Source organism: Anolis sagrei, chromosome 4 (genome assembly GCF_037176765.1).
Source record: "Anolis sagrei isolate rAnoSag1 chromosome 4, rAnoSag1.mat, whole genome shotgun sequence".
NCBI lineage: Eukaryota > Metazoa > Chordata > Lepidosauria > Squamata > Dactyloidae > Anolis > Anolis sagrei.
In genome coordinates, this window is record NC_090024.1 from 143,465,638 (window position 1) to 143,609,816 (window position 144,179).

General features: G+C 39.6%; 4 protein-coding genes across 13 annotated transcripts; 1 reads left to right on the forward strand and 3 right to left on the reverse strand.

The window, feature by feature from the left end:
* Nucleotides 1–12,385: 12,385 nt before the first annotated feature.
* LOC132774193 (pancreatic alpha-amylase) lies at nucleotides 12,386–24,232 on the reverse strand. Of its 2 annotated transcripts, none has more exons than XM_067467764.1 (10): nucleotides 24,033–24,232; nucleotides 19,179–19,325; nucleotides 18,423–18,620; nucleotides 17,290–17,520; nucleotides 15,550–15,683; nucleotides 15,315–15,437; nucleotides 15,094–15,193; nucleotides 13,941–14,062; nucleotides 13,292–13,417; nucleotides 12,386–12,683 (listed from the first exon to the last, which is right to left on the reverse strand). In XM_067467764.1, the coding sequence occupies exons 1-10, from the start codon at nucleotides 24,084–24,086 to the stop codon at nucleotides 12,494–12,496; spliced, it is 1,425 nt and encodes a 474-aa protein (XP_067323865.1). In that variant the 5' UTR covers nucleotides 24,087–24,232; the 3' UTR covers nucleotides 12,386–12,493. The 2 variants fall into 2 exon arrangements, with proteins under 2 accessions (XP_067323865.1, XP_060630018.1); XM_060774035.2 differs by lacking the exon at nucleotides 24,033–24,232 and adding an exon at nucleotides 21,807–22,262.
* A 74-nt stretch (nucleotides 24,233–24,306) lies between these two features.
* Nucleotides 24,307–47,583, reverse strand: LOC132774192 (pancreatic alpha-amylase-like). 4 transcript variants are annotated; one of them, XM_060774032.2, is made up of 12 exons: nucleotides 47,461–47,568; nucleotides 41,744–41,850; nucleotides 39,307–39,528; nucleotides 38,709–38,855; nucleotides 37,388–37,585; nucleotides 35,404–35,634; nucleotides 34,202–34,335; nucleotides 33,807–33,929; nucleotides 31,552–31,651; nucleotides 28,879–29,000; nucleotides 28,578–28,703; nucleotides 24,307–26,064 (listed from the first exon to the last, which is right to left on the reverse strand). In XM_060774032.2, the coding sequence occupies exons 2-12, from the start codon at nucleotides 41,831–41,833 to the stop codon at nucleotides 25,875–25,877; spliced, it is 1,683 nt and encodes a 560-aa protein (XP_060630015.2). In that variant the 5' UTR covers nucleotides 41,834–41,850; nucleotides 47,461–47,568; the 3' UTR covers nucleotides 24,307–25,874. The 4 variants fall into 4 exon arrangements, with proteins under 4 accessions (XP_060630015.2, XP_067323863.1, XP_060630016.2 ...); XM_067467763.1 differs by lacking the exon at nucleotides 24,307–26,064 and adding an exon at nucleotides 26,071–26,685; XM_067467762.1 differs by lacking the exon at nucleotides 41,744–41,850 and having other exon boundaries at nucleotides 47,461–47,583.
* An 11,971-nt stretch (nucleotides 47,584–59,554) lies between these two features.
* On the forward strand, nucleotides 59,555–86,203 carry LOC132774191 (kinesin-like protein KIF23). Of its 4 annotated transcripts, XM_060774031.2 has the most exons (24): nucleotides 59,555–59,654; nucleotides 68,788–68,857; nucleotides 69,739–69,867; nucleotides 71,784–71,889; nucleotides 72,124–72,260; nucleotides 72,788–72,897; nucleotides 72,974–73,144; nucleotides 74,449–74,490; nucleotides 74,806–74,918; nucleotides 75,018–75,139; nucleotides 75,254–75,356; nucleotides 76,189–76,268; nucleotides 76,345–76,464; nucleotides 76,806–76,965; nucleotides 78,769–78,933; nucleotides 79,356–79,513; nucleotides 79,763–79,936; nucleotides 80,561–80,740; nucleotides 81,089–81,388; nucleotides 82,413–82,643; nucleotides 84,037–84,119; nucleotides 84,673–84,754; nucleotides 84,861–84,931; nucleotides 86,036–86,203. In XM_060774031.2, exons 1-24 carry the CDS (start codon nucleotides 59,641–59,643, stop codon nucleotides 86,049–86,051), a joined length of 2,937 nt encoding a protein of 978 aa, XP_060630014.2. In that variant the 5' UTR covers nucleotides 59,555–59,640; the 3' UTR covers nucleotides 86,052–86,203. The 4 variants fall into 4 exon arrangements, with proteins under 4 accessions (XP_060630014.2, XP_060630011.2, XP_060630012.2 ...); XM_060774028.2 differs by lacking the exon at nucleotides 74,449–74,490; XM_060774029.2 differs by lacking the exon at nucleotides 81,089–81,388 and having other exon boundaries at nucleotides 59,556–59,654.
* A 15,479-nt stretch (nucleotides 86,204–101,682) lies between these two features.
* On the reverse strand, nucleotides 101,683–119,001 carry RNPC3 (RNA binding region (RNP1, RRM) containing 3). 3 transcript variants are annotated; one of them, XM_060774027.2, is made up of 15 exons: nucleotides 118,795–119,001; nucleotides 115,849–115,896; nucleotides 115,335–115,453; nucleotides 114,551–114,634; nucleotides 113,907–114,018; nucleotides 112,994–113,062; nucleotides 112,251–112,390; nucleotides 111,629–111,754; nucleotides 110,283–110,419; nucleotides 108,701–108,850; nucleotides 108,388–108,482; nucleotides 108,242–108,300; nucleotides 107,242–107,374; nucleotides 105,551–105,627; nucleotides 101,683–101,885 (listed from the first exon to the last, which is right to left on the reverse strand). In XM_060774027.2, the coding sequence occupies exons 1-14, from the start codon at nucleotides 118,963–118,965 to the stop codon at nucleotides 105,553–105,555; spliced, it is 1,518 nt and encodes a 505-aa protein (XP_060630010.2). In that variant the 5' UTR covers nucleotides 118,966–119,001; the 3' UTR covers nucleotides 101,683–101,885; nucleotides 105,551–105,552. The 3 variants fall into 3 exon arrangements, with proteins under 3 accessions (XP_060630010.2, XP_060630009.2, XP_060630008.2); XM_060774026.2 differs by having other exon boundaries at nucleotides 101,683–103,037; XM_060774025.2 differs by having other exon boundaries at nucleotides 101,683–103,104.
* Nucleotides 119,002–144,179: the final 25,178 nt, after the last annotated feature.

A 144,179-nucleotide genomic window follows, 5' to 3' on the forward strand; every position in this document is an offset into this window, starting at 1 on the left:
TCCAAGGTCATGTGGCTGGCATGATTGCATGGAGTGCTGTTACCTTCCCGCCAAGGTGATACCTCTTGATGTACTCACATTTGCATGTTTTCGAACTGCTAGGATGGCAGAAGCTGGGCCTAACAGCAGAAGCTCACCCTACTCCCCATATTCGAATAGCTAATCTTTTATTCAGCAAGTTCAGCAGCATAGCACTTTAACCCGCTGTGCCTTAAGTATGCATGAAACTCAGTATAAAGATGTACAGTAAAAATTAACTTTCCAAATAAGACATTTCATACCTTAAACATACGAAAATATAGTTATTTTTCCTTGCTCGGAATGAAAGACTTTTTAGACAATATGTGACGATAATGCCAATATAATCCTCCAGGTTTATCAAAAGTCTATATAGCTGTCTAAGCTTCTCTATAAGAAGAGGCATCAAGGGAGGAAAAAACTTCAAATAGATGGCCCCTGCCTATGTTCTACAGATACTGGAAGGGAGTACACCTACATTTTTAATACAGAATATATATGTGTATTTGGAAGCATGCACTGTAACATGAGAATACTTTCCATGTACATAATGGAAATGAAAGAAAGAAATTGATAGCCTGGGTTCTTTCGATCTCATTGAAATGCTCAACAAACTGTCGGTGAGGAAGTGGCTTGCATCATGGTTTATAACAACTTCAAAAGAATTGCAGTTGCACTCTGATTGGATTCCATTATACTTAATATAACCTTCAGAATTACTTTCTTTTTACCATTACTCTGGACCATTTTAGGTGCAGGGAAAAGTGGTTCATTTCAGATACAGTATGCTAATATTAAACACTCCAGCGTTTGATATATTCAAGTAAAAACCATTTCACATCGTCAGGGAAAATTGCAACAAGTATTTATTAAATATCAAGATTCATTTTACAATATGCTCAAGTTGGGACGGTTTGTTGAAGGGGGGAAACTAAGGAAAGTATTTAAAACACACATCTCTGAGTCAATCTGAGTATTCAGAAACATTCCTAGCAGTGTTCTATTTCAGGCTGCATAGAGAGCCTGTTTTAATTCTTCTATGCATATTATATTTACTTCACTCTTGTCTCTTTTTCTACTTTTTACATAGCTGAATGGTTCTGTTCCTAATGATAGCTTTGTTGTCAGTCACTCCTTGCAGAATTATGTCTCTAAATATGTGCACCTAGGTGTCGCTTATAGTGACCTTTTTTTCCTAGAACTCGGTTGTGTAAAATTTGAAGTTAGTACAAGACATTGAAGATTCAGAGTTTGGCTCCCTGTCTCTAGATTTCCTGTTTTGGAGTGCATATGCTTTGCTTGGATTGTGATTTTATACCACTATCATCTGGAAAACTTCCTGTTCCCATTCCCACTCAGCATCGTGCTTGGTCAATTGTTGTATTGGTTCTGCAACCATAGCTAAGAGGGGAAAGAACATGGCTAGGAAATCAATCTTTCTAATAAGGTCTTCACATGTTTATTATTGCAAGGACTCTGCTTTCTTTTCATCCACTAGCTGTTAGCATATATCCAGGGGGACATGAGAGTAGCCTCCCCACAGGCTCATAAACATATTCGGGCATCTCTGGGAAACATCTTTGTAGGTGGCTGATTCTCTCACACCAGAAGCAACTTACAGCATAAAACTAACCAACCAAAACAAACAAATTGACCTTTTCAGGACCAACCATGACAATAATCTCAATCTGCATTGAAGACATGTCGGCTGTCAATGAACAGCTGCTTTATGAACTGTGTCGAGATAAGAAATATGATGTGATGTGCACCAAAGAAACACACAGGCATAAACAACAGAAACGACCAAAGGTTCCAGGAATGATCTTAGTTGCAGAAAGACCACATGCACAGTATGGGTGATGTCTTTGTAAAACCAGGCCTCCAAGTCAGCAGTGTCCATAACACTGAAGAAAACAATATAGAGGTTATAACAGTAGACCTTAGTAACATCATGATTACCTCTATGTATAAGCCCCCAAATGAAGTGTTTTATTCCTCCTCTCCTGAGAACTTTGATAGGCATCAAAGGGCAGTAGTAATTGGTGACTTTGGGTGGATCCAGACAGACTTTTATCCCAGAAGCATCCGCGGATGTTTCTGAGAGGCTGACTACACCCACCCCAGAAACTGTGCACTTTCTGGGGTTGGTGTCCAGATATTCTCTCTGGTCTAGCCTCAGCCAGCTCTCCTGGCACATTGAAATGATGTGCCAGGAGAGCAGGGGGGAGTGATTTTCCTCCCTCTCCCCGCCCCAGCTCTCCTGCCATGCCATTTCTACAAGCCGGGAGAGCCGGCTGAAGCTTGTTGTAATGGAGGATGGCTAAGTTTTTATTACTTTTCTAAGGGGTCTGGGGGCTTGAGGGGAAAGGGGTGGGAATGGTGTCTGGACTGTAGAAGGTGCAGGATAAATCTACGATCAAATTAATTCACTATAAACTAAGGTATTCCTGGTTTGTAGTGAATTAATTCAGGGCTCTCCAGAACATTGTCTGGACAGCCCCTCCTTTATTGTGGTAGATACCGAAATAAAGGTCCTGTCTGGACGGGCTCTTTAACAGCTATAGCCATATATGGGGCTATTCTTAGGAGGATAAAAATTAAGAGGCTGTTCTCTCCTGGGCTGAATTGCATAAACTATTGATTATTCATTATAGTAAGCTCCCATCATCCTACAACAATGGGAGATGGCACCAAGGATATAACTCAGACCTTCTGAGTGACAGCATTGTGCAGCAATGCACTAAATCAGTGGGACCACCAATATCAAACATACAGCATCATCTGATAGTATGCCAATTGTTCCCAACTATAAGAAAGTTTGATTTAAATGAAGATTCAACTTCAGAAAGGCAGATTGGTCTACATTCTCAGATATGTTAGATGACAAGATCATATCAGTTGTCCCAATCCCTGAGGAATACGAATGCTTCATCGAAAAAGTATATGCTACTTCATTTTGTTTCAGCTTTTGGAAAGGTGGGATCTAAATCCAATAAATTAAATCTAAATCCAATGTCCTTTGCAATGTCATCTTGCAGAGATCATTTGTATGCACAATATCACATAAAAGCATATGATTCTCATTTGTGAAACAAATTCTTCCATTTTTGGGAAAGTGTTCTGAAATGTAACCTCAAACTATTTTATAAAAAATGAGGGAGAGGCTTTGCCAGCCTCATAGTCTGCATCCAAATCTCTTGCTCCTGTTCCCTTGAAGGGATACAAATGGAAATAACTCTCTGAAACTTAGTAATAGGTGACACTTGTAAAATTAAATAAGAAGATTAATGACTCTATTTCTCCAGGCAGTTGGAAAACCAGCCAAGGAAGCAAAACATCCATCCCAATGTGGTGCCATTGTGCCCTGTGCTTTCCAGAGGTTGGCTTGTGCCCAACAGGGTAATTTCAAAATGTATAGACTGAGAACCTCCATTTACTTGAGAAGTTTCTCTAGTTACTGTGCTTCTGAAAAATTCTTATAATTGGTTTTGACAAAGACTTATAGCCTATATAATCCTTCTGCAAATAATATTATTGCTGGAGCATAGAAATACAATTCTACTCCAGCTGAAGTGAAGCAATTGCAAGGAATTTGATAAATTCTCAGAAAGTTGTCGCTTTTTTATTTTAAAAAATAAAATGAACTGAAAAAGAAGAGGAGGAGGAAAAGTTGTAAAGGCTTTATTTTTACCTGCATGTCTTCCCTATGAATTACACCTTTGTCAAGAATCAGTAATTTTTTCCATGCCTGCCATAGACGGGTTTTCCAGAGCTTTGCAGTAGTTCAATTGTACAGCCTTATGAACTGATTTATATTTAGGGGGAAAAAGAAATCTGTTGGTCATTCCAAACTTGCAAAATAATTCAACTCCAGTGTGCAGTATTCCATCCTGATTTGACCCCATTAGTGCCACACTCACCCATTGTAATGTGAACTCTAATTGGCTAGAAGGCCAGATATTTCCTTTACCCGAGGTCACATCAGTACAAATGGGTGGTTCTTCCTTTGTTCATGCGTTCAATAAATCAGATTATTTTAGATGACAGAACTGAAATGGCTATGCCTTTTTTCTTTCTTTCTTCAAGGTATGCATATTTCATTCAAGCGATAGCCTTTCTTATTTTCCTGTCAATGTTACGACCCACCTGTACTTCCTTTGGACAATTCCCTCCCTGGTTTTCCTCACACTAATACTAAGAACTAATACGTCCTCATTCAAAGACACCGGCAGCATGGTTTCAAACAATGATTGCTGATTAAAAGCACGAATAAAGACACAAAAAAGATATCAATTAAAACCTCCTTCCATCATATCCCACTTTAATATTTTTGAAGGCCTATGTTCAATTTCATGGGCTGCAGGTTCTGTAGGCTTGGGCTAAATAATACTAAGAATCCACTTGGAACCAGTTTGGACAGGCTAGTTATAGAAGTCTAGGAGCTGTAGTCTTCTAAAGTAACTGTACTGATCAAGTCATTTAAGGATGCTCTGGCTTTCTTAGCTTTTAATTCTGACAATATATGCTTTTAAACTATTATATCCCTGTTATGATCTCTGACACCCTAAAGTACTCTATTAGCTCTTGGGGGAGATATACTTTGGCAGCAAACAAACAAATCTCTGATCTCTTGGCTGTTGTAGCTCTCTACAATTACTACATGGGGATCTGCATCTTTCAAGTCATCCAGAGGGGAATTGCTTCTCCTCTGTCATTTGAGTTTTGTTTTATCATTTGTCATTTATTCACCTATTCATATCAGCCATTTCTTTAAAATGCTGTTTATTTATTCCCTCTCATCATTTACCTAATTGCTTGGTCATGTTGTCTGTCCATCATTATATTCTCACTGTTACCAGTATCTGGTTTTGTTATTTTGATATTTTGAAAATAAATACAACACAATTATGCTCAAAATAGGTACAGTAGCATTTCTAGCAAGATGGGAAACAGTGTTATGCATGGCTTAAGTGGTCAGACAAACGCGACTGGAAGATTCTATATTTAGCTGGCATGCAGTTTCTTCTTTGTACATGAAAATAGTTGTTACTGCATGCATAATGATTCCCAAAATGTATATGTTTGATGCCATATTAACTAAAAGAAAAAGATATGTTTATTGCAAGCCAGGGTGGTATAACAGTTTCAGTGCTGGACTAGGCCATGGAAACTCACATGCTCTCAGCCACAGAGGAAGGTAATGGCACACCCACACCCTCCCCACTCCTGAACAAATGTTGCCAAGAAACCCCAAATAATAGACTCATTTTAGGATCATGATAAAGTGGAAATGACTTTAAGGTAAACAACAACAATCATGTATGGATATGTAAAACGTGTGAAGTGAAGAAAGATGGCAATAAATACATAAACTGATTTCAAATGTGATGCTGGAAGAGTTATGCAGCTACAGGGGAGCAAGAGTATGTCCATAAGCATCATCATCATCAAAGTTTGCACATGATTGTCTTCTGAAGGTAGAGTCTTGATAGTGGACCCGTAGGTAACTGTGAAGACCTAATCTGGATCCACATGGTCTATCATATTGAGGACATAGATTTCCAGGTGGAAGGTGGTCAAAACAAGGATTTCCTTTCACCCTGTATTTGTGCCTTTTCTAAAATCCATAGTCACTATCCGTAACAGTTGTCCACCAATTATAACAATCAAGTGCCAGGGCTTCCCAGTTTGTGGTGTTTATACTACATTTTTTAAGGTTAGCATTAAGCTCATCTTTAAATCTCTTTTGTTGTCCACTGAAATTACATTTTCCATTATTAAGTTGAGAATAAAATAACTGCTTTGAGAGATGGTAATCTGACATTCAGACGTGGCCGGTCCAGTGAAGTTGATGATGGAGAATCATCGTTTTGATGCTGGTGGTATTTGCTTATTCCAGAATGCGGACATTTGTTTGTCTGTCTTCCCAAGAGATTTGCAAGATTTTTCGGGAGCAATTCTGGGGGAATCTTTCTAGAAGGAGAGAGCAATGTTTGTAAAATACAAGTCCCCTGTTACATCAGACTGGCAGCTCCGCTGGCTGCCAGTCTGCCACAGAGCACAGTTCAAAGTGCTGGCTTTAGCCTATAAAGCCCTTAAAGACTCTGGCCCAGCTTATCTGTCCAAACATATCTCCCTCTATGAACTATCTTGGAGGTTAAGATCTTCTGGGGAAGCCCTGCTCTTGGTCCTACCTCCTTCGCAGGCACAACTGGTGAGGACGAGGGACAGGGTCTTCTCAGTGGTGGCCTCTCAACAATGGAACTCCCTCCCCAACAAAATCAGATCAGCTCCCTCCCTCCTGAACTTCAGAAACAAATTAAAAACATGGTTGTGAGACCAAGCCTTTGGACAGTAATGCAGTGCTATAAGTGAAGATGGAAAATGTGCAATCACAACTCAAATGGCTTGTTGGCTATGATTTTGGATTCTGTGGTTTTTAATCATTGGTTTTAATAATTATATGCTTTTTAATTTTATGTTTTAATATATATGTTTATTTTATTATGTGTGTGTTTTATATGCCATCAGATTGTTGCCTATCTTAAGGTCACTCTTAGTTCCCTTTCGGGAGGAGAAGGGCAGAGTATAAATACAATAAATAAATAACTAAATAAAAAGAAGAACATGTTTCATAGGTGTACAACAGAGTTGGAAGGACAATAGCTTTATATCGTTCTTCCATATTGTCTTTGTATATGTCCATGAAGATAGTAATAGTCATCTGGGAGTACATCTGCATAAGTATCATGGGTATAGCTTTCTTTTGCTTGATCAATACAATGTAGAAATGTTCCTAGTCTCTACCTAAATCGAAAATTCACAGTGAGACTGTCCATAGATTTTCAGGGAAAGGCAAAATAGATTTGATAATCCCAGCAAATTTCCCAGGGGTTTTAAACAGTCTTTAAATTGTCTTTATTTAATCTAAAGTGAAATTCAAGGTGAATTTGGAAGCTAATTGGGCAAAACATTTTTTTTCCAATGGGAGATCCATGCATTTAAATAAGATAAGTGAAATCTCTCAGGAGGGTTCTATCTTTCAAAATTAATCAAAGTCATATAAAACTTCATGGTTTAGGGAAGAGAGAACACAAATAAATATTTGTAAGTGTATGATATGTAAGAATTATGTATTTGCACCATTATTATATTAGTAGGTTAGTCAATGAACTCTTTCATAAATTAGTGGGTTTGTTTATTTCACTTCTTATCCAAAGGAAAAGACTATAAATCATTTCTAAGAGGGAAAGTTGGCTTCAACATCAGCTGGATGTCGGGAAGAAACAGAACCATTCTCTTACTTTGCTATGCCATATAGGGTTATTAATCTTGTCAGTTTAATGATTCTTTTGTCTTGCACTGGTTGTAATGCATAATAGCTCTTGAAATTCAATGTTTAAATTAGAGTAAGTTCTAAACAGCTGAAATCCAATCAATGGTTTCACAGTAAGCAAAATGCCACATTGTTCTTTGATTCAAGCAACAATTATGTGAATATCAAGGGTTTGTAATTCTGTGTTTACACTGTTCATGTCAAAATCTTGTGATTTTTCACCATTGGAATTCCTTACTGCTAAACCAAAAAGATTTCTGATGGGAAGCATTTGCCAGCCAAAATATAAATGATGAAAACCTACCGTGGCAAATATCCCTTCAATGTAAACAGCTATTTCCCCCCTATAGATGTGAGTAGTTATTTTTAAAATCTCACTAAAATGGAATCCTTTTAAGGAAGACAGCTGGGAGATTGTGGGTCAAATGTAGCCATCTCCAAAGGGAAAGATGGCTTGGATGAGCAACAACTGTAGCAATAGAATTTGACAGCATATCATTTTAGGAAACAAAAAGGAATTTTTGATACAGATTGCAGTCTCATTTGGATTAACATTTGCAGAAAACGTAAATAAAGGGTTCACAAGAGATGGAGACATATAAGGAATAAAGCAAAAAGCTCTATGTAATGTAAAATGTGTGTGTGTGTGTGTTACCAAGAGTGTAGACATAGCTTAACTCCAGGTAGAATGGCAATACAAGTATAAACCAAAATAATATGTTCATAGCAGTTGCTGCATTCAGAAAAGCAGCTGATGCCATCAGACGAATAATGTAATGATGATGGGAGTTTAGTAGACCTGGTATGTTATTTTCAAGAATCTGATTGGAGGAGATAATCTATATAAATAAAAATGTAATATTCATTTTAGGGATTAACATAACTCAAAAAACCACTGGACAAATTGACTTGACACCAAATTTGGACTCAATACACATATCAGGCCAACAAGTGACCATCACTCATAAAAACACTGAAAAACGCAGTAGAAGAGACTTAGAAAGCCAAAAACAAAAAATACATTACAACGCATGTGCAAAACCATATATATATATATACACACACACACACACATACACGCACACACACACATACATACATATACATACATACATATACACAAATATATACACACACATATACCCACACAAAACACATATACACAGACTGGGCCACAGCTAGTTTTTATATAAATGGGAAACATAATACATATTTATTTCAATTGGACCAAATATGTCAGATGATAATCTTGGAAAGACATATAAGTAAAGAGCAGGTAGACACCAGACTGCTTCGTAGTTTGCATTATCCAAAGAATGCTGCTAATAACAGTTGTACTGGTACAGTACAGACATGCTGATGGAAATAGATCATGCTTGTAAAGAAACATCTTTGATCTCAAATAGGCTTTGCTAAATAAATATATGTATTTCACATTCTTATTGTTCTGGATGTTTACAGATATACAACAGATACTGTGGGATATACCAATGTCTAAGAATATTAACTGCTTGGATGCCTGTTCAAAAAACCGAGTGTATTTCCTCAATATTGCCAAGCTATATTGCTCAAGATGATGATATTTTTCTATGAGATCAGTCCCTATGGATATGTAACATCTGACTTGCCATGTACTGGAATATAATGCATCTAAGATATTTTTCAATCAGTGTGATGTAATGAAAGCAATATGTCCAGACGTTAACATGTCTGTGTTTTTCCCTAAGTAGAATGTGTATGCCAGAATATCTGTAATAGTCTACAATAAATATCCTAAAAGATTAAAAGAGATAGTCTGTTCAACTTAGTTGATATTAAGTCTGTCCATCTGAATTGGAGTTCGGGAGGCCAAGCAATGTTAAAGGAAGCCCAGACAGAAACAAATTAGAAAGAGCCCTCAATCCCCTTGTCAATCCCGTAGTCTAAAGAGAAAGGGGTAGGGAACATGCCACTTTTACTTTGATTATCACTTCCTATTGCTAGATATGCTCTTGGAGCACTTGGATGAACTCATACATGTTATGAATATATGAAATAGGTAACAGACCTTTTGACCCTGGAAGTAACATGTCTTACAAAGATTTAGTCAATAAACCAGGTCTACACGGAGCTATAAAGGGGGAATTGCATTTAATAAACTCAAGAATGGAAAATATTCCATAAAACTGTTATATGATTTCAGCTCCACAAGAACCAAAGATCCAATCCAAAATAGGACATAGCAGGATGAAAGCAAAAGAACAGAGGCTTTATTCGCTTTGGCCAAAATGGATGCCAGGAGAGTCTGTGCTCTCAAATCTAATATACCCACAATGGGAACATATAGGAATATCTATAGGAGTTCAAAACAATAGACCTTTGCCACACCGAGTGCTGATTGGCTCAAGTGGGTGCCAGCTAGGATTTGCTCACTGGTTAGCTTAGGCATGCTGCCTCTTTCTGTAGGTGATTGGCTTCTGGTTCTGGTGGGAATTTTAATAAACGGTCATTACCCAGTTTGATGTTTTTGGCTGTTTCTTGGTCTGCCTCTCAGCTGTACAAGAGGAAGAAGGAATTTGGGTGGGGTCTAAGTCAATGGGTGTAATGATGGTAGCTTTCACAGCCTTGGTGAAGACAACGGTCTGTGTTGGCAAAATAATGGGTGGTAATGGATGTTAGCCAGCCTAAATGGGTTCCCCGAAGAAAGACAGAAGCAGGGGATTGGGCAACTTATGTGACCTTCGGTTTGGCTCCATTATTAGGTGTGCAGAAACTTTGTTAGGGGATTATGTCTACCACTTGAAGGGGGCATGGGATCCCCCCCCCCCAGTGAATGCATGAGTGCTTGTAAGACTTATATGTCCAAGATAAAAGTCATCAGTGGAGGATAGCCCAAATTAGATTTCTGGGTGAAAGGTCACCTTGACTTTGCTATCGAGACCTTTCCATTACCATGGGTTTAGGGTCCTCTTTGAGGTCCCAGGGATTCAATAACAAAATGACTATATGGATGTGAAGAACTGAACTGTGTAAACTTGACTGAAAGAAACCAATCACAGCTCAGGAAATGTTTCAGACGAGGTGGATAGGAAATATTACAAAATAGAGGTTTGTTTTGTGTGACACAGATATGGTTGGATTTGATAGAGATAGATAAATATGTCTTAGAAAAAGAATATGGATTTTAAAATGAAAAACAGCAGATGGTATAGAAATAGATCACTCAGAGGGGCAGGAGAACTGACTGTGGGTTGAGGGAGCTCTGATTGATTGGAAGTTCAACTCTCAATATATTAATGATGTGTCTCTTCCTACATATATACTTCTTTGTTTGTTTTGACTAGTCTCCTTCTGTTCATATAAAGTTTGGTGAAGGCTGGTCATGCTAACCACAGTGAACTTCCACAACACAGCTAGATGTTTATGTGTATAAGGTTACTCTGAGGTCCAAGATCCCAAGTGGGAAACAAGGGCAGGGTGTGAAAGGATTCCAGTCTGGAAAGGTGATCTGTTACAATGTGGAATCGTAGTTACGGTGAAGCTTCATAAAAGGCTAACACTAAATGCATAATAGAAATAACAAGCTATTTAAACACAAGATGGAGAAATGTTAATTGCAACAGCCAGATCACAAAACTGAGAAAGTTTGGGATTAAGCAAAGTGAAATGTCAGGGTTTCTAAGAGGGAAAAGGAGAATAGGAGGAAACTGGGATAAAAAGGACCTTTTTTCACACAAACATACACCAAAGAAGAAAAAGTCACCTTGTCATAGTTTTCCCAAGGTATGCATTGCATTTCTATTTAAATTATCATCACAATTAGATTGCACATGCATAGAGGTGGTCTTATTCTGAGGCTGGGTGAACTAGACACATGAAGTAGCAAGGAACTCTGTGTAGAAAATACACCACTCTCTATCCTGGTAGACTCTGCCAGTGTGTTGAACTGAGCTGCTGGTGTTCAGAGACAGGAATTCTTCCACCTCCTGAAGAAATAAAAGAATCTGAAAGCAATGGTGACTGATCTTCGTGGTCTTGTTGTATAGAGCTGGTTCTTTTCTAAATATCTGGCTCAAGTGACAGACTGCTGGAGTCACCCATGATGGCCAGGAGCTTGCATGGTTCTCTGTTACCAGTTAGGAATGGTGATAGTGACACATACGGTGAAGAGACAGTACAGTGGCTTCAATTGATCATGTGAATGCCAACTCAATGCAGGACTTGTCTACTCTGGCCAGTCTAAATTCACTCCCAGTTCACAACAGTCACATCAAAAAAGGACACACTAGATATTGGGCAGGCCATTGTGGAGCTCTGGTAAGTGCCACCCTTGTCTTTTTGCATCTCAAGTAAGCTGGGGGAAAGCCTTCTTCTGAATATGACTGCCCTTTTTCTGCTTTCTGTGGCAAAACTGAATGTTCAGTCCTAGGCCCTAATTCATTTGCTAAAAGGGATACTCTGTTTTCTACCTTAGCTCAATTAAAGCACCTTATTGCAGCATTCATTTGGAGAGTAAAGCATGCAATTTTATTTACAGCACAATTAAACACTGGCAAAATTGCCAAACTGAGGGAAGAAACCTTATCATGAATACTAAATTGTTCCTAATAGACCTTATTAGTCAGTAAATTGTCGTTAAGTGGGTATAGCACTTCATTCCAATTGCCGTAATATGCAGATGTTCTCAATCTTTACTGCCAGGTCACACACTTTTTATACAAATACAACAATTGAGTGAGACAAAGACTTTATTTCAAATATCTTAAATTAAATAAGCAAGTTGTCAACACTAGCCTTGGATAGAATCCTGTTTGTGGCCTATGAACGGCTAAGATTCCCTTGTGGAAGTGGCTGGACATATTTTGTCCAATGTTAAACTAAATTCTGCATTCATAAGACACAAAATGTATTCACTTCATGATTGCAGAAGCAGGTTGTAATGGTGGTGCTATTGTGCATAGTGTAGACTCGTGGATTATCTGATCTGATAATCTGGATTATATGGCCGTGTAGAAGGGGCCTGCGTTACCAATGAAACAAACAGCAAGAATATTGAACATTACAGCCATTTATTCTATATTTTAAAAATTCTGTATTATTCTACATTGCTCCAATTGTTTAGGAAAGCCAGATCAAGGATGAACATTTGTCTGGACAGAATTATAATTTCGCATTAACGTGAATTGCAACAAAGGGGTCTTCAGCACTGTTGCTGATCTGAAAATAAGCTTTGCCATCACCTTGTACGTCAATTCTGATTCCAGTGCAGCTGTTCCCCTCCTTCTCACCCGAAATGATATCACAATATGTGCCTGCAGGAAGGCCGGTTTGGAGTGTTTCAGACAAGTTCCTGTTTGACAGGGAATTAAAAGTATTAGACATTTAAAAAATCCCTTTTCCCAATAAAGCTTTACACAATAAACAAATGAGGTTTATCCAAGACTATCATTCCCTTATGTAGTGGCCAATGCTGAAGTACTGTTCTGCTTCATGAAACCATTTCACCTCGTAACAATCATTACTCACCAATAGATATGTAACTGATGTTGATTAGGTTCGTATTGCTGTCTTTCTATGGAAGGTTCTGTGAAGCACAGTTCAACGCTTTGTGTGATATGACATAGCATAGTAGGGGTGAGATACCACAGGCTCTTGGGGGCCAAATCATTTGATGGTTTCCTAGTTTCTATGCAAGTTTTTTCCCATTCTCTCCCTGCATGTCTGCTTACATCCCTCCCTCTTGAGATTTGCAGAAGTTGAGCTCAATTATACATACATTTTTGGTCTCACTATTTCACCCTTAGCCCTTGATCACCATATAAATGCAGTTACATGTATTCTTTTCTCTGATGTTGAATTTGGCATCCAATTTAAAAGAGTTTGGTCAACCTTGCAGGGCACACACCCAAGTAAGTTAGTGATGGTTTCAGCATCTTAAAAAAATCTCAGCCTACTTACCAGTCATCATTATTAAAGACAATGAATCCTTTGTTGCCACGACCAAATGCCACTTGATTGCTGTTATTGTCCCACCAATTGGTAAATGCCTGTCCATCAACAACATTACGAAAAATAGCCATATTCCTTTGGAAGGGGAGAAGAGAAACAGCATTAAAAATTTTATATGCAAGTGCCATCATGTGTCATTTTGATAACAATACAAGCTGATCTCAAGTACTGACGTATCAAAAGATAGCAAAAACTATTTTGAAAAAATTGTAACAAAATATAGTGATGAAAGCATAAAGACAACATCTAGAATTCAGCATGGGACATGTCTCTTTGCAAGTGGACATTCATATTAAAATAGTCATGGAATAACAGGATTTGTATAACTAAAATTCATAACGATCTTTCACTTTTTCCTGGTTTAAGAAAAAATCAAAATTTTGGTTACATTTAAATTTTGTTAAATAATTTCTATTATTTAAAAATCAGTTTAAAACCTACTGATTTAAAACCTTGATGCTAGAACATACTGGTTAATTAGAATAGACTTTTTCTCATCACTCTTCAAAGTGCCTAAAAACCAATACCGAGTGAAGCAAATTAAGTTGACTGAAAGTGATGTTATGTATAGATTGGATAAATTTTACATTTTTCTAACCTTATTTGACGCCATCGATGTTCACAGACCCACTCATTGCCACAAGTTGTGTCTGGATTAATGGTAACTGACTTAGTTGAGCCATCAGAATTGCTTGGAGGTCCAATCCAGTCATTAACATCCTAGTTACAGGACATATGTGGGACAAAAATATTAGATGACTGTTGGCAAATAACAAATCTGCAGACAAGATACATTTTTAAGAACTTATACACAATTGAGAACATCTAATTAAATAGCTCAAAATATTCCAAATTAAGCTGTACATGCAACAATGGGATAAAGTACACTCAAGTACACTTCTGGGGATCATATCATAATTGTTATCCTGAGTAATTTTTCCAAGAAATGGGACTATGATAATCTTTAAGGTTAAGAGGCTTTGCAGTTCTGACAATAAACTTATGATACCTATGAAACTTAGGTGCACATTCTCTGTTCATTTCTAATCGGGTAAATTATTATTATTATTATTATTATTATTACTACTACTACTACTACTATTACTATTATATTTATTTATATCCACTTAATCTCTCATGAAGGAGACTCAAAACAACTTAACATTAAAATATTAGCATACAATTTAAAATATACAAATATGCAAACATTAAAACAGAACTAAATATAAACAGTATTTTAAAATTCACAGTTAAAAACCATTAAAACATATTCAAATTAATATTGAACCTGAGTTTTAAAAGTTAGTTAATTTAGGAAAGGAGGAGCATTTCTACAGCCCACCACCCTCCAACTGTGCTTTAAAGTTTTGAAGTTTTAAATCTCCTGACCCTTAAATCTGTGTCCCTCTCCTTTTGAGCTGGTCATTGACCGTAATAAAGTGAACTTGAACTTGAATAGTGCTTTAAATCGCATATGATTCATCACATGAATCTAGTTATAGTGGAAGAACCAAAACAAAAGTGACTCATTCTTTATGCAGGCCTATTTTAGTTGTCTCGTCCAAAAAAAAATCTCTTTTCAGCTCCTTTAACACATAATCCTACTAGAACCCGAAATCACCCCCTATACAAAATGTGTGGGTTTTCTTGAATTTGTGGAACAGTGAAAATAAATAGCTTGCACTAAATAAATGAGGAATACTTATAACCAATTAGACATCGTTATTACTAATGACACAATAGGAACTTACCTTTCCATTCACAAAATTCCTTGACCAACGGAAACTTGACATGATTCGTGTAAAACCATAAGGGTGAGCAAGCATGAAACCAACTGCCATTTTGTAGAGTCTGAAAACAGGTGATGGGGAGAGAAAGGTTAAAAAAAAAAGAAGATTCAGAAATCAAGGTTTATATTTCTTCTGGGAGATAGGTAATGAAGAACACTTAGGCCTTCAAAAGTGTTGCTCACCTAGGATCCCAAAAAGTCAAAATGGAAGCTCCTCCAGCACCATGTCCTCTCTGGTTATCATGATTATCCACAAAAACCAGAGCTTTGTCAGAAGGCATGAAACCCCAGCCTTCACCCCAGTTCCTAAAGAAAATGAAGAAAGTAACAAATTAATTGGAAACAGCACTTTTCAGATGCTAAATAATATTGAGCTTTCAGTTGTATCCTTGTTTGAACTACATGAAATAAAAATTACTTTAGATAAGCCATCTTTTCTCCATTCCACCTGCGAATGACTGTCCCTAATTTTGCACCATATTTGAATTCTGTTACCCGGCCATTTCCGAAGTATTCACTGGCTGAGATGGCCTCTCCACCCATATCAATTACCTGAAAGGTGAAAAAACAAAACATTTATTTCAAGGTGTGGAATAAGCCCTTTTTCTCATTCTCTTTCTTCCCCCATCTCATTTATAAGCTCAGCTGCAAAATTGACTGCAAAATCAATAGCCCCCCACATCTTCATGCTTTTGAAGTCTACAAGGGTACCCACATTGACTAGGGCACAGAACTCTGTAGACAACTAGGAGCAATGGTGGAGACACAGAGGAAGTCTCCGAACTCTGGATTCAGCCAAATGCAGATTAACCCTACGGCAGGTCACACATTCAATTGTGACTCATGTAGTATTGACTAGTGAAGTTATATATGCCAATGTGTATTAAAAATGGCAGGAACTAACAAAATAGGTGCTGTATTCCATAAGGTTTGAAGCCAACCATTTCCCTGACTAGCGTGTCTGTAGGAAACTGAAGTTTGTAAACACAACTCTATAGTATCTGCATTACTGTCTCACTCATTGCTCTCTTGACTGTAAAACTTCAAGCACCTCAAGATCAAAATTACATGTTCTGTGCTTTCCCCTTCACTGAAAAAATATTAGGCTCCAGCAGTTCACATAAAAATCTAAATGTGTACTGGGGACAAGTGTGTACACTAGAATAAAGTTAGGCACCTCCTTAAGATTGAATAAGTATACAAAAGGATAAACCTCAGTTAATGAAGACGCTGTCAAATAAGTTTATTTTCATGTCTTCCCAGCTTTCCAAACTCTTTATTCTCTGGCTGGCTGGGAGTTAGTGGGGACATTAGGAGGGTGCTGAAGGATGACCGGAAAAATAAACATTTGCCACTGGGTAGCAGCAGTATATCAACAGTGAACAATTCCATGAAGCCTGAGTTGGGAGCAAACAGAATTCTACTCTGATTTCATTGTAGCTCGCTGTACATTTGTACAACAGGCTAGGTAGCTTCAGATACAGAACCATTTTTTTAAAGATAGAGATAGAGAAAATGGGAAAGCAGTTAAGCATGTCCCATCAACTGTCCCTACCATGTTAAAAATAGAAACATAGATTTAGTTATGAAAATGGACATCATAATTGGAAACTAATAAAAAAAAGTGATCTCTAAAAGCTTCAAAAGGATTTCTAGAAGGTTCAAAACGATCTGTACTGATTTTTAGAAGATTCTACATTATTTTGTTTATCTAAGAAAGGCATACCTGACTTGGTTGTGGATATTGTTAGTTTTGAATACAAAACTTTCTAGAAAACAATTAACTGTCCTTCATTTTTATTTTTATTTTTAGATCTATCTTTTCCAAACTACTTTTGCCTCTGGTAACATTTTTTTCTGTTAAGCAAGTAATGTCCAGGAACAAATCTAGTTTGTTAACAGGGGTATACCTATATCCATATATTTCCGAACATCCTGTTCAATGCAAGTGACATGTGATGAGAGTTCCTTGATGATACCGTTGAGCTTTCAAAGTTACCCTTTAAAGATGCAGATCCCAGAACTCCCCCTGCCAGTGTAGTAAAAAAGTAGCATATCTTAGGTTGACAACTTAGGAAAAGGTTCATCTTGCCATTTTCTCAAGCTAACACTATATGTGTTTAATGTGTAGCTTTGACATGACAGATCAATGAATCACCTCTTGAAAGATGAATGGCTTTGTTCCTTCAGGAAACCAACTTGTGTTCAGATTCTTTAGCTTGTCTAAAAATGCTTTCATGTCCCCAGGCCACATATGTTTGGAAGCGTCAATTCGAAATCCTGCTACTCCAATGTCAATCAGGCGGTTCATAAAGTTAGCAACTGTGGAGCGCACGTAGTCCTTCTCCAGAGCAAGGTCAAGAAGACTAACAAGGCGACAATCACGGACCTGTTCAGGAAAAATGATTTTGAAATGTCAATCCAATGGTATGTCTGCATGTGCCTTCAAGCCACCTGTTGATTTATGGTAAAACCTAAGAGTTTACTTAGGTAAAGAGCACTCATAAATAGTTTTGAAAAATAGCTTGCAGATCCTGGTTTTCATTGCCCGTCTCCTATCCAAATATTAAGCAGGACTGGCCCTGCTTAGCTTCCAAAATCAGACAAGATCTGTTGCCTTTTGGGTAGGTGTGTCAAACTCATTTCCACTGAGAGTCATATCAGCCTTACTATTGCCTTCAGAGGGCCATTTGTAATTATAAGACTGTATAAATATATTCTTTAACATATTGTTAAATAACCTGAGACACTACATCGCACACCATCCAGATTCATTGATCATGTTCTGAAAATAACAACAAATACAATTCAAAATGTAAACAGAAATATTCAAAATACTACATGGTCTGAAATGCGCCCAGACCTCGTGCGGTGCACAAAGTGACATGAAGGGCCTTGAGTTGACACATGTGTTTTAGGATATTAGCAACCTGCAGTTGTAACTCAATGATAAAGTAAATAAAAAGTATTACACATTTAGTCCAGACTTTGAGATACTAAAATCTCTTGCATCCTAGGCTGAGAGTGAAACATGATGCTGATCACAAGCAACCTCCAGTCAGTTGGTCAGTTCGCCGGCCGGTCAGTCTGCTTGTCTATCCGTCCGTCCGTCCGTCCGTCCACCCACCCGTCAGTCTGTCTATCTATCTATCTATCTATCTATCTATCTATCTATCTATCTATTTATTACCTATTAATATATTCATCTGCTTGATTTTGCTTTTCAACCAGCTAAAAGAACAACAAAAGAAAAAAGAAAAGAACAACAAATAAATCAGCCACAGAGTTTACCTGGTAAGCATCATTGTAATTTTCAATCTCTCCACTCTGAGTTCTGCATTTCCCATCATTGAAGTCCCAGGCTGAATAAGGGACAGCAGGAAAGTCACGGGTACCAGTATTAAAATAGCTTCCACAGGTAGAATGTGTGCCTTCTCCACCTCCAGATCCGCACATGTGGTTGACTACAGCATCAACATAGATATGCACCTTATTGAGACAAAATATTTATTTAAGTTATTTTCATGAAGCAATGTGAAGGGATATCCTGGTTTTCACCCTTTCTTTGTTTATTTTTATTTTGCTCCAATAATTGCATTAAAGATGTCACCTTCAAGTATGCTTCTGGTATATTATAGAGACATAAATGCACTAAAATTATTTTACCGGAAATTATTTTACCAGATTCCCAGTGTGCAAGGATGTCAGAAACAAGTAGTCCTAGCACTTTGCACATCTGCACCTGTTGCTTTGCTAATGACACATGTTGTTTTAGAGTGATGCACTCTAATAAGTGGATTCATTTAATGTTTCCAGAGCCAAATTGATTCTCCAAATTAATTCAATTGAAAAGCCACCATTCAAATCGAGTTGACAATGCCAACTTCCTGTGAGGTACATAGTAATGTGTCTTGTAACTGCAAATTGCATTTTACAAGGTATCTTTTTGAAGGAACTGGTTTTCTGTTATCATGAACATAGAGTCAGAATTTATTTGATCTCAAAGCACCTAAATATTGGTATTGTCAGGATTTCTGAGTTACTTACTCCAACATTGTTGCATCTGGTGACCATGTCTATGAATTCATTCTCACTCCCAGATCGTGAACATAGTTTGTAGCTGATGGGCTGGTATCTTTCCCACCATGGCCTCCATGGATTTGTAATGACGATGTTTTCATTTGGAGGGGAAATCTGTAAAATAAATGTATCATACAATGCCACAGGATTTTAAAAAATCAACCACTTAAGCAAAGGCATGTAATAAATTTTTACATACACTGGAGGCTTCCAAGAAACAGACAGAATCTGTATGGGCAAAATAAAAATAACATTAAAAATTAGTACGCTTTCTCTAATTCCAAAAGTACTGGTTCAGAATTCCTTATGTGAAATACTTAAGACCAGACAAGTTTTGAAGTTCAGATTTTTTTAAAAAAAAATATGGAATAGCTTTATTTGCATATACATCTCGGAGATGAGACCCAAGTCTAAACATCAAAATCATTTATGCTTCATTTACACTTCATTTACACATATAGCCTGGTGATTTTATACACAATATATTTTGTGTATAAGATAAAAATTTTATACAAATACAAAGGTGACCTCAGTCACCATGAGGACAATTTTGCATTTTATATTATTTCAGATTCCTGAATAAAGATGCTCAGCCTATATTAGATTTTTTCCAAGTTTTCACAATTAATTCTCAACAAAGAATATATTGCCTGCAGCCTTCTCTATCAATTCCTTTTCATTCAAAGGAGTGTGAAAATTAGCAATGGAGTGGGTTCACTGAACCCAGATGCGAACTTCCAAGCTTTTGTTTAAAACAGAGATGGGAATTCTGGATATTTGCAGATGTAGAACCATAAGTCCTATCAGACCCAACTAACATAGTCAAGAATGACAGATTCTGTAAAATAATATACTTGTACTTCTGATATTCGAGGAATGTGTTATTATTTAATGAACATCTTAAAGATTGAAATGCTCATATTCCCATAATGCAAACGTCTCTTGAGCAAATCTCTGCATATTTTAAAGTAGCTTTAATACATATTACATGCACACATTTAAGGTGCCACATGGCAAATTTGGTATGCTCAACCAGTTGTACAGCGTACAACACAACAGTGTACCAGATTTAGAATTGCAGATTTAGAAGAGACCACAAGAATCCAATCCAATTCACTGCTGTGCAGGAATATACTCAAAGCCCTCGTGACAAATGCCAATTCAGTCTCTGTTTAAAAACCTCCAAAGACTGATTTCAAAGAGACTACTAATGGAATAACTAAAAATACAGCCTCAGCTTGTTTAGGTGAAATGACCTGTATCCAAAACAAGTCTATTTAAAAATTATGTTGTCACCTTGATATCAAATTTTGTGCAGGACACATTAATTACAATGGGACATAATCACTGCTTCTTAGCATAATGCTTCACCTAAGCATAATCCGCTTTCTAAATACATTTTCAAGATATTATTATTATTATTATTATTATTATTATTATTATTATTATTCCCGGCCTCACCTTTTGGCTAGAGGCAGGGCACAACTTAATCAAACACATCTATAAAATCACATATTAAAATATTGTTAAAATGCAACCATAAAAGCATATATTAGCACATCATCATATCAAAATACCTGAGACAAAAGTTAAAAATAAACACAGAATGTGATTAAAAAGTTAAAGTTAAAACTGGCTGGGTAGGCCTGCCAAATGAGATAGATTTTCAGCTGTGTTTTAAATTCCATCAGCTGATTTAGCTGTCAAAGCTCTTCTGGCAGGTCATTCCACAGTCTTGGGGTGGCCAATGAAAAGGTTCTCTGGGGCCCCTTCCACACAGCTAAATAAAACCTCACATTATCTGCTTTGAACTGGAATATATGGCAGTGTGGACTCAGATAACCCAATTCAAAGCAGATATTGTGGGATTTTCTGCCTTGATATTCTGGATTATATGGCTGTGTGGAAGGGCTGCGGGTGACTGTTGCCAATTGGGTTTGGGCTGGTTGATATCCCCAAAGGCCCTCAGTGTCTGGGGCAGATTATTCTGGAGGTGATGCTGTAGGTAACCTGGACACAAACCAACACTCAGGTAAAGGTTTCCCCTGACATTAAGTCTAGTCGTGTCCAACTCTGGGGGGTGCACATCTCCATTTCTAAGCCAAAGAGTCGCCGTTGTCTGTAGACACCTCCAAGGTCATGTAGCCAATATGACTGCATGGAATGACGTTACCTTCCCACCGAAGCGGTACCTATTGATCTACTCACATATGTATGATTTTGAACTGCTAGGTTGACAGAAGCTGGGCCTAACAGCAGGAGCTCACCCCGCTCCCCAGATTCGAACTTCCAACCTTTTGGTTAGGAAGTTCAGCAGCTCAGCAGTTTGCATACTTTGCCCCAAAACAAATTGGCAACCAGTGGTGTGACTTTAGTAAAAGGATGATATTCTCACTCCTAGATGTTCCTATTACTAATCTATCTGCTGTGTTTTGAGCAAATTGGAGTTTCCAGTTAGGTACAGAGGTAGCCCTGCCCGATGTAAAGGGTATTGCAGAAGTCCCGCCTTGAGGTTCCCAGTGCTTGCATTTCCATCTTTAGGTTTTTCAATTCTAGGAAGGGGTGCAACTGGCAATAAGTTTGAGAATGGCCTACCTGAACTCCACCATATCCATTAGGTGCTAGATAGCGCTCACACTCCAGAGCAATGTCAGCCCAACGCCATTCAAAGAGGTGGACAATAGAGGTCCTTCCAGTCTTTGTATTTGGGTTGTACTGAGCCCAACAAAGCTCAAAAGCCACTAGGAGGAAAAAAATCTTCATGCTGTTCAGATCAATTTAGTCTCTGTGGTTTACTTTGCTGATTTCGGCAACTGTTTATATGTTCCTGCTGCAGCTCAAAGTACACGTCAGTCATGAGACATTCAACCCACAATTGGTTTTATTTAGTTATTTCCCTGTAATCAAAGGTCATTCCATTTGAGGGTTTAAACAACATAACAGGTGAAGATAACAAACCAAATTCTCTGGCTAACAATTTCAAATGCATAGACAAGGATAAGATTCAAGGTGATCTCTCATGCTCAGGTTCTCATCTGAATAGATTAGATAGCATTCCTAAAAAGAACACACTGTGTATTAAACCAACAACATAAGCCTTCATTACTATGCTTTTCTTCATAAAAACTTCCCCAAAAAAGTCAAAGCAAGGTAGAGAACCTTAGCTGATTCCTAAGGACATAAGACTGTGGGTGTATCTACGCAGTAGAATGAATGTACTTTGGCACCACTATTAACTGTCGTGGCTCAATGCTATGAAATCCTGGGAGTTTTAGTTTTACAAGGTCTTTAATCTTCTCTGCTTAAGAATGCTGGTGCATTTCCAAACTACAAATCCCAGGATTCCATAGTATTGAGTCATGGCAATTAAACTGTATTAATTCTTTAATTCTAACATAGATGGATTATTGGCCAAATTTGTTCAGAGGCCTATGTCTGAGGCTGAGAAAGTGGGATTTGCCCAAAAATTCTTAGTGAATTTCCATGTTAAGCAAGGACTTGCACCTTCAATCTGAGTCCTAGTCCAACACTCAAACTACTACACCACACTGGCTAATGCAAGGCAATGGACAGCAAACAAAATATTAAAGCATTAAAATAAAAATTGTAAGAGAAATGATGAAAAAGAATAGTAAAGGCAGTCCCCAAACTATGAACAAGATAGGTTCTGTAGGTTTGTTCTTATTTATTTATTTATTTATTTACTTTACTTATATACTGCTGTTCTCAGCCCGAAGGCGACTCACAGCGGTTCACAGCAAGTAAGAACAGCAAAAATTCAATGCTACAGTTGAATTTGTATGCAAGTCAGAACAGGTAAATTTTAAGCTTAACTCCAGCCAAAAAAATATATGTATTAGTTTTAGAAAGCACAGGGAAGGGTTAACGCCCGTGTTGTTTGTTTTGTTTTGCTCTTTGTGCTCTTGTTCAGAGGATTTCACCTAACTTTCGGTCAGGCCCAGAAGTGGTGCCTTTTTCCCCCTCGCGCTTTTCCTTCTAGCAGCTGCCAGAGGACGGCTGTGTAGTTAAACTCCCCGGTCTGTTTTATCTAATGTTTTAAATGTATGTATTATTGCATACTAGCATTTTATCAGCTATTATTTCAAACTATTTTAAACTATATCTGCGGAAGCCGGGGAGGAAAGAGAAACTAATTAAGCTGCTGATAATCCTTCAGACAAAACAAGGAGAGACGCGAGGCACAGCTAAAATGCCTAAAAGGAAGAAAAGACTTGCCTCACCAACTGCCCAGGGCTCGCAAAACGACAAGGATTGTAAAAGAAGGAAAAGATCTCCAAAGCCAGTGAGTGAATCAATTTTACTAAAACAAAGTTACTTAGAGGACTTTGCAATTGCACGCCAAGCATGGCCCTCAAGGACACCTGAAGAGACAGCGATCCCTTTAACCAACAGATTCGAGCCCTGAGGGATGAGGAGCTGACACCACTCCCTGATCAAGTAAGTCGGAATGTGGGGGTTGAGGAAGAGGCAATATTGAAAGCTCCAAAACACATAGAGGACAGAATTGATTTATCATTGCTTTCTGAGCAATGTCTTCTAATGGCAAAGACACTTGAACTCCTGAGCTCAAAAGCAATAGAGATCCTGGATTTACTTACAAAGCAATCAGAGAAGCAATCACAGATACTAGAGGCCCTATGCAGTACAGGGGAGCAGCAACTCCCTGCAGCAGAGACTGCAGGAGGGAAAGCCAAAAATGGGGAAACCCCATATCAGGCTATGGACACAAACGAACGGGCCCAAAAGGAACAAGGCAACAGTTTAATGATACAAAACTTTGTACTAGTATTAGATATTTACCCTTTTAATGGAGCACTGCACATCTGGACTTCCGTACACAAAGCTAACAACCATATCAGAGAGATTTTGAAATGCAGGAATACATCTCTAACAGCAGACAAGCCTCTGATGGGTACTTGGGAATTCACAAGGGTGCCACTCCATTTCAAACACGCCTATATTCCTGGATTATTGTTGAGGAAAAAGGCATTCCTAAGCACCTTGGGAATTTTCCCTGTACGCTATTACAAGGACATTTGTTTTAGACCACTGTTTTCAAGGAAACAAACTGGAATGAAACAGCTAAATTTATTTATTTATTTATTTCTGCTGCTTATACCCCGCCCTTCTCACCCCCGAGGGGGGACTCAGGGCGGCTTACAAAAAGAAGGCACAATTCGATGGCCTTATCCAATTACATGCAAATATAAAAACAATTACAATAATTAAACAATTAACAGATTAAAAACATCAATATATAGCACCATAGCACAACAATAAGCAGTCTCATGGTCAGTGTTTCGCATTCCATAGGTCCAATAGATTTCTTCATTATTTGCCCATCATTATGGTCTTTCTTTTTTAGCTGCCAGAGTTTCCGAAAGCCTGGTCCCACATCCAAGTTTTCAGCTTTTTCCTGAATGAGAGAAAGGAGGTCTCTGATCTGATCTCCCCGGGGAGTGAGTTCCACAGGCGGGGGGCCACCACTGAGAAGGCCAATATTAAGCTGTAAGGACTTAAAATCCAATATTAAGCTGTAAGGACTTAAATCACGAGGACGCACCAAACCAAGACAGCACTACTTTTCACAGACAGGTCCAAGATGGTCAGATAAGCAAAAATAGGGAAATGAGTGCAACACCAAACTCATTTTGCAATCGAATGAACACTAATAACACAGACATGACTACAGACATTATGCTGGCAAAAACAAAAGCAACAATGACTAAAGTTAGTGCAAATACAAGGAGGACAAAGCCTATGATAAATGCCAGCAATGGACAGCACCCGCAGCAACCCAGAGAAGAGAGAAGAGAGACCTTAAACAACTGTGTTTTCACTGGAGATACTGATGACATTGTACCAGCCCGATATAAACTGTCAGAATCCTCAATACTAATACAACCAGGTCAACCAGAACATTTAGATACAGTAAGACCTATTCAGATTGTAACCTGGAATGTAGCTGGCTGGAAAGAGACTGTTGATTGTGAACTGGTGAGATTCCTATCTGATTTTGAGATATTAGCATTACAAGAATCTTGGCTAGTAGAAGTGGATGACTCAATACAATTACCCGGATTTCAATGTTGGCATACACCTGCTCAAAAAAGGGGGAATAGGGGCGTGCCTCGGGGGGGGGGTATGTATATGTATTAAGGAGGAATTACAGTGGCAAGGGGAAGGATTGTTCATGGGGGATGATAATCATAACATATTGGCCATTAAGTTCAGTCATAAAGAAATGGAGCTTATACCTCACTTTCGGTCCCTGTGATCATCAGATTTTGAATAAATTGGCTTGTTGTGGAAAGGATTGGTGAGAAAGATTCAGTTGAGATAAGTTTTCTTCATGATAACTCTAACCCTAAACTGCACCGGTGAATGATTCCCAATATTGAGCTAAGAGAAGCAGTTCCATTAGTCACAAATGTGTACTTTATTTGACTAATAATACAGGGCCACTGGATTGAACCAGCACAGCAAAGCTCTTTTTTTTTTTCACTTTTTGTAAGGTTAAAGGCAGGGCTTAAGATGATTAATAAAAGAACCATGCACATTAATTTACAGACTAGATTTATTCTTCAGCATGTACATAAACATTAAATAGCTTTTTAACACAGAGAGAAAAGTCAGTGTTGATTACAATTTGGCTTCAACATGAATTGCAATGAATGGATCTTCAGCTTGGCTATTAATCTGAAAATCACCCACACCACTGGCAGCAATGTGGATTTGAATTCCAGTGCAGATGTTGCCTTCCTTTTGTCCAGAAATAACATCGCAGTAAATGCCTCCAGGAAGACCCGTTGGGAGGCTTATTGACAAGTTCCTGTAGAAAAGCAAAGATTTTCTCTGTATTTATGCTCTCCGATGAATGGAGTTTACATGGTAATGCCTGGTTACCATGATGCACCAAGGCAAAGTTCTAAATCGGGAACGAGTAGTCTGGTGTTTTGATGTTAGAAATGTAATACAACTGTCTGGTTGCCCCGACACAATAGATAAATAAATAAATAAATAAACTACCATTATATAGTTAGTGATCATGGGAACTGCAGCCCAAAAATAAGTGAAGGGCAGCAAATAACCTGCCCAATCTAGATCATTTATTTCCCTGGGTATATTTACATTATCTGTCATATCACAAACGGTTTATTGTGTGATCACATCAATTAGATCTGTGTTGGTTGGACTCACAGCAATTAGCATCATCTCCTGAATAGGAGATCTTGGGTCAAGTTTATGGAGGGAAGTGCATCTATCCATCCCAGACTTTATCAACGTTGTGGTCAAGATTTGAAATGGCCAGCTCAATTAGAGAAAATATGTTTAAAATGCTTTACAGAACCTACATAACTCCAGAGTTACTAGCTACAATAGAGAAAACAGGACGAGGGGTTTGCTGGAGATGTAAGAAGGTGAAGGGATCTTTTTTTCATGCATGGTGGACCTGTAACATAGTTAAAGAATCATCTGGTCAGAGTTTAAAACAAATTGAATATCAAAATTATAAGAAAATACACAATTAAGTAGTACTGTGTGGACTGAGCTTAAAACACAGCTAACATATAATAAACTAGCTGTGCCCTGCCACGCGTTGCTGTGGCCTTTAGTAAGAGTTTTGAAGTCTCTGCCTGGCCTCTCTTCCTTCCTTCACTCGCCCTCTTTCCCTCTTTCTCTCTCTCACACTCCTTCCTTTCCCCTCTTTCTCTCTCTCTCTCTCTCTGGCATCCCTCCTTCCTCCCCCTTCTTTATGCTTGTGTGTAAACTTGAGTATCTTCTGTTGGTCATGGGGGTTCAGTGTGGCATGTTTGCCCCAATTCTGTCGTTGGTGGGGTTCAGGATGCTCTTTGAGTGTTGGTGAACTCTGAATCCCAGTGACTACAACTCCCAAATGTCAAGGTCTATTTCTCTCAAACTCCATCTGTGTGGATATTTGGGCGTATTGAATGCTTTGGTCCGGATCCATCATTGTGTCTTCAAAGTCGCCCCCTCCGGTTAGACACGCCCCCTTCCTTCGCCCCACCCCTTTCCTTCCAGGAGTCAATCAGGGAGGGAAGGGGTGGGGCGAAGGGAGGGGGCGTGTCTTTCCGGAGGGGGTGGGAGGAGGGAAGGAGTGACTCAGGGAGGGAAGGGGTGGGGAGAAGGGAGGGGGCGACTTTGAAGACACGCCCCCTCCCTTCGCCCCACCCCTTTCCTTCCAGGAGTCAATCAGGGAGGGAAGGGGTGGGGCGAAGGGAGGGGGCGTGTCTTTCCAGTGGGGATGCGGCGCGGCGAGGCTTGGAGTGTGCGGAGCGGGGCTTGGAGGCAGCGTGGGAGGAGTAAGATGAAGGAGGGGGTGGAGGGAAGGGGGCGGGGGGAAGTTGCGTTTGTGTGTGTGTGTGTGCCGTGGGGAAGTGCGGTGACGTGTTCGCGCTGGGCGGGGCGAGGGAGGGAGGGAAGTGTGTTGGCCGTTCGGCCATGTGTGCGCGCACGCTGGGGACTTTGCGCCAGTGCGCATGCTCAGTTGTTTTGCCGTTTTTTCTGTGTGTGGTTGTGTTGTTTTGATTTCTGACTGGATGAGTTTGTACCTAGTGGGTTGTCCTTGGGGCATGGCAATTTTGGTGGAGTTTTGTGGAGGGGTTTTAGAGTTTTGCTTCCCCGTTGGACGCCAGTAGGAAATTTATAGATATAGATACAATAAAATGAAATTGAAAACTCACATCCCCCCAGATTCCACCCACAACCACACCATCAGTATACCCGTCATCCTTTCCCAAATGCTTGGCCTCTTTTCTCACATCTTTCATTTTTCTGGCAGACAAAGATGTTTCTGTTCAAGCAGATTGTTGTAAATGCTATCAGTGGGGACAATGAGATGTGGGCTCTATTTTTATTTAATACTTTAACTTTTGCATCTTATAAAAACAATTGTATACGTTTAAAAATTGCTTTCAAAACTAATTTATTTTAATAGATTTTATCTGTGAGCCACCTTGGGTTCTATTTTGCAAGAAAGGAGTGCATCCAATAAACAAATAAATGAACAAAATGTCAAGCTGTAGTTGGTTAGATCTATGGATGTAGAGTCTGTGGATACATAAGCACAAATGTACACAACAAAAAGGTCTCCATGTGGCCCTCCAGAGTTTTTTGTAACTATAAATCCTATCAGCTCTTATCACTATGTTGGCAGATGGTGTTGTAGTGTAATATTGTCTGGAAGACTACAAGTCATCCAGCTGTGTCATAGGAAATAGGCATACAATGAACAGGGAGCAAAATCCATATGTTCATAAAAGAGTCAATAAACTTTTTATATATTTTTGGGCACTACAGCATTGAAAACAAAGTATTTTGTACCTGTCATCATTATTAAACACAATAAATCCTTTGGCACCACGCCCAAATGCTATCTGGTTGTTACTGTTGTCCCACCAGTTTGTGATAGGCTGCCAATGTACAACATTTCGGAAAATCACCATATTCCTAGGGGAAAAATTGATCAACATAACAAATTGTAGCAAGGTCTTTTATTTATTTATTTTTTTGCTAAAATTACACAAATCATTTGAATACTAATAATCAGAAAAACAGAGGTGTCCTCAAGTGATGTCAGATCACACATAACAAATTTAAGTGTTGATAAACCACTGATGCTCACCGTATTTGATTCCAACGATGTTCGCAAACCCAGCCATTCCCACAACTGCCATCAGGATTAATTGTAACAGGTTTAATTGTTCCATCACTATTGCTGGGTGGTCCAACCCAGTCATTCAAGTCCTTTTAATGAAAGAGGACATTCATGCAATTAGATGTGAAATGAAATTGTAATAAGAAGACAATAACATGGAAATTATTTTGCCAGGAACTGGGACACAAACATACATATTACTTACAATTAAACTTACAAACTTACAAAACTCTATATTTTGAACTTCACAATCAAAATGTGAAATACATAATCCAGTTCATACTTAGATAAATCATTAAAGCAGGTGTTCTATGGATTACGAAAAACACTAAATTACTTGATTTTAATTTATTCAGTTTAAATGGCTTACTATCAACAAACCTTCCCTGCATAATGGCAAATCAATACCAACAAAATAAAATGTCAATAAAACATAACAAATAATATGAATGGGAGCATAATATTCTCTTCTAATAGGGAGAACATACAAAATAATTCACGGTTCAGACTAAAGAGTGCAAGGAGAGAGGAATGAGGTTTACATCTATCAAAGCACAAGGAGCCAGGGAACTTCTACTCCACTGTGAGGATGTCAGTCATTCTTGCTATCTATTGAATACAATGGTAAATTTGGCTATTAGGGAAATGTATAGAAAATGGGATTCAGCAGGCAGATGAGCTCCCTCTATCAGCTCCAGCTCCTCATGCGGGGACATGAGAGAAGCCTCCCACAAGGATGATAAAAACATTAAATCACCCAGGCGATCCCTGGGCAACATCCTTGCAGACGGCCAATTCTCTCACACCAGAAGCGACTTGCAGTTTCTCAAGTCACTCCTGAAATGACCAAAAAAAAAGCAGCATAGTTATCACATTGAAACTATTCCATTATTAGGATGCCCGCAATCAGAAAGTTCTCCTTTTAGGCTGCATTGACTCACTTCACGTTGCTATGACACACTGTCTAACATACCGTCTTCATAAGGGTTACCATTAGCATCCCCATCAATTGCCACCTGAAACATTTCAACCCCCAATCACACCTAATTTTCAAGCTAGATTTTGATGTTTAAATTCTCAAATTTGAGATTATATTTTCAACAGGATAGTCAAGGGGTGGAGAAGAGTCCAGAGCATGGTATGTCTTTACACTCAAACATATCAATTATTTAGTTCAAAGGGAACTTAACTGAAATACAGGAAGGGAAGGTCTTTGTTAGGACCCCAAATAGGAATGGGAGGACCAGACCATCCTTCCTTGCCTCGTTTACTCACAATATGTATCTTCTTCCATATTTAAAAACTAGAACTATCTGCTGTGTATTGAATGAAATGTATTTTTTTACTATAAGGGTACTGTATAGAAAGTGGAATTTATGGTAACACTCCCCGGATTCAAACTGCTGACCTTTCGGTCAGCACATTCAGCAGCTCAGTGGTTTAACCCGCTGCACCACCAAGGGCTGATATCACCCCTTGGTGGTGCAGCGGGTTAAACCACTGAGCTGCTGATTGTGCTGACCGAAAGGTCAGCAGTTTGAATCCGGGGAGCGGGGTGAGCTCCTGTAGTTAAACCCAGCTTCTGCCAACCTAGCAGTTTGAAAACATGTAAATGTGAGTAGATCAATAGGTACAGCTTCTGGGGGAAGGTAACTGCATTCCATGCATTCATGCTGGCTACATGACCTTGGAGGTGTCTATGAACAACACCGGCTCTTTGGCCTAGAAATTGAAATGAGCACCACCTCCCAGAGTCGGACACAACTAGACTTAATGTCAGGGAAAACCGTTACCTTTACTATTAATCACACTGAAATTTTCCTCCTTAGGCCCAGGTTTAGAAGATCTAAAGTGAAAATGTATCAAAGGGGGGAACACAATATACCAAAACATTCCACCAGGCTATCTATTAATATTAAAAACTTGTGCCTGAGTATTCTTGTTTTCTTTCATCTCCCCAGCTCTATTTCCTTTCGCCTTTGTCTTTTTAAAAATTCTAACTCTGAGGGCAATTGCTGTCTTGTTTTTTTGTTTTTTGTTTTTTTACAACTGATATACAAGTAATTTTGAGACTTATTCTAACTTTAGGAAAGGGTGTATCCACTTACCATAAACAAAATGACTTGACTAGTTCAAAAGAATTCTAACACAAAACCTCATCTTTCTCATAGCTACTATGCAGCCCTGGTGTCTAATACACGAAATCTGTGGTCACAGGACAACAGACCCTAACAGATTAGATACCTGCAGGACTATATAACTTAAATACCTGAGGGCAATGTGATAAAACCACATTCGTAAAATTCACTCACTGGAATCAGCCAATTTTTTATCTTCTTGCAATGTTCTAAGTCATGCTATTTTTTCCAAACAGCTATATTCTAGTTCTGATAGAATTGTTTTCTGTCAGTTGTTTCAATCCAGGGAAAGTTAGTCATGATTAAATCACAATGATATAAAGGATGCAATGAACCGCACAGTTCAATGCAAATTAAGCACAGGTAACTTTCTTTCAACTGAATCCTCAATATTTCTTAGTATTTCAATCCATTTTCCAAGTGCTGCTACAATCCCTTAAGACAAGAGGTAAACACAACCAGCAAATAGCTATATATTTCTAGTGAGCCAGTAGAGAGTTACCTTTCCGTGCTGGATATCTCTTGGCCACCTGTAGCTTGATATTATTCTTGTAAACCCATAGGGATGAGCAAGCATAAACCCAACTGCCATTTTATAAAGTCTATAAAATCGATAAGAGAGATATTACAGCACAGAGAAAACACAAAAACTGATTATGTCCTGGGCTGGTGTGACAAGCAGCATATCTGTATGGCAAACACATGTCAGTTGTTTATAAATTTCTGATGATAATCTTTTCTGGGAGTAAATCAAACTGACTTCTAAGGGAGCATGTATAGAAGTGGGTTGCAAAAGGTGTTCCTTTCCCAAAGCAAAGACAGGGCACATGTGACTCTCAAGAAGATGCTAGACTTCAGTTCCTGTCAATTGTGAAGAATGAACCTTGTGGAGCATATTTGAAAAAGAATACAAACAAATTCTAAAAGCACTTCTCCTCAGCACCGAACAATGCATTTCTTTGAGCAAACATATTTTAAAGAAGCTCAAAATCATACTACATATATTTTGAAGAAAGAATTCTTCAGTGATGGAACCTATGAAATTCATTCAGGGCAGATCGTTATATACTACTATGGACAAAGCCATACATCTAACGTCTGGCTCTTTTCATACCTGTGAACAGTTCTGCGTGCCACTTATCTCATGTATCTGAGTGAAAACTAAGAAAAAATGTAGGTAGAAGGAAGAAATTGACCTTCAGTAGGAATATCATATTCCTATATATACTATATACTAGTATAGTATATAGTATATATATACAGTATATAGTATATAATATATATATAAAACAATATATTATATAATACTAATATTATGAATGATATATTAGTACTATGCTAATAATGTAGTATGTTGTATGTACATATGACTTGTAAGCCACTCTGAGTCCCCTTCGGGATGAGGAGGGTGGCATATAAATGTTGTAAATAAATAAATAAATATCATTTATAATTGGAAGTGAAATCAATTGTGGTTTCCAACATAGTGATGTGCAACAAGTTGATATCTGCAACCCGTGGCCAAGAACAGCAGGTGAGATGCAAGAGGGTTAGGAAGCCATCAAAGCTGTACATTTTAATCAAGGATCATTCTGTCTGTGAGGGATTGCCATCCACATCCGGTTTCACATGCAGCAATTCCACATATGCATGGAGAAACAATCTGTTGTGACCATTATTCTTGACATGTGAGGATTTGCAGGGCCCAACTGCCTTTGAGGCAGAATACATTTCCTGATCCAAGCAGTGGATCTGGAAGAGTAGGCAGCAAACCAAGTATTCCTGCCTCTGCTGCCTGCTGTCACATCACTGAAGCAAGGCATTATGGCAAGGACTTCAAAGAGCCTTGCCAGTTACCCTCCAGAACAGCTGCCTATGCAGAGATTTGCTCTGAGGAGGCTTCAAAGTCAGGCATTTGGGTAGGCAGGCTCTGTGGAGAATCACATCTAGTGTTGAAAGTACTATGCACTTCTTCAATGGGCAACACAAGTGACTCGGGGTGAAGGCAATCTCATTGCAAAAAACAATGACTGCTGAAGGACAGAAAAGCAAAAGCAAAAAAAATGTAACACTGCCCTCAATTCCATCTAGTCTCTTTTTGTATATCTTAAATGTACAATACCTTGTATTTCTAATTCTCCTGAGATTTCCTTGACATTTCTGGGGGAAAAAATGAGGAAATTCCCAACATTTCCCTGTAGTTCACACTACTGAGATCTAGAAAGCTCATAGCACAGAGAGTCAGCCTGGTGTACCAGTTTGAGTGTTGGACTATGACTGGAGACCAGGATTTGAGTGCCTGCTCAGCAAAGGAAACCCGCTAGATCAGACAACGGCAAACTCTGGTCCTCCAGATGTTTTGGACTTCAACAATTCCTAACAGACAGCTGGGATTTCTGGGAGTTCAAGTCCAAAACACCTGGAGGGCTTAAGTGTGCCTTGAGGATATCACTCTCTCAGCCCCAGAACATAGATTCACAGATAATAGATTCACTTCAATGTTGCCCTAAGTAAAAAATGACTTGAAGCACAACAGTCACAAGATCCATGTGGCTCTGTTTTTTTTAATGCTTATCAATGGATAAATGAGGGCATCTACCTAAACAGTATATGGCTCTGTGTAATTTTGACCCTTAGGAAATGTTCTCAGAGACTTTTGTTTTATGTGATTTAGGAAGTCAATTTCAACACATATGGACATTCAATACTTTAAAAAATGTAACAGCTTTTCTGTTCCATTTTCAACAGGTTATTTACCTGGGGTTCCAGAAAGTGAGGATGGAGGCCCCACCGGCACCATGTCCCCTCTGGTTGTCATGGTTATCTACAAAGACAATGGCTTTGTCAGAAGGCATCAAACTCCAATTCTCTCCCAAGCTCCTAAATCGTGAAGAAATAATTAGAACTTCCTTTACTACAGACGCTTTCAGCATGTTTTAAAAGGTCTCTCTCTTCTAAGTATAGGCCGAGAAGCAGATCTCTGGAGTTCTTTATCTATGCTCTGTAACTGCTACACATTAGGGGTTCTGCAGATGAGGGAGAGTTATTTATATTGGGGGAGAAGATCCTGAAAAACTGGATTTCATGCACAGAGGAAGATGCTGTTTTGCACATGAGGCCATTTGGGACTAGAGGGCATCCAAAATCATTACTTCAAAGTTGCCATCTTCTCTCCATTCCATTTGTGGAGGACAGTCCCGAGTTGTGTGCCATATCTAAATTCAGTCACTCGACCATTTCTGAAGTATTCGGAGCTTTGGACGCCTTCACCACCTAAGTCAATTACCTGGAAAAAACATACAAAAGACTGGAGAAGGAATATAATTGTGTTTTCAATGTGTTTCAAAACTAGCCTTTTTCTATTTAAAGCAACACAGCTGAGAACTGCATATTTAGAGCCAATTGGGGTAAACTGCAGAGGTGATGCAGATACTTGATTTGGATCAGGATTTTGTTAACAGCTTGTTTATTTTAACTTATGTTGTATTGTATGTATATGTGTTTGTCAAATGTTTTGATATGGCCAATAGGCTAATCAATAAAACGTACTTGTACTTCTAAAGGGGATTGGACTGGGTGTTCTTTGTGCTGGCTTCCAACTCTATGATTCAATCTTTCTTGACACTGGTCCCAAGGAGCTTACAGCAAGGTTAATACAAAATACAACTAAAAACCTGATTAACACAAACATTTAGAACATATTTAAACTATTACATTAAACAGCCCATAACGTAAAACAGTGTAAAATTATTTAAGAATAAAAAGAAAAATGACTACTGTGAACAGTGGTAACAAATCAGGACATGAGTCAGATGACTACACAAACTTTTTAGTCTTTCTATCTCATTGGGTACTTTCTCACTAAAAGTAATGGACCTCAAAAAACTTAATCAGGATGGATTCAAAGTTTCTCATCCAAGCAAATCCACAAATACTACTTTTGTATACAACGCTTTAAAGTTTATTTGAGAAAGGAAAATAAGAACTGCCTTGCTAGATTAGATCAAGAGGTCTATCCAATCTAGTATTCTAGCTCAGAAGGCCTACAATTTCTTATCAATTTATCTGGCAGGAATTCCACCCAATTCAGTTAGGTTTATTTCTTACTGAGAGTACATGCATAGGATTGTTCCGTAGATAATTTCAAGCAAACCACTTTCCTCGCAGCCTCATCCTCCCACATATCAGTAATAAAAATAAAGCATCAAGGAGAGGAAGAGCCCTTCTTACCTTATGAAATGGTTGCAAGAATTACAAAATAACACCTGTGAAATGATTTGAATACTGCATGGATATTATTATTAATACTAAATTAATGAACTTGCATTATTATGTCATTACTAGATTCACCAACCTCCTGGTAGATGAAGGGCCGTGAACCTTTGGTAAACCACCGTGTGTTTAGATTGTTTACTTTGCTTAAAATAGCATTAATGTCCTTGGGCCATATGTGCTTCGAAGCATCAATTCGGAAACCTGCAACACCCAGATCAATCAAGTGGTTCATGTATCCAGCTATTTTTGAACGTACGTCTTCTCTGCTTTGTGCAAGGTCAACAAGACCAGATAGACGGCAGTTGCGAACCTGTACATGCAGGGAAAATGGTCAATGAATCACTTGCCAAAACACAGATATTCAATACTCAAAGATTCGAGATGGCTGCTGCCAAACCTAAAAAATGAAATAGTCTCACGTTTGGATCCTAATATTATTTTATTTCAAATCAGAAGTGTCATTTGATAGCTCCTGAGATATTGTCTCAGGAATCATAAAAAAAGATTAACTCTTCCTCTGAAATCAGAGACATGAGCTCTGATCTCATGCAGGGAGATCTATGCTTGTACAAAATGTAATGGTTTTGTGGAGGGAAAATAGAAAATATTGTGGCTGTGGTATGAGAGGATTCACAGGCCCATTGGATCTTTAGTGTCCAAAGTCCTCTTGCTACATGGAAACACGTAACAGTGCAAGGATAAATGAAAGACTCTTCTCCTATTGCAAGCAATGAGTGGGAAAGGCTGAAACACAAAGACAAATGCCAGAGAAAGAATTGCAAATAGTATTATTTGCTCCCTTCTGTCCTGTTGATAGGGACCTGTATTGATTAAGCTACTTGTCTTTCCTCAGTTTGAGGTGTGCATAACACAGCTGAACTACGTCATTATCATACATACATCAGCAACTCAAGCTTAAGGATGCACTAAACACTTACATCAGCACCACACCTCATTTAATTGAAATGGCATCATGCTAAGGAATCCAGAATTTGTAGTTTGATGAGGTAAAGCTCTCTACTAGAAAGCTGTAGTACCCTCCCCAAACTTTAGCTCCCCAAATTCCTTAAGAAAGGAAGAACTATGGATTTACTTAAGCCTATACTTATAATGTGAACAGGCACTCAAGATAGCTTAGTGCTGGGCAAGGTGGGTGGACTTGACTTCTATAGCTATGATTTCTATACACTTCACCAAAATACAAATCTCAGGATGACAATTAAAATGGTATTAACCTGATAAAAGTGTGTAATGCAGATACACCCTTGTATGGTGTGGTTATAAGCACTCAAAATGGGGAGTCAGCAGTATACAGTACATGCCAGCTTGCATAGCTTTGAGCATTCCTTTAACCCATTACAATGTACAGCCAGGGTGGCCAAAATATACCTTGCTGTTTTAGGTCCAGCAGGGGAAGATGACACTTGCAAATCTAGGAATGACTTCTAATCAACTCCAGTTTTGGAAAAAAAAATCCTTGAACACTACTTCATTGAGAAACACCACTCATCTAGTCAGAACCAATTATTATTTATTTTATTTATTTTATTTATGATATTTATATTCCACCCTTCTCATCCCGAAGGGGACTCAAGGCAGATCACAGAACACATATACGGCAAACATTCAATGCCGATTATACAATGACAAGACAGACAATAGATAGGCTTTTCCCATTTTTTGGCATCTCTGGAGGCTCTGCTCAATTCCGGCCACAGGGGGCTGCTATCACTCCATCTCATTGCCAAAGAGTTTTATTTGTTTGTAAACTTCCTCCTTTTTTCTGAACAAACGCCGTGCCTAAAATACCTTCCTGCTTAATGCAGTTCCTATTTATCTACTCACATTTGTTCTCAAACTGCTAGGTTGGTAGAAGCTGGGCTACAGGCCAAACGCTCAAGCCCTTGACCTAGGTTTCGAACTGTCAGCCTTCCAGTTGGCAAGATTAGTTGCACCTTGGTGATTAACCTGCTGTGCTAAAGCCTGGCCCAATTATAGTTTTTGTTATATTAATAATTATTTGTACCCCACTTCCTACCCTGCAAAAAGAGAGTGACATTTACCTGGATAGGATCACTGTAATTTTCAATATCCCCACTGGGTGTCTTACATATTCGATCATTAAAATCAAAGTTAAAGTAGGGGACAGCAGGGAAATATCGCACCCCAGCATCGAAGTAGCTCTCACAGGTCCCACGGTATCCAGAGCCAGCCCCAGAGCCACACATATGATTGATCACAGCATCCACATAAATATTGATCTGTTAGAAATACACAGGATTACATGAGATACATAAAGAAGTGCTTGAAAGTGATTATGGCAGTACATTTCAGATTAAGAAAATCTAACTATATACACCATTTTTTCATGTGAGAGAATCGGCCGTCTGCAAGGACATTGCCTAGGGGACACCTGGATATTTTACCATCCTATGGGAGGCTTCTCTCGTGTCCTCACATGGAAAGCTAGAGTTGGCAGATGGGAGATCACCCCGCTCTCCGAATTCAAACCGCCGACCTTTCGGTCAGCAGTTCTGCCGGCTCCTATCAAAATGCAAACCACATTAAATATCTGAATACAGCCTGCAATATGAAGGTCTAATAAAAAGAAAATAAAACTATGAAGTTAAGGGAAAGGTTTTCCCCTGACATTAAGTCCAGTTGTGTCTGACTCTGGGGGTTGGTAGTAATTCCATTTCTAAGCCAAAGAGCCGGCGTTGTCCATAGACACCTCCAAGCTCATGTGGCTAGCATGACTGCATGAAGCGCCATTACCTTCCCACCAGAGCAGTACCTATTGATCTCACATTTGCATGTTTTCAAACTGCTAGGTTGGCAGAAGCTGGGGCTGACAGCAGGAGCTTACGCTGCTCCCCAGATTTGAACCTGCGACCTTTCGGTCAACAAGTTCAGCAGCTCAGCAGTTTAACCCACTGCACCACCCAGGGTTCCCGGCATACTTCAAAACTATGAAGTACATGTTTAATCCAAATTGTGGCAGATGTTCTATAATTTTTGGCAGGCAGCTGGTGGATCACACATGTAAATATAGCTCCTCCAACAGCCTTTAATTTAGCCCAGCCTGCCTGAAATTTGACATATATGATCACAATATTCCTTTTGCACTGAATATATTCTATTTATTTAGTTTGCAAAGGGACATTTGAATAAAGTCTATTCCGTTACACATAATAGATTCTGATACATAGATTTAAAAAACGTGGGGTCGTGGAGATAATTTCCTGCACAGAACTGGATAAAGCATGCATTTCATCAGACAAAGTTCATAAAAAAACACATTTCCACTTATACAATAAGGGTTTACCTTTAACCTGAAATCTTTGACTCAGCTTATTGTCAGAAAAGTCACCAAAAGCCACTTACTCCAACATTGTTGCATCTCGTCACCATGTCTCGAAATGCATTTTCATTTCCAGAACGTGAACACAATTTGTAACTGATGGGCTGATACCTTTCCCACCATGGTCTCCAGGGATTCGTTATAACCAGGTTTTCATTGGGAGGAGAAACCTATCAATACAAAAAGCAAGCAAGCAAGAAGAAGATAAAAACAAATTGCTCAAGCAGACTTAACATTTCATCTGTATTACATGATTTCAGAAGTATGAGCACACTTCAACTATTGTGGCTCCCAGGTTTTGTTGTTGGTAAGGGACTAAAAAGTTTCTGGTAGAGAGCCATAGACTGACACTAAGATGTCTTTTAATACAACTCCCATCATGATTGAAGGGAGGCAATGATGACTGGGGCTGAGTGAAGCTAGAGTTCAACAATATCTACAGAATTTCCCTCAATCAAGTTCTGTTGATACAGATAAAGAATTTGTGACTCTTTCAATGTTGGCGGAGTGCAACTCCCATAACCCTTTATCACTGGCTGTTATGGGCTAATGGAAAGTTGAAGCTCAGCCACTTCTGGGGCATATTTTGCCATTATCAAAGAGAAAAAAGTACCATCTAACCTGAACTCCTGCAAATCCATTTGGTGCTAAATAACGTTCACATTCATCAGCCACATCCGCCCAGCGCCATTCGAAAAGGTGGACAATAGACGTCCTTACAGGTTTTGAATCTGATTTGTAATGCATCCAGCAAAGTCCAAAGGCTGCTAGGAGGAGCAGCAACAAGCCATTCTTGTTGCCTCTGCCAATCGGTGACATTCTTCTCAAGAGCCTTCTGCATTCCTAGTGGAGAAGAAATCCCAAATGACCTATTGCACACCTCAACTGCCCTCTCAGAGGTGGCAGAATGTTATTTTAAAACAGCATATTTTAGGCAAGAGGCACTGCAGGCTTCCCAGAGCAACGGAAATGCTGACAAGCTAGACAGAGGACACTGCTTCTGTTTGTCTGTTGGGGTCAACTAGATAAGATGCAGTTTGCATTAAATTCACATTGTGTCAGTTAGGGACTAAACCTGGAGGGTGAGAGGCCTGTGGACTATACAAAGGCAGAAGGTCAGGCAAATCTGGAAACATTACTTTATTTTTACTACTTTTGGGGACTATAGGTACACCTCAGTTAATGAAATAGATGTATTCCTAGCTTTTACTTCTTTAACAGGAATGTTGAAACCTGAGACAGAAATAACATAGTTAAGTTACAAAAGGTTCATAACCCATAAAAAAGATGAGCAGTTAAATGTGCTTCAGAAAAGTTTTCAGTTGAAATTAACACTATGCAAATGAGACAACTGAGCCAGATAAACCTTGCCTAAGAAAAGATAACATTTTGAAACTTTGAGAGATCTCTTGAAAGGTCCTTTTTACAAAGTCTTTTTAATATACTTCCAGCTTCTGTTTTTCTTCCATTTCCTCTTCTAGCAGAAAGTTTTTTCCGCATTGGCATTGGGAAGATCGTGAAGCAAGGCTGGAAATACAGACTTTTAGTGTCAAATTGTAGCAGTCTCTTAAGTAGAATTAAGTAGGATTCTTCTTTAGCTAATTTTACTGTTGCTGTGTGTGCCTGCCCACAACAGACAAGGTAAACAATGTTTGCTTCCAGAATTCCATGCAAAGCATGTTGAAAAACAGAACAAAGAAAAAAAGGTGGAAATTACATATGTCTGCCTTAACAGCTGTCCACATCATGTTAAAAGAAACATAGACATATGAATTTGGCCTCCAAAATGGAAATAATAAAAAGTGGGAGCTGAAATAAGTTTTTTTTTGTCAGACCCCTCAATAAATTAAGTCTGCCTGTATTGATTCCAGAATGCACAGCCAGAATTAGTGATAAGAAGACTAAGAGTTCTATCACACTATGCTGTTATAGTGCTGTTATTCCACTTCAATGTCTATGAATTCTGTAGTTTGTAGTTCAGTGAGGCCAAAGAGCTCTTTGGCTGAGAATTCTAAATGCCTTTCACATATTGCAATCCCAGGATTCCATATAAGGTTGCATCCTAGTTAAAGTGGATTAAAAGAACTATAACAGTGTAGTGTGATAGAGCCTTAAGAAATTACAACCTAGGATAGCTCATCAGACCTGATTGTCCGCCAACATTTCTGAAGCAGAACAGGTCACATCAATCAGAGGGACTACAAAACAGATGTGGAATATGTGCCTTCCTCCACCAATGTTTCTGGGCTGGATCTTTCACTCTCAGTTATGCTAGATAAGCTAATGGGAACTTCAGCCAGCAACCATTGAAGGACCACACATTGACCCTATTTGGATTATGGCTACTCTATATATATTACCTAACTGGCATTTCACTGAATAAATACAAAAAAGTCATAAAATTCTAAACAGCAATAAGAGAAGTATGAAAACTAACATAACATTATTACACAACTATAACATATTAGACATTTAAACATTGTACTGGTCCCAAACATTATACTGCTGGATTGCTGCAATACTGCAAGCAGCTACAGGATTATTCTTGTACACTAATCTTCCCCAATGTATCCTCCAGATGTCTTGGGCTACATATTCCAGCATCCCTGGCCAAGCTGATGGAGTGTGATGGGATATATACTCCAAAACAACTGAGTGTTTATCAAATTAGAGGCAGCTGCATTGGTTAGATGCTGCTGCTTTTTCTTGTGTGTGTTTTAGAGCAATATAAGAAGCCAAATAACATTTCATTTTAACACTCCACTATGCCCAATCAGACCTCTAAAGCAAGAATGGAGAACGTGTGATCATTCAGGCTGGAATTCCCATAGACACTCCCCACTAATTAAAGGCTCATGGGGATTGCAATCCAACATCTGGCTAGCCAAATGTTCACCTCCTTCAAGCAATCTTCTCTAAACCAATGCTCTCCAGATGTGTTTGCCTACAACTCCCAGCTCAGAAACCAGGTAAGGAGAGGCTGCTTCAACCTACCTTTCTCTTTTGTAAATTACTCGTTAATTTTGAGATTAAAATATATGCAAACTATATGAAATACCTTAGAGAAAAGAGCTTGAGTTCTTTTCATCAAATGCAGCTGAGTCACACCTTGTAATGTTCCTGAGATTGCTTGGACTCCAGCATTCATTGCAGGCTGCCTGGAATCTGATTTTGAAACAATAATGTCAAACTGAAATTTCATCAACAATGCATGGAAATTCCCCCCAAATGTGACAGACCACAAAAAATTAATCCCTGCATTAAGAAACAGGGAGGGAATCCAGAGAAGTCTGCCTAATGTACACTCAACTGTTACAGGAGGGGGAAAAGCATCATTCTTCAAATGATACCTTGGGATTAGAAGATAGATCTTTGCTAAGTCTGAACCCATGTCTTTGCCAATTAAAGGTAGTGGGATGCACATCAAGGATCTAATTCAAATGAGTGAAGGAATAAGGAAAAGGAACCCTTTCAAAACCAGTTCTTAACCTCAATCAGTCTGCTGTTTAGCAGGAAAATTGAACAAACTTTAAAATTTGGTCAGTGTACTGGAACAAAGGATATGGGAGAGCCAGAAAAGTCATAGAAATGGTAAAAAAAAAAGTCATAAAGAGGCTGTAGTCACTCTCTTATGACGAAAGGTTACAACTTATGGGCCTCTTTAGTTTAGAGCAAGTTGACTATGGGTAAAAATAGATCAGAAGTGAAAGTAGATTGGATTTCCCCCTGTCTTGTAATACTGGAGACAGCACAGAGTAATAATCTAAGTGCTGAACTATTTATGACTTTTGGAGACCAGAGATTGCATCCCTGATCTGCCGTGGAAACATCATTGGATGACCTTGGGTAAGTCATAGCTCTCAGTTCAAAGGGAAAAGAATGGCAAATTTCTTCTGAATCGATCTTGCCAAAGAAAGCCAGTAACATGGTTGTTGTAAGTAGCAGTCAACCTGCTTTATCTATTTGCAACCTCATCACATGGATGACATCCCCCCCCCCCCACGCGCCGATACCGCTTTGCCATGAGAAAGCAGCGCTGAAGCAGCATGAGAGCCTTCCCATGTTAGGAGGGAAGTGTTCTACAATACTTCCACTCCTACTTGGGGCTGGGGCTTCAACAGGAAGTCCAACGATGCTGTGTGATGGACAACATCCCCATCCATCGCTGACTGTCCCTTTAAGAGTCCTAGAAGACTAAAAAATAAGTGTAATTAGGTCCTTGGTTTTAACTTATACTGTATACCCTTCATGCATCAAAAGAAAGCCAGGACATAAACTAAAGGGGGGGAAAGAATGAATGTGCTGTTGTAGTCAAATCTTGCTTGTTGACTTCTCATAGGCAACTGGTTGCCCAATTTGAATGAATTTTGACTAAAAACCCTCTAGTCTGATTTAAACATGAACTTCCTTATGTTCTGATTGATGGAATAACAGCAGGAACACAAAGATTCATGCACTTAATCTTATTGGTTTCTGGAAACTCATGTGCAGGATTTGTTTTTCCATGTGGTTTGTCATTGTGCAGAAGCTTTCTTCTGCAGGCGTATGTCCTCAAGCTGGATAGAAGTCACAATCTATTTCACAATGGGTTTTTATACTTCAAAGCAGTTGTCCACCCACTGCCTCAAATCCAAAAACCCAGAGGAAGAGAAGAATTCTGCTTGCGAGCTGAAGTGCTTTTTTGCAACCTGTTTCAGTGCTCCCGTTTATAGTGTGTAAGTTGCCAGATACAGTCGCTACCAGCTGTCCCACGATTTTACATCGTAGCTGGAAGCAGAACAACTTTGAAATGAACACATCTGACAAAGCCTCACTTTAGGAAGGGAATCAAGTTTTGGACCGACAGTGAATTTGATCATATGGTAATAATAGAGAAGTCTAAGAATTATTTAATGAACTCTGCCATATCTTCTCTTTGATATGGATGCTTTTTTATACTTTCCCATGGGAAAGTGAAAGCTGTTTTGTTTCTGAATGAGCCAGTAAGACTTAAAATAAACACAACCCAGCTATTTATACCACATGTGACCTTATAGGAACCTTGCAAACACAGCCATGTCTGTTACTGGCCAACAAAATAAATCATTGACATTTTCAAATGCACCTGGCTAGATTAAACATTTGTAGCACTTTTTAAAGGTCTAAACAATTATATAAGAATCGTGTCAATCAAAATTGCATTCCAAAATTGCATTGAAATGAAGTTCAATGGGGACAAATGCAAGATACTCCACTCAGGCAGAAAAAAATGAAATGCAAAGATACAAAATGGGCTCGACAGCAATACATGTGAAAAAGATCTTGGAGTCCTTGTAGACAACAAGTTAAACACGAGCCAACAATGTGATGCTGCAGCTAAAAAAGCCAATGGGATTTTGGCCTCCATCAAATAGGAGTATAGTGTCTAGATCCAGGGAAGTCATGCTACCCCTTTATTCTGCTTTGGTTAGACCACACCTGGAATACTGTGTCCAATTCTGGGCACCACGACTGAAGGGAGATGTTGGCAAGCTGGAATGTGTCCCGAGGAGGGCGGCTTAAATGATCAAGGGTCTGGAGAACAAGCCCTATGAGGAGCAGCTTAAAGAGCTGGGCATGTTTAGCCAGAAGGAGAGAAGGCTGAGAGGTGACATGATAGCCACATATAAATATATGAGAGGAAGTCATAGGGAGAAGGGAGCAAGCTTGTTTTCTGCTGCCCTGGAGACTAGGACATGGAACAATGGAACAATGGCTTCAAACTACAGGAAAGGAGATTCCACCTGAACATTAGGAAGAACTTTCTGGCTGTGAAAGCGGTTTAGTAGTGGAACTCTCTGCCCCAGAGTTTGGTGGAGGCTCCTTTTACGGAGGCTTTTAAACAGAGGCCATCTGTTGGGGGTGCTTTGAACATGACTGTCCTGCTTCTGGTCAGGGGGTTGGACTGGATGACCCACGAGGTCTCTTCCAATTCTATGATCTTGGTTGCTCACCTGAAGACAATTTTGACTTACCAGACAGAACTAGGGAAATGGAGATTGACAAGCCAACCTTAAATATATATTTGCATCAGTTATTTCCCAGGTAATCTGTACTATGGGTGAGTAGTAATGCATCATGAGGCCAATCCCTGTCTTTCTATTTCCATATTTTCTTGGGGGGGGGGGGGGGATCAGGTCTTCATAAAACAGGAAGCAATCTTAAGATTCACTTGTTTACAATGCAAACTTCCATGCTTCGCTTAAGATTTACATGAGCAGAAACAAACATGGTAACATATCAAACAGGAAGGGAAACATTGTTGGAATTAACATAGGTTTTATAGTCCCTCCCCCTTTTATGGGAATCAGTTTCTAACTTCCAGTTTTTTCTTTTTATGTCCTAATAAAAGTTTTGCCAATGATTCTGTTCCTGTTACACGCTATAAAGAATCACAATCAATAGGCAGTAAAGCATGTCTCTGAAATGAAGGGGGGAGCCGAGCACAGTTATTATAGCTGTCAGCTGTGATTAAAACTTTGTTAGGCAAGATGCATCTCCAAAGCCACTGCTAGCATTCCCAAAGACCTTAGAAATATCACTGGAAAGGATATATTGATCACCAAACTCCACTTACTAGAATAGCCTTTACAATCAGCTTATGCAAATTTAAACCTGCCTTTTTATCTTAACATATAAATCGCATGGATGTGTCAAATAGTTCTCAGACAATTCTTTAGTGCTGAAGAAAATAGCTGCATGATGCCCCTCTTTATAATAAGCATAGGGAAACATCAGTGCTCTCCCCAGATTCGAACCTATGACCTATCGGTCTTCAGTCCTGCCGGCACAGGGGTTTAAACCACTGCGCCACCAGGGGCTCACAGTTAAAATCTATTAAAACATATTCAAAGCTAACAACCACAGCAAGAAGTTGAACAATTTGACCCATATCAGTGCTACTCAAAGTAGTAGTCTATGCACTAGTGCTGGTCCCAGTGACATTATGAGTTAAATACAGCCAAAGGGAACAAAATAATATTGATACATTGTACTTAATTTAGTGGGGGGAAATGGGGGGTACCCCACATCTGATAGCTTGAGAAACTCTGATCTGTATTTATACTAAAAACAGCTATGTTAGATGGGGGAAAGGATATATTGATTCATTCCCATCATTTTCATTTTCCAACCCCCAAATCACCACCATGGTAAGCAAATGCAGAAGAAAAAAAGGCGAAGGAATCCATAGCCTTTGAATTTTGACTCCAGTGCCCATCAACCACTGTAAACCAAATGAGGACAATTGGAGATGTAGTCAACTAATCTTTTGACAGACCACAAATTAATTACTCTGCTTTATGGACTATCCTTCTCTAAAGAGAGACTCTACCCCTGAGATGTTGGTTCTTTCTAGCTTGAACCTTCCTTTGAAAACCATTGACAAGTAAAGAACGTTCCTTTGAGTTCCATTGACGCTTCTCCTCTCTTCCGTGAGTTGGTGAAAGGTGAGAAGAGTGACTTGAGGCATTAGCATCATTCTGTTGCATGATTAAAAAAGTGAGGATTCACCCCAAACCTAGAACTGATCACAATCCTAAAAAATGCTCATACCAGGGCCCCTTCCATGCAGCTGAATAAAATCCCCCATTTTCTGCTTTGAACTGGAATATATTAGGGATCTAGGATTGTCTGCACATTTCATCCCTCTCAAAAATTTCTATTCTAGCTATACGTCACCTGGTCATACCCAGCATTATTTTAAAATTTTAATTATTACATTTGGCCCAGCCATAGGCTTTAAACATCGTGTTATTGTTAATGTTTATTGCTTATTTTCTGCTTATGAGTTTATTGTTTTTTATTACTGTTGCTATTTTTTATTGTTTATTGTGGGCTCAGCCTCATGTAAGCCGCACCGAGTCCCTTGGGGAGATGGTAGTGGGGTACAAATAAATTATTATTATTATTATTATTATTATTATTATTATTATTATTATGTGGATTTAGATAACCCAGTTCAAAGCAGATCTTGTGGGATTTCCTGCCTCAATATTCTGGGTTATATGGCTGTGTGGAAGGGCCCTGACTCTAGAATTGTAAAATGAATGCTAGCAGTGGTTCTCAACCTGGGGTCCCCTAGAAATCCTAACAGCTGGTAAACTGGCTGGGATTTCTGGGAGTTGTAGGCCAAAACACCTGGGGACCCATAGGTTGAGAACCACTGTAGGGGATCCTGGGATTTGCAGTTTGGGGAGCATTCTTTGGCAGAGATGACTACAGACCATGTAAAACTACAACTCCCATAACTTCATAGCAAATTCACGAGTGGTGTAGAACTGTATTAATTACACAGTACAGATGCCCCCTTAAAAGGAGACTGGGGACCCGTCCACACAGCCCACATTATCTGACTCATATAACCCAGTTCAAAGCAGATATTTTGAGATTTTCTGCCTTGATATTCTGGGATATAGGGCTGTGTGGAAGGGCCTTCAATAGAAGGAGGGATTAAATTGGTGATGGGGTCCCAGATCATTGCAGCCACTGATCAAAGAATATATTATGCAATTAACCTGGATTTGCAAAAAGCACACACTTTAACTGGGAAAAGGGTATCTTAATAATAATAATAATAATAATAATAATAATAATAATAATAATTACTAGCCTCTCCTTTTGGCCCGAGGTGGGGCACAACATACAGATCTTAATGTTTACAAGGGTGTTGCTTCAGCCAGGGAGAGGGTTTCATTGCATTTGGCATTTTCCTAAAGGAAACCCCTCTAAATATAATGCGAAGCATTGCATACATACTCGCTCGGCTGCTTCATAGGTTGTATTGCCCTTCTTTGAGCTCCTTTTGGCCAACATGCCTCCCCAAAGTCCATGGGAAAAGATAAACAAATATGCTCCTCCTCTGCCACCCACCTCTATGGCTTAAAGGAGCTCTTAGGTAATTTTCTCGGTGAATATGTTTGGATGCTGCCCTCTGGTGTCAATCAGGCCAACTCTCACCCAACTCTTCCAGATTAGTTTTTGAGACTCAAGCCCCTTCCACACAGCTGAAGAAAATCCCACATTATCTGCTTTGAACTGTGTGAACTCAGATAAACCAGTTCAAATCTGCTATTGTGAGTTATTCCGCCTTAATATTCTGGGTTATGAAGGGCCCTTAAGGTGGTATCTACACTGTTGTATTAACTTAGTTTGGCACCACACTAACTGTCCTGGCTTAATGCTATGATGAAATGATGGGAGCTGCAGTTTTACATGATTTGTAGCTTTCCCAAAGAGTGTTGGTGCTTCACCAAACTACAAATCCCAGGAATACACAGTATTGAGCCACTGTGGTTAAAGTGGGACAAATTTCAAATTGTATTGATGTGCTCCTTGCCTGACTTTTAAATTATTCTATTCTAATGCTTTTCTTCTGCTAACTCCATCTTCTCAAACAAACAGCATTCATTCACCCTTGTTAGCTATACATACTGTTCCCAAACTGACTCTGAGGATGTACGCAGAATGAATACAGTCTGAAACCACTTTAATTGCCAGAGCTCAAGGCTATGGAATACTGGGACATGTAGTTTGATGAGGCACCAGCACTCTTTTGCAGGGGAGTCTAAATATATTGAAAAACTGCTGGATCTATACTGTTAAATAATGAAGTTTTAACTGCATATGGCTAGTGTAGACCCATATAATACAGTTTGAATTACATTGAACTTTAGCAGTGTAGATCCAGCCAGAGTGAGAACTGTGTCCCCTTCTACACTGACATAATTCAGATTATCAAAGCAGATAATCCAAATTATCTGGATTAAATGAGTCTATATTGCCATATAATCCAGATCAAAGTAGATAATCTGGATTTATATGGCAGTGTAGAGGAGGCCTAAGATCTCTAGATCCTCCTGTGTGATTCTATGGTAGACATGGGCAAACTTCAGCTCTCCAGGTGTTTTGAACTTCAACTCTCACAATTCCTAACAACCTACCAGTATGATTTCGGTTTGATGCCACTTTCATTCTTATCCTAGTGAAATCAAGATGATGCCTCCACATTAAATGCCTGGAGCTGCTGCTAAACACTCAAAAGGAACCAAGGTCACCATAGAGTGCCCATGCCGGGCTCCACTCATCTCCAAAGAGTCTGGGTTCAGATCTCCACTCATAGAAGAGACCAAGGGATGAGTTATATTCCAGAACTGGGCAAGGCATGTAGTTCTGTACCAAATGCCTCAGCTCAGGTCTCCCCAGTTTACTCCATGCCAGCGGGAGAGGAGTGGTGGGGAAAGGAGGGGCAGAGGGGGGGAGGGGAAGGGGGAAGGGAGGGGGGTTGAGGAGAGGTGAAGAGAAGGGGGAGAACAATTAGGAAGAGGTAAGTCCAAAAACAAAAGGAAAGGAGAAGTGAAAGTGAAGGATGAGATAAGAGAGGAGAAAGAAAGTAGAGGAGAAGGAGAAAAAGAGGAGAGCGAAAAAGAAGAGAGAAGGGGAAAGAGAAGAGAGAATGACGAACGAAGAGAGAAAGAGACAGAAAGAAAGCAAAAGAGATGGGAGAAAAGAGAACATGAGAGATACGAGATGGGACAGATGAAAGAGGTGTGATTTTTGTATGGTGTGTGATGTGTGCAAAGTGTGTGAAGTGTAAAATTTGCTACCGTGCTAAATTCAAAGTGCTAGCTTTGGCCTATAAAGCCCTAAACAGTTCTGGTCCAACTTACCTGTCTAAATGTAGCTCCCTTTAAGAGCCAGTTAGAGCCTTAAGATCTGCTGAGGAGGCCCTGCTCTTGATCCCACCCCCTTCCAAGCACGACTGGCGGGGACAAGAGATGGGCCTTCTCAGTGATTGCCCCTTGGGTATGGAACTCTTTCCCCATTGAGATCACACTGGCCCCTTCTCTACTGGTCTTCAGGAAAAAAGTTAAAGTCCTGGTTTTGCACACAGGTCTTTTGGAAGTAGTGTAATATTCCAACTTGAATGTAGCAGTTTGAATAACGACTGTGGGACTCAGCACTGTGTTTTAATCTGTTTTATTGCATGTCTATGTTTTAATTGTTGTATAATTTAAAACGTTATATTTGTTATCTGTATGTATAATGCAGCATTAAATTTTGCCATAATCTGCAAGCCGCTCTGAGTCACCTTCGGGATTGAGAAGAGTAGAGTATAAATGTAGTAAATAAATAATAAAGTGTGTGTGCTGTGTGTGATGTGTGTGAGATGTAAGGAGGGGGAAGGAAGGGGAAGGAAGGAGGGGGCAGGAAAGGAAGAGTTGAGTTGAGTGAGGGGAAGGGGAGAGGAGGAGGGAGGGAGAAGGAGGAATGGAGGGTTGGTGGAGGATTGAACATTCAGACATTTGCCACAATTGAACACACATCCCATAATATAGCTATACTCAAATGTCAAGAATGAAATATATTATTGGCCCCAAACAGACCTGAGACTTTCTTGGCTGCATGTGTGACCATCTCTGCATGGTACAGATAAGATGGAGATACAAAATGAGAAACAGACCCAAATCCCTTCCTGCCCCATTAACTGTGGGATAATATTTCCAGATGGAAAATACTTCATTTTCAGTAAGTTTAAGCTGTAAAGTGCTGGAAATGAAAACACAATCAGTCTCTTCTTTGCCACACTGAACAGTGTGTTAATTGTGTAAACTCATTAAGTTCGGGCTTTCTAAGAAAAACATTTTCAGAAATGAAAGGCTAACTGGGGATCAGAAGAAGAGAGAACTTTCTAGTTTGCAGGCACCAGGTAGCTTATCCATACAGTGCCTTTGTGATTTCAAACTAGTGGGAAGTACATAAAAAGAGAAAACAGAGGTGGATTCATCTTGCCATCCTTGAACCATGGTCTTCTGCTTTCATTCCAACACTGTTTGGGTTGACTTCTGCCAAAAGCTGGCCAACATCCCGTGATTTCCTGTTTAATTAAAATATAGCCGAAAGTGGATCAAATATCCAGATAGTTGAGGAAAGGAATGGGCGATCCATCAGGAAGAAGGGTAAATTCCTTGACATAATGTTTCTCTTGATTTCCTCCAATTCCATGTGACACTGACTTCAGGTCGTGTTGTCTCCTGCTGTCTCCGAAATTCAGCTTTCTATGAAAGTCTTTGCCACAAAGATCACAGCCAAAGAACTTGAAGCCAGTGTGATGACGCTGAAATTCTTTCTGAATTCTTTGCCACATCCCTGATATTTGAGGGTCTTCTCACCTGAGAATAGTGATAAGAAGGACATCACATGACCCAAGATAGTAGGGGTATGAAAACAGCAGAAATCCATTTTGCTTTTGTTTTGAATTTTGAGTAACCCCTCCCTGATCTGTTTTTGCAAGATGAGAAGGGGGTGCTTTGGATTTGTAGCTCAAGACCTTAAATTCCATTTTGAGAAGATTCAGACCATTGGTGCCAATGGGGAAAATTTAGAGGCTCGTTTCTCTGTCATTTTATGGGACACTAGCAGGACATGTTTACGACTGCAAGCCTGCCAAGTTTCAGAACATTTTGCTCATCCACAGACTTTTAAAAAATATTTTTACAAATACCATTTAAAGAAAATCAAGAGACATTTTTATAATTTACCCACAACCACAGCACATGAGTAGGGTATCATTCCTGCAAACATTTTGCTCATGCACCAATTTTTAGGATTTTTTTAAAAAAATGTTCTCTTTCTCCTACTGATAGGTACCTTGAAGGGGGGAAAACAGGGAATTCTGTGACTTGAAGTCCAGAACAATGGAGAGGAAAACCACCCTGTGATTGGCAGACCATGTGATGCAGCAAATATGGCTGAGCTCAACCCCATTGCCCCAACTGAGAGAAAAATCCTGCTTCCTCTATGGAAAAAAACAGAATTCCGCACACACTGTGAAATGAAGCTATGTGGAAACATTTTTTGGCCTTTAATGTGAAAGTAAATAGTGTAATGAAAAATGTTGAAAAGACAAGTCCCATCATCTTCAGCTAGGTACAATATGGGAGCTGAAGTTCAAATAATCTGGAAGGCACCCCTGCAGTGTTCAGCAATGAAGCATGTGTCATGTTCTGTTTGGAGACCATGCCAACAGAAGAAGCATTCAACAAATTACAGTGATGTTTTTTATCACCAAAAATAGAAAAGGGAGACATCAAGTATTTGGGATTCACCTGTTCGGTGCTTCATCATGCCAGGTTTCTGCTGGAACCTTTCCCCACAATGCTGACATGGAAAAAAACTAGTTATCTCAATGGATGAGAAGGTGGGTAGACAAAGCAAAGATCTCGTAAAGCTTTTATCACAGATCTTGCACTACATGCTGTGTTCCTGCAGAAAGAAATGGGCTTCAGTCCACTGCACATGGCAGTCTGGTACCTAAACAGAGGGATCAGTGACTCATTCCCCTCATCGGAAATTTTACAACGTATGAAAAGTGAATGAAAGGTCAATTACTTAGAACACATATAAACATAACAACTGTGTACAAATTCGTAGGACATGCTGGCAGAGAGGGAAAGAAACTAAATTAACTCAATGTATATATTACAAATACACATATCAAAAAACAGGACTGCCACATTCATATTAAGTAGAAACAACTGGTTCTTCTCTTGAAATATAAAACAAAGTCTTAGTGTGAGTAAATGTCCTGTTCTTTATTACATATGTTAATCAATATACACTGCAAGGCGTTTTATTCTATGGTGAGTATAGGATCAAAATAACTCAACCCATTAATAATATAGCAAGTTCATTGGTCAGGTGATACTGACATCATTATCAGTTCAGAATATTTATTTATTTATTTATTTATTTATTTCTGTTACTTATACCCCGCCCTTCTCACCCCCAAAGGGGGACTCAGGGCGGCTTACAAAAAGAAGGCAGAATTCGATGCCCATATCAAATACATACATATATAAACAATTAAAATAATTAAACAATTAACAGATTAAAAGCATCAATATATAACACAATAGCACAATACATTGGGGTAAAAACCTACTCTGTTATAAAAAACAGTCATATGAATTGGTGTTGTTTAACCCTTTTGGATATTCTGTTTGCAGGGTAAAGAAAGATCCAGAAGGATTCCCGTTGTAAAAGTTTAGTTTGGAAGTCAGTGTCTCTGGGTGGAGTAACCACCTCTAAAACCTGTACTTGAAATGACTGTGGTTCAGGTCCACAAAATGCTTATACAAAATAGAATCAGTAGAATGTTTCCTGATTTTACTTTTGTGCTCAATGATCCTGAGCCTGACTTCTCTGTTTGTTTGACCAATGTAAATAAGTGAGCAGGGACAGGTGATGGCCTATACTACACCTTCAGTGGAGCAGGTAGCAAAGTGATTGATTCTATACTGAGTTTTTGTGTGCTGGTTCTGAAAGAACTTAAGTTTGTACAAACTGTGAACATATAGAACAGTGATGACAAGCATAGTTTCCTATTAGAATAGGTTTAATGATCACTGGCTTAGGGTCTGTATCTGAGTGAATAAAAATATCCCTGATGTTTTGTGTTCTCCTATGAGCAATGGAGGGGGGGGGGGGGTCTCTCACAACCCGGTACATCTCTCACCAAGTTCCAATACGTTTTCACTGTTTTTATAGTGTGTTTAGATAGGTTGGTCAAAGTGAGAGGCCATACTACTCTGTTATCCCTGGGTTTGATCATCAATCCCAACAGTGTAGCATATCTGGATGTAAAAGTAATGAAAGACAACAACAAGCTGCTAGTTAACAATTATCGCAAACCCTCAGACAGAAATGCATGTCTGCATTACAATAGTTATCACAGCATACCCCTTAAAATAATCTACCATGCACACAGATGCTAAGAATCAAACGTGACTGCACCTTACCACAGGACTTCAACCATAACATCGAAATACTGCAAAATCAGTTTAGAGACAAGGACTATCATGAATATGTAATTCATAAGGCTAGTACTAAAGCTTCCAGTGTTTCGAGATCTGCTATGGTAGAGGATAAGATCAAACCCAGGGATAACAGAGTAGTATGGCCTCTCACTTTGACCAACCTATCTAAACACACTAACAAGCAGAGAAGTCAAGCTCAGGATTATTGAACACAAAAGCAAAATCAGGAAATATTTACAACGGGAATCCTTCTGGATCTTTCTTTACCCCGCAAACAGAACATCCAAAGGGGTTAAGCAACACCAATTCATATGACTGTTTTTTATAACAGAGTAGGTTTTTACCCCAATGTATTCTGAACTGATCACCTGAGCAATGGACTTGCTATATTATTAATGAGTTGAGTTATTTTGATCCTATACTCGCCATAGAATAAAACGCCTTGCAGTGTATATTGATTAACATATGTAATAAAGAACAGGACATTTACTCACACGAAGACTTTGTTTTATATTTCAAGAGAAGAATCAGTTGTTTCTACTTAATGTGAATGTGGCAGTCCTGTCTTATTTTTTATATGTGTATTTGTAATACATTGAGTTAATTTAGTTATTACCACAATCCGTGGATTATGATTTCCACAGTTTTAGGGGAACCCGTTTTTCTTTTTAGAGAGAGAAAGAAACCACTTGGTATGATAAATGATATCCTCACAATAACAATATTTGTTTAGAAAACCTCTGAAAATTGGATTGCAACGAAGTCCACTTTACAATTCCATGCTCTCTAAAGTGTCTTACATTTTCTTTTTCAGATGTATCATGTTTTATTATGTTAAATTACATACAAAAGGAAAAAGAAAAAAAGAACATTTTATCTCAATTTGTTGTTGTTCATTCGTTCAGTCGTTTCCGACTCTTCGTGACCTCATGGACCAGTCCACGCCAGAGCTCCCTGTCGGCCGTCACCACCCCCAGCTCCTTCAAGGTCAGTCCAGTCACTTCAAGGATGCCATCCATCCATCTTGCCCTTAGTCGGCCCCTCTTCCATTTTTCCAAGCATAATTTATCTCAGTACATCTCACAATATTCCCAATATATTCCTATCATGCTAAAATTCCCTAAAGAGTGTGACAATTTATTTATTTTATTTATTTACCTTACTTATATACCGCTGTTCTCAGCCCGAAGGCGACTCACAGCGGTTCACAACAAATAGGAACAGCAAAAATTCAATGCTACAGTATAAAAAACAGTTAATAACCCAACACATTACATAATTAATAAGAATTACTACAATAACCATTCATTATCGTCACATCATCAAAAATATGATCCAGATTCGTCATCCATTGTTCCATTCCAGTGTTCATTAACCAATCATTGCACTAATTATTCGAACGCCTGCTCAAACAGCCAGGTCTTCACTTTTTTGCAGAATACCATTAGAGATGGTGCTAGTCTAATGTCCGTAGGAAGGGCGTTCCACAGCCGAGGAGCCACCACCGAGAAGGCCCTATCTCTCGTCCCCGCCAGCCGTGCTTGAGAAGCAGGCGGGATCGAGAGCAGGGCCTCCCCGGAAGATCTCAAAGTCCTGGTGGGTTCATAGGCCGAGATTCGGTTGGATAGGTATCTTGGGCCGGAACCGTTTAGGGCTTTAAAAATTCAGTAATCTGTACAGGAACAAATTATGAGCTTCGGAAAACATGTTTTTTGATGACTGTCCTTGGAACCTGCAGAGGACTCCGTGATTCTCATCCCCTCTCTGAATTCTTTGCTTTTTCCTTGAACTATATTTCCTAAGATTTCCTGAATTGCTTTATAGAAATCTACAAATCTAGTTTATACCTTCTCCTACCTGCGGTGCTTCTCGAGTTAATGGCTGTGTGAAGCAGTGTTGTAGACTGGGATTTCTCTCATAGACAAGCTTTCATTTTTTTTTCTCTTTGACTTTAGACATCTCCACACATTGTGTGTGTTTGGTCACTACATTCCAGAACTGGGCATGGTGTGTAGTTCTGTGTAGTTCTGTACCAAATGGCTCATCTCTGATCTTCCCAGCTGACTCGAAGGGCAGGGGAGGGGAGGGGAGCAGGGGGAGGAGGGGAAGGGGGAGAGGGAGGGGAAGGGGGAGAGGAAGGGGAGGGGGAGGGAAGGTAGGTGAAGAAAAGGGGGCGGAGAATGCGAAAGAATGAGCGAAGACTAAAGAGAAAGAAGAAAGAGAAAGCAAACGAGAAAGACAAGGAAGACAGAAAAAAGAGAAGGAGAAGGAAAGAGAAAACAAAGGAGAAAGAGAAAACAGGAGAAAAGAAAAAGGGAAGAAAGAATGGAAAATAAAAATAAGAAGGAAGTGAGGAGAGGGAAAGAAGAGACAGAGAGAAAGTGAAAGTGAAGGGAGATAGGAAAAAAGAGAAAGAAAAACACAAAAGGATATGGAGAAGAAAAAGGGAGAAAATAGAAAGAGGTGACATGAAAAGGGAGATAGGAAATGAGTGAGATGTATGCGGTTTGTGATGTGTGTGGTGTATATGATGTATGTGAGGGGTGTTTTGTGGTGCGTAGTGTATGATGTATGGGTTTTGTGTGATGCGTGTGTGATGTGGGGAGTAGCATTGGAGGGGGAGGGAGCGGAGGAGCAACATTGAGCCGTAACTTTCTACAGGTTCAGACTATTATAATTCTTCAGTATGGATTTAACCTAAGAAACATTTGCTTAAACAGATCATATTGTTTACAACATTATGGATACGGGAGTGTTCAGACAGGTTCAAATCCAGGGAAAACAGGATGAGCTCCCTCTGTCAGCCCCAGCTCTCCATGCGGGGACATGAGAGAAGCCTCCCACAAGGATGGTAAAACATAAAATCATCTGGGCATCCCCTGGACGTCATTGCAGGCGGCTAATTCTCTCACACCGGAAGCAACTTATAGTTTCTCAAGTTGCTCCTGACATGAAAAGAGACAGATACACACTCTTATTTTTGTAACGTTTCCTAAAACTAGTGATCAGGCATTGCAGTGTCTTCCTTCAACTGGGTTTAGCAGGTGGATGATGATGGAACATCCAGTGGCATTCTGAGATTTCGCATTTGTTCGGACTGACTCAAGCTCTCTGTCTGATAGTTTACTTACATGCAGGGCTTTTTGCTATGGGATTTCTTTTTTTAAAACAAAATCGAAAAATACTTAATATTTCATATCATGAAATAGGTAATTCAAATGTGACAGTTGCTATGCATTCAGTATGAATGTAAACTATCTTTTAAAAACATCTTCAAACATTTCACTGAAGAATATCTTAAGGAGACCGATTTAGAGGTAAACTCCAATTTACAGCAGAGCTCCCTGGTGGTACAGTGGGTTAAACCGCTGCGCTGACCGAAAGGTCGACGGTTGGAATCCTGGGAACGGGGACAACTCCCGCTGTTATCCCCAGCTTCTGCCAACCTAGCAGTTCGAAAACATGCAAATGTGAGTAGATCAATACATACCGCTCCAGCAGTAAGGTAATGGTGCTCCATGAGGTCATGCTGGTCACATTGAAGGAGACATAGTTTTAAAAGGGAACCTACAACATGACCTTGGAGGTGTCTATGGGCAACGCTGGCTCTTCGGCTTAGAAATGGAGATGAGCACCAACCCCCAGAGTCAGACTTGACTCGACTTAATATTTACTTTTACTTTCACTTTACAGCAGCATTTGCTCCAACATTTTGTTGCATTTTCTAAAGGTTTCTTGCTAAAACTACAAGAAATAGAAACTGAGAAGTCGGTGCTGTATTTTGCTGACCTCTGAGAGGGAGGGAGGCAGCCATCCAGACCGACAGACAGACAAACAGACAGACACCATCTTGTCCCTTCATCTGGGAGCCCCTCCTTCTTTGACCAGCTGCCAAACTGGTGGCCACTGAGTGAACAGTTATGAAGGTGGACAGAGAAGCGACCAACTTGCATCGTATCCATGCCTTTAGATTGGAACCTCTTTCTGCAAAGATTGTGTGTTGGTCTCTGTGCACCAATCCCCACACATCTCTGAAGATGCCAGCCACATATGCAAGCAAAACATCAGGAGAGAATGCTGCTGGAACATGGCCATTACAGCCCAAAAGACTCACATCAACCCAGTGATTCCGGCTATGAAAGCCTTCAACGAGACTCAGAACAATAATAATAATAATAATAATAATAATAATAATAATAATATCTTGTGTTGTATCTCTAGTGGGAGTCTCAGAGTAGTTAATAACAATACCGGTTATAATAATAATAATAATAATAATAATAAGTAGTGTCCTGAGTTTCATTTGGGAGAGAAGCGAAATAATAGTAATAAATAATAGTAATATTCTTGCTTCTTCTCTTCACAGGAAGCCTCAGAGCAGCTAATTAATAGTAATAATAATAATAATGCTTATTTGCTTCTCTTTGCATGACTCAGCAATTTCTGCACAATGGTATCTTTGAGGGGAAAAAACCCAAAAGTTTGGTTTCTGTCTCACAATTGAATGTGCACTATTTATATCCTTTGAATTCAGTTTGCAGCAGTTGAAATAAACTGAGGATCAAGTGCAAGATGTGAGAAAATGAGCCTGTGTTTTAAGCTATCTAATAATAATAATAATAATAATAATAATAAAGCATAGATTTTCATTGATTCAAAAAAACTGCAATCCAACGTTGCTAGGTTTCTTTATAATTGTTTTTTCTATATTATTATTTTTATGAATAATCTCTGGCAAGGCACGTTGCATAAGCACTTTGAGGGAATCAAGAAATAGCATCTATCTATATATAAATGCTCTGTGCATAATAAGTACCTTAAAAACAAAAGAACCAATGAAAGAAATCACACCAAATTTGGCAACAAAATGTCTCACGACACAAGGAGTGACCATCACTCAAAAAATTATGATTTTGTCATTTGGGAGTTGTAGTTGCTGGGATTTATAGTTCAAAGAGCATTCTGAGCTCCACCAACAATGGGATTGAAGCAAACTTGGCACACAGAACTCCCATGAACAACAGAAAACACTAGAGTTTGAGAGTTGTAGTTCACCTACATCCAGAAAGCACTGTGGACTCAAACAATGATGGATCTGGACCAAACTTGACACGAATATTCCATATGTCTAAACATGAATACAGATGGAGTTTGGGGGAAATTGACCTTGACATTTGGGAGTTGTAGTAACTGGGATTTATAGTTCACCTACAATCAAAGAGCATTCTGAACCACACCAATGAGAGAATTGGGCCAAACTTCCCACATAGAACTCACATGACCAACAGAAATGCTGCCTGAAGGCCATCCAGTCCAACTCCCTTCTTCACTAGGGCAAGAAAACATAATCAAAGCCCTCCTGACAAAGAGCCATCCAGCCATAGATATAGATATATATATATATTATTAACACACAGAGAGAAATAAAGAAGGACAATTATATCTTGCATGTTCCAGCGTAGGCAAACCACGTCAACACTGGCAAAGAAACAGCAAGAAATACTTTTGATCCACAAGTAGAAAGACGTTACATAGATTAGAAACCAACACTTTCTCATTACTTTATTTTCCAGATCACTAGACGGGGCCACAGCAAAGTGTGGCAGAGGACAGCTAGTTGTGGAATATTTGTATTTATTGTTGCATTTCTTTACATGCCACTTTTCTCTCTTAAAAGACAATAGGAGATTGAATATAAATATCGTTTGACCAGACATAGTTTGGCATGAGAATCTGATCCTTTGATGGAATATAAAAGGGGGTAAAATAAGAAGAAACGTTCCCAAACACAGCTGAACTTCCCCCCCCCCCCCCCGGGCCTAGTGGGCTTTCTCGAAGCCTGAGCTAGAGTAGGCTTCGCCGTTGCCTTGGAAACCACTAGGTTCCGTTCGCATGGTTTTCCGCCTCCTTGCATTCCTTTATGGCGCCTGCGCTGAGGCAGGCAAGCAACCGCCGAGCCCCGCCCCTCGAGGCCAAGACGAGCAGTGACCCCGCCTTTTTCTCCTCTGTGCTGCGTCCTGATTGGCGGGATTTGGATTGAAGTAGCCCGTCTCTGCGAGGGAAAGTTTGAAAGGAAGCACCGGGAAAGAGACCAGAGAGGGAAGAGAGAGGCGGAGGAGCCATGAAGGCGGCTGCGTGAGTGATGGGTTATTCGGGCGGAGTCAAGCGGGGAGGCAGATTCAGTTTATTATTAAGCTAGAATATTCAGTTTATTATTAAGCCCATTCCTTTCCTCTCTCGAACCGTTTTGTTCCTCCTCACAGAAAATTGCACTGGAAGACCGCATCCGCTTTCTTTCCTTGTTGTTGTTGTTCTTCATTCGTTCAGTCGTCTCCGACTCTTCGTGACCTCATGGACCAGCCCACGCCAGAGCTCCCTGTCGGCCGTCACCACCCCCAGCTCCTTCAAGGTCAGTCCAGTCACTTCAAGGATGCCATCCATCCATCTTGCCCTTGGTCGGCCCCTCTTCCTTTTGCCTTCCACTTTCCCCAGCATAATTGTCTTCTCTAGGCTTTGCTGTCTCCTCATGATGTGGCCAAAGTACTTCAACTTTGTCTCTAGTATCCTTCCCTCCAATGAGCAGTCGGGCTTTATTTCCTGGAGGATGGATTGGTTGGATCTTCTCGCAGTCCAAGGCACTCTCAGCACTTTCCTCCAACACCACAGCTCAAAAGCATCGATCTTCCTTTGCTCAGCCTTCCCTAAGGTCCAGCTCTCACATCCGTAGGTTACTACAGGGAATACCATGGCTTTGACTAGGCGGATCTTTGTTGCCAGTCTGATGTCTCTGTTGTTGTTCATTCGTTCAGTCGTCTCCGACTCTTCGTGACCTCATGGACCAGCCCACGCCAGAGCTCCCTGTCGGCCGTCACCACCCCCAGCTCCCTCAAGGTCAGTCCAGTCACTTCAAGGATGCCATTCATCCATCTTGCCCTTGGTCGGCCCCTCTTCCTTTTGCCTTCCACTTTCCCCAGCATAATTGTCTTCTCTAGGCTTTCCTGTCTCCTCATGATGTGACCAAAGTACTTCAACTTTGTCTCTAGTATCTTTCCCTCCAGTGAGCAGTCGGGCTTTATTTCCTGGAGGATGGACTGGTTGGATCTTCTCGCAGTCCAAGGCACTCTCAGCACTTTCCTCCAGCACCACAGCTCAAAAGCATCGATCTTCCTTCGCTCAGCCTTCCCTAAGGTCCAGCTCTCACATCCGTAGGTGACTACAGGGAATACCATGGCTTTGACTAGGCGGATCTTTGTTGCCAGTCTGATGTCTCTACTCTTTACTATTTTATCGAGACTGGACATTGCTCTCCTCCCAAGGAGTAAGCGTCTTCTGATTTCCTGGCTACAGTCTGCATCTGCAGTAATCTTTGCACCTAGAAATACAAAGTCTGTCACGGTCTCCACGGTTTCTCCCTCTATTTTCCAGTTGTCAATCATTCTTGTTGCCATAATCTTGGTTTTTTTGACGTTTAGCTGCAACCCGGCTTTTGCGCTTTCTTCTTTCACCTTGATTAGAAGGCTCCTCAGCTCCTCCTCGCTTTCGGCCATCAGAGTGGTGTCATCTGCATATCTGAGGTTGTTAATGTTTCTTCCAGCAATTTTCACCCCAGCTTTGCATTCATCCAGCCCCGCACATCGCATGATGTGTTCTGCATACAAGTTAAAAAGGTTGGGGGAGAGTATGCAGCCTTGCCGGACGCCTTTCCCAATCTTGAACCAGTCTGTTGTTCCGTGGTCAGTTCTTACTGTTGCTACTTGGTCCTTGTACAGATTCCTCAGGAGAGAGACAAGGTGGCTTGGGATGCCCATCCCACTAAGAACTTGCCACAATTTATTATGATCCACACAGTCAAAGGCTTTAGAATAGTCAATGAAGCAGAAGTAGATGTTTTTCTGAAACTCCCTGCCTTTCTCCATTATCCAGCGGATATTGGCAATTTGGTCTCTCGTTCCTCTGCCTTTTCTAAACCCAGCTTGAACATCTGGCAACTCTCGCTCCATGTATTGCTGGAGTCTTCCTTGCAGGATCTTGAGCATTACCTTACTGGCATGAGAAATAAGGGCCACTGTACGGAAGTTGGAGCAGTCTTTCGCATTTCCCTTTTTTGGTATGGGGATATAAGTTGATTTTTTCCAGTCTGATGGCCATTCTTGTGTTTTCCATATTTGCTGGCAAATGGCATGCATCACCTTGACAGCATCATCTTTTAAGATTTTAAACAGTTCAGCTGGGATTCCGTCATCTCCTGCTGCCTTGTTGTTAGCAATGCTTCTTAAGGCCCATTCAACCTCACTCCTCAGGATGTCTGGTTCTAATTCATTCGCCACATCGTCAAAGCTATCCTCGATATTGTTATCCTTCCTATACAGATCTTCTGTATAGTCTCGCCACCTTCTCTTGATCTCTTCAGCTTCTGTTAGGTCCCTGCCATCTTTGTTTCTTATCATACCAATTTTTGCCTGAAATTTACCTCCAATGTTTCTAATTTTCTGGAAGAGGTCTCTTGTCCTTCCTATCCTGTTGTCTTCTTCCACTTCCATGCATTGCTTATTTAAAAATAGTTCCTTATCTCTTCTGGCTAACCTCTGGAATTGCGCATTTAACTGGGCATATCTCCCCTTATCCCTGTTTTCTTTTGCTTTCCTCCTTTCTTGGGCTACTTCCAGTGTCTCAGCAGACAACCATTTTGCCTTCTTGGTTTTCTTTTTCTTTGGGACGTACTTTGTTGCCGCCTCCTGAACAATGTCTCGGACTTCTGTCCATAGTTCTTCTGGGACTCTGTTTACTAAATCTAGTCCTTCAAATCTGTTCTTCACTTCCACTGTATATTCGCTGGGAATGTTAGTGAGATCATATCTAACTGGTCTGTGTATTTTCCCTGATCTCTTTAGTTTTATTCTAAATTGGGCAATAAGAAGTTCGTGATCTGAGCTACAGTCAGCCCCAGGTCTTGTTTTCACCGACTGGATGGATGTCCGCCACCTTTGGCTGCAAAGGATGTAGTCAATCTGATTTCGGTGTTGACCGTCTGGTGAGGTCCATGTGTAAATGTCTCTACTCTTTATTATTTTATCGAGACTGGACATTGCTCTCCTCCCAAGAAGTAAGCGTCTTCTGATTTCCTGGCCACAGTCTGCATCTGCAGTAATCTTTGCACCTAGAAATACAAAGTCTGTCACGGCCTCCACATTTTCTCCCTCTGCTTTCCAGTTGTCAATCATTCTTGTAGCCATAATCTTGGTTTTTTTGATGTTTAGCTGCAACCTGGCTTTTGCGCTTTCTTCTTTCACCTTGATTAGAAGGTTCCTCAGCTCCTCCTCGCTTTCGGCCATCAGAGTGGTGTCATCTGCATATCTGAGGTTGTTAATGTTTCTTCCAGCAATTTTCACCCCAGCCTTGCATTCATCAAGCCCCGCACATCACATGATGTGTTCTGCATACAAGTTAAAAAGGTTGGGTGAGAGTATGCAGCCTTGCCGGACGCCTTTCCCAATCTTGAACCAGTCTGTTGTTCCGTGGTCAGTTCTGACTGTTGCTACTTGGTCCTTGTACAGATTCCTCAGGAGAGAGACAAGGTGGCTTGGGATGCCCATCCCACTAAGAACTTGCCACAATTTATTATGATCCACACAGTCAAAGGCTTTAGAATAGTCAATGAAGCAGAAGTAGATGTTTTTCTGAAACTCCCTGCCTTTCTCCATTATCCAGCGGATATTGGCAATCTGGTCTCTCGTTCCTCTTTCCTTAGATATGTGTTTATCAGGATTGAAGAGTTGTATATGGCTCCTGTATCTCAAAAACTAAGGCTGGTGGGGGAAATTGATGGGTTTTTTTGGAACCAGTAGGCCATAGAATAATAGGTGGAAGAGACCACATGGACCATCTAGCCCAGGGGTCCTCAAACTAAGGCTCGAGGGCCGCATACAGCCCTTCAAGGTCATTTGCCCGGCCCTCGGTCAGGGTCAACCTAAGTCTGAAACGCCTTGAAAGCACACAATAACAACCCTATCTCATCAGCCAAAACCAGGCCCACACTTCCCATTGAAATACTAATAAGTTTATGTATTGTCGAAGGCTTTCATGGCTGGAATCACTAGGTTCTTGTGGGTTTTTTCGGGCTATACGGCCATGTTCTAGAGGCATTTCTCCTGACGTTTCGCCTGCATCTATGGCAAGCATCCTCAGAGGTAGTGAGGTCTGTTGGAAACTATGAAAATGAAGTTTATGTATCTGTGGAAAGTCCAGGGTGGGAGAAAGAACTATTGTGTGTTGGAGCTAGGTGTGAATGTTCAATTGGCCAACTTGATTAGCATTTTCCTAGTTCCAACAGACCTCACTACCTCTGAGGATGCCTGCCACAGATACAGGCGAAACGCCCGAAAAAAACCCACAAGAACCTAGTGATTCCAGCCATGAAAGCCTTTGACAATACAATAATAATATATATGGCCATGGTCTAGAGGCATTCTCTCCTGGCTCCAACACACAATAGTTCTTTCTCCCACCCTGGACTTTCCACAGATACATAAACTTCATTTTCATAGTTTCCAGCAGACCTCACTACCTCTGAGGATGCTTGCCATAGATGCAGGCGAAACGTCAGGAGAAATGCCTCTAGAACATGGCCGTATAGCCCGAAAAAACCCACAAGAACCTACTAATAAGTTTATATTTGTTAAAACTAGCTGTCCCCTGCCACGCCTTGCTGTGGCCCAGTCTGGTGATCTGGAAAATAAAGTAATGAGAAAGTGCTGGTTTCTAATATATGTAATTCCTTTATGCTTGTGAGTAAACAGTATTTCTTGTTTCTTTGTCAGTGTTGATGTGGAGAGTGTCTGGTTTGCCTACTCTGGAATATGCAACATATCATAGTCCTTCTTTAAGGGTCTCTTTCAAATCTATGATACTATATCTGTGTGTGAGAGAGAGACTCATATCTATCTATATTTATGACTGGATGGCTCTTTGTCTATATTTATGACTGGATGGCTCTTTGATTACATTTTCTTCCCCTGGTGAAGAGAGTTGGACTGGATGGCCTTAAGAATTTTCTGTTGGTCATGGGGGTTCTGTGTGGGAAGTTTGCCCCATTTCTGTCGTTTGTGGGTTTCAGATTGCTCTAATTATAGTGAACTATAAATCCCAGTAACTACAAATCCCAAATGTCAAGGTCTATTTCCTCCAAACTCCATCTGTGTTCATATTTGGGCATATGGAATATTTGTGTCCAGATCCATCATTGTTTGAGTCCACAGTGCTCTCTGGATGTAGGTGAACTACAACTCCCAAACTCAAGGTCAATGCCCACCAAACCCTCCCAGTGTGTTCTGTTGGTCATGGAAGTCCTGTATGCCATGTTTGATTGAATTCCATCATTGGTGGAGTTCAGAATGGTCTTTGATTGTAGGTGAACTATAAGTCCCAGCAACTACAACTCCCAAATGTCAAGTTCTATTTCCCTTAAACTCCATCTGTGTTCATATTTGGTCATATGGAATATTCGTGCCAAGTTTGGTCCAGATCCATCATTGTTTGAGTCCACAGTGCTCTCTGGATGTAGGTGAACTACAACTCCCAAACTCAAGGTCAATGCCCACCAAACCTTTCCAGTTTTTTCTGTTGGTCATGGGAGCCCTGTGTGCTAAGTTTGGCCCAATTCCATCATTGGTGGAGTTCAGAATGCTCTTTGATTGTAGGTAAACTATAAATCCCAGCAACGACAATTCCCAAATGACATTTTTTTTGAGTAGAGGACATAAATTGGACTGTTAGGTGTCTTGTGTCCAAATTTGGTGTCAATTCCCCCAGTGGGTTTTGAGTTCTGATGGAACTAACATTACATTTTTATTTATATAGATTTTTCTTCGTTTTAATTATTGTATTGTTTTTAAGTGTTGTTTGCACTACAAATAAGATATGTGCAGTGTGCATAGGAATTCATTCATATCTTTTTTCAAATTATAATCCGGCCCTCCAACATTTTAAGGAACTGTGACCTGGCCCTTTGTATAAAACGTTTGAGGACTCCTGATCTAGCCCAACCCCCTGCCATGCAGGAAAAGCACAATCAAAGTATCCCTGACAATGGCCATCCAGCCGCTGTTTAAAAGTTTCCAAGGAAGGAGCTTCCACCACACTCTTGAGGCAGAGAGTTCCACTGTTGAACAGCTCTTACTGCCAGGAAGTTCTTCCTAATGTTCAGGTGAAATCTTTTCCTGTTGTTTGAACCCATTGCTCCTAGTCCTAGTTTCAAGGGCAGCAGAAAACAAGTCTGCTCCCTCTTCATTATGATGCCCTTTCACATATTATACATGGCTATCATCTTTCCTCTCAACCTTCTCTTTTGCGGGCTAAACATACCCAGGTCTTTAAGATGCTCCTCATAGGGCATGGTCTCCAGAACTCTGAACATTTTAGTCGCCCTCCACTGGACACCTTCCAGCTTGTCAAAATCTCTTTTGAAGTGTAGTACCCAGAACTGGGCGCAGTATTCCAGGTGAGGTCAAACCCAGTGTTTCTCAACCTTCCTAATGCCGCGACCCCTTGATACAGTTCCTCATGTCGTGACTCCCAACTATCCAATTATTTTTGTTACTACATCATAACTGTAATTTTGCTAGTGTTATGAATCCTAATGTAAATATCCAATATGCAGGACGTATTTTCATTCACATTTGGCACAAATACCCAATATGCCCAAATTTGAATACTGGTAGGATTGGGAGAGAATGATTTTGTCATTTGGGAGTTGTAGTTGCTGGGATTTATAGTTCACCTACAATCAAAGAGCATTCTGAACTCCACCAACGATGGAATTGAACCAACCTTGGTACAGCGAACTCCCATGACTAACAGAAAACACTAGAAGAGTTTAGTGAGCATTGACCTTGAGTTTGGGAGTTGTAGTTCACCTGCACCCAGAAAACACTGTGGAGTCGAACAATGATGGATCTGGACCAAACTTGGCACGAATACTCAATATACCGAAATGTGAACACTGGTGGAGTTTGGGGAAAATAGACCTTGATATTTGGGAGTTATCATTGCTGGGATCTACAGTTCACCTATGATCAAAGAGCCCTTTGAATCCCACCAATGGTAGAATTGGGCCAAACTTCCAACACAGAAGCCCCATGACCAAGATAAAATACTGTGTTTTCTGATGGTCTTTGGTGACCCCCTCTGACACCCCTCGCGACCCACCCAGGGGTCCCGACCCCCAGGTTGAGAAACACTGGTCTAACCAAAACAGAATACAAAGGCATTATGACTTCCCTCAATCTAGACACTATATTCCTTTTGATGCAGTCCAAAATCCCATTGGCTTTTTAAGCTGTTGCATCACACTGTTGTCTCATGTTCAACTTGTCCACTAAGACTCCAAGATCCTTTTCGCATAGACTCTTGTCGAGCCAGGCATCTTTGCGTTTCATTTTTTCTGTCTAATTTGGTTTTGTATCAAAATCATTACATATAATTATAAACCTAATTAGCATAATTTGGTGTCATCTGCAAACTTGGTAACCTTCATCCAAGTCATTAATAAAAATGTTGAACAGTACTGGGCCCAGGACCAAACCTGCAGCATTCCACTAGTCACTTCTTTCTAGGATGAAAAGGAACAATTGGTGAGCAGCCTTTGAGTTTGGTTACTTAATGAGTTACAGATCTACCTAATAGCATTGCCTAGCCTACATTTGACTAGTTTGCTTGCAAGAGGGTCATGGGAGACTTTGTCGAAGGACTTACTGCAATCAAGATATGCTACATCCACAGCATTGCCTTCATCTACTAAGCTTGTAACTCTGTCGAAAAAAGAGATAAGATTATTCTGGCATGGCTTGTTTTTGAGAAATCCGTGTTGACTTTTAGTAATCACAGCATTCATTTCTAAGTGATTGCAGACTGCTTCCTTAATGATCTGCTCCAGAAGCTTTCCTGGTATTGATGTCAGGCTGACTGGATGGTAATTGTTTGGATCCTCTTTATCCCCCCTGTTTCTACTAAGGGGTTGCAACGGACTTTATCTACCTTGTTGTAAGGTTCAAGGCTGTTTGTGCTACAGCTGTTTCAGTTAATTGAAGAGCTAATTGAGAGCATTACTTTCATGTGTATAAAGATAGCCATTGTGCGTTTATGCAAAGATAACTCTCTGAAGATATTTTGTTTTACTTTTGTGGAAAGAACAATCCTGCTTTTTGTTTTGTATGCTGCCAACACTACAATATTTTCTTTTCTACTTTAAGCCGAAGTCTCGTGTGTTTTTCTTTTATGAGCCAATTAATCACACACAAGGTTAACTGGGCTAGAGTCAATCTGCATGCTACTCATGCTATCGCATGACACCCCCTTCTTGAAGATAGGGACAACATTTCCCCCCCCCCCCCTCCTGCTGGGACTTCTCTTGTTCTTCAAGAATTCTCAAATATTAATTCTCAAATATACTCAGAAACAGGCTTCACAATCAAGGCACCAAAATGTGTGTTGGCTATTATTGTTATATTTATTTATATTTATAATATTTGTATGCCCTTTTTGCTATCTTATGCTAGACCCAGATCAGCTCACAACATTAAAAATAAACTGATTTAAAATCTACTATATATATATATAAACATAAATAAATATAAATATTTGCTAAACCAGCATATATACGTGCTGAGTATGTATGCTAATATTGCATAAAATTACCTCCAGCCTTTGTGTTTTAACATGCAATATGAATCTCTATCATTGCGGAGACAATTCAAGCCTATGAATATCTGAAACAAAGGAAACAAATGAATTCATATCTGTGATGCATTTTCAGAGTTCTCTCCTCATCTTAGTGCCCTTCCACACAGCCATATAACCCAGAATATCAAGGCAAATAATCCACAATATCTGCTTTGAACTTGATTACTTGAGTCCACACTGCCATATAATTTGGATTTTATGCAGTTGTGTGGAAGAGGCCTTAGTTTTCTCCCTGTTGAGCTTCAGCTGCAGATACCTGAGACTTCACCTGTTTCAGATCTGCCTTCAGTTGTAACTGAACTGTGGAAGAAAGAAACTATGCGACACATCGATGTCATCTGGAAATGAAATTACACGCAATTGGGATTTTTTGTCAGAATCAATATTTTAATGTCATCTATGTTAATGGACGTAAAGAACATTCAAGATTGTTTTTTGTTGGGTTTTTTTGTTGGTTTTTTTGTCTTGTGAAATACGTGTCTTCGTTTTTGGATATCCCTCTGATGCTTGTTTCTTTTTTTTTTATTTCTAGAAGAACTAAAACTCCTCGTAAATGTGTACAAAAGAAGTTCTCCAAAGATATTTTGAAGGACCCTGTTGGGGTAAGCATCTGCTTTCGGGTAGGGCACACTCCTTAATGTTTAGCACAGAAGCAAGGCAAAATAATACCAATCAAATGAGACTTAGATATCCTGTGATCTCTCTTTCAGCTTTCTGAATAGGGGAATTTGAAGGGTGCTTAATATTTTTTTATTCAAGAGGTTCCCTCCCCAGTTTTGCTAGTTCAGAGTATGGACCTGAGATGTTCACAAAGCATGTGTTCTGCCTATGATATTATGACAGCATTAATTATAATTATGTAGAGATTCTGTTAGTATGCACACAAACCCTTACTAGCATCAGAGGATCAGGCCAGATCATTGTTAGAAGTCAATACATTTTATATGCATTGTAATTATTAGATCTGTTCATTGATATAAAATCTGTTGTCTTTAACAATGATCTGATCTGATCCTCTGTTGCTAATAAGGGTTTGCGTGCATAGTAACTGATTTTGAATTTCGTTTGAGCACAGAGCAAGATCAGACCGGATCACTATTAGAAGCTAGTACATTTTTACATGCATTTTAATTATTAGAGCTGTTCATTAACATAAAAATGTACTGACTTCTAACAGTGATTTGGTCTGATCTTCTGATAACTGAAGTGATAACACTTTGCTTGGTGCTCAAATGAGATTTACTCTTTGGTCTTCCAAAAAGTAAATGTTTGACTGTGATTTAATTGAGATTTGATAAGCTGCTTGGTGCTTACTAGTTATACTGGAACCATACTCTTAAACAGTTATATGCAAACAGATGTTATCCAACTTTGAATGTACTTCGTTTGATTGGGGAATAAAGAAGACTTTTATTCACTTTCCAGGCAGAGCAAGGCTCTTAATGTGCAAGTCTTGATGTCTTCTATTCATTTGTCCCATTAGGTGTACTGTCGTGTACGCCCTGTGAGTATACCAGACCAAGAATGCTGTGTAGAGATTGTCAGCAACACAACGGTCCAGGTTCATCCTCCCGAAGGATATCGCATCGCTCGCAATGGGGAATACAAAGAGGTAATGGCTGCTGTCTAGTTACACAATTTACGTGGCTCTGAGTTCATGTGTGGGTCTGCTTTGCGTTTTCTATTATTCCTTTTCTTAGGGGAAACGTAGGTGGTGGATTAGCGTGTGAGGCAGATTGTGATGGGCGAGAGTGAGCCCTTCAAAGAAGTGTAAGTTTACTGTATGTACTGTTTCTGAGTATACAACAGAATAGAAAATAAATGCCTGGAGTCTATAACAATGACTAACAAATATTTGTGGAATTGTTAAGGTCAACAAATTTATTAGGCTGATGGAGGAGAATTATCTGTCTAACTTCAAGAAAGATTGGGGATTTATTGATTAATATGAAATTGGGGAGACTGACTAATTGTGGTATTTGTGAGTTAGAAATATGTCTTTAAAGGTAACATTGCAATTGTCTACTCTCTTTAAGAAATATATTAGAACAAAAAAGCCATCAGACAGAGTGAGAGTACTGTAGATTAAATTAGTAATTTACCATATATACTCGAGTATAAGCCGAGTTTTTCAGCCCTTTTTTAAGGCTGACCCTCCCACAGCTTATACTCAGGTCAAAGTTATTGATTGTTTTACTTGGTTATTATTATTTTATTGCATTTATTATTTTTCTTTATTTTATCATTATTATTATTACATTTACATTATTTTATTATTACTTTTATTACAGTTATTATTATTTTATTGCCCTATTATTACATTTATTATTTTACTATATTATTACTAGGCCTGGGCGGTTTCGTTTCGTTAATTCGTAATTCGTTAATAATTCGTTAATTTTTCCAATTACAAAACGATAACGAACCATTCTGGAGCAATTATTAAAAAAAACGAATTTTTAAACACATTTTGTAAATGCTTCGTATTTCGTTATTGTATTCGTTTCGTTATTGTTCTGAGGTCGTTTCGTTATTATTTCTGCATGTCTGGGCCAGTTTTATGGTTTAATTAGTGAAAAAAAAATATAATATCACACCAACAGAGGGAGAGGGAAGCTTCAGAAGTTTTTGGAGGTTTTTTAGCGTATTTCGCGGTCGCGTCCGCCATTAACGAATCGATTCGTTATTGTTTCGGAAATCGATTCGTTAATTTTTTACCATTTACGAAATTTTGTAAATATCGAACTTTTTAAAAGGAAAATTTTGTAATTATTTAAAATATCGAAACAAAAAAACCCCCCAAATACAAATCGATTTTAGAAACAAATTTTTGCGTTGTTACCCAGGCCTAATTATTACTGTTATTGTTATGTTTCCATTGTTTTACTTTCTTTGGAAGGATAGGTCACATTTACATTGAAGAAGGTTAGAAAAATGGTTTAATCAGAGTTGGGCAGGTTTATCTTAAATTACAGTTTTATATATAAATGTTCAAAAACATTTAACCTACAGATGCCTCAGTTAATGCAATTTTATTGATATCTATTTTTATTTTGAATTTTTCCAGTAGCTGTTGCATTTCTCACCCTCGGCTTATACTCTAGTCAATATGTTTTCCCAGTTTTTATGTGGTAAAATTAGGTGCCTCGTCTTGTATTTGGCTCGGCTCATACTTGAGTATATACAATCGTTTGTTTTGTTGTTTTTTTGTTCATTAGTTTTGCTTTTGTATGTACGTTTGTTGTAGATTTTGTTAGCTGGGGCAGTAGAAAACACCCCAAACAAAAAAAAAGTGAAGCAACCTGAGAGAATTCATGGAACAAGTGACTAATTTCCATTTTCGATCAATATGGAGATTTGCAGCATTTGCGGGTTTTGAAGTTGGCTTCTTTTTGGTACTTAATGTGTGGAACTGAAAGATTGCCCATGATTTCCTCATTTGGAAACTGGAGATAGTCTGCACTTTAGGAACAGCTGCAAACATCTCTTGTCTCTCGCTTCATAGCAGCTTTCTGCTTTCTCCTCCAGGTCCAGTATTCCTTTAAAGAAGTATTTGGCACGACTGCTACTCAGAGAGATGTATTTGATGTGGTTGCTCGGCCTTTGGTGGAAGATCTTATCCATGGAAAAAATGGTATGTTGGTTCTGTTGCAAGTATTTCAAGATTTCTCTTCAGGCTTAGTGCATTTCTCATAACTTGATAAGGATGTGGAATAATGATATTGTATTTACATCTTTTGTGTGTTCAGCACTAGCAGGAAATCTAGTTTAATTGCTAGCATAGTTTGGTACTGCTGAAATTGTCCAATAATAAAGAGAATACTCTGTTCTAAAGTGTTGATTGTGACTCTGTGTCTTTAAATCCCAGGCCTGCTTTTCACTTACGGTGTCACAGGGAGCGGGAAGACCCACACCATGACAGGGTCCCCTGGTGAAGGAGGGCTGCTTCCCCGCTGCCTGGACATGATTTTCAACAGCATCGGATCTTTCCAGGCCAAAAGATATGTAAGTTACTTCCTGCCTTGGAACCAAAGGTAGCAGCTGTTGGAACTCAACTGCATCCAGCACAAGTTTATAGTCCTCATCAAGGAAATAGATGGGCAGAAAAGTTAGTTGGCAGGGAAATACCCTTCCTCCTGTTGCCCTCTTTGTTTGCCCATCTCTCTTTCTCTCCTGCTATTTCTTCTCAGGGACATGCATCTTTTAAAATAAAAGTTGTCTAGCGACGTGGCCAGTCCCCGAACATTCCACTTTGTTCTTCTCCTGTGAGCGCAGAGAGAGACAAAATGTCCCCAGAGAGCTAAATAGTTATATAACTAGGCCCTAACTTTCCTATATATAGTTATTTCAGTAAAGTCTTGGGTTCTGGTCCTGTAATTGTTGAAGCTTATTTGTTCTACTGCTCAAGAAGCATCTGATCTGCTAAAACTGATACTCTTGCTTCACATAAAATGCTTTTTCCTTTTTTGAAATTACTCAACAGCAGTAATATTGATGAGGCTCTTCTTACTGTCTGAAATCCGTCTTTGTAGGTTTTCAAGCTTGACGACAAGAATGGGGTTGACGTCCAGGGTGATGTGGATGCTTTGCTGGAGCGTCAGAAGAGAGAAGTTCTCCAGGCCTCCAAAACTCCATCAAGCAAGTAAGTGGTTGCGAGGGGCTGGGAATGCTTCCTTCAATCAAAACCTGCTTGTTATTCAACATCGGTTTTTCAACAGGCGGCAAATAGACCCAGAAATTGCTGACATGATTAACGTGCAAGATAACTGCAAAGCAGGGGAAATCGATGAAGACAACGTATACAGTGTGTTTGTCTCCTACATTGAGATTTATAATAACTACATCTATGACCTTTTGGACGAAACCCCCATCGACCCCACCAAGCCAAAGTGAGTAGTAAGGGGCTTCCACTTGCCTAGTTACAATTGCATCAAGTGCAAAGCACAGAGCTGCAGTTTTTCAGTTTGTGTATTAGATCTCAGATTTTGGCCTCAGTTCGTATTGGGGCAATGAGTCCTGTTTGGTTTGAAGCTCCATGTTCAAAAATAATACCAAAACATGGCAAAATAAAGTGAAAGAAGTATTTCTTTACAGGTGTGTTGATAAACTGGTTTTGGCCAGCCAAATAGTTTTTTACATATGAGTTCTTGTTAAAAGTTCTGGGAATCTGTTACTAAAGTGCCTAATGCTGGCTATATGCTGGAATCAAAAACCTTACTTGGTTAGACCAAGCCTGCACAACATATGTCCTGGGGCTGGCTCTACAAAAGATTTCCCTGTGGCCTGCAGAAGGCAGGCAGTGAAAGGTCCAACCATTGGGGTGTTGTGTGGTTTCCAGTCTCAATGGCTGTGTTCTAGCAGCTTTTTCTTCTAACGTTTCACCTACATCTGTGGCTGGCATCTTCAGGCCAACCATTATCAGCCAATAGTGCTGATGGAACGAGCCTTTGTCTGTATCTTTGTCTGTGGTAGAGCGTGTGACTCACCCAAGACAGCCATTTATGAATAACTAGCTTATGTGCCCAGTGTCGTCTGGGTATGCATTTTGCAATGCTTCTCTAATTTTCTTTGATGTTGAAAGTTTTATGGTGGCCAAGTAGTAGAGGCTTGAATGCATTTTCAGGTTTTCTTACTGTTTATATTTAGTTTATTGGCAAAGTAATTTCCCATTAATGTGGTTGCATCATAACAATAATAATAATAAATATTTATTTATACCCTGCTTTTCTACATCACAGTACCCAAAGCAGCTTAAAACATATTGAAATCATATAAACAACAGACCAAATACATTAATAATAAATATGAATATCATAAAATAAACAATTTTAAAACCTACATACAGTGTACGGTCACATTAGTGTATTGCATCGTAATAAATGTAAAATCTTGTATAGTCATTGTAATTAATTGATGCTAAGTAAAACTTCCCCTTTTTATACTTTGACAGTAGGTTAATCATGGATTATAGCTTTCCCTGGAAAGTGTGGTGTTAAAAACCTATCTACAGCCCAAAGAGGCTTTTGTTTTATTTTTGGCCCCTTACTACTGGCAATTTGGGTAGGCCTCAGTTCAACTCTTTGCCAGTTGGCTGCCAAAGATTCATGAATCATATTTTAACTTTACATTAAGTAATTTGAAAAGTAATGAGTGTGTGAGTGCGTGTAACACTTGAATTGCATTTCTTTGTTAGGTGGAACACCTGTGACACTCCAGTACGGAACGTTGAATTATTGTACGTCACAGACTTATTTTCCTTCTCTAGTAGCCATGATAACTGATTTTTCCTACTCTTGCTGTCGAGTTTGCTTTCTGCCCCTTTTAACTAGAAGTCTGCCATTGGTAGTTTGCATGTGCCAGAGCAAACATTTGCCTCCCATTGTGGCAGGTTGAGGCTCCTCTTGTTTGCTTGGATAAACTAATCCTTGCTGGCTGCTTGTCCCATCTAGCTGACCTTAGAATGTGCCTCGATGGTTTGGCTTTCTGTCACTCGCGATAAGTGTGTTGCTGGTGTGAGGCTTAATGTCAGAGCTTCCTTGCCCCAATGCAGGCTTCCGCAATCCAGAATTCTCCGTGAAGATCAAAACCATAATATGTATGTGGCAGGATGCACAGAGGTGGAAGTCAAGTCTACCGAAGAAGCCTTTGAAGTCTTCTGGAGAGGTAGGGAATTCCGCAATCCCGGTGTTTTGTGAGTCACTGCCATTGTTTCCAATATGTGGCTGCATGAAACCAACTGTTACACGTTTCTTCTGTTTGCAGGCCAAAAGAAGAGGCGCATTGCAAACACTCAGCTGAATCGAGAATCTAGCCGTTCGCACAGTGTCTTTCTCATCAAGCTAATCCAAGCGCCTTTGGATGCAGATGGTGACAACGTTTTACAGGTGCAAAAGCAGAGCCCTTGGTGTGCTTATCCCTGTGTAACTAATAGATAAATCTTGGTGGTTATGGTGGGTTTTTGTTTCTTGATCGAAACAATGGCTTCTTATTGTTTCCAGGACAGAGAACTGATAGCCCTGAGCCAGTTATCTTTGGTTGATCTGGCAGGAAGTGAGCGAACAAACAGAACAAAAGCAGAAGGAAGCAGACTGCGGGAGGCAGGTAAGTGCTGCTGATGTTTCCTTGCTGCCATATTTGTATTCCTACTCAACTGGTCCAAAACAGGCACACATTTCCATCTACCCCTTGAGATCCTGCTTAGACATCTTTCTATATCTTCCCCTGCTAGTAAAAAAATAATATCCTTGCAGATGTTCATAGGATGTTACAGAAAAATATTTTGTAATATGTTACCTCTGCAAACATCCTACTAGACAGAGATTACTCTTTAAGTCCTCATACATCTTCAATACTCACCTTTCTCTGCTGGTGAGAACAGCATTTTTCCTTATCAAAGTGTTCTGTTTTAAAGAATTCATGAGAGCAGTCTACCCATTCTGCTGATTTTTTCTGATATATATATATATATATATATATATATATATACACACACACACACACACACACACACACACACACACACACACATCATACAAATACATTTTTCCTATATTTATTTTGCATAATGTTTTATGATGGTGTGGTTTTAACTGTGTTGTGCCCTACCTTGAGGAGAGGCAGATAAGAAATAAAAGTATTATTATTGTTATTACTCTTTCAGGTTCTGGGGATTCATCTTAGAGGGAGACAGTTATGGCCCTGTGTAGAATCTCATGTTTACCTTCCTTAATAGTAGTTAAACTAGAATGCTAGTTAAGCCAAATTGACTTTAGAGTTCCAAGCATTGCTTTAGTGTTCCAAGCATCCCTCTTCCTAATCTGGTGTGGAAAGTCAAGCACTAGCAGAGAATCAGAAGTGCAAACTGGTAAAAGATTCCTGTGTGCTCAATCCTTTACTTTGGGAAAGATCAGACTAATGGTCTCAATTTTTTCAGGTAACATCAATCAGTCTCTGATGATGCTCAGAACCTGTATTGAAGTTCTGCGTGAAAACCAAACATATGCAACCAATAAGGTTTGTGGCTGCCTGTTTCTGTGGATCTTGTTTGTCTCTGGCCTTTAGTTCTGAACTCATTAAACTCTTTCTTTAGATGGTCCCCTATCGAGACTCAAAGTTGACACACCTCTTTAAGAACTACTTTGACGGGGAAGGGAAAGTTCGCATGATTGTCTGTGTGAACCCAAAAGCTGAGGACTATGACGAGAGCCTGGTAATTTTCCATTTTTTAAATGTATAAAAAATGGCTGGGAGTAGACTGCCTTGGTTTCAGTCCAACTTCATACTAGTTAGATGTCTTCCAGTGTGTTTAAACCTTTTACACAAAATGTAAATCTTACCTTTTTAGTTCAACTGAAGACATTTTGATGTATGGGGACCTTAAGACAAAGATTTTCTAGGTAGAATTTGTGCTGGGGGGGGGGAGGTCCTTCCTTTGTTTTTTTTTTTTTTTTTTTTTTTTTTTTTTTTGAGGCTGAGAGAGAGTGATTTGCCTTTAGTTGGGATCTTAATACTGAATTCCCACATGCTTATTAATACCTTTTTTCCCTCTAGCAAGTCATGCGATTTGCAGAGATCACTCAAGAAGTGGAAGTGGCTAGGCCTGCTGACAAGCCTCTCTGTGGGCTGATGGCTGGCCGGCGGTTTAAGAACCAAGCCTTCCAGGAAGAACTCTCGCGGCAACTGGAGCTCCGAGGAGGACCAGTCGACGGAGGTAAGTCTTGGATGTCCCTTTAGACCAGAGCTTCTTAAACCACTTTTTGCCCAGAAATATTATGTGGCCCTGGGAATATAGGTATAGGCAATCCCCTAGTTAAGAACAGGGCTTAAACAACAGGAAGAGAGAGAAATCTAACCATTGGAAGGGAAATTCACTCCTGAAAGTGTTGTTATGGGAAAAAGATGTATCAACTGAAGCTTTATCACCAATCCTTCTTTGCACAAGAAGACATATTTTTCAAAATCCAACAGCAGAGGGACAGAAAGTGAGATGAAATCCTCTGAAAGGGAGCAAAACAAACGCCACAGAGTTCTTAATTCTTGCATATGGTATCCAAAGCATATATATATATGTATATGTATATGGCTGGAGTTACACTTTAAAAATGTACCTGTTCTGACTTACATACAAATTTTGTTGGTGGAAGCAACCTTCTCAAGCCTCCTCTATTTGATGTTTGTATTTTTAAAATGTGTCAGTTCATAATCTGAAGGGCATGTCCTGTTTAGTTTGCAGTTTTCCTTTCTCTTTGTACTAAAGCATGGGGGGGGGGGGCTGTGATCATGTGACTGACTCAGTGACAGTTTAGAATGTGTAGTTTTAAAAGGAATGACAGAGAAGTCAGTTGAGCTTTGAGCCTGTTAGAGAGTGTCTTGAGCATTGAGTCAGTTTGAGTTTAGAAGTCTTTTAGTGTGCAGAAGCTAATGTTTGAAGCTAGTACATTGTTGAGGCTTGCGTTTTCTTTTAAAATGAGCTCTTATTGAGGAGAGCTGTGTGAAGCAACATAGTTCATGAAAAAACAGTTAAAGTTTATAAGTTTGAGAATACAAACTCTCCAAATGTTTTTGAAGTATTTTAACCTTCAAAAGAAATGTGCCTGTTATTAAATGCATGAAGTTATAAGTAAACAAACATTGTTATTCTAAAAGAATGCTGGAATCTTTGCCTGCCTAAAGCATCAAATAAATTCAAGGAATACACCTCTCAAACTCTTGTACCCCTGATGAGTTGCAATCCTAACAGGTCATGATCCATCCAGTAACCCCAATTAATTCAATTTAAGATTTACAATCAAACATTTTTGAAACATCAGATGGTTAAATCTGTGGATACAGAGGACCAGTTATACCGCAGCAATAACATTTAGGGCATGCCTGATTCCCAAGTACATCAGAACCAAACTTCTTAAGTAAAATACAGTGATACTCAGCGTCTGCTGGGGTTTGGTTCCAGGACCCGCAGCAGGTACCAAAACCTATAGAGGCTCAAATCCCATGATATACTAGGGAATGTAATAAAATGATGTCCCTTAGATAAAATGGCAAAGTCAAATTTTGAGATAGATATAGATACTTACACTGTTGGTGCAGAGGACCACAAAGATCAGGTTTCCTTCAAGCAAAGGGATGCAGTTGAGGAGATGGAAGGGCAGTTAATGCCTGGAGAGGCTGGTGGGATGTCTTCAAACTGCCCAGCCAGAGATGCCCTGGACCTCCCTAAACTATAAATCCCAGAATTCAGCAGGAGGAGGCAGCCATAAGATTTGAACATTCTTTAAGATGAGTCAATTTCCCACCCCTTAGTAGCTTGAGCGTCTTTCAAAGAAGCAGCCATTGCCATTTCTTCTACTCTGGAGGCGGGAAGGGCGGGAGGAAGCTTTTTGCACCCAACATGGAGTTAAGGGGGCTCCATTTGGGGCGAGGGCCCATAGTTTTAAGAAGCTCGGTTCTAGACCAGCCAACCCCATACTCATTGGCTTGTATCAAACAATCGGGAATGTCTTTCTCCTTCCTGCAGATAGAGAAAGGTTTGCCATGGAGACATTCTTGCAGAACTATCCCCCGTTGCCATCCTGTGAGCTTCTGGATATCAATGACGACCAGACTCTTCCTCGGCTGATTGAAGCGCTGGAAAAGCGCCATCGCGCCCGAAAGACAATGAGGGAAGAATTTGCCAAAAATGGTAAGACCTTAGACTGTCTTCCTTCAGATAGGTATCCATGTTGCCCCTCTTGGAACAGGAACCCACAAGTAATGGGTTAATGCCAGACCGACAGGTCCTTTTCCCAATGTGCCACTCCCCACAATGGTTTCATTTAGTCGTCCCCCCCCCCAAAAAACAAACAAACAAAAAACCTTCTGAATAGCCAGCCAAGGATACACAGGTTAGGCTCCTGTTTTTAGTGTTGTGGCAAAATGGCTGCTTCATACTGATGGTGAGCAGCATATTCACAGGTGTCTAGTCTTATCCCTATGTGTAGAAGCAGTGTGAATGTTGTATCTGCTGAATGAGGCCTCTGTGTTGAATGTGGCTAAATCTGGAGGATGTGGTCTTGGCCTTCTTGATGACTGATGTGAAGAAATCTCAGATCTTCTCCCTTGCAGTTCTTTCCATAAAGGGCATGTTACAAGAACTTGATGCCAACATTGTCACAAGAGAGAACTACTCAAATTTAAAAATGGTCGAAAAGAACAAAATTATCTCAGAGCAAAAAGCAGAAGTTGAACGCCTCGAGAAGAAATCAAAAACACTGGAATACAAGGTTGGTGAGGCCTGTTTTGGCATTAAATGTATTAGCCAGGGACTAATCCCTGCGGATCTTGTGTTAAATGTGGTATCTGAGACTGCTGGTAAAATCTTTAATTTGTCTTGACAGGCTGTCCTTTTGCACGCTTCTATGTCAATACCTGTGTGTGTGTTTACCTGTACCAGTTGCCATCTAGGCCCTTGCTTTCCTTCCTCCTCCTCTGCTTAAATGTTTTGGATCTGAAACTTCCATTTGACTTCCCAGATCGACATCTTGGAGAAAACCACCACAATCTATGAGGAAGAGAAGCGCAAGTTGCAGCTTGAGCTAGAGAACAAGAGCCAGAAGCTCCAGCGCCAGGTGTCAGACAAGCGTCGAATGGAGGCCCGGCTTCAAGGCATGGTGACCGAGACGACTACAAAGTGGGAGAAGGAATGCGTAAGTGCAAAGGCCTCTTCTGTTTCCAGGCTGAAGCATTTCATGGTCTGCTATCAGGCAGCACTAGGGATCTGTGAGAACTGTTTGCCCCCTGTGGACCCTGTATCTGCAGTGGATGGACTCTAAAACTCTCCTGGATTCTCTGGAACTACACAGTGAAATCAAGTCTGTGATAAGAAGAGGGAGAGTGATGCTGGTGTTGTGGCTCTCCTTCTGGATAGAACCTGCCTTTTCAGACTTGGCTCTGCCTTCTGCCAGTGAGAAAGTGGGGATTTGAAGGCTCTAGTTCTTATTTTGAACCTTCTTTTTCTTGTGCCTGACTGATTAATTGATTTAGAGATGGAGAATAAGGCATTATGTGCTGCTTAATAAAGAATGAAGATTTGGGGTTTGCCAAAGTAGCTTGAGGGCACACAGTGGCAACCTTTTGCTTCCATGTTTGTGTAAATAGGGCGACAGGTGGGATAACATAGTCCTCCTGCTTGACCCAATCCAATCTGGGTTCCCTTTGCTATGTCTGCTATAGTATGGTGTTACAAGTGCCACTCATCTGAGAATAGGGCAGTTTGGTAAGGTTGGTCAGAAGGTTTTCTGGCATTAAGCAGCCTGTGCTCTCCCTTGCAGGAGCGACGGGTGGCTGCCAAGCAGCTTGAGATGCAGAACAAACTCTGGGTGAAGGATGAGAAACTCAAGCAGCTGAAAGCCATTGTCACGGAGCCCAAGGCCATCAAACCGGAGAGGCATTCTCGAGAGAGGGACAGAGAGAAGGCCATGCCGAGGTCCTTTTCCCCGCCACCAGTCCCTGTAGGTTTCTTCTTAGTTTGCTTCTTTGTGGTTCTTGCATGTGTATCTTACTGTGTCTGATGTAACCTGACAGGCTAAGCCCTTTACGTGAGTGTCTTTGGGGGGTTGGACCAGAAGTTGCATGGTCCTGTGAGTCTGGTGAGTCATTGACAGGGCTTTTGTTTCTTTCTGTTTGTGCCTTTCTTCCTTCGCACCCATCGCCTGCAAATGCCTCTTTCCTCCTGGAGGTTGGAAGGATCTTTTTGCAGCGGGTGGATTTCCCTATGTTGTCTCCACTAACTGGTCTCTTGTGTGGTTTCTGTGTGGGTTCTTCTCATTCTTTTGGTTACTAATGGCACCTGTCTTCAGCTCCATCACAGCAAAAACAACCCCATGCTGACATCTGTTGAAAATCAGCCCCAGCTGCACAGGCGCTCTAACTCTTGCAGCAGCATTTCGGTGGCCTCCTGCATCTCGGAATGGGAGCAGAGGACGCCCACTCATGGCAGCAAGCACCCCGGCATGGTCAAAGACAGGAGTAGACCACAAGAGCCAGAGCAAGCGGGGCCCTCCTCACTCGTGACAGACCGGCGGCGGGGCATGTGCTGGAGTAGAGGCCCTGAAAGCGGGCAAGGCGTCACAGAGGCAGGCGAGGATGTCTGCTGCAGGGTTAGTGTTCCCTAACTGGGACTGGAGAGGAGGCTCCGCAAGGGGGAACAGTGGCTGCAACTCTCAGCAGGCCCAGGCAGATGTTTGTAACTGCAGTCTGAGGCCATCCTTGCCCACCCCAAAGGAGAATCCAGTGCAGGGGACCAAAGACTGCCATTCCCTCCTCATGAAGAGTGGCCGGCTGTCCATGAGGAGGGAAGACCCAGTGCATGAAGCGTTTTTTGGCAAGGGTTGGCAAACTGGGCTCAAGGTTAGCTTCTTCATGAGGAGAGATGGGCAGACTGCACCAGCCTCTACTGGTTTTCTGGCCCTTGAAATCTTCAAAATCCCAAGATGAATATTTGGTTGAAGAAAGCAGGTGAATTGCTATTCTTAAAAGGCTATGATAGCAGTAAGTTACCTTTAAATAGATTTCACAGCTTCCTTGTACTGTTTAACACCAACAAATCAGATGTGAACTTCAAGCCACTTAGTAGTACACAGATACTCATCCCTGCTATAGGCAAAATGAGATGTAGGTTAATACAGTGGGAGAACAACAATGAATATGTGCCTTGCCTAGCATTTGTAATCCCATTCACCGAGATGTGTAGAAGGCAGATGCCACACAAGTCAGATAAGCAAACAGACAACCCTCTACCTTTCCAAATGATGGTGGACCTGTTTCTAGAAGTACTTACATCTGGCCCCTCTTGATTCACAGCATGCCACATCTGTGTCACGTAACTTTCATTCTCTTCTCTGTCCAGCTTTATACTCTAAATCCAAGGCTCCTCCGTTTCAATGTAAACCTTAAGTGTCAGGAAAGCAAATAGAACGATCCCATAACCTTTTTGCAGCACTACCTTGGTGTAACTCTGTACAGGTGGAGGTGGTGCTAGTGGTAGTAGGGAGGTCCAAAGCCATGGACAGAGCAGCCAGCCAAAAGAGGCTGCTGAGAGCTGGCCCAGGCCCCAGAGCCTGCCTTGGCAAGAGGGGTAGTGTGGCACTGCTCATGCTTCTTCCTTATTTTTTATCTGACCAGAATGCTCCACCAGTTCGGCTGCGTCACCGGCGCTCCCGTTCGGCTGGAGAGAGGTGGGTTGACCACAAGCCCCCTTCCCACGTCCCAATGGACACTGTTATGAAGCCCCACGTGCCCCATGCCATCACGGTGGCTGCTGCCAATGAAAAGGCCCTGGCTAGGTGTGACAAATACATGCTGACCCACCAGGAGCTAGCTTCAGACGGGGAGATTTCCACCAAGCTGATCAAGGTAATGTGTTAATGGTAATGGTTAAAGGGAGGGGAGGATTGGAGGGGGAAGCAAAGAGACAGTTGTACAGCAGCCTGGCTAGAGATGGGGAGCTTGTGAAGAAGGCCCCAGAGCTTCTGCCTTAATACCTTTGTTTTATTTTTTGATCCTACCTCTAAAGCAGTTGTAGTTTTTGGTTGCATGGTAATGCCCCTTATACCACATTACATCACATAATAGTAACTTTTATGTATTTTCAAAAAAATTGGTGTGTGACTATTATGTCATGAGAAAAATCTCTTTTTTGGTTTTTAACATATTATTTATTTTATCATAATTCAATACAATTGTTATACATAATTTGTTTTTCAGCAGACACATAATATTCAATACAATTTACAATACATTAACTTTTGGCATTTACTGTTATTTTTACGCTTATACATATTTTCTGTTCCTCAACACCATGTTCCCTTCCCCCCAAGCCACTCATTTTATGTATCATCTGTCCAAAATTTCATTTCCTCTTGTGGAGGTAACTTTCCAATGGCCTCTCAGCCATTGGGGGACTTTTAAAATCCTTTTTCAATAAATTTTCTCCATGCATCATCAAAATCACTTCATTTTGATATCCCTCTTTTAACTTTTAATTTACATGTCAGCTTGCAATTATTGCCAATTTTCATATGTTAAATAACTGCTTTACCTCCAAGGCAATAGGAGGAGGAAAAGGAATGATCTAGTTTCAAACCAACAACTCTATTTCTGTTTGTGTGTTTTAAACTGCCTTGCTTGCAAGGAAGGGGGAAGAGTCCTGTTTCTTTGTCCCTTTTTCTGAAGGAAAGGCAGTTTACAAAATCTGAAATGGGACTCTTTGGAGAAAGGGAAGAAGAGCAAAGCTCCAGAGATCTCAGTTTCAGTTATTAAACTGCTTTGACTTCAGAGAAAGAAAGGAGGGAAGAGGGAATCGTCCCAAATGGATCTGTGACCTCACTACCTCTGAGGATGCTTGCCATAGATGCAGGCGAAACGTCAGGAGAAATGCCTCTAGAACATGGCCCTATAGCCCGAAAAAACCTACAAGAACCTGGATCTGTGACTATTATGCAAGGAACACTAGAATATCAGTTTTGCCACCCAAAAAATGGGGGACAGACTATTATGTAATAACAACTATTATGTAATTAAATACGGAATTTGATCCCTGGGACTATTTTGTCACAGTGTGCTTCAATTATGTGGAATGTCCAGAATATTGTCAGACATTGTACTCAGATCAGAAATGTAATGCCAGGCAACATAACACATTAGAGACATTTCCCTTCTGGCTTTCTGTGTTTATCTGTACAAACAGAATACAGTGGAAACCCTGGTGGGACATCCATGCTTCTGCTCAATCCCCTCTCTCTTCCAGGGCGACGTTTACAAGACCCGTGGAGGCGGACAAGCTGTCCAGTTCACTGAGATTGAGACCTTGAAACAAGAATCCCCAACAGGGTGAGTTTGGCCCAAGCTCCCTTCATGCTCCTTGGCCTCTCAGCCATTGGGGGACTGGAACACGTAGTGGATGTGTTCTGCTTCCCTTTGTTTTGAGGGAAAAAAACACCCCAGGTGAATGTTTGCCTGAAGGCTTCCAAGGTATTCATTTGCTTTCTAAGGTATAAAGAACACTTTAAATATGATCACAAAGGGCCTCATCCTGTCCCAGTCCACACCTCACTATGCAGGAATCTCCACAAGCTTCCCGCAGTCCATTCGGTCATCAGCTCCTTACCTCTTAAAACTAGAGTATCTAGAGCAGTGGTTCTCAACCTGTGGGTCCCCAGATGTTTTGGCCTTCAACTTCCAGAAATCCTAACAGCTTGTAAACTGACTGAGTGGATTTCTGGGAGTTGTAGGCCAAAACACCTGGGGACTCACAGGTTGAGAACCACTGATCTTGCTTTGTGTTGTTTGATACATTTCCAAATGTGCTGCCTGAGGATGTGGGCAAGGTGTTTGGAGAAGCAAGAGCCACCACATGAATTCCTTGTTTCTCTTTCCCCTTCAGCCGCAAGAGGCGCTCTTCTCCTTTGAGCCCGGTGCCTCCCGATGAGGCCACAGAATCTGAATGGACCGATGTGGAGACGAGAGTGAGTCCCAGGCAAAGGATGGGGTGGGATGTGGGGCAGGGAGGAAGGGATGGACTTCCTCCCTGATGGTGGGGTTTCCATGTGCATCTCTCTCTTCCTTCACCAGTGTTCAGTTGCTGTGGAGATGAAGGCTGGCTCGCACCTGGGCCCAGGATATCAGCACCATGCTCAGCCCAAGTAATCCCCTTACCCTTCCTGCTAGTCCCCTCCCTCAGACCTGAAAGAGGCTTCCTGTTTTCTGGGAAGAGGCTGGGTCAGGATCCTCCTGAAGTGCCTGGCTGGCCCTAGGAAATGTGAGAGAAGGCTGGTTTGTGAGGCACAGGGGGAAGGTCCAGCGTTTTCCCTTGCCGTTCGGCCTCTTGTAAATAGGTGCCGGCCGCCGGGCAGCGGAGGCGCTCCGTTTGGCTCAGGGGAAGAACAGTGGCAGTTTTACCAGATGAGTTAAACAGGCAGGAAAGAGAGTCAGTCATGGAGGTAAAATTATATAGACAAATAGTTATTGAAAGGTTCCCTTCAAATAGGAATTCAAAGAGACCTGCACAACTTGTTCTTTTTGCCCCAAAGTAGGAGGTGACCTTTTCGAGTTGGGAAGGGTAATCTTCCCCTTTTTTCCCTCTCCCTTTTTTATCTTGGGGCCTGACATCCTTCCAGGTGTTGGTCTACAATGATGTGTGTTTACCCCACATGTATGTCCCATGAGGTTGAGGTATGAAGCTTGTGGCTCTGCTTTATCCCCAGTCCCAAGGCCACCCAATCTGTTTCATTGCACAGCAGGGATTTTGTGGAAGGAAAACCACCCTATTTTGCTGTAGTTTCGATTCATTTTGAGGGTGGGGATGATGGTCTGCCCTTTCCCCCTTCCCGGTTACAAAGGTGATGGGGCCGTTTCATTCTTAACTCCCAAGTTGTGCTTCTCCATCCAGGCCATTGGGAGCTGGAATTCCTAGAGGAAATGGAGGCCTCCTTCTCCTTCTGATTCCTCTTCTCTTTATTTATACCCTGTACTTCTTGAGAAGATTCAAGCCAGCTAACAACCACGCACTTGAATCAATTTAAAGTAAAGCAAATGCAATAAAGAAACCAATTAAATTAAATCTCATGAGAACCGGGCTCCAGTTTGGCTTTAGGCATTTAAGGCTGTGCTCCAGGATGCCACAGATCTAGATACATGGGAAGACAACATTTTATATCATCTTCCAAACCAATTTGCCACAATTCACCTTCTTGTGAACTACATGTTTTCCTACTAAGGCTGATCCCAAACCTGTCTTTTCTTTCTAGGCGTAAAAAGCCCTGAAGCGGCTGGCCGAGGCTCCTTGCAAAATTCTTCCATTGTTTTAAGCACATGACTCCTTGTATTTAAGCATTGTTTTAAGCACATGGCTCCTTGTATTTTGTATTCAATATATTCAATAAAATGTAAAATAAAATTAAAATTTTTATATGGAATTCATGTCACGTCTATCTTTTGGGAGGGGAGTCTGATTTTTTTCAATAAAAAGTGGACACACTCCGGACTATATTCCAAATTGTATAGGCACTGCTCAACAGGGCTGAAATTAGGTCAACTCCTAGCACTATTATTTGTATTTAATAATAGTTCTTGCTTGTTCTCTTCTAAAGGAGGATCAGAGCAGATAATAATAACATCAACAACAATCATAATCATAATATCTTGCATCTTCTCTCCACAGGAAGTCTTGGAGCAGCCAATAATAATAATATTTCTTACCTGCTTCTCATTGCTTGAGTTATTTGTGTGACTCAGCGATTTCTGTACAATGGTGCCTTGAAGAAAAAAAACCCAAAGGTTTTTCTTACAATTGAATTGAATCCTTTGATTTCAATTTACAAAAATTGAAATAAGCTGTGGATCAAGTGGGAGAAGTGAGAAACTGAGTCTGTGGTTTAAGCTATCTAATAATAATAATAATAAAGCACAATTATTTCTTAAATCAAGAAATCTGCAAGCCAACATTGCTAGGTTTCTTTGAAATTGCTTTTTAAATATATTTTCTATTTTTATAAATAAGACTTGCCAAGGCATATTGTATAAGCACTTTGAGGGAGTCAACAAATACTCTATTGTGGAATATTTGTATTAATGAATTTTTTATGCCACTTCTCTCTCTTAAAAGACAATAGGAGATTGAATATAAAAATCATTTGAATGCGTATTTTCTCCCTAGTTTTGCATGAGATACTGACCCTTTTATGCAGTGGTTCTTAACCTGCGGGACACAAGGGTAAAAATCTGATCCACAAGCCTCCTTCCTCTTAATATTTTATTTCCACTCCTTTCGTGCCTCCTGCCACTCTTTCCTTGTTTCTGGCTGTAAAAGGATAGGCTGCCAGCCTGTGCAGATATCCCATCAATATTTTGGATATCCCACCGCTGCCACCATTTGTAAAAGGATTCCCTCTTCTCTGGCCAGCTATTTTGAGATACTTGTTTATTTATTTATTTCATATACTTGTACTCTGCCCTTTTCACCCCCGAGAGGGGACTCAGGGCGACCTCACAGCAAACACCATTTGGGGCCATCATAATTTATTTATCGTGTGAGGAGCAAACCAAACAGTTGTATTGCATTTTTGGTCACTTCTGGAATGAGAGAATTAGCCATCTACAAAGACGTTGCCCAGGAGGCGCCCAGATGTCTTGCAATCCTGCAAGGAGGTTTCTCTCGTGTCCCCCAGTGCCATCATAATTATAAGAACAATCAATAAATTTATTAAAACAAAACATTAAATAAACGGTTGCTAAAACATGCCAGTTAAAATCTGTGTCCGGGTGAATTCACTGTCACTTCGAAATTGCTTATGTCTTGTTCATTCTTGCTATTCAATGGTCAAATGCAAGGTCCCACAACCAAGTCTTGAGTTTCCTTCGAAAGGACAGGAGGGAGGTGGCCAATCTGATGTCTTTGGCGAGAGAATTCCACAGACGAGGAGCCACTGTTGAGAAGGCCCTGTCTCTCGTGTCCACCAATCGCATTTGTGACGGCGGTGGGATCAAGAGCAGGGCCTCTCCAAAAGATCTTAAACTTTGTGATGATTCGTAGTAGGAGATATGTTCGGATATGTAGTCTGGACCAGAACCGTTTAGAGTTTTAAAGGTTAAAACCAGCACTTTGAATTGTGCTTGGTAGCAGATTGTCAACCAGTGGAGCTGGCGTAACAGAGGAGTTGTATGCTCCTTGTACGCCGCTCCAGTGAGCAACCTGGCTGCTGACTGTTGGGACTAATTGAAACTTCCAGGCAGTCTTCAAAGACAGCCCCACATAGAGCACATTGCAGTAGTCTAATCAGGATGTATCAAGAGCGTGGACCACTGTGGCCAAGTCAGACTTTCCAAGGTATGGGCGCAGCTGACTTACAAGTTTTAATTGTGCAAAAACTCCCCTGGCCACCGCTGAGACCTGGGGTTCCAGGCTCAACTATGAATCTAAGATCACTCCCAAACTGTGAACCTGCATCTTCAGGGGGAGTGTTACCCTGTCAAGTACAGGCTGTAACTCTGAGCCCTGTTCAGCCTTTCGACTGACCAGGAGGACCTGTCTTGTCTGGATTTGAAACTGTCCCGCATGATCAATGTCCAAATTGAATGGGACTTCCAGTGCGTTGTTAGGGTGGGAATCGGGAACCATTTCTGAGGAAAAAAATCTTTCATTCCTCTCACTCTCTCGGCTTCTGGTGACTATTTACTTTATTGCTATGTGTTGCTAGGTCATTTCCTATAATGACGGGTATGTCAAAGCTTCCCAGCACTCCCATCTTCCAAGTGCCTTCAAACTGATGGTATTTAACAGGTACTTCGGCTACTTGGACTTCGAACTGGGGCCCATGTATTCCTTTAAGACAATACTTCTGATCATGTACTATCTGTTCTGGTTTTATTAATTGTGACTGGATTAGAGAAACCTGTGCCCCTGTATCTCTCAATCCCAACATTGTCTTTTCATTCACACTAACCACCTCCATAAAATCCTTATTGAACTGTTCCCCAACACTCCATACTCTGAATACTCTAGCTGCACTTTCTGTCAGGGCGTTGCTCTCATTCTGTGGCTTTGACTGTTGAATGACTTTTACTGCTTTTGGAGGGAAAGTAAGTTTCTTGAAACTGGCAAACTTTGGACATGTAGATTTGATATGGCCTTGGTGGCATTGAAATGAGGGGTGTCAGAGAAGAGGGAGGAGGTGCAGAACAAACATTGTACCGTGATGCATTTGACTCACTTGTAAGAGCCACTGCTGAGGAACAGGGGGTAACCAAGAAACTTTGATTTTAGTTTGAAGCCACTTCTGTTATTCTGTTGACATTGAGAAGAGACCTCCACATAAATGCCAGGAGCTCCTCTGGAAGCCTTTACCACATTGCCGTGTTTCCAACTGGAGGTTCTGAGGCTGAAGCTCTTGCTGAAATCTTTGTTGTTTGTGGGGCTTCTGATGCTTGTGGGGCTTCTCGCCTAAGGATAGTGATAAGGAGGACATCCCATGGCGTATGGTTGCTTCACCAGTGAACCGTCCTGAATTGTAGAAGAGGAAGTGCATCATCAGCTCAGAACAACCCATTTGGGGCAACTGGGTATACATGCTATGAGAACACAACATCACAAAGAAATATTTTCAACTAACAGGACCTGTTAAAATTTCCTGGAATATAGATTTGAAGTCTTCAAAGCCAATATAATTTCCTTCTGCATTTCCTTCAAGTCTTTTTAACACAAGTCTTTCTCAACAAAATCCTTGACAAAATATGTGCTTTTCTTAGCATTTCTCAAGTTGGTATTTATTTATTTATTTATTTGGATTTTGGAGCATTTTGGATTTCATATTCCTAGATAAGGGATGCTCAACCCATACTACCATATTCTTGTAGCAAGTGCATTAACGGTGTCAAGGTTTAGACTCCACACTTAAAGTTGCATTGGATAATGTATTAAAATTTGCTCAGTGAGTTAGAAGACATTTTTCAAAAAACAAATCAAGTTCATCTCTTTATCTACATCCTTCTCATGTTTGGTCTTTGCTGAGTTTTGAAGTGATTTGAGCTATAAATCCCACTGGTGACCGTGGACAAGTCACACTTTCTAACTATCAGAGAAAGTATCTTTGTTCTTCAAGTTGCTCCTGACTTATGGCAACCATGAATTAACCTTATCAAAGGGATTCATTGGTTAAAAAAAGTATTTTTACCTTAGTGTTTAGTCTGTGTACAAGTAGCTCTGGTTCTTAGCAACTTTGGAATTTACCTAATTTGAACAGAAAACACACAGATAGCAGAAGTGTCTTTCCAAAACATGAAGGCTTTATCTCTTCTAGTTCAGCAATACAAAACAGTCTGTGTAAAACACAATCTTTCTTCTTTCTACTCACAACACATTCTTCGACCTATCTCTTTCTTCAAGAAAAGAGCAACAACACCGATCAGCAATACCAATGGGGGGAGGGGGTATTATTATTATTATTATTATTATTATTATTATTATTATTTTGGACATTTGTATCCTGTCCTATGTCAACCTCCACAGAGGGACTCAGGGTGGCTAACAACCGGCACACAATGGTGCCCACAACCAAAAGCATAAATATACAATTTAAATAAAATAAATATAAAGCAGTATAAAAACAATATAAAAACATTCCATTACATTTGTTGTCCCAATTTACACAAATATTAACCAAACAACTATTACATTACTTCATCCCTGTAGTCTGGGATTACTACATAATTGCATTAGAAACATTGTTATATCAACCACTGAGATTTGTCTAATCATCCTTCATAATTAATCAGGAATATACTCATATACATATTGTAACATGGGGATGAGGAATGAGGGATTGCTTCTCTGAACAAATCCTGCTAAGAAAACACTGTGATGGTTTTGCCTTAGGGTCACCATAACTTAAAAACAAGTTGAAGACACACTGCAGCAATAGATGCTGCTCTAGAGGGGAAGAACACCATGTGGAAACATTTGTGGCCCTGAAAATGAAAGTAAATGTTGTAGAAAAATCTCCTTGAAAAACGTTGAGAATTCAAGACCCATCATCCTCTGCTAGGAACAGTATAGGAACTAGAGTTCAAATCATTAGGAAGGAACCCCTACAATTTTTACCAATGAAGCATATGTCATGTTCTGTTTGGAGATCACACCTGTTGGGAATCAGCCTGTGTTTGTGTTTCAGGATCCTGATGTGGGAAATGATGAGGGAAATGATGGTGCCAAGGCTGACGTACAAGATGGAGATAGCTTGGTCAATGATTTTCAGGCAGACAATGACAGAGAGGCCCCGCTGCAAAGGGCAGTTTCTCATGAGAATATTCCTGCTGGGACTAGCAATAATAATTCACTCCCTCTGTCTGTGAGCTCTCAAGATTTGGGTTTGGAAAACAATCTGACACCTGAGGATTTTAATGAGCAGCCAGATAGCGAACTGAAGAATAGGTGGCTGGAGATTAGCCAGGTTTGACAGCAAACTCAGTGTTTACGTTGCTCCGAAATGCTTCGTCTGATAAGGGGAAAATGTGGGGGGAAGCAAAACCAATTTCTGAGTTTTGGGATATAAGGTTTGCCTCAAAGGGAAACCTGCTAGACCAGGCATCGTTTGGAAACCAAGTTCATGTGCCATGGAAATCCTGTTCAAGGGATCTTGTTCCTATGGAGGTTTTTTTTTAGCCTTTTGGATTGTCTTTGCATCCTGTTGATTCCTGTCTGGATTAATGCTGTCTTGGAATGCTTTTATATCTTGTGTGGACATTGTTTTGTGCAACTGCCTTTTATGGACTTATTACTTTTTGGAACCTTCTTATTTACTTACAAGCATTTATTTCTTCTGGCTATTTACTAAGTTTTAATAAAAGAAGATTTGTTTCTTCACTCTTCGTGTGGTGTGTTTTAAAGTCTGAGGGCTTTTTCCTGACCTGGAGTACAACAACACCAACAGAAGCATTCATCAAATTACAGTGATGCCTTTTGTTCACTGAAAGCAAGAAAGGAACATTATGATGTTTAGGACACATTAAGTATTGGGGATCCACCTGTACGGCTGAATGGGTGCTTCTTCTGCCATGTTTCTGTTGGAACCTTTTCCCACAATTCTGACATGGATAAGACTGATTATTTCAGTGGAAGAGAATGTGGGTAGACAAGGCAGAGGTCTCATGAAGCTTTTATCACAGATCTTGCAGACTAAGCTGTGCTCCTGCAGAAAGAAATAGACTTTAGCCCATTGCACAAGGCACTCCAGTGCCCAAAAAGAGAGTTCAGTGACTCCTTTCCCTCATAAGAAATTTCACAACATATGAAAAGTGAATGAAAAGTCAATTGCTTAAAAACATATGAACATCACTACTGTGTACAAATTCTTAGAACAGACTGGTAGAGAGAGAGAGAGAAGCCAATGAGTATGAGAAATGATTTAGCATCAATACGTCTTACAACATTCTTAATATATTGCTATCATGTTAAAATTCCCTAAAGGATGTGACAAACTCAGTAATCTGTACAGGAACATATATGAACCTTGGAAAGGTTCCTTGGAAAAACCTTTTTTGATGACAGCTTCTGGAACCTGCAGAGGACTCCATGATGCTTATTTCCTCTCTTAATTTGTTCCTTCTTTTGTGGAAAGTTTTGCCATCAACTTCCTCAAATTCCCTGAGTTGCTTTATGGTAATCTGTACATGAATCAGTACATCAGCATGTTCACCTTCTCCTGACTTCAGTTAATAGCTGCATGGAAGCAATGTTGCAGACCAGGGTCTCTCTCACAGATAGGCTTTCATTTCTCTCTCTTTGGCTTTAGCCATCTTAGCACACTTTCCTTGTGAGTGTGTGTGTGTCAGGCATGTAGCCGGGTGGGGGGCTCGGGGGGCTTCAGCCCCCCCCCCCCGAAAAGGCCTTACTGGTGCATTATTTAAACTGTTATGTTTATTCATATCACGATCTGATCACCATACTCAATATATCCCATATGCATGGGGGTATTGGGGTCAAGATACAAAAGGTTTGCTAGGCTAGACCCTCTTTCACTCAGACTCAGCCCCCCCCCCCCCAAACTCAGCCCCCCCCCGACCCCCCTGAAAAAAATTCAGCCCCCCCCCCCCCCCCCCCGGAAACAAAATCCTGGCTACGGGCCTGGTGTGTGTGTTTGGTCACTCTGATCTGGAGCCCACACCAGCTGTGGCCCTTGAGGTTACAAATGACAGCAGAGTTTGCACAATGTTGTACTAGGCCATAAAAGACATATATATTATATACCACTATGCACTTCACATGAATTTTTCTGTCCACACATTTGGTGATATGAAGTGGGCCAGAAAGATGATATAGGCAAAACCTGGTGCCAAGAAAAGGGAGCAGAGATATGGCTCAATCAAAGAGAATTCTCCAAACCCCAATCTGTGCTTGGGTGGTTCAGTCCTTCTTTAATGACATAAAGGGGGCTAATTCAATGTTACATTAATCATGTGGTTTGACTTTTGAATTCAAGAATTTTTGCTCACAAAATACATAGCATGGGGACATAGTCCACCCTGTTGTCATGGAGCATGGCCAAGGTGTTTCAGTCTTTCCATTCTTGCACTTACTGGAAAATGGGGGAAATGGGAGCTTTCTCCTCAATCCAAATGACAAATATCAAGAGAAAGACACTCCCTTGCCAGTTCAGAATTCCAGCAGGGAAAAAGGAGTTGAAGACACTCCATGACAGGAACCCAGCTATCTCAATATAAGCTGTTCCAATGAAACAGAGAAAGAAATGCAAAGACTACAGAAGGACTTCTAGAATAAACTTTGTACCGTGCTGCGTTTGACTCACATGTAGAAACCACTACTGATGAACAGGGGTTGACCAAGGAGCTCTGATTTGTGTTTGAAGCCACATGAGTTCTTCTGATGAAAATAAGAGGTGGCCTCCACATTAAAGCCAAGAACTGCTGCTGAACCAGGCGCTTAGTCCAGAGGAACCAACGTCACTGTAGAGTCCCAGTGCCAAACTTCACTCAGATCCAAGAGCTGGGCAAGGCATGTAGTTCTATACCAAATGTCTCAGCTCAGGTCTTCTCAGGGGAGGGGAGGGGAGTGGGAGAAGAGGGGAGGGGAGAGGGGGGACAAGGGGGAGGGCGAAGGAAGGGTGAGGGAGGGGAAGTGAAGAGAAAGGGGAGAAGAATTGGAAAGAAAGAGCGAAGAGCAATGAGAAATAGAAAAGAGAAAAAGGAAGAAATAAAGGAAGACAGAAGAAAGAAAAGGAGAAAGAAAGAGAAAACAAAGGAGAAGGAGAAAACAGAAGAAAAGAAAAAGAGAAGAAGGAATGGAAAATAAAATAGAGAATGAAGTAAGGTGAGAGAAAGAAAAGACAGAGAGAAAGTGCCGGGAGATAGGAAAAAAGTTAAAGAAAGGTAGAAAGAGATATAGAAAAGAAAAAGGAAGAAAAGAGAAAGAGGTGACATGAAAAGTGAGATATGAAAAGGATGAGATGTGTCAAATGTGTGTGTGAGGTTTGTGATGCGTGTGGTGTATATGAGGTATTTGAGGTGTGTATATGGTGTGTGATGTAAGGGTTCTGTGTGATGTGTGTATGATGTGTGTGTGATGTGTGCAATATGTGAGATGCAGGTAGGAAGATGGCCTGGGAGGGGGAGGAGGAATGGGAGAGGGAGGGGAGACAGGGACAAGGAAGGGGAGCTGGAGGGGAGAGGGGGAAAGAAGGGAGGGGAAAGGAGAAGGGGAGGGATGGAGGAGGATTGAACACTCAGACCTTTGCCACAACTGGACACACATCCCATAATATAGCTATTTTCAAATGCTAAAATCAATGACATCATTGCCATTAAAACAGACTGGGACTTTCTCAGCCATATGTGTGACTATCTATGCATGGTACAGATAAGATGGTGCAAATGAAAACACAAACAGTCTTTTCTTTGCCATACTGAGCAGTGTGTTAATAACAGGGTCCTCAAACTATGGCCCGAGGGCTGGATACGGCCCTCCAAGGTCATTTACCCGGCCCTCGCTCAAGGTCAACCTAAGTCTGAAATGACTTGAAAGCACACAACAACAACAATCCCATCTAATCAACCAAAAGCAAGCCCACACTTCCCATTGAAATAGTAATAAGTGTTCTTCATTTTAATTATTGTATTGTTTTAAAGTGTTGTTTGTTTGTTTTTTTTGCACTACAACTAAGATGTGTGCAGTGTGGACAGGAATTAATTCATGTTTTTTTTTCAAATTATAATCTGGCCCTCCAACAGTTTCAGGGATTGTGATCTGGCCCTCTGTTTAAAAACTTTGAGGACCCCTGGTTAATAATGTAAACTCATGGAGTTCAGACTAACGGAAATAGAAGGAGAGAGGACTTTCTAGTTTGCAGGCCCCAGGTAACTTATCCAAACAGAGACTTTGGTATTTCAAGCTGGTGTGCGGTATAGAAAAGGAAAAACGCAGAAGGGTTTATCCTGGCTTCCTTCAACCGTGGCCTTCTGTTTTCATTTCAATACCTTTTAGGTTGAGTTCTTTCAAAAGCTGGCCGACATGCTGTGATTTAGTGTTTAGTTAAAAGATAGGCAGGGATGGGTCAAATGTCCAGGAAGTTGAGGAAGAACAACCCATCAGGAAGAAAGAAAAATGCTTTGGCATAGTGTTTCTCTCGATTTTCCTTGATTCCACATGGTTCTCACTTCAGGTCGTGTTGTCTCCTGCTGTCTCTGTAAATCCACCTTTTATGGAAGCCTTTGCCCCAGAGATCATAGCCAAAGGACTTTAAGCCAGTATGTTTCCAACTGGGGGTGATGTGGCTGTAAGATGGGCTGAAATCTTTGCTTCTCCCCTGATGCTTCTGAGGCTTGCAGTCCAAGCTGTGCTCCTGCAGAAAGAAATGAGCTTTAGTACACAACACAAGGCATGCAGTACTCAAACGGAGTACTGCATGCCTCATCAGAAAGTTCACAGTGTAAGAAAAGGGAATGGAAAACCAACTGCTGATGCAACATGCGAAAGTCACAACACACAAAAATCATCAGCTGTGTAATTTGGTTACATACCACAGCACAGTTTGCACACTATTGTACAGAGCCAGAGAAAGCTATGGGGAACCATAGATATTCTGCTATGCATTTCATAGGAAATTTCCTGTCCACACAGATTGTCATATGAAATGGGCCAGAAAGTTCATCTGGGCAAAACCTGGTGCCAAGAAAGTAAAAAAGGCAAATGGATCAATCTAAGAAAATTGTCCAAGCATCAATGTGTGCTTGGGTGGTTCAGCTCTTCTTTAAGCAAAAAAGAGAGCTATCAAAAGAGATCTAATTAAATCTTCCATGTGCAATTCGGCAAAAACCTGTGCTATTTTGGTCCCATTTTCAGCAAATCCCCCCCCCCCCCCCCGGTTGTTTACTGGGAAATTCCCGTAATTGGGAAGTGGGTTCTGTTTTCATTCCAGAAAGATTTCTTCCATTGGCACTAATGGGGAAACTTTTAGAGGCTAATTTCTCCATCTTTGTTAGTCCTATCGGCATGAAACTCCCTTGTAGGCCACATTTACAACTGTGAAAGGGCCAGCTTTATCACAGTAGGTTAATCACCATCTGCAGATGGAGGAAATGTTGCCAACCAAAAGGTTGACAGTTCGAAGCCAGGTCAGGGTGAGCTCCTGACCTTCAGTTCAGCTCCCTCACCCACCTAGCTGATTGAAAACAGTAATGTGAGTAGATGAATAGGAACTGCATTAAGTGGGAACTATTTTAGGCATGGCATTTTGGAGGAAAGTGTACAAACAAAGCAAGCTCTTCAGCAAGGAGATGGAGCGACAGCACCCTCCTGTGGCTGAATCCAAGCACATCCTCCAAAAGATGCCGAATGGTAAGAAAAAGCCTAAATATACTTCTATCTGTTGTCTGTCTTGTCATTGTATAATTGGCATTGAATGTTTGCCTTATACGTGTTCTGTGATCCACCCTGTGTCTCCTTCAGGGTGAGAAGGATGGAATATAAGTACTGTAAAGAAATAAAGGAAGAAAGGAAGATATAGGGTAAAACTCCTCTGACTGAATAGTCTGCATCCCTGCCATTAACAGATTAATGCAAATGAAGGAGGAAGGGATGAAAATAGAGGTAATTTGAAAGGGAAAATAAAATGTTTTGCATTTTAAGAAATAATTTTGTAATTAAAAATTGCACAATCTCACTGTCAAGGGGTGAGGAGAATAAAGGGGAAAATGGATGAAATCTGACCATCATTTTCATCAAGGTTTGAATTTCCGCTTTTTACACCCTAGTCTTACATGGATTTCTTTGCAAGTTTGGTTCTTCTGTTTTGACCATTTCAAATATGTAAAAGATTTGTGTGAATGGGAGACAACAGATCTCAATGGTTAAGAGATGACTGGGATACTGACCTTCCAGAAACAAGAAAAGTAGAAGTGAATGCTACCATAAAGTGGAGTTTACCTCTAAATCCATATTCTTTGGATGCTCTTCTTCAATGTAATATTTAGGAGCCCCCGGTGGCGCAGTGGGTTAAAACCTTGTGCCTGCAGGACTGATGACTTGAAGGTTGGATTTCTGGCCTGAAGGTTGGGTTTCTGGCCTGAAGGTTGTCAGTTTGAATCCAACACGCAGAGAGCACGGATGAGCTTCCTCTATCAGCTCCAGCTGCATGCGGGAACATGACCTTTACCTCCCACAAGGATGGTAAAGGTAAAGGTTTTCCCCTGACATTAAATCCGTCATGTCTGACTCTGGGGCATGGTGCTCCTCTCCATTTCTAAACCTAAGAGCCAGTGTTGTCCGTAGACACCTCCAAGGTCATGTGGCCAGCATGACTGCATGGAGCACCGTTACCTTCCCACCAGAGCGGTACATATTGATCGACTCACATTTGCATGTTTTTGAACTGCTAGGTTGGCAGAAGCTGGGGCTGACAGCAGGGATTCAAACCTGCAAACTTTTGGTCAACAAGTTTAGCAGCCCAGCGGTTTAACTCAGTGCGCCAAGGATGGTAAAAACATTTTTTAAAAAAAACCATCCAGCCATCCCCATGGCACCTTCTTTGCAGATGGCCAATTCTCTCACACCAGAAGCGACTTGCAGTTTCTCAAGTTGCTCCTGACACACACAAAAAATTGAAATATTTTTTTAAATGTTTGATGTTTTTAAAATAATTTAAATTCATACTGAATGTTTAGCAACTGACGCAACCTATTTCATAATAGTAATACTAAATATTACTAAATATTACTATTTTTTAAAATAAATGCTATGCCTCAAAAGGCCTGCACGTCGTTAATGCTCAGGCAGAGAGCTTGAGTCCCTCTGAGCAAACTTGAAATCCTAGAATGCCACTGGATGTTGCTATGGCAGTTGAAACAGCAGCTAAAACGGAATATTGGCATTAAAGGGTAATATCACCCTTTAACTGTATAGTTTGACAAGGCCCAAGGGAAGTGTCTTTCACTTTAAAATGCTTTATTTGGTCAATCTTGTGAACAGCAGGCTTCCTAAAGAAAAGGCAGCGTGACAAGGCTAATGTCCTCCATACTAAGTGCAGTTTCTCAGCAGTTTCCATTTATGACCAAACCCGAAAACATGAACACTAAAGAAGCCTAGATAAATGGTTCTTTGCCCCCCTCTTTTTTGAAGGTTTATTCTATTTGATGGGTCTACAATAATTGCCAAAAATTGGAGGGGGCAGATATGGATTTTGCTCTGTGATGGCAACCCACAGGAATAACTGGTGGATTGCAACACCCAAAAGCTCCAATTATTTACTGTGCTGATGAGATCTGATGGGAGATGAAGTCCTGTAACATTTGGAGGCCATGCAAGCTGAGATGATTGTTATATATCTGTATCTATATCACCATCATCCACCACTATGTCCAGGACCACCTTCTCCCATATGATCTACTCCAGACACAAAGATCCTTTGGGGAGGGATCTACTCCAACCAACCAAAACCTGACTTTGGTTACTTTGTCTGAGGCCATATCATTATTGAAACCCTACGAACGGCTTCCAGAGTTTCCATCCAAACACCCAAGATGCTTGCCTGCATAGTAAAGAGATGGACGTGAAATTGAAATATGATTTTAGGTTCATTTGGTTTGAAGTGTATGCAATTAATTATTCTCTTAGTTCCATGTTTAGGTCTATATACAGAGCCAGACTTAATTGCAAAGCTAAATAAGCCATCCCTTGGTGCTTCATTTATAGCAGAACTTGGATAGTATTTTTTAAATCCTTGAATATTTCAAAATGTTATGCATTTATTGTGATGCCTCTTAAAGTTGATGCTAGTACCGTTTCAGCCGCTATGATCTCTAACCATTTATTAAGTAGCAATTCTGAATGAAGTTACATAGTGTACTTGTGTTGGAGATAGCTACCTTCTCAAGCCTCCTCTATGTGATGTTTTGTTAGAGGGGATGTGGTTTTAAAAAGGGAAGTTTCAGAACGTTCCCAATGCCTATATGTCCTGATTTACTGCCATATTAGCCTATTTCTGTAGTAGGCCCATGTTTACAGAAAATGCTGATTGTTTGAGAAATCAGTGCTCTAGAGAAGTTACTATTCAAGGATAACAGTACATCTGGACAAAACCGGCTAGCTGGTGGTTAGTTAGAACCCCCAAGTTTCCCAGTCGCTCTGAAGTCATGTTTGCAACACACTAACAGATAAGATACAATCATGGTCAGAGAACAATAGACTACAGCTGTGTTATAGACTTGTTGTTGTTCATTCGTTCAGTCGTTTCCGACTCTTCGTGACCTCATGGACCAGCCCACACCAGAGCTCCCTGTCGGCCGTCACCACCCTCAGCTCCTTCAAGGTCAGTCCAGTCACTTCAAGGATGCCATTCATCCATCTTGCCCTTGGTCGGCCCCTCTTCCTTTTGCCTTCCACTTTCCCCAGCATAATTGTCTTATCTAGGCTTTGCTGTGTTATAGACTGCAGTTGTGCTATTGTTAGGATCCCACGTGTGCTATAATGTCAATCAAATAATAAACAACCAATGAGCAACTGTATAGCTAGCTTAGACCAATGAAATGATTTGCCTTTGGAAACCAATAAGAATGTGTATTTGATTTATTGCCAGAAGTGATAAAAACCCTGCAGCCCCATTGGGGGTTGTGCCAAACCCTTTTATTGCATTCCTGTATGCTTGTCCTTATTGTTATGGGCACACAATAAATAATTTTTTGCAGTTTAAAAGATTCAACTTTCATGGTGTCCTTCCTAGCTTTCCCTATTGGAAAGGGGGCTCCTGCTTCAATGGGAAATATTTTGCTTTCTTTGCCTCCATAATGTGTTGTTTTATTTCCTGAAGTGTGTATTTTCTTTGGTTTAGTTTCCTTAGCCTTATGTACTTGAGGCAGTGGGAGGGGCTGCCTCAAGTATATGACTGTTTAGAATGCATCTTAAACATGATTACACTTGAGAAATGATAGTGAAGGTTTGAGTCAGAATACAGAAGTTAGTGTTAGAAGACAGTGAAGGCTTGAGTCAGGTTGAGTACAGAAGTCTGCTTTATAGCCAGATGTAGGAAGTTAGAAAACTGTTGATGCTTGAATTCTTTGAAAGTAGACTCTTATGAAACAGAACTGTGCAGAGGAATACAGCTTTTGAAGAGACTGTTAAAGACAGTAAGTTAAAGAAACAAACTGAAACGTTTTACAGTTTAACCTGATAAGGAATGTGCCTGTATATTTAAATACTTGAATTTATGAGTAAAGCAAACTTATTTTAAAAGAAGTTTACTTGAATCTATCTTTGCTGAGACCATTGAATAGAAACAAGATATTGACAAGCCCAGCAATCACCCATTGCTCAAGAAACTAAAGGAACACCTCCATAACTCTGCTACCCAATAGGTTATGATCCTAACAGGTCATAATCTATAATCCCCAATAGGTCGTGATCCTAACAGGTCATCATCCTTATCCCAAAACGTGGTTGGTGCTGCTCTGTCTGTTCAAGTCATTTCCAATGCATAACCCTTTCATAGGATTTACCCTTGGCAATGGTGAGGAATGAAACAGTGAGGGTTTATTCCAATTATAAACAGCTCATCCCGAACTTGCAGTTTTCTTCTATTGAGTGGTGTGCATAAGTTAGATGCTGCAATTCTGTGTAATGTGTACATTGCACAAACCACTGCTTCTGGCTTAACCTTGAGTCCATCATATATGAGATTTCTGATGAACATGATCTGAGGGAAAGGAGCCTTTTTCGATGGTGCAGGTGATAGCTTCAGGCTCATCCTTTTCTCCAGAATCCATCCACAATATCTGGCTCTTTGGTACTCCCTTTTAGGCGCCAAATCCATCTTCAATTAACACCAAGGTCACTTGAGATACCATAGACAAAACAATGGGATTGAGGAAGGGCTCAGAAGTGAGAAACCTTCAGGTATCTCAAGAAACAAAACAAGATATAGTGGATGCATTTATGTCCCAAATTTATTTCAACTGCAGAAGTCTATTTGCTTTGTTCACTGCTGTCAAACCAAGACTGACATCCTGTTAATTAGTGGAATATTGACATATATACAAGTTTGTCCATTTAAAATTACAACTACAACCAAGGGATGCAAACTGAATGTGTTTTCTACCTTTATCATCAAAGGCTTCAACTTTTAACCCACAGGGCCATGAAGGCATCTGAACAGGCCACTTCAACCTGCGGTCCTCCGGGTGTTTTGGACTTCAGCTCTCAGAATTCCTGACCATTGAACAAGCAGGCAAGGGCTTCTGGGAGTTGGAGGTGCAAACATCTGGAGGGCTGCAGGTTGACAAAGCCTGATCAGTGTTCAGTTGGATGCACTAGAATGGGAGAAAACAAAAATGTCGTTGTTTAGTACTTCTATTTTCTTGGCTATCAAGGAAAACAAATGCACGATCAAGAAAGTCCAAATTATTGGAAAAGCAGTTTATTAGTTTTTTAATTATTACACATTCCACAGCTATTTCACCCATTAGAAGGCCTTCATTGTTTAAAAGCATATGTACATATGTTGTGTTTTCCGTACTTTTACACACTGTCTAGGAATCCAGCTCATCTTGCATCTTCTATCCAGTGCTTGAACAAGCTTGAAAGACATGGCATTGAAAACGAACCTGGAATGATTTAAAGGCACATTAAACGTGTACACAAACTTCTCCGCTAGCAAACCTAGATGTATTTATAGACATAAATTTAAAGTTTGGATCCAGAATTATTGGAGTGAACAGTATGATTTCACTGGGAGAATTCTTTCCCTTGAGTTGTGGGAGCTTTCCGAACAGCACAGAAAAGAGAGAAATCAATGAAAGCTTCATTCTCTCTTCCAGGAGGAGTGTCCCCTGGATTGGTCCTTTATGGGAGGAGACTGAGCCTTCGACGCACAGGAAGGCAACTCTGGATCCAATTCTAAGAACGTCCTTAGGACTGAGAGAATTTGCAGAATTGTATAATAAACAGAACCGTCTTGGTCCAAATTAGAGACAGTCTAGAATGGCTAACCGGAAGGTAGCTATTCCAGTTACAAGTCTTAATAGAATACAGCTTCAATTCCTGCTTCCAAACTGATATGGAAAAAAATACAAGAGGGAAAAAAGTCAAAGGTTGGTTTTTATTAAATAAAATCTTAAACCACAGAGCTTTCATTTGTTTTATTAAGACACCACCCTATTGGGAGACTGTATATATCATTGAATTCAGGTATTCAGTCATTATATAGCATTTTAGCTCTAGCAACGTAAGCAGAGCGGTCTATACTGGCTGAATGTCTGATAGCCAAAATAGGATTAATTAATGAAAGGGACAAAAAAGTTACACTTCAGGATGTTCAATAGCAGGATTAGGAAAAGTGACCCTGCAGATCCACATTTAACAAACTTTTCAAAAATGTAGGGAATGCAGGACACAAAAAAGGTTCTCCAAGGTCACCTTATAGCAGTGGTTCTCAACCTGTGAGTCCCCAGGTGTTTTGGCCTACAACTCCCAGAAATCCCAGCCAGTTTACCAGCTGTTAAGATTTCTGGGAGTTGAAGGACAAAACATCTGGGGACTCACAGGTTGAGCACCATTGCCCTAGAGGTTAGCATAGTGTTGTAATTTCTATCAGTGGTTCAATCCTATTTTAGGGATCCTGTTAAATAACAAGAACATGGCTTACTGAAATTGTGTCAATAGAATTTTTACAGGAAAAAAATACACAAAAAAGGATACAGCGAGAAAGGATACACTTTGCATGAGAGTATTACTGCAGTGTTTACGCAGGAATGTTTCTAAAGAAGAACAGCAGAATATGGTTTAATCCTTTTATTCTCTGTTACAGGTTTCTCTTTAGAATGCCTATTGTAAAAGAGTGGTCACCTTTTAATCGTTTGACAAAACAAGAGAAAGATATGTGCACAACAGCTCTGAATCCATAGCAAATATATATCTATATTAAAAACCATATCAGTACAATGTCAGAGCTCACAACAAGAATTCTGTCTTTTGAGTCATTTACTAAAGCAGATGCTTTCTCTCTTGTTTCAGTGTTGTTCTGCCCAAGATTGCAGCCTCAGGCAGCAATTACTCATCTTTTAAAAAGAGGCTGGGGCACTTTGTGCTTTTCCTGCATGGCAGGAGGTTGGATGAGATGACCCATGTGGTCTCTTCCAGCTCTATTATTCTATGAATCTATGATATTTCTATTTCTGTCAGAATATGATAGAATGATCCAGCTCCAAATCCAATGTCTACGCATCTATACTCAGTATATCATTTTCAGTGAAAGGACACATTAGGGAAACATTAATCTCAGAACAATATTCATTAGCTACTTCTCACTCTTGAGCATAGCTACAAAAATCACATTTGTGTGGAGAGCAATTTTTCTAACCCGCATCTTATTTGGCACTATAGCAAATTCATCCCCTTTGAGTGAAGCTGTGTTGAAGAAGATGGACTGAGGGCAAGCATACACTCTAGTTATGTTTAGTGACAAATACAGTGACATCCCCCAAATGAATTAACATCAGCTAAATAAGAGATAAAGTTATGAAATTTATTAAAACAGCAGAAGACAATTTGATTTTTAAAGTATCAATGTTGGAACAAGTTCTTCAATCTGTGCCAATCCACGATCCATGTATGGCAATAATCAATTTTGTCTCACAGACTGTCATATAGAGAGAAAACATTTTGGACAATAAATGAAAACATACTCAGACAACAGCAGACTTGGGCTTCTCTCCAGGAAAAAAAAATGCTCAATATAAGTTAAAATTACATAGCATTTATAGAAACAAACAAAATTTGGTTAATATTAACCAAAACAGTAGATTTTGAAGCAGCATGACTCATTCAATCCAGCCTGGCTCTTTTTCTGTACTGGTGGGAGCCAGACTACTTCTGTTACAGAAATGGGACTAAAAGGCCAGATGAACAACTTTCTAGACCAGTGGTTCTCAACCAGTGTGTCCCCAGACATTTTGACCCTCAACTCCCAGAAATCCTAACAGCTGGGAAACTAACTGGGATTTTTGGGAGTTGTAGGACAAAAAACACCTGGAGACTGACAGGTTGAGAGCCACTGCTCTAGACATTGTTGATGAACACCTCGGAACGCAACTACATTATGACATATATCCAAATTCTAGTGTGAGATGAGTAAATTGCTACCCCTTAACTTTTTAGAACTCCATCTCCACATAGTGAGGGAACATGGAAGCAGAGGTTCAAAACACATAGAGTTCAGCAGCTTGCACACTTCTGTTCAATTGAAATGGATGGATAAGATTTTTAAAAGAGTGGACAACTAGGGTCATGACCCTAATTTACTCAATAATCAAATTATTATGGCAAATAACAAACAAGCCATTACATCCAATGACCTTCATCTGGTTCAAGAAGCTTTTAACCCAGGCCTCTTTAACCAGCAGACCTCCAAGTGCTTGGTACTCCAACTCCCAGAAGCCCCAGCCAGCTTGTTTGGTAGTCAGGAAATCTGAGAGCTAAAGTCCAAAATACCTGGAGGGCCTCAGGTTGAAGAGATATGAAAAAAAATTAAAATACTCAGAAGGCCTCTGCCTCCTACTAAAAACACCACAATGTAGGTACAAGGTGAATGCTCTTGAGAGGCAGGACCAGAACTTGGCCTTAAAATCCAAGGACCTGATTTATTTGTGGTCTACCATTCTCACTGGAGAAAATTAATATTATCAGTACAATAAAAATAGCATCTCCATGCAACTAAAAGTATTAATAGCTATCACCAATGTAAAGGCTTAGCCTAATTATAACCAATGAATATGCCTGGATTATACCACAGGACACTGCAAGTGTAGGATCATATGCTGAATTGGTTCTCATAAAAGATGTGTCCTTCATGTATGACTTATAAATGCATTGGTGTTTTCTAAGAGCACACAGTGGGCCAGAGGTACATATTCCAGCCTCCTCCCATCAATTCCTAACTTCCCTGGACAAATTCTGCAATAATCCATTGCGGTAGAATGCATGGTGAATATAAGGAGAAGTCAAGAATGGAGGAGCTGGGGCACCTAACCTCTTCATATGCTTAGAAAAGAAAGTTGAAAAACAGTATCTCAAGAAGCTAAGTTGGAAGGCTTCTTCCCAACTTCTCATTTTCTGTGTGTAAACTTAAAACTGTCATTTACATAAATTCACAGTATGGACAGCCCAAACAACCATTTATCACTTTAGGGGCAACAAATCCATCATTTTTGCAAATGATAAAAATAGCAATAAAGGATTACACAAAGAAAGTTGTATGTTAAAGATTATTTACCTTTAATTTCTTTTCGACTTGTCTTTTCTTTTTTCTTCTTTGGCATCTGGCTTAGGCCTTGCTGATCGAGCAAATTGCTGAGGTATTTATTAAGAAAACAGATTGTAAGAGTGATTCAGAAGAAATAGAAAAAGTGCAAGTAAAAAGACTATGAAAAATTATGACATTTCCCAATGTATGATCACAACAATCTTAACTATCACAAGTAAAAAAAAAATCATCATTTGTTGAATAAATCATTCCACAGTTTGACGGAATCTGTTTCAACTTTGTTTCATTGGACTTCCATAGAAATTTTGTTTTACAAAGAGATAGAATGTTAATGCAGCCAAAATGTTGTCGCATTGAAGAGGGGACAAGCTTGTTTTCTGCTGCTATAATAATAATAATAATAATAATAATAATAATAATAATAATAACAACTTTATTTATATACCGCTCTATCTCCGTGAGGGGACTCAGAGCGTTTCCCAGGTAACATCACAGAACATACAAAGTAAAAACAACATAATCATAAGATTAACAAAACAAAATATAAACATAAAAATTGTCGCCATAACACACATATTAAAAGAATCCTGTCTGTTCAAGGCAATTTAAATTTTTTTAAAGGCCGGGCCAAGATTTGTGCAAGCCCAAAAATTCTAGGGGGCCTGGGAATTAAGTGCAATGCTATGCCAGACAACAATAATATTAGGTATGGGTCTGTGGATGTTCTAGAAAGTAAGACAGAGAACAATGGATTCAAATTGCAGGAAATGAAATTCCAACTAAATATTAGGAAGAATTTTCAGATGGTTAGAGCTCTTTGATAGTGGAATATGCTGCTAGAGTCTCCTCTGTTTTTATATAGAGATAAGATGTCCATCTGTCAGGAGCACTTTGATTTTGTGTTCCTGCTTGCCAAAATGGGGTTGGACTACATGGCCCTTGCAGTCTCTTCCAGCTCTAGTGGAATTTTAGAATCACTACTAATGCATTATCTGAATAATTTTGTTACTCATGTTCTGGTAATTTTAAAGTATCTTGTACATAATCCTGTCTATGTGGGGAAAAGCAACTTGATTTCTGTGCAGATTATTTTTCTTAGTGCAAAGAACTAGTTTTCTAATATGCAAAACGCATACTGTACCCCGATTAAATATTCACTGCCGTTCTGTAATACATACAATCAGAAGCAAAAGGAGAAAGACTACATTGTAGAGTATGCAAACTATGCAAAAGGTGTTGATGTATATTTTAAAAGAAGACAAACAAAATGCAACTTAAGACCGTGAAGCACCGATAGCTCTCAAAATACTCCCAAGAATCACAAAACAAGGCATTTCTTGGAGATCTTTACACTGTGTCAAGTCTGTCTACAATGTCATGGTCATTTTAACCCTTTCCCTATTTATATACAAGCATTAACTTTTCACAGATAGACTGTATCAGCTCGGTGCAAAGATCTTAACTAGAGAAAACTTTACTATTACAGGCGGTAGCTCTAGTTTCAAGTGCTCCAAAGTGCTAAATTGATGCAAAGTATTCACTTTCAGAAGAATATGCTTGCAAAGTAAAGATCCCCCAATATATACAGCCCTTTGAATGTTTTACAGTATTTTCAGATTGGGACTACTTGAAATTGGCATTAGACTTCAGGTGGCAACATTTAACTGAAAATAAAAACAAAGAGGTGTGGGAAAGGATACAACCACCATGGGCTTATCAAACAAAAGGTATCCATTGACTTCCTTCAAGGCTTTGGTAGCCGCTTTCTCATCAGGTAATCCAATAAATGCTTGCCCTTTCATACGGCCTTCTTTCATCAAGCGTATATCAAACCTAAAGTAAGGGAACAGACAAAGCACAACAATTATTTGCTAAATCATTCTCTCAGAACATAAGAATGGCCAACAGAACTTCCTTCTACAGGCAGAAAGGCCATGATAGACCCTTTATCTGACAGACCCTTTATCTGGATTAGCCGCAAGCAACGGCTATGACAAAACACAAAAATGTGAAATCATACTGAAATGGGGGAAAACGGTCTCTTTCAAATTCACACTTAGCATCCATTTCCCAACAGATGAGTGATGGAATAACAGGATGGCATTGTGGATTCCCAGCACTAGCCTGTTAATGTTGTGGGAACTGTCCCACAATTTCCCCTAAAAAACTTGGATTTCCTCAGACATTCAGAAAATACTCCAGAAGTCACTCAATGCAATGTTTTTTTTTAATCCATTGAGGTAAGTGTTGAAAAGATAAAGTTGCTGTTATTGTTTTACTTGAAAACAGATTAAACACATACATCTTTTGTAAACAAACATCCAGACTTTGACGCTGCAAGGCTATTAAATGCTAATCAAGGTGGCCAGTTGCAACATTCACACTTGCCTCAAGCAGACAAGAGTTGTTTCTTCCACCCTGGACATTTTACAGATATATAAACCCCTCTTGCCCAGTTTCCAACAGACCTCACAATCTCAGAGGATGCCTGCTACAGATGTGGGCGAAATGTCAGAAGAGAATGCCTCTGGAACACGGCCATACAGCCCGAAAAACTCACAGCAACCCAGTGTTTCCAGCCATGAAAGCCTTTGACAGCACATTGAAAAACATACAGTTTGCAAAAGTATCATGGCTCAACTAGCAGCCAACAGAAGTCCAACTTATGCAAAATGTCCTGCAGCTTATATTATTACTTACATTATTCGTTCAACTTCTGATGAAAAATCAACATATCTTCCAAAAATAAACTTTAAGTCCTAGAAGAAAGATAAAAGCATGTAGAGAAAAACTAGCAATCTTGGACAAATGAAGCAAAAATACTATTTTGCATATTTCCAACTTACTTTTTCCTGAACCTGTTTAGAGAGATTTTTCACATATATTCTACAATTTGGATCACCAGGCTCATAGTTTCTGAAGACTGAGAGTGTTCCCATTTCTTGAAGAAAGAGAAAGGTTAGTTGTACATGTGCATTTTAAGGACAATTTCCTTACTTAAATTTCTGAAATCTATAAAAAATGTAGAGATTGTATTAAACACCTGAAAGTTATACATCCGCAAATGCAGAATCAATCCAAACAAGGCAATTGTTTTAAAATAAATGATACTAGCACTTACAATGCATATTATAATATAATTAAAAGTACTAAAATCACCTTTCTTTGATACTCTGCCTTTTTCTAGTTCTCTTTTAGAAATGAATTCTGAAGGTATTTCATCATCATCATCATCTTCCATCTCCTCTGCATGATTGGAACTAGGAGCAGGAAAGATTTTTCCAAATCCTGCATTATTTACTTCGTCAACTGCTTGCATAAAAGAAAAAAAAAGCATCAAGATATGTAATTGGGATGTGATTAACAGACACTTTGGATTTCATCTTTAACTGAAAATGCTACTGCACCTCCTGAACTAAGGACGGAAAAAGCATCATCAAAGGCAACATGGCACAGCTCTAAATCATAGTATTTCAACATCTCTACAACAATTCAAAATGTTCAATTACATATATTATATTATATTTGCATACCGCATTTTTCAGCCTATACAGGCGACTCATTTGGCCAGTTTTGAAGATACAATAAGCCAGATAGTGAATGAGAAGTTTACTTCTCAATCACTATGGCATGCGTGACTAAAGAAAACATAAACCTTGCTCTGGGTTTTGTTGTTTGAATACAGAAATTGTGCCCTCTTTCATCTGCTTCTTTTCTAACACACTCCTGGAAGAGTAATAATAATAATAATAATTATTATTATTATTATTATTTATATCCTGCTTTTCTACTTAACGGGACCCAAAGCGGCTCACAACATAATACAATACAAATCAAAACAAAACATAAAATACAAGACAAAAATCATAAAATTCAGAAATAAGATATAAATAAATATTAAGCATTAAAAACATTTAAAACCAATTACAATTATTGTGGAGACTCATCAATTAAATAGTATATTTCGCTAAGCTCAGTGCAAATTGACCTTGCTGTCATTAGCAATTGAATTCATTTGTCAAAAGCGTGCTTGAACAGGTAGGTCTTCAACTGGTTCTTGAAAGGTAACAGGAAAGGGGCAGTTTTAATCTCAATGGGGAGGGAGTTCAAAAGGGCCGAGGCGGCTACTGAGAAGGCCCTCTCTCTCGTTGCTGCCAACTATATTTGTGATGGTGATGGAAATGGTGTCTCTGCTGAAGCTTTATCGCCAATCCTTGTTTCCCTAACAAGCCAATTTTTTTCAAAATCCAATCATTACAGAACGTGAGGTGAAATCTTCTGAATAGGGACACAGACCACAAAACAAATACCACAGGGGTGTTAACTCTTCCCTATGCTAACACATATATATTTGGCTGGTATAACACTTTAAAAAGGTACCTATTCCAACTGACATACAAATTCAACTTAAGAACAAACCTACAGAACCTGACTCATTTGCAACCCAGGAACTGCCTATACCATTTACAGAAACCTAGACAGGGTTCCCAGTTTCGTCTTCTCATACCATCCAACCAGGGAAGTATCTTACAACTATCAGGTACACTATCACCAATATTAGAGATGACAGTGGTGAGGAAGAGTGGCCCACCTAAGACCAACTTGTGAGTTCACCAAAGAGGAAACATTTAAAATATACTCTAAAGACTTGTAACAGACTCATAGCTCAGTTAAGACACACACTTGGTTGAAAACTTTCTAACTACGAAGTTTGAAATGTGTAAGTTATGCAATTGCATACCTTCAAAGTGCTCTTTCTCCAAGTTCTGCTGAAGAATGGCAGGTGGGTCAGCAGAAATGTGAAATTCTATTTTTTTGGGACCTACAGGCTGGGGCTGCTCAAACACATCAGAAGGCGATAGTGCTGGGTGCAAATTACTGTGTAAATACAAAATGAAGACAATTAAAATGTCTTTTCTGAATTATTTTTTCCACTGAATACTTATTTCTAAATTATTTTACATTTATTCATTGGCTCATTTAGTTCTAAAAATGTAAAACATCAAGCAGTCAAAGCTAGCATTTTATAAATGTTATGGGTTGACCAAATCGTCAACAGGCGATTTAAAGGCACATGCACACTTTTACACTTTCTAGTGTAAATGCAGGCCACTTCTATCTTCTCTTTTTGACTCATTTTTTCTTTCAAGTAACTATTGGCACTTGTTCCACAGATTTTTTGCAGGCAGTGTGGGCCACTGAATTACTCAGCTATTTTTCCCATAAAGGTATAGGGGAGTTCACACTGATGAAGTCATTTATTGTTGAAGAGTTGCAGAAGAGAACCTGATCCCAAAACCATTACAAACACCTTGAAAGGCTGAATGGATTCCCCCTCCCCCTGCTTACACCATTTCAGAATTGTGGATGACATTCAGCAAAGAGAGAATTGCCTACAAAATACCGCTTTCATGCCTGTATTGTCCTTGCACCATTAGGCAACTAGCTTTCCCAGCTATAGACCAATCATTAACTTTGAAAGATCCTCTGCACAATCCCAATCTATCCCGTCTCCCCCAAAAACACTCCAAAGGAAGAACAGAAAACAAGACATTACTTGGCAATATCTAGTAATAAACGTATTTATGAAATATTTCAGAAAATTATCCCATATTTCATTGCAATGTGTTTTATCATGTTATTTGTACAAGGACAACAGATAATTATCACTACATAGGGCAGAGACAGCAGCCTGAATTGAATTGCTCATCCTAAGTAAAATAAACCCACTAAATTATTAAGATTGATATAAATGTTTACCTATCATCCAGGATTTAGTCAATGACTGTATCAATGAAATTTAAATCTTTGTTTTCACACTGATGCATTAGGTGAGCAAAACATATCAATCCCAATAGGAAAGAAAACAACTTTAGCTCACTTTAGTTAAGATACAGAATATAGTTTTCCTGTGTTGTAGGAATATGCTGCAGTTTACTGTCAAGCCTGTAAATTTCATTTCTGTTGCTATACATCTTTAAAGTAAATTTGTTTCAAACAACAAATAGATCATTTATTCAATTGAGAAACCAAGAAAGAACACATTAAGGAAAGCATTCTTAGCAGCATTTCATATTATGTCCATACCTGGTGGGAGGAACTAAGGAGATGTTTAATAAGTCTTTTATTTTTCTCTTTTTTCTTGCCCGATGCTCTTTTGTGGGTTTCTGACGTTTTGGTTGCAGTGTTGCTAGCTCCATCAGTTTTGTAAATCTATATATTAACACATTGAATACTCATTACATTTGTTATACTAGTTTTAACCAAATCAATTCTCTCTGCCACCCCTCTTAGGCTTATCTGTTTTTCAAGAGCTCACAGATGCCCCATGTTTACAATCCAGAATGATGGTGGATGCCTTTACTTCCTTTCACACATGACAGGGTAAAGAAAGTGAGTGATCATCAATTCCACTGCTCTGGTAAACTGAAGAGAAGTAATAAGTCTCAAGAAATGTTTTGTAATTTCTTGGGCTAGATCTTCAATATATATTTAAACATGTTGTTCATCGTTGACGGTTGCATGATTACACAGAAACATCCACTAAAGAAAGTATGTATGTGTGTTGCGCACACATACATAGTTTCAAAATATATATGTGTATATCTGCATGTATGAGGAGTATGTTATTCTGTAAGTGTACCTGTATACCAAAAGGAAAAAGGAGACCAAGCCTTAAGTTAGGGGCTTACTGCAAAATCTTACCAACCTTTCTTTTTCTTCTTCATCAGCACTTTCATATTCTGACTCATCTTTGCTTGAGCCTTGACTCTCATCTTCTTCAGGCAAAGGAGGCTCTTCGGGAGGCAAAGGTGGAATAGGTGGTGGCAAAGGGATATATTCTTCATACTAAGTAAGAGATAAAAAGACATGAAAAGCTTTTGACACTGAACTCATACATATGTTAGAACACACACAAACACATACAGGCATACCCTTCCTTATGCTAGCCAAAGCTAAAATAAATAAATAAAAAATTGGCTGGTGTTTCACTTAAAAAAATTGTTCCAACTTCCATACAAATTCAACTTAAGAACAAGCCTACAGAACCTATCTTGTTTGATCATATCTGTCATGACTCCCCTCTGTTTTGGCTTATTTGGAGACACTTTTAATAGAAAATGCAATATATGACCTTCCTTTTACGCTGTTAGAAATGTCCATTCTCCCCTCCCCCTATAAAAAACAATATCTTGATACTATTGTTAGTATAAGTCCACTTGGGGAGGGAAAGGACAGGATCCAAGGATATACAAGGTTTATAAAAACCCTTTATATGTTTGACCAAAGTGTTTCAAGAAAAATTTGCAAAGTGGCATCAAGAAGAAAATCAGACCCAAAAACTGCACTCAGATCATGTAAATACTTCTGAGAAACCAAGGAGTTCTTTTTGTCACTTCCCAAACTTTACAAAAATGCTTAAACTGACATCTTGAATGTAAGGTTACATACCATGGGGGGCCGAGCAGTAATTGGCCCAAAAGGAGGGGGAAGATTCATTTTGTTCATGAGATGTAAAACCTGAAAACAACAGTTCTGCTTTCAGTATTCAGTGCAAACCTTACTAAAGCTTTTTAATTCAGCATATATAACAAGAGCGGATTTCTATAGTTGATTCACACTTCTAATAGGTAATGAATAGAAAATTCGAAGTTTGGGGATAAGAAAAAGAGAAATAAGAGCAGAATTCTACAAAGGATTTAAAACAAACGTGTGACAAGACTGTCTTTCAAATATGTTTGTTTATAGATTTTTTCTCACTTAAAAAAGAAGATGGCAATAAAATGACCTGGTAAAAAGGAGAAAACTGAACATGATCTAATGAATCAGTAGTCAGAAAAAAATGTTGTAAGGAAAGCAGGAGAGGAGGGAAAATAAAGGAGGAAAGGGAAGGAAAAGGTATCAGGAGAAGGAAAGAAAAAGAAACAAGAGGTGAAAGCAGGAGGGCAGCAGCTCCTCTAACACTTGGGCAATACCAGATATATACTAGTTATTATTGATAAAGGCACTGAAAAACTGCAAAAAGCATGCACATAAAAAAGCATTCCTTTCAATGCAATTGAAGCGAATGCTTCTTGAAGAGGTAACCTGTAAACAAAACCTAACAGGCTGTTGAAATAATGCATGACAGATTATTATTACTATCAGAAAAATATTTAGTTTGGATCAGAAAAACCGGCCTTATTAGGACATTGCCTTTCACCATATTGGTGAAGATACATTTCAGGAGTGGCAAAAAACTAAGAATGGACACTTTGGAAAAATCACCTTAGTGATACATAGCAGAAGAACTTCACAGTAGAACTACGCAATGGCAGCAGACAAGGTTTAAGCCTTGAATTCAAATGACGGCATCCACACATACCTGTACATAAAACTTGGGTACACTTGCCAATGCATTTGCAATGTTAGTTAAAATTGCACTGGAGGGTGGTGGGTATAGATACTTGAGGCAAGAATTTAGAGGAAATGTTAACCTGTGAGAAAAAACAAACATGCTTACAGTTAAAGGGACAGAAGCAATGTGACCATATTAAAAACCGACTAAGCAGAATACAAGCTGTAGGTGGAGACTTTTAAAACAGTCCATAAATAAGCTTGTAGCTTACAAATCAAGAATTCCAATACATCACAGACTTAAGATATTTGATCTTAAATCAGGAATTCCACAATCAGTATTACAACAGCAATGCAAGTAAGACTTGTGCATTTTTTCTTTCCTGAACAGTAGCCCCTCATCTCAGATTGCAGGACACTTTTGAAATGAAGACAAATTTTAAAAGCTGGGCCACAATGATTCAAAGGCAATTACTTCCCTGGACATATGCAAAACAAATGTTTATTTAAGTTCCTACCTAATCTGCAATGATGCCTAAAAGCAGAGAAATGTTGACTATGTAAAATAAATATTCACATACCAATGTACCTCTGCAGACAGGTGTTTATAGAACCTCAGAAAAGACACAAATGCACAATTTTGCCTCATACAAACAGAACCCAAGTACTAACCCATGACTAGGAGCAATTCCACTTTCAATTTTGAGGCAGCTTACATCTTTTTGTTCCTTTTCTTCTTTTACTGGTTCTTCGGGACTAAAGCAGAGATAATACACATTCACATAGCAAGAACTGGAACCAAAGTGACATTATAATGCAACATAGACTACATTTTAAAAAGCAATTCTATTACATAAATTTTGGGGCTCTCTTTTTGGCATGATGCACTGTACTGTTGCAATGCAAGTGAAGTGATGCTCAAGATTTTGAAATACTTTTCATATACAGCTTTAATATCTTATTAAATGAACAATCATTTACTACCATTCTGTGAGAGTCATACGTTTAATTTTGGTTCACAAATATGAATCCAGACTCAAATCCATTAGTTTTTTATCCAAGTGACAAAAATAAATAAACAAACAAACAAACAAACAAAACAAAACACCAAATCTATATATGGAAAAGGTCCAGAGATATATTTCTATTTTGCTTCCTTTTCATGTCACTATGATTTTGAGCAGGGAAAAATGAACAGGGAATTGTTTCCAAACTAGAACTATCTACATTTTAGTTCACAGTCCTTGAGAAACTATATGCAAAATCTGAATGTGCACATTCAGTTACAAAAAGAAAAAAAATTACAATAACAATTGAGTGAAAATAATACATCTAAAAGAACTGGGTATAAATATGTATTATCTGAATATTTCCAAATGTATTGCTAAAAAAAATTGGGGAGCTTATAAGTAACCCTAAACTTTTTTCCCAATATCTCATAAACCTAGCCACATACCTTTTGTCTTTTTTAGATACAGATGTCTGACTGAGAGCCTGATCACTGTCTTGTTCCTTTGCATATTCAACTACCAAAGTGTGGCCAAGAAGGTTCAACTGATGCAATTTCGATAAAGCCTTTAATGAAGCATAGCATTCAGATAAATAACCAGTTAAATGCATTTCAAAACAGTTTAATAAATCAGTATTTCTTAAGTCCTTGTTTATCCCCTCTTTTATATTGCTTAGACCGGGTCACAGTGGGAAAACATTTTTTTTTGCAAAACAAACCACTTTCTGCTTAATCTGTCTTAATGATCAATAAGCCAATGCTAACATTTCATAATTCAGTCCTTAACCAACATGCTGGAAATAACCAGTACTGAATTCCACAGGTCTGATTTCTGAGTTGACATCCTTCCAAGTGCTTGTTGAACATAAAACTTTAATACTTCTGTTTTTATATTTAAAAATGTACTGACTTACAATCATGAAAAAACCAAAAAGAAAAATGAAATAGCACTGATATATACCTGGGCTGCTGCATCTTCATTGGGAAAAGTAGCAAAAGCTGTATGTTTCTGAAAAACAAGTCAACAAAAATATCATTAGCAGAGACATTATTAATGTATAAAATATGCACAGTAGTAGAATATATTTGAGTATTAGTAGCAAAGATGCAAGGTATATGATCCTTTGCTACTGATACTCAATGTAATTTGACACAAGGAACAAGACAGAATGGCCATAATAGAGATATGGACTGGACAACTTATCCTCTAGGCCTAACCTGACAGAAGTAGAAATGCCCAGGCAAAACAACTATTTGTAGACTTCTTTCCAATACCTCCCAACCTGTTCAACTACAGCTCCAATGGATTTTAATGGTGAAGGTATGCACTGCTTTATCACTTGTGACCAACTATATGCCTAAACTACTTTTATTATGTGTGTGTGTATGTATGTGTGTGTATTCAAGCTGTGGGTAGCTGAATCAACAGGTTATGGAAAGTCAACTGTACAGTATTCTCCTCTCAACATTTAGCAATAAAAACCCAGAAGCAATTTAGATTCTAAATCATTGTTACTACTGTACATTTTCTTTAGACTTTCTTGCACAGCATGCAAAATACCTTTCCTTAAACAAGTAAACATATTACAACAATAATATTAGTGGTGTTACTGTTGTTTACACCCCACTTTCTCCACAAACTGGAACTTGAAGCAGCTTGCAACTGAAAAGAATGCAACTGAAAACACAAAAAGTACATCCAAACCAAGCCCAGCACAAACCAATTTTCTCTTTCTCCCTTTGTAATGTAATACAGAATGTACTCAAGCTATAAACATCTGACTTACAAACAACTCATAGTTAAGGACAGGGGTGAAATGACAGGAAGTGAGAGAAATGACAGGAAGTGGCACCGGGATTGTGGCGCAGCTGGCTGAGTGTCAGCTGCATTAAGATCACTCTGACCAAAAAAAAGGTCATGAGTTCGAAGCCAGCCCGGGCTGGAGTGGGTGTCCAGCCATTGTGTAGCCCGTTGTCGACCTTTGCAACCCAAAAGACAGTTGCATCTGTCAAGTAGGAAAATAAGGGACCACCTTGTGTGGGAGGCTAAATTTAACTAATTTATGAGGCCATAAAGAAAGAAGACTCCGGGGAATGTGGAATGCGGAAGAACTTCATCGGTGTCATTGATGGACGATGAAAAGCAGCAGCTCCCCTGGCGGCCAGAAAAAAAAAGTTAAATAGCCTTTGTCTGTTAAATGTTGTTTGTCAAACTGGCATTGAATGTTTGCCATATATGTGTTTACTGTAATCCGCCCTGAGTCCCCTGCGGGGTGAGAAGGGCGGAATATAAGAACTGTAAATAATAAATAATAATAAATAAATTTATCCCTAGGAAGGGAAATTCACTCCTGAAAGAGTTATCATGGGGAAAAGGTATCTCCACAGAAGCTTGATCACCAATCCTGGGTTCCACATTCCCCCCCCCCCCCCAAAATACAAGGATCACAGAAAGTGAGGTGAAACAGGGGAACAGACAGCAAAACAAACACCTCTGGGTTAACCCTCCCCTATACTGTCCAAAGCTTACACATACCTGTATGTCTGTTATATATGTTATGTGTGTGAATGTATAATATATACATTATATTATACATTCACAAATAATATATAACCACAGAGGACTGGTTACTTCCAGCATGTTGGTTAAGGATTGAATGTAAGTCACCCCGAGTCCCCGTTGGGGAGATGGTGGCGGGATATAAACAAAGTTTATTATTATTATTTATTATTATTATTATGTGTGTGTATGTATATGGATACATTATATACGTGGCTGGAACTACACTTAAATAGGTACCTGTTTTAACTTACATACACATTCAACTTAAGAACAAACCTAAAGAGCCTATCTTGTTTGTAACGTGGGTATAGCCTGTATAGATTATGATAGCTTGTGGTCTAATATTTGTATGTAATAAGGTATTTTAACAGCACAAACGAAAATAAATAAATAAATATGCAAACAATAGTAAAATAATTAAGATGTGAGGAAAAACAGTAATAGGCAAATTGAGAAGGTAAAAGGCTATTTTAAAAAAACAGACAGGGCAATTGTCACCAGAGTATGGGGAAAGCAGCAATGATGGGAAGTAGAATGACACTGAGGGTGCATCTAAACCAGGGGTCCTCAAACTAAGGACCGGGGGCCGGATACGGCCCTCCAAAGGCATTTACCCAGTCCTTGCTCAGGGTCAACCTAAGTCTGAAACTACTTGAAAGCACACAACAACAACAACAACAACAAAAACCCTATCCCATCAGCCAAAAACAGGCCCACACTTCCCATTGAAATACTAATATGTTTATATTTGTTAAAATTGTTCATGTTAATTATTGTGTTGTTTAAAGTGTTTTATTGCACTACAAATAAGATATGTTCAGTGTGCATAGGAATTAATTCATTTTTTTTTTCAAATTATAATCCGGCCCTCCAATAGTTTGAGGGACTGTGACCTGGCCCTCTGTTTAAAAAGATTGAGGACCCCTGATCTAAACTGAAGAATTGGACACTGCGTGAAGTGCCATGGCTGAAGGCTATGAAATCCTGCGAGCTGTAGTTTCACAAGGTCTGTATCTAACTCGGCCAAAAAAAAAGGGGAGAGAGGGTGCCCTATCAAAGTATAAATCCCAGGATACGACAGCAGTTCAAAATGGCATTCATTTGACTGAGTGAATTTGTCAAGGGATTTTTTGCCTCAAGTAACAAAGCAGCGCCATTCAGGTAGTATTGTTGCTAAAAGAAGTGCAGCCTTCCCTCCTGAAGAGGAAATGTTTGGCCATCCGAGCTGCCACATGTCACCAGACAGTTTAGCAGAGACCCCCCCCCCCCCCCACACACACACAAATACTCCCGCCTTCCCTTCCAAGGAGGCGCCCTGCCCAACCAGGGCCCGTTCTTCCCTACCAGCCTGCCGTGGTCGGACAAAACGCGCACGGAGGAGGCCCCGAAGTGCCTCAGCAAGTCCTCCTTCTCCGGGGCCTTCAGCACCGCGGGCAGGTGCCGCACCAGCAGCGTGCGGTTCCTCCTCCCGGGCCGCAGCCGCTCGCCAGCCTCCTCAGACCTGGGCGCAGCCATCTTGCCTCGGCGGAGGCACTAATGATATCGCGCATGCGCTCTGCCCCGCGCCGAAGAGGGAAAAAAATCTCGGGAGATTTCGAAGCGTGAAAGAAAACCTCCTATAGAGGGAGAAGACATCTCGCGAGAATTTGGGTTGGCATCTGTGTGTTGCAGGGTGATAATCCTGGGAAGGATTGTCTGTAAAAGCAATTGAGGTAATGAGACAAGCCCTCTCCTTAGCCTTTAAGACTGTGAGACAGACTTGAGAAACTAATTAAGGTAAAACCCAGTTTCAAATATGTAGCATAATCTAGACGTCTAAATGTTAGGGAACTATCCCAAAAATAGCAGAGCATCCAAAAATACAAACAGGATACTTGATTGAGCAGCCAGCTCACAGCAAGCGGAAAGGCGAAGTGTTGTGTGGCTGCAAAAACATTTAGAGCTTAGCAGGCACAAATGCAGAGTTAAATCTTTAAGGTTACCAAAAAGCTTTATTTACAAATAACTACATTCCTTGATAGGAAAGAATTGGGCCTCTCTAACTCTATAACTTCTAAGTTCCAAAACAAGTGAGGGAAAAGCTCCAAACACTACATTTCTTCAAACACAGAATAGAGAGAGGTCTGTGTGCAAAGATGGAAAAGCAGAAGTCTTAAGCAACGGCATGCAACCTGGAGAGTATCGTAACACCGCCAATCAGGATGGGAGCAGAGAGAGAGAGAGAAAATATTTATTTATTTATTTCGGGTACTTTTACCCCGCCCTTCTCAACCCCCGAGGGGGGACTCAGGGCGGCTTACAAAAAGGCACAATCCGATGCCTATACAAATTACACATAATGTACAAAACCATAGTTAAAACAATTATCACAGTTAAAACAATCAAAACAATCAATATATAACACATCATATAAAACTATTCTCATGCTCAGCGTTTCGTCTTTCAGAGTTCCATAGTTCCATTCCATTAGTCACTTCCTGACCATTGTCAAAGTCCTTTCTTTAGCTGCCCGATTGTCCGAATGCCTGGTCCCAAATCCATGTTTTCAGTTTTTTCCTAAAGGAAAGGAGTGATGTTGCTGATCTAATTTCCCCGGGGAGTGAATTCCACAGGTGGGGGGTCACCACCGAGAAGGCCCTGCTCCTCGTCCCCGCCAACCTCACTTGTGATAGAGGCGGGGTCGAGAGCAGGGCCTCCCCAAAAGATCTTAGACTCCGGGGTGGGACGTAGAGGGAGATCCGTTCAGACAGATACACTGGGCCAGAACCGCATAGGGTTTTGTAGGTCAAAACCAGCACTTTGAATTGTGCTCGGAACTGGATCGGCAGCCAAAATAAACAAAACAAATGATAACATTCCAACTGGCATTGAGTCAGGGTGAAAGGGATTCCCTCAGCCTATTCTAAAGGAGCCCTGGTGGCGCAGTTGGTTAAAGCGCTGAGCTGCTGAACTTGCTGACCAAAAGATTGCAGGTTTGATTCCGGGGAGTGGTGTGAGCTCCTGCTGTTAGCCCCAGCTTCTTCCAACCTAGCAGTTCGAAAACATGCAATTGTGGGTAGATTAATAAGTACCGCTCCGGCAGGAAGGTAACGACACTCCATGCAATCATGCTGGCCACATGACCATGGAGGTGTCTATGGACAATGCCGGCTCTTCGGCTTAGAAATGGAGATGAGCATCAACCCCCTAGAGTTGGACACGACTGAACTTCGTGTCAGGGGAAAACACTTATCTTTACTTAACTGCCATGGCTCAATGCTATGGAATTATGGGAATTATAGCTTTCTCTGCCAAAGAAATAGAAAAAATGAATATGATGGTGTTAAAATGTTGCAAGGATGGACATAGAGTGTCAAAACCCAGCTACCTCAAAAGACTGGAAAGAGCAGATTTCAAGCAGACTCACATATAAGCAATCCATTGCATGGCTTTTGTGACAAAATTTGTTCAGAAACAGGTTGTCATTAGCTTCCTGTTAGGCCCAGAGAGTGTGACTTTTCCAGATTCACCCAGTGAATTTCCCAAATGGTGTGTTGATTTGAATCCTGGTCTCTCAGCATCCTAGTTCAACACTAAAAGTAGTAGACCACACATGTCAAATACAGTGTTTATGGGCCGAATCCATCCCACCACGTCATTTGAGGCTTTCAGTGCCAGGGAAACATAGTTAAATGTATACTGTCTTACAATTACAAATGGCCCTTTAAAGGCAACCATAAAACTGATATGGCCCTCGGTGAACATGCATACTGGAGTACCATGGCTCTCTGCACCCTCTCCCTAATGCCAAAAAGGTGCATTTTCCCCAAGCTCAGAAGTAGAGCCCCACCTGCAACTCTGCGCAGATGCATTTACAAAACAGAATTTCATATTTCCCTATTTTTTCTGTTTTCTGCAGAAAAATTCCATGTGCCAATTTTATATAGAGCAAACTGTGGGGCTTTGAAGATTTTCTTGCAGTAATATTGTTAAAGATACTCCTTGTTTTTTGTAGGAAGAAAATTAGGAAAGTACAGTATGCCATTTCTGACCTTATATACTGCTGAACTTCTCCTTACTTCAGATCTCATCAGTATACCCAATAGTTAGGGATCATGGCTGCTGCAATCCAACAATATTTGGAGAGTTATGCATTCGCCATCCCTGATCTAATACATTGCTGGGTGAGTAATAATAATAATAATAATAATAATACTTTAACCCACCCTATTTCCCCAATGGGTATTTGATAAAACTATATGTTTTCTTTAGAGTAAAGTTATCGCTCAAGGAACACTGTGGAAGGTTGAATCATTTTCAATTTGAAATGAGCATCCAAAAGAGATACCCTCAACATTCTGCAATTTTGAAAAGATGTCACGAAGGGTTCTTTAAACCAGTTATAAAGGAAATGCAAAAGGAAGAAAATAGTGAATTATCAAAAACATTCCACTGATTATCTCCAAAGTTGTATTTAAAAATGGAACTAAGCCTGCATTTGTTTTTTTGTTTTTTTGTTTCCTCCAAACTATGTCTTTGCTTAGTGAAAATAATTTAAGCTGACACAGTTTAACCAGCATCCTCTGTGAAAAAAAGACAGCATTCTCTTCACTTTGAAATCTTTGGGAAGGCTATTACTCTGTATTAACTGACTTTGATAAATAAAATGCTAAAGTAACCTTGACATATGTAAAACCTGTAAAATGTTAATATCCACCTTTGGGATATAAAGCTTCATTTTAAAACTACTTTAGTGTTTGCCTTAAAATTCCCCACTTTTTGAGTATTATGCAAGCACAGGTATTCCCTGATATAATGAAAGTGACAGTGATGCCTAAGGAAGAAAATTGATTTTGTCCATTCCTGAAGGCCATTTCACACAACCAAGTTAGACATATAGTATACATCAAACATAATAGCTAGTTGTCAGAGATGTTTTCTCTCAAAGTAAGTCCATTCTTAACCATAAATTTATTTGGACCCCAGAATTGCATAACTTCTGTTAATATGGTGCAAGTAGGCTTGAATCTAAATCGTAGAATAATACATTGATAAGCAGGGATGGGCCATGCAGAGAGACAATATATGAAAACACTCCATATCCAGTCTGTTATCATTTGTGGTCCGGACATGGAAACAGTTTTGCATATATGGATACAGTTTTTGCTTTTATGGGTTGCGTATTGGATAGTGACCTGAGAACATATTTTTCTAGTTAAGGTCTTTCAGGAATACAATGAAACTATAGGCACCCAAAGAAAAGTGGTAATAATGTTAGTAAGCAAATGCAAAAAAGCAATGTAAGAGTTGTAATGTGTGCAGTGTTCAATATCTCAGGCTGCATTATATGGTCAGTGTAAAACCCATATAATGCAGTTTAACTGCTTTGAACTGCATTATATGAGTCTACACTGACCACATAATGCAGTTCCAACTGCAGTGTTGATGTGGCCTCACTTTCTGGACTGCTAAAAATTTGGAAATTGAAGAAAAATTTGCTTTGGGTGGGCGGAGTTCTTACTGGGGAAGGGGAAATGCCCTCCCTGCCATTAGCAACACCCCAGGTTGTATTGATGAAAAAAACATAGAAAAGAAAGTATGAAAACAACTTTAATGTACTGGGCTAGAAAGTGAGCTGCAGTCAGAGTATATGGTAGAAATAAATCACCAGAAACATATGACATACCAATCGTGCTGCTTCAAGCTGCAGAGACAAAATCTATTCTAGTTCTAAGTGAAATGTTTCAAGAATTCGGAAGACAAACCACTGGTCCACAGACTAAAAATGCTCAAGACACTAATCCCCAAGAAAGGGGACACAAGGGATTGCAGTAACCACAGGATCACTGCACTAATTTTCCATGTAAGCAAAGTGATGCATAATATTCTATTGGAAACACTTTTACCATATTTCTGGTAAGAAATGCTAGATATCCATGTTGGGTTCAGAAGAGGCACGAGAGATCATATTGCAAACATATGTTGGTTAACACAGAATTTTAGAAGAAAGTCAGCCTGAGCTGTATAGCTTATAGCAAAGCAATTCATTGTATAGAGCAGGGTTTCTTAAATTATTGGTCCCAACCCCAAATGGGATTCCCTTAGCTCAATGTTGTGATCATGAAAAAATTGGCAACAATAACAAGTTCCTGAATGCCACCCATTTAAGCAAATCTGTTAGCATCACTGTGTAGAGTTTACAGTGGACTCTGCAGAAAATGCTCCGCTGTGCTCCACAAAAAGGAAAATCAACCTTCTTAGCAAACCTTTTAAATTCTTATTTATTATTAGTAAATGTTGGTTTTAATACCTATTTTATATACCTGTGTACATGGAGTCATGGAAAAGTTGAAGAAGCCCTGGTATAGATCATGAAAATCTATTTATTGATCTGTCAGAAATGGGTGTGCCACAACATTTATCTCCTGGACTTCTAATCAAACATTCAAACCACATTGATTTTCTGGGTTATGCTTCCATTCCTTTATCCTAATTTAACTTTAACTTACTTTCTGGCTGGCCTCCTTTATTAATTGCTGTCCACATTTGAAGTCAATACGAGACATGAGCATTCACGGAAAATCTTTCGTGTTGAACAGGTTTTTGTGTGGGGAGGGGGATTCCTATTTCATGCTTCCAAATAAATGGAAGACACAAACAGTAGAAACTGTAGGAATGAATTTTGTGCACATGTCTAGTCAATACATCATCAACTTTCCTCAAAGCAAATTTGGATGAGTCAGTTTTTGAGGAAAAGTTCTTTATTTGGACTACAGTTCCCCAAAGTGGCCAGCTATTGTAACTAGGATATGGATTTTGGTTGTTGTAGTCCAAAAGGTTATTATTTCCCAGTACTGGAAGAAATGTGAATTAAAGACTTTGCTTGATCCATTCTAGGCGATGTTTGTGTAGTCCAGAACAAAATCCCTTTGAAGCTCTCTGTTATTTCATTCTCCTCGTAACCATCCTAAATAATTTGATGTATTTCTTACATTATTCTATACATAAATCACCCTCACTGCCAAGAAGGTTTTTCAGTCTAGTGATAGTTAAATGACTTTTTCAATCTATCTCAATCCCTTTAGTCCTTATGATGTTGTTGAAATGTTAATTTAGGAAGCACATTTTCCCAGCTCCACATTTTTTGAGATAAGTCTGCATATAACATCATCCCTTTATACAAGCTGCCCACTCCTTCCTGTACATCTGGCCAGACTCTTTGCTGTTCTCTCTGCAGCTGGATCACAGGATGGAATGGTTTCTAGGAAGTCATATTGTGTCTGATCCAATAGCAGTATGGAGATAAAAAGGAGTGCATTGGGAGGTGAAAACTTCACACACTCCCCTTTCTTTCATCAGACATGTCTTACACCATCTGGCTTTGGGTGCTCTTTTCACTTCATTTTTTTAAACATTGCAGCTGTTTTTAATGAATGTTTGGGTGCCAAATTTGAAACACATAATAAAAAATGTCAGACCTCACACAGATTTCCAAAAATTTCAATACTAATTGGCAATACTAGTTTTATTTGGTTACATCTAGCAATACAGAAACATCAAATCAAGCTGTGAAATAATTATATACGATATAGCAAATTTAAGGTTAGGAATCTCAGCAAATGTAAATGCCATCAGGTAATGTAGGACAGCGGGGTTCTTTCAAATCCACCTACCTCTAGATCGCCATCATCACAATCAGCAAAAACCAGATTAAGAGTGTGACTTAGTACCCATGCTTTATAGATTCCAACAAAGCCTTTTAATGTATAGATTATGAACTATGGCTTGTTCTTGAGGAAATGGGTGTGCAAACATTTGAGGGTTCTGATGCATAATTACAGATTAAGAGGAAAGTAATAATAATAAAATAAAACTTTATTTATATATCTCTCCGAGGGGGACTCGGGGATTACAGGATGGAATGGTTTCTAGGAAGTCGTATTGTGTCTGATCCAATAGCAGTATGGAGATAAAAGGGAGTGCATTGGGAGGTGAAAACTTCAGACACTCCCATTTCTTTCATCAAACATGTCTTACATGTTTGTAAGCAACATTACCAAAACATACAGAGTAAACAGCATAACAAAATTAACAAAACAACATAAGCATAAAATTATTACAATTACACACATATATATATTAAAAATAATCCTGCCTGTTCAGAGCAATTAAAAGGCTGGGCCGGGCCGAGACTAGTGCAAACTCAAAATATGAGGGGCCTGGGAATTAAGTACACTGCTATAACAGGCTAACAGCAATATCAGGTACGGGTCTGTGGCTGACCATTTCCAGGGCCTATTAGAGCAGTGCTTCTCAACCCGGGGTCCCCAGATGTATTTGGCCTTCAACTCCCAGAAATCATAACAGCTGGTAAACTGGCTGGGATTTCTGGGAGTTGTAGGCCAAAACACCTGTGGACCCACAGGCTGAGAACCACTGTATTAGAGGGATGACCAGGGTAATAGGTAGGAAGTATAAGGCTATATTCAACAATGTTTGGGGATGAGCTAGGACTGATCATTCTCAAAGGCTTGTTGAAACCACCAGGTCTTCAAGCTCTTACTTACCTTGGAAGGGATGCTATGAATACTCAAGACAGTGTTTTATTATTAGTTTCAGAATCACCAGTTTTTTAAAAAAAATACATTTCCGTTCTTCAGATATTCTTTTTTAGCAGATTTGCTTTGGGATGAGGAAAATGTTGGTTTTGCAGTTGCTAGACAATAGAGTCAGAATCCTTCATTAATATAGTTTAAACCATCTAACGGCATATCTGGCAATCCTCTGCCCTGCTTTACTGAAATAATTTACATCACTGAAGGATACTGAAGGATTCTCCCACATTAATATCCTTCCTTCCTTCCTTCAACTCCCTGAACATGCATAGTCTGCCAAACTTTGTTTTAACAAGTGTTCTGGTGTCTAGCAATGCATTGATATAGTTTTGATTGCATTTGGGGTGAAAATCTCACCTTTGACACTTCAGCTGCAAAGTTTCAATTTTAAATATACTCAATTCTTTCATTTCCTCTCACTCCCCATAAATGTTCACAAAGTCTCTATCATAGCAAGTGAGATCATTTATAAATATTTTCTGTTTGAAAGATTTCTTTCCGAAAATGGCATGATAGTTATGGATAATTTTGGATGGTATGACCACTGGTGACTGCTGAACTTGCTCACTGAAAGGTCGGTGGTTCGAATCCATTAAGCGGAGTGAGCTTCCGCTGTTAGCTCCAACTTCTACCAACCTAGCAGTTAGAAAACATGCAAATATGAGTAGATCAAATGGTACTGCTTTGGCGGGAAGGTAATGGCGCTCCATGCTGTCATGCCAGCCACATGACCTTTGGCTTAGAAATGGACAGGAACACCAACCCCCAGAGTCAGATACGACTAGACTATGTCAAAGGGAAATCTTTACCTTTACTATGACTATCTGTGATACAGTGGTCAGGCTGTTTTATGTTAATAAAAAGCTGAGAGTTAGTCTACGCTGTTCTTGTGTTCAACAAACATATAATTGCTGCCATATAATTATAATATTTGATGACAAATTGTAGGCTTCTTGTAACTTGGGTAAGTGGTGTTGATGCAGTGTATTTGAATCACTTCTTATTACCAATGAACTGTGTGTATTTGTCCTGTTCATTACATCTGTCAATAAATATGTTAGGACATACATAGCCATCATGCCTTAAATAGTTATATGTAGTCTAGGATAAGTGCTTAAAACAGGATGGGCAAGCTTCATACTTGTGTACTTTATTATTTACAAAGCCCATAACAGATATTTTTGGGGATCAAACTTTCTGAATCCTCCTTACATTCCGTTAGAAGGGTTTCACATTGGGGAGGGGACAAAAATTGTTGGCAAAAGACAGGAAGGTTTGAGCATGGGTCACTATAGAAGAGGTTTTAGTGGGAAAAGGTGTTCATAGTTAATGACTGGCAGAATGTTGTGAAGCTTCTTTAAAAGAACTCAATTTAAAATACATTTTCCACATGAAAATAGTATAAATTAAATAACTGTGACTAGGAAAATAATGTATATTGTGCAAGTCCAACTATAATGATCTGAACTCATAATATGTCATGATTTCTTTGCAAAGAAAGTATTCATTTTGAATTCCTTCAAATGTGTTACGGTAATTGAAAATTTCATTTAAAAGCCATGATAACTAATTTTGTTTTATCTAGTATTGAAGACTAGTTTAGTGTCAATTTCTATGTCAAAGTTAAGAATTAACTTTTCACATACATCTGCAGCGGCACCAACGGTGAGTCCTGCTATATACAAAATGTGCATATGGAAAAGCATCCTTGTCCTGGTACAAGGATATCATAACACCACGTAGTATTGGTGCTAGTGTATTACAGGATTCCACCATAGTTTTTAATGCTCAACTACAGTGCTAGAGATTTGAAAACTGGAGGAAAATTTTATTGGAAGTGGCAACATTCTCATGTGGGATACTATCTTTATCAGGCTCATTATGAAATCTGTCACCAACTAACTAAACCCCAACCATGCAAAAGACATTACATTCAGACCAAGTTGTTGATTGCAGAGCTCAGATTTAGATTTGGCCAACTAATTGAATTTGCACTATTTTAAATAGTTTTAATTTATATTAATGTTTTATCTATTTTGTGATTGCTGTTTTATCTGTGTGTATATGGGAGGCTTCGAATTGTTGACAGCTGTAAGCTGCCCTGAGTCTCCCTTCGGGGGTAGAGAAGAGTGGGGTACAAATATTTGAAATAAATAAATAAAATAAATAATACATTCTTGTAATGTTATATTTGTGGTTCATTAAGGAATTGTTTTTCTGTGTTGGATATAATGGAAGAAGACCATATTATACTGTAGCTCGTATCTGTGCCAGTACTGTCCCAGTTATTTAGTGGGGTAATGCCTATTATGACAGATCCCTTTATCCAGGGTGGTCCTATATTCCAACCCTTAAGAACATGCCCTCGTTTCCTCTCTTATTCCCCTTCTGGATTAGATTACTTGTCTCAGGTATTCCCTTAAATGTGGACTTGTAGCTATGTTGTTGTACGGACTCTTTAGTTTCGGTATGTGTAGCCTGACTCCAATTGAGAATCAGAGACAGGTTTAAAGAAACAAACAAGTATATGTTTATTAAATACAGTAGAAAATGTAGTAGCATCTAACAATATGTCTTAGGCTCCCCAAAGTCATGGCTAGTTTTTATTTATTACTCAAAACCAAACCCCTTTATGCTTCACCTCCTGTCCCCTGCCTCTATCACCTCAAAACTTGCTTGTGTCAACTTAAAACGCTATCAATGCCAGTTCAATCCCTTTTTTGAATCACACAGAGGCAAGCATCTTTTGATGCATTATGTTTTTTCCTGAGCCATGATTAGCTGCCTTCATTCCAAATCTGCCTACCTTTTATACTCATCCTATGGGATTTAGTACTTAACACATATCATATTTGGAGGCACTATATAGCCATTCTGGGCTGCCATTTACTGGTGGCACCTGCTGCTGCGTTTGCCCTGACCCACCTTCCCACACTATTTGCTGGGACAAAAGAAAAGAACTACATACATGCCAGGTATGACCAAGCACACACATTGCCGCCACCCCACTTGCTTTTTCTTCTTAATCCCACTTCTTCTGATCATTTATTGCCCCTGGAAACTGAGCTATGTTCGTGGCAGGGAAGAACTATTGTGTTATGTTTTTGTGCCACAGTGTCAGCTGTGGCTAGTATTTAGATAGGAGACTCTCAGGTTCTGCAGGCAGTTACAACCCAAGTCTAGATAGTTCTTGCTTAAGTAAGCCTTATGTAATGTATGGGATTGCTTTAAGTTGACAGTCAACTTGAAATCACACACAAACATACACATATATTTGGAAGGAGATTTCCAAACAGGGCTGGGAAACATTCTGCCTCTCACAGAATTCTGAAGTTTGTAGTTTAGTGAGGCTGTTAAAGGCTTCTCCCTAAACTACAAACCCCAGAAATACGCAGGAGGCAGCAACTAGATTTAAAGTGGATGAGGTCCATAGTTCTCCAGATATAATCAAAATCTCATTTCCTCCCAGTCATAGGCAGCCTGGCCAGTTGGCAGCACAAAACAGAAGCAATAATTCACATAGCTACTCTGGTAAATCTTGATGAGATACCTTGAGGAACTGGTTTCCTAATGCTGGGTTAGATTTATTGAGATTTCCTTGGGGATCCAGCAGTACTTATCAATGTACTACTTGTGAAACCTTGAGTCCATATACATGGTCGAATTAATGCAGTTTGACACTACTATAACTGCCATGGCTCAATGCTATGGAATCATGGGAGTTACAGCTTTGCAAGCACTCTTTAGCAGAGAAGACTAAAACTACAACTCTCATCATTCCAAAGCATTGTGTGATGGTGGTTAAAGTGGTGTAAATCCACACTAATTCTACAGTAGATATGCACCTTGAGTGTTTTCAGCTGGAGGCTATCATATTTATTTATTTACTTACTTTATTTATACCCTGCTTTTCTCCCCCTCGGGGGACTCAAGGCATTTACAACTCCAGTACAATTTAATACTGGTAAAACCAACAGTAAAATCATAGGTGGCTACCAGAATTTTCAGCAGATTCATGAATAATGTATACCTGATTAGCTCATGGAGGCAGACCTGAGGGAAGACCTGTTCCCTCAGGTCTACCAGCCATCTATTTAAGCTAGCATGACTACTCCTTTTCCTTAGTTGCCTTGGTTCCCTCCCCTCCTTCCTAACCACTGTTGGTTATGGTATTGTTTCTGCATGGTGTTTGTTCATCACAACTTCAGGTCAGTTGGCATGGGCCTTGGTTCTGGCTTGTTCTGCCTCTTGTTTGAGGGTCTACTCTGTGTCTTGGGAAGGATGGGTCAGTACAGGTTTTCTGTGGTGGTGTGGATGGGAACCTGCACCATACCTCTTCATATCGGTTTCCTGGCTCAGGTTGGGCAGAGTCATCTAGATCCATTTGGAGGCTCTTCCTCAGTGTCATCAGACCAGCAGTTGGGCTGTCCGAGTCTGCACTCCAGGAACCATGCATGGCTGCCAACCCTGTTTTCAACTGTAACCAATAAACAAATTGAGGCCTTTGTTATCCCAACTCTTGTGTATGGCTGGTTCTTGTTCCTGAAGGGTAATGCTGTTTGCCCTGCATGTGGAAATATTAATATTAGTTTAATATTAAGATTGGTAGTGGAGAAGGTGGAGAGATAAATGCCCTGAGGTATGGAACTGTGTTATAATAATAACCTTGTTACATTCTCAGTGTGGCTATTGATGATGAAAGAGTTGCTGCTGCAATTTGAGTGTCAGCTAATTTAGCAGGTTAGTTGAAAGCTTTAAATGTGTTCAGTACATTAGTCAAATTGTAGTAATGGGGGAAAGAACATATCTTTATTATTGAAATCATTTTCTTGAATGTCGGATAAAAGTCCTATGGGGGACTTAATTGAATAAGCAAGCTAACAAATTACATTTAACAAACTGCAAAATGGATGAGAGCCACATGGTTGTACAGTGCTGCTTTGTGGCATTTACACTGTGCAGAACAACTTCAACTTGCAGTGTAAAACCCAGGAAGTCCCAGGAAAGAAACAACATAACTCTGGAGACCGTAATAAAAGCTTCAGAAAAGACACAGCTGAATTGATGGTTGTGCCAAATAGCTCACTCAGGTCCACTGAACAATATATTTCAGTCCCCGCCCAGTGCTTTGCCTCCCCTGTCCCAATGCTATTAACTAGGAAAAATTACAGAACAGCCACAGAAGTTCAATTTACACTAGGGGAGAAACATTTCCAGCTAGAAAAACTCTAAAAACGAGCTTAAGCAGGCCTATAAAATAGCCCAGTTGTCTATGGTAAGTACAAATCTCAAGGTGACAAGTTAGAAAAAGTTTAGGAAGAAAGTTGTTATCAACAATTTGTTAATATAACTATATATGGACAGGTAAACTATTATTTTGCATGTGAGGGAACAACTACTGATTTCTTAAAGGTAATCCCTGCTGCATTCACTGGGGTTTGTTCTGAAAATCGAGCCTTCGCCTCTGTAATGGCAGAAGTCACAAGTAATTCAATTGTTGCATCCTATATTATAAAAATCTACAAAGAAATTTAAAGACATTCTTGAAGAATATTATTAATGTCTTGTAGAGTCCTGGGAAACTTGGCAATTATGTTGTGGCATAAGAGACAAGAACAATCCATAATAACTTTTTCGTTGTGTTGTTGAAGGCTTTCATGGCCAGAATCACTGGGTTGCTGTGAGTTTTTTTGAGCTGCATGGCCATGTTCCAGCAAGAAGATGCCAGCCACAGATGCAGGCAAAATGTTAGGAGATAATGTTGCTGGAACATGTTCACACAACCTAAAAAACTCATAGCAACCCAGACTTCTTTATTTTTATGATTTAAATGAACTGATTATATGATTTAGTATTATATGATTTAGTATTTGCAATGTACATAGTCCTGGAAAATATCACCAACATTGTTTTAAATGAAATAAGTTGTTTTTAAGCCTAAATATTCTAAAAGCACTCACTAATACTTTTATCTTGTTTTTTAAAACATGTTATTTTAATATTGTGATTTTAATTGCATGTTATATTGCATTGTTTTTAGGTTATTCTTTTGTGAGCTGCCTTGGCTTCTGATCCAATATAATTGGAATAAACATCCTGTCTGATGGAAGCTAAGTAGGGTGAACCCTGATTAGTACTTGGGATGGGAGGCCATATTTCAGAGAAAGGAACTGGGAAAACCACCTTGGAGTATCCTTTACATATGAAATCCCAATGATGACATGAAAGCACCCATACACACTTGTACATACATTGTATTAACAGGCAATTACAGTAGAGTCTTGCTTATCCAACATAAACGGGCCAGCAGAACATTGGATAAGCAAAAATGTTGGGTAATAAGGAGGGATTAAGGAAAAGCCTATAAAATGTCAAATTACATTATGATTTTACAAATTAAGCACCAAAACATCATGTTTTACAACAAATTGCCAGAAAAAGCAGTTCAATACATGGTAACATTATGTAGTATTTATGAATTTATCACCAAAACGTCACAATATATTGAAAAAGCTGTGGATCCGGGCGGGAGGTAGACTGTGTTGGATAATACAGAACATTGGATGAGCAAAGGTTGGATAACTGAGACTCTACTTTATGTTCAACATAGAGCACTATTTTTAAAATGGTTAAATCAAATGTACACCAATATGGACAGCAACACTTGACATCTTTAGTATTATATTTTTATCTAAAACAAAAACTGATGATTTCATGGGGGTCAGGGAGCATTTTTCTCTAATCCTCTCTTAGGACGCTGAACAAAAATAACTCCACCTCGCTATAAGTAAAGGTAAAGATTTCCCCTTGACATTAAGTCTAGTTGTGTCAGACTCTGGCGGTGGTGCTCATCTCCATTTCTAAGCGGAAGAGCCAGCGTTGTCCATAGATGCTTCCAAGGTCATGTGTCCAGCATGACTGCATAGAGTACTGTTACCTTTCTGTTGGAGCGGTACCTATTGATCTACTCACATTTGCATGCTTTCGAACTGCTAGGTTGGCAGAAGCTTGGGCTAACAGCAGGAGCTCACCCGACTCCCCACATTCAAACCACCAACCTTTCAGCCAGCAAGTTCAGCAGCTTGGTAGTTTAACCCACTTTGCCACCGGGGGCTGTATCATCAGTAATGATGTTGGGATGGAAAGAATAAGAAAAATCAGAAATGTGTGAACAACACATTTCTCTAGTTTTGAGAAACTGTAACAAGAAGGCCAAATACTTACAAGAATCTTGGCATTTCCAGACATATTCTGCCCCAAAATTGCACGTCATTTTTGCACAAAAACAGCATAAGAATTAGTATAGGGAATTTCAAAAAGATGGATCCATTTAGAAATCATTATATTTCTGCAACCATGATCTGCCCAAGGGATGAAACCCTTGAAAGTGTAGGGCATAGAGTTTCAAAGGATTACCACTAGATGCCTCTCTCAGCACACAAGCAGCACCTGGCCTCAGTCATTTGTAAGATGATAACCCCACAATATAAGGCCTAATAAATTATTTTCCATTTGCTGAGTAATTTTTTTAGAGTTGCTTTGGCTCAAAATGATTAGTAAAACTGGTTTGTAACTTGTTGTGTAATTGTAACATGTTGCCATTATGAGACACATTGTTTTGAAATTTTATCCATCATTTTGAAGCGCCCTATATTTCTGTGCATGAGAATTTTGTGCAGAGTAAATCCTGAACTGTGAATGATATTAAAAATGCAGATTTTTTTGTAGACTTCCTTACAACAGCGGGAAGAATACTGCTAAAATAATGAGCTACTTCCTATGAGAAAAATAAGAGAATTGGAGTTGAAGTTTCATCAAATGTGGTTGCTATTTTAAGTGGAAAATGACTGAAGGAGGAGGCTTTGGAGGGCCAGAGAGTTGTTGCCATGCATTTTCATGTACCTAGACTGGTTTTGGTGATTGTTGTGGTGAATAGAATACAACTCAAAAACTTTACCCCAAAATTCAACAAATAATACTTCAGGAGGCTCTGACAAACCATCTGAAACTGCTATTCACAATCTATTCTTTCCTCACATCTGTTCTAAAAAAATATCAGGTTGATAGAACAATCAAATGCCCATATATTCAGTAATCTTACTGTTTGTAATTGAATAGGGAAACATATAGGATTGCTCTCTCAGCTTTTGATTTACTCAGTCGCTTGCCTGCATGCACAGCACAGAAAAAGCTTTGACAATTCTGGAAAATCCTGTAGTTCAGTAGAAAGGTGACTCTGTTTTAGTTCTGGACAGATAATTTTGGAATCTCATATACAGACAGCTTCATATGTTGTTCAAGATTGCAATTATTACTTTCTTTAAGATGAATACCAGAGCTGGAAAACAGATGTGCATCTTATCTTAAAGGTTTCACGCTGCACGAACACTCAGGAATGTTTCAATATTACAGAATGAATCTTTTCTTTGTACAATACATTTGGCATTTCTCTGATTTTCCCAGCAGAGGTCACTCCAAACAAGCAAATGAAAATATTACCACATTCTACTTACTAAATATCTTCTGTCTATGGGCACTATGATTCTGTTTCTGGGTCCCAGAATCATACCAAAATTATAGGTGTGACATGGGAGGAGAGCAATGACCAATCTCGATAAAATAGTGAAGAATAGAGATATCACACTGGCAACGAAGATCCGCATAGTAAAAGCAATGATATTTCCCATAGTCACCTACGGATGTGGGATTTATTACAAACATGCATAATATTTATTCGTGTATAGCCACTTGCAGCACTATTTTAATCTGATGGAGGTCAGTCCATGCCTAAGTCTAAACAGGAAATTCACTTATGTTTCATCTATGCCTTATACACATAGGATCTCATCACATTAGGAAAAAATCCATTTCTATCAGTATGAATCCCATCATTTTTTCTGACTGAATGCAGACGGGATGCATACTGACTCCATCACACCGAAATATTATGATTCTTACCTTCAGAAAAGCACTGGTGGGAACGAGAGAAAGGGCCTTCTCTGTGGCTGCCCCCCACCTCTGGAACTCCCTTCCTAAGGAGTTAAAGATGGCCCCCTCTTTCCCTGCTTTCAAGAAACAGCTGAAGACATACCTTTGCTCACTGGCTTACGAGGAGGAGGAATAGTAGTTGGTAATACTACCATTATACTTCTGATCAATAGTTACCATGCCCTGCTCACCCCACCAGCTCAATAGATATCTTGAGCAATGATTAATCGATTTGCCCCAAGAAAATGAGAAATTATTTTTTTCCATTCAATGTTTGATGTTTTGTCTTAGATCTGTTATAATAGGCTGTGGTTTTTATTTAATTTTAGTTGTTAAGTTATAATTTGTGTTTATATGTTAGATTGTTTAAATTTTGTTAGTTCGGATGTATTGTTGTTGTATTTGGGCATTGAATGTTTGTCTTTTATGTTTGGAATCCACCCTGAGTCCCTCTGGAGAGATAGGCCGGAATATAAACAATATCTTAAGCAACAATTAATCGATTTGCCCCAAGAAAATGAGAAATTATTGTTTCCAATAATATTTGAAGTTTTGTCTTAGATCTGTTATAACAGGCTGTGTTTTTTTAAATTTAATTTTAGTTGTTAAGTTATAATTTGTGTTTATATGTTGGGTTGTTTAAATTTTGTTAGTATGAATGTATTATTGTTGTATTCGGGCATTAAATGTTTGGAATTTGCCCTGAGTCCTTCTGGGGAAGTAGGGCGGAATATAAACAAATTATTATTATTATTATTATTATTATTATTATTATTATTATTATTGTGCTTTGTCCCATCACACCACAAAAAGCTTGCTCCTCAGTGGTGTACTGTTTTGGATTTTGGAATGCTTGCCCTGTACTATTTTTAAAAAGATGTTAATTCTTTGGAGCAATGTGAAGCTTTACTCCTTAATAGAATTTCATAAGCAGTGTAATCCATAAAGCTGTGAAGGACAGGAGAGAAGGAGACAGCAGAAGTGAGTTGACAAGGAGGAGCTCATCTTTTCTAGTTTGGAAGAGAACCTTCTAAGGCACATCTGTAGCATTAACCTTATGAGCCTATTTCCAATCTGAAGGCAATCTGTCATGTTATGCAAATTCTCTTCCATCATCAATTAAAGGCCTATGTGTGAAGGAGCTATTGTATTCCTTCCCATTCAGACATTGCTGAGTTGTCTTTCAGACTGTCTCTGAGATACACTAGCAAGGTGATGGGAAAGTTCAAAGTGGCACATTTTTCAATGTGGATTCTGTTATTGAGCATTTCCATTTTCCTCTTTCTCTCCTTTCCCCCCACGTATGCTTTTCTCATAGTACCCAGGATTTAAAGTGGCTAGAGGTTAGGCTCTAATTGATAGTATTTTCAGCATGTTTTGCTTAAGGTAAGAAGTATAAAAGTGGTTTATGTATGAAAATGAATTAACTTGTTGTTTGCCAAATATGTTGAATAGACCAGTGCTTCTTAAACCTTTCCACTCAGGGCCCCTTTTGACCTGATAATTTTTATGTGATCTCAAATTTCTAGATATATAAAATAGGTATAAAATCAAATATTTACTGATAACAAAATTTGCAAGACTTGCTAATAAAGCTCAATTTACCTTTTTATGAAGTTCAACTGAAGTGTTTACCATAGACACTGAACAACAAATTTATGCAAATGTTTTAAACAGCCATTAGCTGATGTTCAGGAAAAAAAATGTCAGAACCCTAACATTGAACTAAGGGAATCCTATTTGAGGTTCGGATCCACAGTTTAAGAAGTAATGGTATATAAAAACCACATTCTTTTGTCATCTTATATATGCAGTATTAATCGCACAGGAAGATTAATTCTTGATTCCTTTCAAATAGTGTAAGTCTTTATGATGAACCAACAATAATGACTTTTGGATGTGTTGATATGTTTATAGGAGTGCAGGGAGAGATGTAGTTTTATATCATAGGTATACTGTTTCCCAATGAAGATCTGCATAGTTAAAGCAATGGTATTCCCCATACTAACCTATGGATGCAAGAGCTGGACCATAAGGAAGGCTGAGCGAAGGAAGATAGATGCTTTTGAACTCTGGCGCTGGAGGAAAATTTTGAGAGTGCCTTGGACTTGCAAGAAGATCAAACCAGTGCAACTTCAGGAAATAAACCCCGACTGCTCACTGGAGGGAAGAATATTAGAGACAAAGATGAAGTACTTTGGCCACGTAATGAGAAGACAGGAAAGCTTGGTGAAAACAGTAATACTGGGGGAAAAGGAAGGAAAAAGGAAGAGGGGCCGACCAAGATAGATGGATGGTATCCTTGAAGTGACTGGCTTGACTTTGAAGGAGCTGGGGGTGGCCACGGCCAACAGAGAGCTCTGGTATGAGCTGGTCCATGAGGTCACAAATAGTTGGAAGCGACTGAACGAATAAACAACAACAAATGCTATTTCCATTTTTTAATTTTTGATTACTGTCGTTGTTAACTTTCCCTGAATATTTATAAAAACCTCCTACTAATAGACATTAAAGTTAGGGAGTCAAAGTGAACTTGGACCTGAAACACAAAATTGAACCAGTTCACATGGGAATTCTAAGTACGGAAGAATGGCTCATAAAACCCTAAATTCAACTCTTAGTCCCAACTAAACTACAGATAGCGAATCAGGACAATTCCAGACAGTGCTAAAATGCAGGATTTAAATGGGGGATTAAAAAAACTCGAGACCTCAGAGCAGGTCTCCATACAGACCTGCCGGTCCTGCCCCCCCCCCCCCCGCGCTGTCCTCTCAGGATAAAACGGAGGATGGATGGGGACATCCGCCAGGAGTTTTTTTTAAAAAAAAGAATCACTCAATTATGAACCAATTCTCATGTGTGCACATACAAATATCTCAATGTAAAAATATAGATTTCTATGTGCGTGTATAAACATCAGCTCATTATGACAGGATTTTTTTTTTAAAAAATAATCAGCTGGATTCCCTTCTTTCCCCAATTGCTTATTCACAATCCATTTTATATTATAAAGTTTAAAATAAATACTTTCAGAGACACCTAATGGCTCTCTGCTTCTCTCTTTAAACCAGCTGGAAATCAGCTGTGTCTCTGTAGGAACCTGAGCAGCTGATTATGGGAAAATCCACTTTTTCACCCAGAACCGGGATAAAGGAGAGCCTTTTTGAAATGGGTTTTCCCTGTTTCTGCAAAACGTCATCTGAGTACCACCCCCCCCCCCCTTTTAAACCTATTATCTTCTGGATTATAGCTACTGTGTAGAAGGACCCTTTGTTGAATTACTGTAAGCGTTGACTTACAGGGTCAGTGGGTGCCAGAGAGCTGCAATGCTGTAGTTCAGTGAATGGACTATAGAAGTCTAAGTATCTCTTGAAACCTCAAGACCTAGGAGTCCATAGGATAGAACCTCAGCATTTAAATAGTTGTTAAACCCTTTGATATACCTGAAATGCAATTGAACAGTAGATTATAAGAGATGCATTTACTCAATATAGTTCTAAGAAGTTACGAATAAGTTCCTCAGTGAAATAATTTCTCCATCAATCAAGTTTAAGCATTGAGCTCTTGGAGTTCAGGATATACACCTTTATTTTTGAAACTGTGTGTTGTTCTCTGGTAAATTGAGTGTTCTGGATACATATGTTGGCTATCTCTTACAGGTAAAGCAAAAGAAAATTAGTATCAATCACAATGACTGATCTGATCGAGATGGCCAGGCTAGAGTATAAAGGTATGCTTTATAATTTCTGTTGCCCTCCTTTTCCATTTAAATCTGACTTTTTAAACTTGGAATAGGAGCAAGAAGAGATTTTCATTAATGAGAAAGATAACTCCTGTTCCTTAGAAAAATTAAATTCCTGCTATTATTGATTATTTGTCCTCAAGCTGTCTTGCCATTAATCTCAGGGCATCATGATTGTCTACGTTTGTCATTAGGACTACATGGAGTCTTGTCCATGCCACTCTTCCTCTGTTTTTGCATGGGTCAAGGCAAACCTTAGTGAACTTTACTCAGGCTCAAGAGAATGTGGGGCACCCTGGAGATCTGCACAGGCGAGTTTCGTGGCCAAACTTCCATGAAAATATCTCATCTTTTCCTTACTTATTCCTTTCTAGGTACTTCAGTTTATATTGGTTCATTTGATGCCCACAGCATAGCTATTCTGTTGGGGGATAGAAAAAGAGTGCCCACATTAATTCCTAAATTCCAGGCGTCACAACAGATATGATGCCAGAATCCACACAAGACAAGCTTCCTTTCGTAAAGCATCTATACAAGTTGCATGGTTAGATATTAGTTTCTTTTCACTACACCACAGGATGAAATTATCTTAAAGGACAAGGTGAGGAATGACATACTTGATACGGATACATTGTTCGCAATCTATTATTTATAAAGTTTTATTACTTTCTGGTAAACTCATTTTGAAAATAATTACCTGCAATTTGTCACAGCCTGAATATTTAATGCCCTCACATTTGTTTCAGTTGGAGATTAAGTTCTTAACAGAAATCGAGGTAAAATCCATTTGTGCCAAAGTTAACAGTTCCAAAGCATCAGTTAAGTAAGTACAGCACTAACCATCATCAATACATATTTAGATTAGATTTTTCCCATTTGCCGTAAAGGATGCCTGTTCTTTTACAAACATTTAGCCCCTTCCTCTACATTTCATCTATCGAATAAACAACTGTATATTCTTGTGTATAAAGTGGTGTCATGTATAAGTCAAGGGCAAGTTTTAAAGTCAAAATTATGCATTATAAGATGATCTGTGCATAAATTGAGTTTCATTTGATGGAGAAGAGAAAACAGCACAGCGCAGGAGTCCAGTCCCAGCAGAAAATCCTGCTTGTCTGCCAATATCACCACCTTTTTTTCTCTACTTGAGGGATTTTCTCTATATGTACACACTGATAGAGGATGATGAGAGCTGTAGTTCAACCCCATCCAGAGAGCACTGTGAACGGATCTGGATCAAGCATGGCCCACATATCCAACATGACCAACTTTAAATAGTGGTGGGGTGTGGGGGGGGGGAGTATTGCTCCAGGATGATAGGATGATAGGAGCAATGACTACTCCTAATTGCTCCCCCCCCCCCCCCCCGCTCTCGAGGCATGTCATTTGTATGTGCCAGGAAAGCCGCTCAGAGGGAATACTGCAGGCTGGTAAGTTTTTTAACTTTTCTAAACAGTCTGGGAGCTTGGGGGAGGGGGTTGAGGGCCTCCACAGGTTATCTCGGGCTAGTCCCAAGAGAACATGTGGACAACCCATCCCAGAAAGCACACTATTTCTGGGGTGGGTATAGACAGCCCTCTTAAAACATCTGCATTTTTTAACGCAGATGCTTTTGGGATAAAGGGCTGTCTGGATCCGCCCAAAGGCACATGGAAAGGTGAAAAGGGGTAGTAAGATCCAGAGAAGTGCAGAGAAGGAGGACTGAAGAAAAGTATAAGGATCAAATGAGGTTAAAAAAGAAACAGGTGATTAAAGAGGCAAATTCATCCACTCTTTCTGAGAAGCTGAATAAGTCTCTCTCTCTCAATCTGTCTGTCATCCCCCGCTTTTCAGCCAGCCAGTGAGACTCATGCAGGAGCCACAGTGTACAAGACAACAACACAATAAACAACAATAGAACCTTTCACCCGAGTCAGAAACTACTCCTCCAAAATGGGAGAGTAGAGAAGTAGGAGATACAATCAGGCAAAATAAAACAACCCAGTAGCAATGAGCAAGGAAGACAGGACAGTTCTTTACTCCCACTTGCACCAGTTCAAAGACACTGGGTTAGACAGTACTCTCATCTGGCTACAACATGGCAGGGTGGCCATAGTGAGTCTAAGAGCTGTTGCTGGCAGCCATACTCGGAACCAGCCTATAGAGTCACTGTCAGCCCGGGAAGTGGAGAAAAGGGATGTGCTGCTGCTAGAGATGGAGAAGGAGACAGAGCAGGAATATAAGTGTAGAGCAATGTTAGCCAAGAAGGAGAAAGCGTCAGCATACGAGCAGCAGCAATGGATAAGATGGCAAGCTTCTTGGGCAAAGTGGTGGTGGTGGTGGTGGGGGGGGGGGTCCACTTGCTTACTCATGAGTAAATTACCCTCTAGGAGTGGACCAGAAAGAAATTTTATGGTCCTGGATGAGGTCCATGAGGGTGACACCATGTCTTCCATGTTAGTTGGGGCATTCTGCTGGTTGCGGTATGGCAGTCATTTCAATGTCATCTCCCTCCAGAGCACCCCTTCAGTCCAGCATTCAAAATGTCCAGACGTGCTGCAATGGAAGAGAGAGTAAAGTAGACTCTCAGTTAACTGGTACTCAAGCAACCAGAACTCTCAAGTAACTAGTAAAAAAATATCAAGGAGATAATACTTGAAATAAAAAAGCTTACAGTATATTAAGTCTATCTTTATTTGCATTTAATTGCTATATTTCAATATTAATATCAAGTCAATACAAAGTTTATGGTATGGTATAATATGGGGTATAGGATTAGGTCTATTTTTAATAGTAGCTGTCAAGCAACAAGCATCTGGCATCTACCAATCCCTGTGGGTGCTTGTGTACTGAGGCTCTACTGTACTTGCATTGGCTCATGGATAAGTTGACTCGGGTCAATTTTTTCTTTTACTCATGGAAATAAATGATCATTTTTAGAAAATCAGTTAATAGCATCGACAACTATTTTTGTTCTCATATGTTAGTCTGTTCTACTTATATTTTTTTAGCACATTATCATGACACTGGGGGAATACAGTTCAAATGCTCAAAACTTCTAATCATTTTCCCCAAATATCAACAAAAGCTAAGCACCAATATAAATTTTGTTAAAAATAACCACCACTGACAAGTCTTGGTGGATTCGCATATGAAAGGTATGACTGTAAATTGTATGTCGATGTGAGTTTAACAAAACTGGTCAAATGGGCTTGGGCATTCCCCCTTTTTTATACCTCAGAAGATATTTTTACTTTAGCTTGAAAAAAAAGCATCTTCTGTCTGAGTTTCAATACACATATTGTAGCTTTGCCTTGTATTCCACCTACGAAAGTCTGAGCCCACTTCAAAACCCTCGTTAAACATACGTGCTTATTCAAATGAATGCCCCTAAGTGCAATAAATGCGCAAGACAGAAGCCAGAACAGAGGAACTTGTGTCTTGGGCTCTGAATAGTAGTTGAGTCCAGTGGCTTTCGTGGTGAAGGCTTCCTTCTCCTTCCCACCCACTCAGCAGGGGAAGCAAAAAAAGAAGAAGGGAGGGAAAAAAAAGGAAACCGAGTAGGGTGGGGCCCAGTTTGCAGAGAAATGTTTAGCCCTTGAATGCTGTCGCTTTCATTTAGGAGCAGCTTCTCAGGCAGGCTCCAAATTCCTGCTAAAAATGAAGACTTTCTTCTTTTTTTTTCTGCCAGAGATAGGCCTGGCATTCCTTGGAAACAATGGCTCTTTTCAAGCCGCTTTTGAAATTTCACAGGTGAAAGAAAAAGGGCAGTTACTTGATTCCATGCTCAAGGAGTCTGTTAATATTTTAAAATTGAAGGCAGGAATATTGGGCAAAAATGGACTAGCAACAGAAAAATATATTTGAGGTCTGTTGCTCAGATGATTGTAGGGTAAATAAATAGGGAAACAAATAAACCAGCTAGTTGTTTTCAGTTGTGGTTTCCTTCCTCACCATTTGTCTGATCTTATCAGCACAGGGAAACTCTGAAATGGGATATAGATGTCAACTTCATATGAATGTTTTATTGCATATTTATTGAAGCCTAGGCATAAACTGTATTATTGCTAAGCTTCTTCCTTCTGATTTTTTTTTTTTTGGCTCAGTAACAAAATGAACGGAGGAAAATGAAATGTTTAAATTGAAATGAGATATACAGCTGAATTGTAAATCTCCAAGTTGCTTTCATCATCATATAGTCAAGGTAATAAGAAAAGAAAAGTTATACCTTAATTACAATGCAATATTTTTAAAATTTCCAACAAATCAAAACAACAAAAACAACAACCAGAGTTAACTTTTAAATACCAAGTACTATGGTTAGATGACTCAAATCTTCTTTCCCATTTCTATATTCTGAAATTTGATTCAACATTTTAATATTTTCACTCAATAAAAAACGACCCCCCCACCAAACTATACAGAGTGAACGTGTACACAATAGCAATCACTGACCTTGAAATTGGACAACGCTATTTCTCTTCAGTCATTAGAGGTTTCTTGAAAATGAAACATTTTCTGAACCCCAATATAAATACAAAATATAAAAATTTCATTCTGTATTTCTTAGTCATTATCCTTTGCTGTTATTCATAGACATTCATAGTCAGTCACACAGATAGATAGGCAGGCAAACAGGCAGACTATGGATAGATTTTTCAAAATATGTATATAGCCACTTGCAATGGCATCCGTGAGGTTTTGCCACATTTGTTTCTCACTGCCATCTTAGCATGGCATGTATTTTGATAAATCACACTTAGACAAAAATGATACCAGTACAAACAGCAGCAATACAGTCCATACAGAGCAACCAGCAGTAGAGGGCCCCAAAGCACTGAATATACCTTAAAGTATGCCCAGTGCAAATGCACTCTGGATCTGGGAGATATTATTACAGACAGCGCTTTTCATTGGCTTATGATAGAAAATCCAAGGGATTTGATTAGATATTTCATGTGTGAACAAGCCTGGAGGCTGCATCTTATACTCACTTGAACTCAATGTGACTTACTTTCTGAGTTTATGAATTTCAAAATCTACTGCCCCATTCATTTGTAATAATCATACACAATACAATGACAGGAATAGAAGTAATACAAATCATACACACAGGATTTTTTTTGCAGTGAATTGTACTGGTTTTCATTAACACAGAAAAATATGTGACATTAACAGTAGAAAAAGACCTACAATGGAAGGTATTTTACGTATAAACATTTCAGGCATTATTTGTTGTGCTAATATCTGTGTCGATTTATGGATAGTATTACCTCATCAGGGACATTCTTTCCATCTCAGGCAGTCTATCCTTGGCATGCTAATCCACATGTGGCAGCACGTGAAGAAAACAGTTCAACCCATGATACATCAATTTCAAGCCCAAAATTCAAATGATTTAAAAGCAGTACAATTAAAACAATACC

What these genes read in the sequence shown, in the direction of transcription:
- LOC132774193 (XM_060774035.2), bottom strand. Translation starts at nt 21,974, where the DNA reads ATGAAGATTTTTTTCCTCCTAGTGGCTTTTGAGCTTTGTTGGGCTCAG. An exon ending in ATGGATATGGTGGAGTTCAG is followed by an intron (nt 19,326 to 21,806) that starts GTAGGCCATTCT and finishes TTTATTTTACAG; the next exon opens with ATTTCCCCTCCAAATGAAAA. An exon ending in GGAATTTTGTGAATGGAAAG is followed by an intron (nt 14,063 to 15,093) that starts GTAAGTTCCTAT and finishes TCCTGTAACTAG; the next exon opens with GATGTTAATGACTGGATTGG.
- LOC132774191 (XM_060774031.2), top strand. An exon ending in ATGGTGACAACGTTTTACAG is followed by an intron (nt 75,140 to 75,253) that starts GTGCAAAAGCAG and finishes TATTGTTTCCAG; the next exon opens with GACAGAGAACTGATAGCCCT. An exon ending in GGACCGATGTGGAGACGAGA is followed by an intron (nt 84,755 to 84,860) that starts GTGAGTCCCAGG and finishes TTCCTTCACCAG; the next exon opens with TGTTCAGTTGCTGTGGAGAT.
- LOC132774192 (XM_060774032.2), bottom strand. Translation starts at nt 41,833, where the DNA reads ATGAATGCTGGAGTCCAAGCAATCTCAGGAACATTACAAGGTGTGACT. An exon ending in ATGGATTTGCAGGAGTTCAG is followed by an intron (nt 38,856 to 39,306) that starts GTTAGATGGTAC and finishes TTGTATTGATAG; the next exon opens with GTTTCTCCTCCCAATGAAAA. An exon ending in CATCGTTGGAATCAAATACG is followed by an intron (nt 28,704 to 28,878) that starts GTGAGCATCAGT and finishes TTTTTCCCCTAG; the next exon opens with GAATATGGTGATTTTCCGAA.
- RNPC3 (XM_060774027.2), bottom strand. Translation starts at nt 118,965, where the DNA reads ATGGCTGCGCCCAGGTCTGAGGAGGCTGGCGAGCGGCTGCGGCCCGGG. An exon ending in GTATCTAAAAAAGACAAAAG is followed by an intron (nt 114,635 to 115,334) that starts GTATGTGGCTAG and finishes TCTCTGCTTTAG; the next exon opens with TCCCGAAGAACCAGTAAAAG. An exon ending in CTAAACAGGTTCAGGAAAAA is followed by an intron (nt 108,301 to 108,387) that starts GTAAGTTGGAAA and finishes TCTTTCTTCTAG; the next exon opens with GACTTAAAGTTTATTTTTGG.